Source organism: Narcine bancroftii, chromosome 3 (genome assembly GCF_036971445.1).
Source record: "Narcine bancroftii isolate sNarBan1 chromosome 3, sNarBan1.hap1, whole genome shotgun sequence".
In the NCBI taxonomy this organism is placed as follows: domain Eukaryota; kingdom Metazoa; phylum Chordata; class Chondrichthyes; order Torpediniformes; family Narcinidae; genus Narcine; species Narcine bancroftii.
In genome coordinates, this window is record NC_091471.1 from 203559917 (window position 1) to 203704095 (window position 144179).

The 144179-nt window shown below is 41.0% G+C and overlaps 2 protein-coding genes across 3 annotated transcripts; both read left to right on the forward strand.

The window, feature by feature from the left end:
- Positions 1–35751: 35751 nt before the first annotated feature.
- On the forward strand, positions 35752–46436 carry lsm6 (LSM6 homolog, U6 small nuclear RNA and mRNA degradation associated). Of its 2 annotated transcripts, none has more exons than XM_069926351.1 (4): positions 35752–35870; positions 42076–42192; positions 43653–43766; positions 46096–46436. In XM_069926351.1, the coding sequence occupies exons 2-4, from the start codon at positions 42099–42101 to the stop codon at positions 46128–46130; spliced, it is 243 nt and encodes an 80-aa protein (XP_069782452.1). In that variant the 5' UTR covers positions 35752–35870; positions 42076–42098; the 3' UTR covers positions 46131–46436. The 2 variants fall into 2 exon arrangements, with proteins under 2 accessions (XP_069782452.1, XP_069782453.1); XM_069926352.1 differs by lacking the exon at positions 35752–35870 and adding an exon at positions 35958–36046.
- Positions 46437–49648: 3212 nt separating this feature from the next.
- LOC138756744 (reelin domain-containing protein 1-like) lies at positions 49649–109080 on the forward strand. The gene is made up of 8 exons (XM_069923129.1): positions 49649–49789; positions 87041–87263; positions 96936–97158; positions 98043–98215; positions 102721–103003; positions 104241–104316; positions 106511–106555; positions 108410–109080. The coding sequence occupies exons 1-8, from the start codon at positions 49649–49651 to the stop codon at positions 109022–109024; spliced, it is 1779 nt and encodes a 592-aa protein (XP_069779230.1). The 3' UTR covers positions 109025–109080.
- Positions 109081–144179: the final 35099 nt, after the last annotated feature.

Below are 144179 nucleotides of genomic sequence, written 5' to 3' on the forward strand. Positions count from 1 at the left end.
TCCTGATTTCCTTAAGTATTTTCATACATTTTCTATATTCATCAAGTACCTCATTAGCTCCTTGCTGCCTAATACCTGCTATACACCTCTCTCTTCTTCTTAACCAGATCCGCAATATCCTTCTAAAACTAAGGTTCCCAATGCCTGAGGAACCTGCAAATTCTGTGCTCTCAAAATTTCACCTTTGAAAGCTTTCCATTTACTGAACACAACCTTGCCAGAAAACAACTTATTGAAATTCACGCTTTATAGATCTCTTCTCATTTCCTCAAAATTGACCTTTCGCCAATTTAGAATCTCAACCCAAGGACCAGACCTATCTTTATCCATAATTAACTTGAAATTAATGATATTATGATCCTTGGACCTAAAATGTTCCCCTACACATACTTCTGTCACCTGTCCTGTCTCATTCCCTAATAGGGGAACCAATATTGCACTCTATCTAGTTGGTATCTGTATATATATATTGATTTAGAAAACTATCCTGAACACATTTGATGAACAAGCCATCCGGCCCCTTTATTGTATGGGAGTCCCAGTCAATATTTGGAAAGTTAAAATCTCCAACTATCATAACTTTATGTTTCCTGCAGCTGTCTGCTGTCAGTGGATGAACCCTCTGGTCTGTCCAGTCGGAGCACAGCTGTGCTGGGGCAACATGGTTGACCTAGCGGTTAGCAAAACACCTTGACAGAGCCAGCAATTGGGACCAGTGTCTGAATCCCACAGTCTCTGTAAGGAGTTTGTACATTCTACCCATGCCTGCATGGGTTTTCTCTGGGGGCTCCAGTTTCCTCCCACCATTCAAAACCTACCAGGGGTGTATGTTAATTGGTGTAAATTGGGCAGCACAGAGATGTGGGCTGAATGGCCTATTACCATGCTGTCTGTGTAATGCGCGTCGAAAGAACCAAAGACTTGTTGATCCAAACCAAGGCTTTTATTAGCTAAAAGTCTGGAGCATATCACAAGTAGGTCGACCAGTCCAGAATGACCTGGTCTGGCTAGGAGCAACCCTTTTAGACCTGCCAGTAGGTGTGGCTACACTCTCAGCCAATTACAGTCATCCTACACTACCATGTACATATGTATATATTGGTGATAGAATCTGTACTATCACAGTTTGCTTACATTTTATGTGTGTGTATACATATATATATATATATATAGTGTGTGTGCGCGCGTGTGTGTGTGTGTGTGTGTGTGAGTATGTGTGTGTATGTGTGAGTGTGTGTGTGTGTGATTGTGTGTGAGTGTGTGTGATTGTGTAATTGTGTGTGTCTGTGTGTGAGTGTGTCTGCGTGTGTGTGTGTGATGAGCAAAGCCACTGCTTCCCTTTCATCCCTTTTGCTTTACTATATCTGAACAGTGCAAGTTTCACTAATGGACACAAAGTCATAATTCCACATGCCAATCATGCTCTCAAATTATCTGCCTTTCCTACAATATTCCTTGCATTGAAGTACCTGATAACATTTCCACCACCTGCAACCCTTTGATCTCTGACTTCCTTTGGAAGAGAACTCAGTGATCCTGAAACCTGAAGCCCTCCCTTCTGCACCATGTCTTTAATCACATATTAAGCTTCATTATCCTCCTTTTTCTAACCTCACTAGCATGTGATATGGGTAGCAATCCTGAGATCACAACCTTGGAGGTCCTGACCTTCAACCTCATGCCTAACTCCCTAAACACTCTTTGCAGGACCTCCTCACCTTCCTGCCCATGTCATTGATCCCTACATGGACCACGTCATCTGGCTGCTCACCCTCCATCCTGAGAATGGCGTAAACTCAAGTCTGAGATATCTCGGACCCTGGCACCATCGAGGCAACATACCATCTGGGATTCTCGATCTCTTCCACTAAATCTCTTATCTGTTCTCCTAACTGTTCTCCTACAATTCACCTCTTTTCCTCCCTTCCTTTCTTAGCCACAAGACCAGAACCCTGCCAGAGACCTGACCATTGTGGCTTGTCCCTGGTCCAACAGGTGTTCTGCAATAGGATGTCAGACTCCAGCCACTCAAGCTTAGACTGCTGCCTTGAGATTTAAAATATGTGTTCAAAAGTTGTTTTTTTTTGTGAATGTTTTGAGACATTCCAGAAAGCTGCCTTCCATCTGATGGGTAGAATTTCTGATAGACTGACCCCAGTAAATGATATGGGACTTGTGGAGGAAAACTCTAAACTTCTTTCTTAGGATGACAGCGTTTGTGTTAATCCCAATCATTCTAACAGTCAACATGAGAGTAATGAGATTATTGTCGAGAACATTGTAGAATGTGGATATTCACCTAGATTCTTGCTTCAGCTGGAAAAAGCTACAAAATCAACTACAATAGTTGGGAAGTGCCATCAAAAGACTATTTAGAGAAACCAATAGGCTTTTATTCACGAAAATTTAGCATATCTCTACTGTTCGGCTGTCCTGCACCGAGTAACTGGGGCTGTGGAACAGTCACCTTTATACAGGGGCTGTGGGGAGGGGCCACAGGTACAACCAGCCAATAGGTGTGCCTGACCAGATAATTATACGTCACAGTATGCTTAATTGAATTACAAAGACAATAAAAACCAAAAATTAGACATAGATATTCCTAGTGCAATAAAAAGTGACTTAGCGAAAGTGCAGACAATCCTTTTGCAGTGTTGGAGCAGTTCTTGACTGGTGTAAGAAGGGGAAGTTCAAGAGTCAAAGGGAAATGGCGAGCTGGTGGTGATCAGTCAGATCCAGATCAACGAAAAAGACTGATATATGTGGCCAAAGGAATGTACCATCCCATTCACCTGTGGAAGCATCTGCAGTTCCCACATTAGTCTAACTTAGAACACATAAATCCGGAGTGGGAAGCACAAAGATTGCAGCTGGTGCAGACCAGGGGGAGCAGAAAGCGGAGACACAGTGCTGCTCCGTAGGTTTAAACCATCCAGGCCCAGTGCTGGCTGCTCTGTACAGGGTTTAAATGGCCTGTTAAAGGAGTCAATGATGTTTGTAAGTCAAATCTTGCAACTACGAGGTCTGTGCCCAAGATGGCGAAGCCTCTACGTGGCAGCAGCCATCAGGGATTGGAGACTCTGGGGGAGCACCAGACCAGTGCAGAGCACCAAAAATGGCGTGAACCACCCCCTCCCCTCCACATTAAGAAGGAGAAGCAGAGGAAATATCTCAACAAGACAGTGACCATGGGTAGCGTTACAGTGAGAAGCTCTACACAGTTGAAGGACCCAAGAGGAAAGGTGAGCACAGCAGCAGACTGGCGAGGGGTTTAGCAGCTGGGGCTACAGGTGACTCACAGTCGGGGGATCCACACAGGCTGCTCGTGGAACCAGGTATCAGAGCCAGGATTCAAGAGGGACTTGAGAGCAAGAAGGGCACTCAAAGAGCCTTAGGTGCTGAAGGCTTCCTGATTGTTTTGGAAGTTTGGATCTGGAGCTCAGGTTGTTGATGAATGGAATAAGAGCCTGTGAAGTGGCAGAGGCTGCGGGAGCGCTTAAAGAAAATCCATGGACACTCAGTGACTCTGAGGGGACTCTCTTTTGCTTCTCCTTTTCCTATTGCTAGGGGCATCAAGTAATGCTCATGGAGACTCTTTGTTTGCCTTACGGCAGACAGAAGTTGAAATATATCATGTTTGTAACACTTTAAATGTCTTATTATGTGACAATAAAAGGAATCTTGAACCTTGAACAAGAAGTTCTGTGTGCCACTTTTGCCAAATTGGCACCTCATTTCTAGGTAGGCCTGCCTTGGCTCCCAAAGTGTCCTTCCGTGCTCTTCGGTAAATCATGGACTATTCCTTGGCTTTTCTGTCATTGTGGAGTGAGGGATATGCTGAGTCACGAGGGTACAGATCTTCGTCGTATACATTTCTCCATCTGCTGGTGATTCACAGCCCAGTTTTCAGCTGCCAGATTAGTGGTACAATGGAAGTGTCTTTGAAGTGATGACTGGACCGTCTCCTCCACTGTGGAGTGATCACTCCTGTTAACACTGTCATGGATGGATGCATCCTCAAAAGTTGCATTGGTGAGATTAAGTCCAAGTACACATCCTCCAGTTTGTTTCTTTAACTCAGTGATTCATCTCTTAAAACTTAAATAGTAATTTCGACTTCTATCTAACTTTCAGTTCTTTGGAAGTTTTAAATAAGATGCACAAACCTCCTCTCTGTACCGGACAAAGTTTAAACGCTTCCTACCTGGAACCAACACAAATGACCACAGCTACTGAAGGTGCAGTCCTGCATCTCTTCCCCCCTCCCCACCCCACCCCCCTTCAGTTCCCTGCTCAACAAATTCATACCTCTGAAATCTGACTTTTGTAATCTGTAGAAAAAAAAAGATGCATGTCTGACCATTGGGGGATTATTCCTGCTGGTAGCTGGCATTTTATTTGTGAATTGGTTTTATTGAATTGTTAAGTTCTGATTTGAAAGTGCTTGGTATCAAACCAGTGCTGGATATTGCAATCTGCCTATTCGGCAGATCGTTCTGCCATGAGCATCATTATTTGTTACAACTTTTACAATTTAGATGGGCAGCAAGCAATATGTTGCAAAGGCCTGCATGCACAATATGCAAAGATATTACAACAAATTGGCACTTAAAGTACCTAACTTTTCCAGTCTGCATGCTTAATGCTGAAATGGAGGAATAACTCAGGGTTATGTATTGATTGCATATATTTAAGTCTCAATACAGAGAATAATTAGTAGATGACCAAGATGGTACTTGTTATTAGTAGCAGCATTAAGAAATGTCTATTTTTCACAATTCTGTGTATTATGATCAGAGATAACACAAAAATCTCTAGAAAAAAACCAGAATCCACACTGTTTGCCGTTATGCCTCATTTGTTCTGACTCGATTGGCCGTCCAATATGAAGTAGCTTGAGCAATGAGACATCATTGCTCATATTTCCCAGTGTGGATATTTATCAATGACTGATGCTCTTTGACCAATATTGATTCACTATTGCTATTTCAGATCAACAGACTTTAAGGTATTTTATCAGATTCAGCAAATAATATTAGGTGTATTGCATTATGTACTACTCAAAGGGCCAATAATTTGTTTAATTAAACTGCCTCACTTCATCATAAGATGTCAGCTCATAGCCACATTAATAGGGTTCAGAGAGTTGGGTTGAAAAGTACTACATAGGAAAATCGGTGTGGCATTTGGTGGAACACATAAGCACAACGGAACTGAGTGACGATGTCAACACATGGGCAGGGAGATTGCTCCAGATTTTTGTTTTCTTTCGTAGCACCAATGTACAAAATAGCATTATTTGTTGAAGCTGCATCGAAAGTGAAATCTTAACCATCACCTGCAGATAACAGTGTAGACTGAGTTTCCCGATGTAATATTGCATTACAGTACATCAATGTCAGTGCAATTTTCCCCACGCACGTGTCGCAAGTTCTTCCAGTCTCAGCATGCAGGCAGCTTGAAAAGAGACATGTTACAAAGTCCCATGATGCTTTTGATCACTGAGGAGTGATGCTACTGAATAGAAATGATACTTTAATGATGGTAGGTGAAGAGGGGGAGAAGGCATCAGTGACAAAGTAACCTGATGATGCCTTTTGTATCTGGGGAACACATAGATCCTCTAGGTTTACAACCAGGTGCCACTAGATGGGGGTTTTGATAAGGATATGAGTACAGACTCTGAAATACCTGGTCTTTGACTCTGTTGACTTTGTTTCCTCCAATGGCTGAAAGAAAAGTGGATGAAAGTTTTTCTTCTTGAGTGGTAGCTGTTAATGCAGCAGGAAACAGCATGATGTCTGATGTGGCAGAGGTGAGCAGCAGAAAGCAGCCTGGAATGATCCAGAATTTTGGAAGCTGATAGCTACTATGACCTTGACCTCCACGACAACGGGCTGAATTTGGGATTGCAAGAAACAGATCTGGTAAAACCCAGTTGTTTTGTGAATAAATAAGAACTGATGTTTTTCAGATTGAGGTTGACAATATCATGGAAGGGAATGTTGGTATTATTACAATTGACGTAATCCGTAAGAATTTTACATCAGAAGAAAATGCCAGGGAGAGAGTACTGAAAAATAAGATGAGTTTCATCCTGGTCACCATTAGACACTCAGAACCAAGAGCAATACTGTTCCACTCTGGATTAACTCAATTTATATTTTTTATTTTTAGTTTTTGCTTCTAATTTATTGGACTTGAGTGTTGAAGCTCTGCCATGCTTTTTTTTTATTGTAACAGGCTCTGTCTGTGTCTAAACTTGATACAAGGACAAATGATTATTTGAGCAATTAATCCTCAAGATGTGGACCAGCTCTCAATCCAGGGGTTGTGGGAGTGGGAATGAAAATGCTGATTAATATATTTTGGCTTAGGGAGGCGATGACTATGTTCTTATTCTTTTTATAATTAAAGGTTACTCTCAGTCCACTGTAGCATATTAGCCATAAACCTGTAGCTTCCATAGATAAAAGCAGGGATGGACATCTGGATAATGATTATTCCTCAAGCTACTGTGCTCTTTCTTGTGCCCATTGAAGTCAAGAAAGGATCTTCTTTCTATTCACTTGTGACTTGAAGCCACTTGCACTTAGGGATGGGCAGGATTCTGTCGATTCCTGTCCAGGGATAATGTTTAAAATATGTTGCCCCTCAAAATCCTAACAAACCAATGAAGTTAAAATTGAAAAATAAATATTATCAATCAGAAATAATGCGGTCTTCTTTCAATGTCTATCTAGTTTGTCTATCTTATAGACCAGCAGCCTCATTCCTGACTTCTAATGTTGTCCATGTAGAGTTTGCATTTCTCCCTTTGATGATGTGGTTTCCACTGCATTCTCTGGTTTCCTTTCACATCCTAAAGATAAATAGGTTAGCAGGATAATTGACCACTGAAAATCATAGTTAAAGAGAAGAAAAAGTAATTTAAAATAATGGAATGAATGCAGATGGGTGTTTGAGGGCTAACATGATCTCAGTGCACATCAGTATAGTTATATGGCTGCTGGGAGTATATTCCACCTCCATAACTTCATATCCATTTTTGACAGAAAAATAATGTTGCTACATGCCCGAAGCAAGATACATTTTCTTAGCTGGCAAAATTCCTTGCCAGAGTTGAAAAATAACCTTGCCCAGAGATCAAAATGCTGGTCAATAATTAAAATTCCCTGAATTCGCAAGTTGGCAGTCTTTTGGAAAATCTGAGGAAATAGTTGGAATAAGATGAGTTCAAATCACAGCAAGAGAATGCAAATTGCTGCTGGTTGAAAACCTGCAAAATGACAGTAGTTCAGGAGCTCCCACAAAAGCTCAGACTTTACTTTTTGTTGGGGATAGTACAGGATGTCCAACTTGGGGCTTGGGAAATTTTAACCGGTTGCTAAATTCAATTTGTTTTCTTCTGTAATCCTTAAACAAAGTACGGTTTAGAATGTTTGAGTTTTTAAACTTTGCAGCTGTTCTGCCAACAAGTGTTGCTGAGAACAGCTCAGCCACAGAAAATCTGTCACCAATCAGCATGTTTTTTTCGTTTCTGTCAGCTGACAAAACAAATGGGTTGTAGATTCCAGAGAATCTGTTTGCAAAGTTAGCCATTCTGATTTGGAAGAGCTCACATTCAGCTGATGGAACAAAGGGTAGAGGTCAAAATGTTGGCAGAGAATTGACTGACTGCACCATCTGCGTTAAGTCAAGAAGAAAAAAAACTTTGTAGTTTGAAAGAAGCATCCTGTTCCACCTTCCCAGAGTTCCTAAAATCTGCTAATTAAAATATTACTCTTAACATCTAACAGAAGCATCCTTTGTTTTGTTTTGTTGGTCTGAGAAATAGTTAAACTGAAAATGTGCAGTAAAGTTAAAGGAACATTGTTGTCTCTTCAGGGAGTTTTCAGGATAGCTCTGTTTCCTGGAACAGCCTGTTCTAATAGCTCAGCTGCAGAGCCTGCAGTTGGCAGAAATCAGAAGGCTGAACCTTAACTAACATTTTATTGGCTGCTGCTCAAACTTTTTCATCGAGTTATTTTTTAATCTTACTTTTATATCATCTATTCTTTTATTTCAAACTTTCCAAGATAATGCTACCAATTTTACCACAAATTCAATTGGCGAGACTTGATGCGTGCCAGGCTTTTCTGTCTCCTTGTCAGTTATGTCTCCTTGAATCCTGTACAATTTCATTCTGGCACTGCTACATACAGCACATTTTCATCTTAAATATAATTGCTCTCATACTGAAACAAAACAGAGAATATGTATCATTTAGCGTTTTGATTTCAAATGTTTTCATGAAAACGACATTTCTGTTAACCTAAGTAAGGATTCTGTGAGGTTCTTCAAATTTTAACAAGGCAATACTTCCAAATGAGGGATGATTATTCTCTTGACCACCTTTTAACTTAAATCATATGAATGTGAAAGGGAGTGAGAGGGAAGAAAGAGAAAACTTGTACAATATGTTAACAATGTGAATTACTTTGATTTGATTCATTGCAGATATCTCGGTAAAAAGCCTTGACTGGATCCTGAAAATTTCCATGCTCTAAAATTCAAATATTTAGCTTTCCATCATATTGGAAAGTATCTTATAGTTCAGAACCCTTGCCTGTAAGTGGACAATTAATAATATTAATAAACTCAATGTCAGCTAGGACTGACTGCATCTATATGCTACTGTAACTGTAGTAGTTCTTGGCATAACATGATTAAAAATAGCTATGCTAATACACACCTCTGGGAAATGATCTAAGGACTGGATAACTGACAGATAATGCACAAAGTGACGTGTTTAGAACAATGTGACATTATAGTAATGTAAAGTAGGTCCTGAGTTAATCATAAGCCCCTTCAAGCCATGTGGCCCCTATCATTCCAGATGTACTGTGCCATTCCAATGTAGATTCCATTAGCATGGTGATGCACTGACAGACATGATTCTAATGGGCAAATGATCTCAAAGTTTCTGTTAGCTAGGGGATTTGTTCTGTGGGAAGGCAGTGAGTACTGAAAGTGGTAGAACTATTACAAAATCATTCTGGTTAGGAAATACTTTAACAGCAAAGCACTGGAATTTGAATACAGTTGATCAATTCTTAAGTACTATGCAGTGTAATTTTCTTTACTTCATCCATGCAATAAAGGGAATGTTCTCATCAATAACCAACAATTGACAACAAAAATAAGACGTTGCTACTTTTGGAAATTGGGGTCAGATCTGAACATATATATCATTCTATTAATCTTGTTCCCTGACTAATATCTTCTTCCCTATAAAAGGACAAATTATTGATTTTTCTATTTATGTTATGCAAGGTGTAGAGTATTTAGTAATCCTGTTATTAAATGACAAAATGTTTCAAATCTTGTACATTGGATACAACATTCTAGAAATATAAAATGCATCTGTAAGGCGAGAAAGGTTAACTGGATGGCTTTAAATCCTGTGAGAAACCAAGGTGTTAGTCATTCATATGTAAAGTACCCAAGGTGAGGTTGGAGGTGTGAGTGGCAATAATGAATGAATGACAGCAGAGAATGAACAATTGGCTATTGTATGATAATATACCAATATTAGGTTAGACAGACACAAAAAAATGTAAGAGTAGAAGCTCAATATAAAGAATTGTTAAAATTACGTACTAATGGAAACCATACTGGAAAATTTGAATCATGCTTATTAGTAGCCAATGGCTTGGAAGGGAACTACCAGAGACCTTGTCCTAATTGATTAGCCTGTTTCTGACTCCTGTCCAAGAGTATTGAAAAGTGGAAATCAGGGATGAGCAGGAGGTCCCAATCTGCTGCTGGTCGTACCATCCTATCCAATGGCAGAGCACTTTGCCTACAGTCACTCTGTATCATACCAGCCATCCTCAGCACAAGTTGCATAACCACACCAAACAAAATAGCGAATGCAGATATTTATTTTCCTTGATCTTAATGTTTTGAATCAAATTCTTTTACTTTTAAGATCCTTTCATGAAAATAATTCTTCAAATATATTTTTTTAATTGTTTAAAACATTTGAAATGGTTTAAAATGTTTCAGATTTTGTGATTTAAATAGATCATAAGTAGGGAGCCATGATATCTTGAATGAGGTCCGGTCAGTATTTGTGGGCTTCTTAGATCCACAATATGACTTGACACGAGAGACAGCAGATGCTGAAATTTGAAGCCAAAAGGAAAACTACCGGAAGAACTGAAGAGTTCAGGCAGCATTGGTGGAAGGAAATAGACAGTCAATGTTTTGGGATGAGACCCTTCAGCTGGACTGAAAAGGTAGAGTGGAGATAGCTGGGAAAAAAGAGGTTGAGGGGGAGGGAGATGCTTCACGCATCTACCCATCTACCCATCCCCTTCATCTCTTTATAGTGGCTATCTTCCCTCTGCTCTTTAACCCAAAATGTTGACTGTCCATTTCCCTATGTGGGTGCTGGGTTCCTCCAGCAGTTTGCTTTTTATTTCCATCCAGTGGTATTGATCTTGGGGTATGAGTGGACAGCTCAGTTGGTCCTCCCTTGCCAGTCGACATCAGTGAGGGAGTGCAAGCAGGCAACATGGTAGGAAACAAGTTCAAGGAGCAGGCCCAATTCAGTCTTTCCTGCCCCTTGCTGATAGTTGTGTTCCGTTATGCAAAATAACATTCAGAAAAAAAAAATACTGCTACTTCTAAATGGATCGGAATGCAAACAAATTGCGCTGCTTAAGAGAAAGACTCAGTTCTGTTCAATATCAGGTGTACGTGAGAATTTATTTAAATATTTTGATCCTCTTCTGACTCTGGACGTTATTCCTTTTAAACAAGTTCACTGTACTTCAGATCCAAAATTGACTGATGAATAATAAAATACTTGCAAGTCACTAGTATATGTCACTACATTTTCTGATGAATGATAGAGGAAGTCTATTACCCAAGTTTATTGATACTTCGTTCGATCTAGAAATGTCTCCTGGAAGTACATGAAAGTAGAATTTACTATTGGTTCATCAAAGATCAAATAACGGTAAAGGTTCCATTCTTGTCACGTAACACTACCTTTAGAATGTAACATACATGAAATTCTTTAACTTTGTCTACCGTAAGGAAGACAGATGGTTGCCACACAGTGCCTCTCACAGAAATGAGGAACAAACTTGCAACCCCTGGTTTACAAGACCAGTTCTCTAACCTTTGAGCTATTGGAGCCCCCAGCTTACACTCACCCAACAAAAATGAAATATGTACCTAATGAAATTTCACAAAAATGTTTGCCTCCACTTTTAAGTGTAGGCAAATTGAGATGCCACTGTCAATGTAAAAACAAAGCACTAACTACATTGAGATCATTGTCAATTCATTTTTCCTGGTAGTGTTGATTGAGGAAATAATGTTAACCCAAATTCATTTGGTCCATCTCTAGCAACACTCTCCCTTTCCTTGATCTCTCTGACGCCATCTCAGGAGACAAACTCTCAACAGAAGCTTCTATCAACTCATCAAACCCCACAGCGACCTCAACTACATCTCTTACCACCCTGACACCTGTAAGGATTCCATTCCATTCTCTCAATTCCTCCATCTCTGTCGCATCTGCACCCAGGATGAGGACTTCCATGCCAGATTATCAGAGATATCCTCATTCTTCAAATAACATGGCTTTCCCTCCACTACCATCAACTCTGGACTCACCTGCATATCCTCCATTACCCGCACATCTGCCCAGGACCCCTCATTGCACAGGATTCCTTTTGGCCTCCACATCCAATACATCCTCATCTGCCATTTCCACCACCTACCACGTGATTCCATCACTAGACACATATTTCCCTGTCTTCCCCTCTCCACCTTCCACAGGGACCACTCCCTTTGTGACTCCCTTGTCCACTTCTCTCTTCCCACCTTGTGACCACAGGAGATGTTCCATTCGCACCCACACCTCTTCTCTCACCACCATTTGGAGCTCCAAACAGTTCTTCCTAGTGAGGCAACATTTCGCTTGTGTATCTGCAGGCGTCATCTACTGCGTTCAGTGCTCAAGTTGTGGTCTCAACTACATTGGAGAGAATGGTCTCAGACTGGGAGATCGCTTTGTTGAGTACCTTGGCTCCGTTGGATCTCCCAGTGGCCATCCATTTCAATTCTCCATCCCATTCCCTTGCCAACATGTTTGTCCATGGTCTGATGCACTGCCAGGCTGAGATCACCCATAAATTGGAGGAACAACACCTCAACTTCTGACTGGGCACCCTCCAACCAGATGGCATTAATATAGACTTCTCTGGCTTTCATTAAAGCACCACTCCCTTCTTTCCCTGTCAACTCTTCATTCCTTGTCTCCTTTTGCACAGACATGATAAAATCTTACTTTGTCCCTTATCATTGTTGGTCTGGATTCCTCCCCCATGGTTGAATTCTGAGTCTTCCTGCTTATTCCTTGAAGAAGGACTCAGGCCCAAAACATCTGCAAAATATCTTTGTCTCCTATTGACGCTGAAAAGACTGGCTGAGTTCCTCCAGCATTTTGGTGTGTTTTTACTACACATCCAGACTTTTGTGTTTCACTCAAACATACAGAAACTCACATCCATTCCAGCAAAAATCAAACCACTGGAGGAACTCAGTGGGTCATGCAACATCTGTAGAGGTAGAGGAAGGTTTGAAGTTTCTGGTCTCGAAATGTCAACCATCCCTCTGCTTCCGCAGATGCTGCTGACCCTCTGAGTTCTTCCAAGAGTTTATTGTTTTGCTCAGAGTTACAGAAAATTTGGTTTACTGTCATCTGGGGAAAAAAGGCACGATTTCTTCATTGTGATTCTGAGATACTTGCTTGGAATAAGTGTCATACTGGTGGAGAGCTGCTTGAACTTTCAACGTTCTCTCTCAAAGATGACAGTGCTATTCAAAAAACTTTTATTCAAAAGCACTATCTTCCTTCCTATAAATAAGGAGTGTTAACATACAGCCAGGCAAAGCAATCTGAATTCACCTTAACTACCAGAAAAAGTCAGAGATGAATGTTTCCGTGTCAGTCAGAAATATTTCTGGGCTTTTTTTGGCTCTTCCTTGAAATAACATATTGTATTTACAATGTGTTGGGTTGAAGCAATCAGAATGATTTAGTAGTCATGAATATGGATGTGGTTCACTGACATCATCTTGCCTGCCACTTTTATATATTTGACATTGGAGATGACTTAAAATCATCCCAAATAAGATAGTTACATCATATTTTCAGAGATTATTTGCTTTATTCCTTAACATCCAATGAGTAATTTCTCATTTTGGCATTAGCGATGGAGAAAAATGTTACCCATGAGAATGCACTGAAAACTCAGGGCCATATTGCGCTTCTAAAATAACCTTGCATAATATTCATGCGCCTTTGTGCATGGCCGTCTTCTGCTGCAAGGACCAGGAGGAGGTCATCTTCTTTCTCTAAATTATTCATCATTGCCATTATGCTGCTAAAAGGTTGTGTATGAATTGCCCAAATTTCTCAACTTCTGAAGGGTTGGGAGAAGGGGAGAAGAGAACTGTACAGAATTCCCAAAAGTAAATAGATAAAGAAATTGGTGAAAGAACTCAGCCGGTCAGGCAGCATCCATGGGTAGAAATGGTCAGTTAACATTTTGAGTCTAGACCTTTTATCAGTACTTGATAAAGGGTCCAGACCAGAAATGTTGATTAAGGATTTCTACCCATGGATTGGTGTCAGACCTGTTGAGTTCCCCCAGTAAATTCTTTGCCCATACAAGATTCCACCATCTGCAGCTTTTGTCCTTATCTAATTTCCGAAAGCGATGCTTTTGAACTTGGAAACTCCTTGGTGGGTCACACAATAAGCTGAATTTGGATTTTACAAGTCCCATTGCCCAGCACAATATTATTACATTCTGATTTGTTTCTGTCCTTCAGCAAGGGAAGATGATTAATAACTACATCCTGTTTTTGAGAACAATTTGTTTCACAGGTGAGAATGGGATGTCCTTGTTCCAGTCTTGCACAATGTTTGTGAAAGATTGTTGAATGTTTTCAAATGCTATTCAGGTGCTCAATCATAACAAATCCACCCAAGCACTTCCTGGGAAAGATTTTTATTTTACCTGGATCATATCTGCAGCTGAATCTCAGCATCATCATTCATCAGCTCTCATTAAAAAAAGAGAAATGTTTATGACAAGCAACATTGGCAGTGATTTAATTCATTATGAAACACCACAGAATGGCCAGAATGTTTTCTGATTTCTGGGTCAGATTATATTTTCCAAACTTTGTTGCTGTTCATTTTTCTTTAAGGTCTTTGCATTCTTTTTTTGTCATCTATTGTACAGATTCCATTTACTTTTTTTTTTGTTCATTTGTGCTCAGCTCAAATACATTTTGAGATGTATAAAATTGGCTAATATTTTTAATGACTCTGGAGCTATTCATAGTTTTCTTTTTGTTATAATGAATTCAAATTTTATTTTTTGTATTTTATGGAACTTTCTTCTGACTTAATTGTTAAAATTGAAATCACAATGTTCACTTATTAAAGCTCCAAATCTTTCTTTTTATCCTCATAACTATGAGCTGTAGGGACCTTTGACAACCAGAAAAATAAAAATAAAATATTCACAGTGAAAAGCATTGAAACGTGTGATGATAAATTTAAATTTAGTCAAAGCACGCTAACAGGTCCTTTCGATCCACAAGCTTGTGCCACCCAATTGGCTTACCCCAGTACAATTTGAACAGTGGGAGGAAACCGGAGAACACAGAGGAAACCCACGCAGACACAGGAGAATGCACAAATGCCTTACATACAGCGTCGGATTTGAGCCCGGTCGCTGGCGCTATAATAGCGCAGTGCTAAATACTACACTAACAGTGGTACCCTGGATGTGGAAATGGATACATTTCCTGCCTTGCTGAATATTCTGTTACATTTTCATTTATTAATTGTGAAACAGATAAACAGTTGGATACAACGATAAATAAATAGGTCTTCAAGGTTCAAGCAATAACAGAATGCATTCATAGTTTTTGGGTGGTGCATGCTACTTGATTGAAATAATAATAATAATACATGAAAATCTGTATGAAATAAATGCTGAAGAGATACTTTGCAATCCACCTTTGCAAGGTCACTTTTGCAGCACAAATACAGAATTAATATATAGGAACGGGAATTAGAAATAGGGCATATGACCCCTTGTTTTTACTTTGTGGTTTGTTATCTTAGAAGATTCTTTAATATGATTAGCTACTCAGTTAGCCCAATGACATCAGTGTTGTAAGACATCAGATAGCCTCTAAAATTTATACAGTACCTATAAAAAACTGTAAGAAAAGGGGAAAGTTGAAGGACAGATATGATTAGATATTTCCAGACAGATTTTTTTTCGAGGTGAGCAGCAAGAACCAGAGCCAGCTCCAGGCAAATATGACAGATTAAGTGACTGAGCTAACCTCAGATCATGAACATCTATAATTATCCTCAGCATCCATGGGCTTGGAAGGATAAAACCAATTGAGTTTAATTTCATAGAATACTAGTGTTATAGAACAAGGAAACCATCTTTTTGGACCAACTCATCCATTCAGACCAGGTGGCTATCTAAAATAAGACCATTAATCTGTCTAAAATAATCCCAGGGCAGCACGATTTGCGTAGTGGGTAGCGCAAAGTTGATACAGCATCAACGATCAAGGTTTGAATCTGATGCTGTCTGTAAGTAGTTTTTACATTCTCCCTGTGTATGTGTGGGCTTCCTCCATGTGCTCCAGTTTCCTCCCACTGCTCAAAATGTACCGTGGGTTATAGGTCAATTGGGTGTAATTGGGTGACATGGGCTCATGGGCTCATGTGCTGTATGTCTAAATTTAAAAAAATTAAAAATGTGACTGATTTGCCCCACACCCCTCTAAATCTTTCCTATCATGCGCCTGTCTCTGGTATTGATGCTATTCAGTTAGTCTTGTTGAAACACACTTACATGGTCTTCTGGTGGGCTTCCATCAGACTTGGCCATGAAATTTACCAAGACCTGAGCATCAACATTCATTCTTTGGACTCACATTGAAATGTGGGCACCTAGGGACACCACATACTGACCATGGTGATGTACATTATTCACAAATATGGGAAAAGTATGTTTGAAGAAAGAGAATTAGTTTTCAAACCTGTTCCTTCCTGTGTTACCTGAGAATTCGGTGATGAATGCTATTTTAGTAATATATCTACTGCTGCATTTACTGGGACATGTGCCATAAAACAATATTGTTTTCGGGTTCCTTCATGGCTTGCTGTTACATTTAAAAGATTTAAGGTGATCAGAAAGGTGATCTGAGGACCATGTTGGCTTGGATAATCCATGTTGTAAACTGATTTATCCAAACTCTGTACAATTATTGACCTTTTCTTTTCTAGTTAATATATTTTTATTGATTTGGAAGAGAGAAATATTACATGTTACATATTGACAACACATAAACCACACAACTTTACACAATACAATGCAGAATATGAATCATGAGTAGTTTATACATTGTCTTATATTCAATGCTCAGATACAATGGAAAGTCCCTTAAGAAAATTTCACCTCACATTCTAATATTACGATGTATTCATGGTAAATTATCTAATTAGAGTGATCTCTTCTAGTTATAAAGAGAAAAAGAAGAAAAAGAAAGAGGGAAAGATTCCCCCCTCCCCCAATACTAATCCTATCCCTCCCACTAAACATGGTCTCCAGCAAATAATATGTAAAAAATCAAGTTTTGGCTTCCGGTCAATAGTCAGGAAATCCCCAGAGCAACCTATGAACCTATGCATTCAAGTTTTGATAATAGTCCATAAATGGGCCTCATATGTTTTCAAATTCAATCATGATCTCTTTAGCACTATATCTAATTTTCTCCAAGCTTGAGCAAGACATAATACCTTGTATCTATTGCATATAAGTTGGTGGTGAACTATCTTTCCACTTCATCAAAATTGCTCGTCTTGTTATCAATGAAGTAAAGACTACAATTCTTTTTTGAATTAAGTTCAAGGAAAAAGTTCCCTGTTGAGAATAACAAAACAAAGCAATAAAAGGGCAAGATTCCACTTTAATCCTAAGAATCTCTGATGAAGTTTGGAAAAATTGTTCCCAAAAATCTTGACATTATCAAATGGGAAAATAGATTCTTGTCACTTCTCATCCACTGACCCTTCAATCAAAGTGTATTGGATAACTTCAGGATTGCATATTCATGTGCATTTATTATGAATCTCTGCCTTCCAAAACTAAGATGAGGTCCTGAAATAAGTTGTAGAGAAACAAAAAACTTCAGATGCTAGAACAATGAGAAGTTGGAGGGACTCAGCAGGTCAAGCAATATCCATGGACCGAAATGGTCAATTAATGTTTTGGGTTGGGACCACTGTTCCCTCTAAGCCAGTGGTTCTCAAACTTTTTCTTCCCACCCACATACCACTTTAATTATTCCCTATGCTATAGATGCTCTGCGATTAGTAAGGGATTGCTTAAGGTGGTATGTGGGTGGAAAGAAAAAGTTTGAAAACCACTGTTTTAATCATACCTAATTGACTTGTTATGTGCATGGTTTCGTAACTTCAAAGGAAATGGGCCAATGACAATTTTTCTCAAGCAAAATATTTCAGTAACAATAGGGTCTAGAGGAGTGATTCTCAGCCTTCCCTTCCCACTCACATACCACCTTAAGCAGTCCTTAACTAATCATAGAGCACCGATAGCATAGGGATTACTTAAAGTGGTATGTGAATGGAAAGAAAAAAAGGTTGAGAACCACTGCAGGCTGTGAGCATGTATATGCATATACATGTTTTGCAACCAGTTCACAAAGGAAATTAATGTGCACACAAAAGGTTAGTTACCTCAAATAATGTAGTTATATATAATACTGTTATACGTTACTTTGTTGAATGCAATCATCCTTGTATTATATTAAAACATGCTACTACAGTTTTATGAGAGGTGGGCTCTGCCAAAATGATCTTGAAACAATTTCAAGTTTACATTTGCACAAGTATTCAGTGCGCACATACTTTTGACACAGGAAAACAATTTGAACAACATAAGATTTTTGCGCACACTGACTACTAAAAATTAGAGGAACATTGGTCATGTCACTTTTTTGAAACTCACAGAGTCCTCCAGCTGGTTTTCTGAAACAAGTCATCACCAGTCCAAAGAATCTGTCTCAGAAAAGAAAAAACAATGCTGGTAATAAATAGACACTCTTTTGTAGTGAACCAGCCCCGCTTGTACCGCCGCGCTGGCGGAGCAGCTGCAAGAAGATGGCGCCGTCGGGGCTTGCTGATTATCTCATGGCTTAGGCAACACCTCGTTGCTCAGGGAACATGATGATGTCACCGCTGTGCGGGGCGGAACTGCTGTTGGCCTTAAAGGGGCACGGGCGAAATTCAAATAAACAGTTCAACTGAAACCTCCACTGTCCTGTGGTGTGTTTCTGTGTGTAGCAGCCCCTACATTGGTGACCCCATATCCCATATAGCCCAGACATTATTTGGCCTCCAGCTATGGATTCGATGGCGATCAGCACTGTCTCCATGAAACTCCCCCCCCCCCCCCCCCCCACTTTTGGACCCATCGACCTCGCACGTGGTTTGGGCAGGCAGAGGTGCAGTTTCATCTCAGACAGATCACCTCTGACTCCACTATGTTTTACCATGTGGTAAGCGCCCTCAACGAAGTAACGGCGGCCAGAGTGGATGACCTGATCCATGACCCACCAAAGGAGGGCAAGTATGTCGCCATCAAAGCCCTTCACCTCAGCACCTTCGGTCTCTCCCGTTGGCAATGCACAGCCATGCTGATGCACCTCGATGTCCTGAGGGACAGAGCCTCATCCGCTCTAATGGATGAGATGCTTGCACTGGCAGAAGGCCACAAACCCTGCCTGATGTTTGAGCAAGCCTTCCTGGAACAAATGCCAGAAGACATCCACCTCCTACTGGTGGACGAGGATTTCTCGGACCCCTGGAAAGTCGCAGCCCGTGCCGATGTGCTTTGGAGAACCAAACAGGAGAATGAGGCCACCATGAATCAGGTCACCCGCCCTGGACCCAGCTCACCACAGATCACCCCCAAGCAGAAGCTTGAGGAGCACCAAACCACCTGGTGTTTCTACCACCAACACTAGGGAGCCCAAGCCCACAAGTGCCAACAGCCCTGCTCATACCAAGGAATCAACCCCGCTGATGGCTGCGACAGCTGGCCACATGAAAGCCTCCTGCACCTGGTCAACAAGACCAGTGGACAACGTTTCCTGGTGGACACCAGAGTAGAGTTGAGTGTGCTTCCCTCGAATCCCACATGAGAAAATGAGGCCGGACCCTGTGGGCAGCGAACAGCACTGACATAAACACTTTCGGCACACGAAGCATCCAGGTATACCTCGGGCCAGACAAGTACCAGTGGAAGTTCCTGCTGGCTACTGTGGGCACTGCACTGCTGGGAGCTGACTTCCTTCTGGCGCACAGCCTGATAGTAGACCTTAAGGGCAAGAGACTCGTACATGCCCACATCTTTCAGACCCTCCAACTCGAGTCTTCCAGCATGCACGACCCAGGGATAGCCGCCATCTGTATGCCCAAAAATGAATACTCCCGCATCCTGGACGAGTTCCCCACCATCTTACAGCAACAATTCACCGCCACTGTGCCTCAGCATGGCGTCCCCCACCACATCACCACACAGATCCTCCCACTCCACGCCAAGGCCAGATGACTGCCGCCAGAGAAGCTGCAGCTTGCTAAAGAGGAGTTCTCTCGCCTCCAAGAACTCGGCATAGTCCGCAGGTCGGTCAGCCCCTGGGCCTCTCCCCTGCATATGGCCCCAAAGGCCTCTTGGGGTTGCACCCTTGTGGGACTACTGCCAGTTCAATGATGCAGCCACGCCTGACCGATACCCCATACCCCATATACAAGACTTCACGGCCAACTTGCATGGCGCTAAGGTTTTTCAAAGGTCGACTTGGTGAGGGGGCTACCACCAAATCCCCGTCCACCCAGATGATATTGGCAAAACTGCCATAATCACCCCGTTTGGCCTCTTCGAATTCCTGCAGATGCCTTTTGATCTGAAGAACATGGCCCAAATGTTCCAGCGGCTCATGAATGCAGTGGGTAGAGACCTGGATTTCGTGCTAATTTATCTCGATGATATTCTCATCACCAGTCAAGATCACAATGAACACAAAACCCATCTCCACACACTGTTCACCCGCCTGGCAGAATTTGGCCTCACCGTCAATGTAGCCAAATGCCAGTTCGGAAGGAATCGTTACAGATTCTGGGCCATTCCACCACTCCGGATGGGGCACCACCATCACCGGACAAGGTCAAGGCTATACAGCAGTTCCCCAAGCCGGACACTCTCAAGGGCCTGGAGAAGTTCATGGGGATGGTTAATTTCTACCATCGTTTCATCTTGGGGGCCGCCTGCATAATGTGCTCACTGTTCACCCTAATCTCAGTGAAAAAGACTCTTGAGTGGATGAAGGAGGCCGAAACAGCTTTTGCCCACACCAAAGACGCCTTCACTAGTGCCACCCTATTGGCCTACCCTCGGCCTGACACCCACACAGCAATCTCAGCAGACACGTCCGCCACAGCCCTCTGGGGAGTCCTTGAGCAATCGGTCAACAGACAGTGGCACCCGCTAGTGTTTTTCAGCCACCACCTCTGACCTTCCAAACTGAAATACAGTGCCTTTGACAGGGAGCTCCTGGCCTTGTACCTCTCCATCAGGCACTTCCGCCACTTTTTGGAGGGCAGGCCCTTCATGGCTTTCACAGACCATAAGCCACTCACACAGGCCCTCACCATGGCAAAGGACCCTTGGTCGGCGCGCCAGCAGCGGTACCTTTCCTACACCACCATCCACAATTTATCTCCTGGCCTGAACTACACCCAATTAGCCTGGCCCAGAGAGGGGATGAGGAGATGCAGCCCTTCCGAACCGCCATCACCGGTTTGTGCTTCGAGGACCTGAAGCTACTGGGCAGCCACGACACGCTACTGTGTTACATCTCAACCGGTTCACCATGCCCGGTAGTCCCCTGCAATGGAGGCAAGAGGCATTCCGGATGGTCCACGACCTGGCCCACCCCTCCATCAAGGCATCAGTGTGTATGGTAGCAGAAGTTTCGTCTGGCACAGCTTAAAGAAACAAGTGGCCCAGATGGCAAGGAATTGTACGCACTGCCAAGCCTCTAAAGTCCAGCACCATGTCAGATCCCCCGTACAACATTTTGACCCGCCAGCCAGAAGGTTCGATCATATCCATATTGACATAGTGGGCCCCCTACCGGTGTCCAGGGACGCCCGCTACCTCCTGACTGTGGTCAACCGGATGACGAGGTGGCTGGAAGCCATCCCCATGAAAGACAGTTCTGCCAAGTCCTGTGCCAGAGCCCTGCTCACTTACTGGGTTGCCCGGTTCGGTGTCCCGGCTCATATGACCAGCGACAGGGGTACTCAGTTCACCACCACCCTCTGGACACAACTGGCAAACTCCCTGGGAATCAAGCTCCACCACACCACAGCTTATCACCCCCAGGCCAATGGACTCATGGAGCATTTCCATCGGCATCTCAAGGTGGTTCTCATGGCGTGGCTCAAAGGACCCAATTGGATAGATGAAATGCTGTGGGTTCTGCTTGGCATTTGAACGGCCCTGAAGGAGGATCTCCAGGTTTCATCTGCAGAACTCGTCTATGGTTCACTGTTGTCGCTGCCGGGAGCCCAACCCTCCTCGCAGATCTCCACAACATGCTCGCCTCACTGGCATTCCCACCGCCAATCCACCACGGCAAACACTCGGCGAACGTCCCTAAGGTGCTGGCCTCATTGGATTTCATTTTCGTCCGGCATGGCCTGCACACTACTCCCTTCCAGCGCCCATATGAGGGCCCGTACAAGATCCTACACCATTCGGGAAAGACTTTTACCCTGGACATTGGGGGCAGGGAGGAGTTATTTACCGTTGACAGACTGAAACCGGCGCATTTGGACTCGGACCGACCCGTAAGGACGGCCCAACCTAACCGAAGGGGTCAGCCGCCCAAGCGGCGAGATGCATAAGCCAGTTTCGGGGGAGGGGGGGTTGTGTGGCGGCGCTCATCTCTTGTAACGAATCGGCCCGGCTTGTATCACCATACTGCACCCCCCCCCCCCCCACACTTGAAACACTACCATGGTGAAGTAGCGCCATCAGGAGGCAAGGTTTATATTTTATAAATACACAAAATGTTTTGAACACAAAACTTTAACTTTGCAAAGAATATATTGCTGAATTATTTTCAGAAATTATTCATTGGGTCAAGAGGAAATTCTATGATCATTATTTTACCTGGACACTATGCTTATTGTTCAATTAATCTACACCTCATATATTATTTAATAGTACATATCCAAATCCAAACCAGCAAACTAACTATCACTGTTTTGTAATTGAATCCTCAGGAAGGATAGTTTGTCAGGTGTAGTATCCTGTGTCTCTCCAGACATATGATGACAGGCTTTTTAGCACCCCTGATATCCCCATTAGGTTCTCAAGCAGTGAGCTTAACCATGCCAGAGATTGAACTGAGCACCCCTGTCACTGGTCATATAAGCAGCATTTTCTGACTTGTGCATTCAAAATCAAAAGGTCAAGATGCAGCACTAATGTAAGATTTATTATGACGTGTATAATTTCAATTTATGGGCCCCAATCATCTTTCCTCTATTAAATCTGTGATATTCTGGTGATGTTATTTTGTAATAATATTTTTCAGGGGGAAACAACTTTTAATGCTTCCTTTATACTCTGGGTTGATACAGGGAAGATATCAAAAGTGAGAGGTGACGCCTATCAGGAAAAAAAACAGCGTCTCCAAAAAAAAAAGAAAATCAAGAGATAACTTGAAAGGTTTCTTGAAGGTATTTGGTACAGCAAACACAAAGAAGAGATCCCAATTTGGATAAACCAAAATTGGAGACAGGAGAGAGAGAGAGGGGGAGGGGGTGGGGGAGTAGCATTACTGGTCAGGGATAGTATTATGGATAAAGGAAAGGAGAATGCTGATAAGGAAATGTCTACTGAGTCGGTGTGGCCGGAAGCCAGAAATAGGAAGGGAGCAATCCCTGTCCCAGGAGTAGTTTATAGACCCCCAAATAGCCCTCAAAAAACCGAGGAGCAGATAAGCGGGCAGATATTGCAGGAAATATAGGGTTGTTGTTATGGGAGACTTCAACTTCCCTAATATTGACTAACACCTCCTAACTGCATGAGGGATGGATGGGGCAAGAGCTCCAGTGGCGCAATCAGTTAGCGCGCGGTACTTATACAGGGATGGATGGGGCTGAATTTGTCAGGTGTATCCAAGAAGGATTCCTGGCACTGTAAGTGGACCAGCTGATGAGAGGAGAGACATGAACCTGGTCACTGAAGTCAGGAACTCTCAGTGGGTGAGCACAACTCCCTAAGCTTTAGCATAGATATGGATAAGGATAAAAGCAGACATAATGGGAAAGTGTTTAATTGGGGAAGGTATAATTACATTGGTATGAGGCAGAAACTAATGAGAATAAATTGGAACAGATGAGGAGGAGGTTTAGGGACCACTTGTGCTGGGTTCAGGATAGGTTTGTCCCACTGGGACAAGGAAACGATAGTAGGAAAAGGGAACTGTGGTGAATGAAACAGGTGAAGCAGCTAGTCAAGAGGAAGAAGGAAGCATCTATTAAATATAGGAAGCAGGAAACAGGGAGTGTCACATTTGTGGCCCGAAATGTGAAGTTAATAAAACATTAAACACAAGTTTATCAGGTAAACTTCTCCGTTGTCTTTATTTTCCAGTTTCCCTTTGTTCTCTTGCTTGTGCTCTTATCTCTCTCATACCACGTGACTTCTGGTACATCTCATACATATTCATTCTCATGACACCCCTCCTTTAATCAGAAATAAACTTTACCTTCAATTACCAATATCCCTCGGAAACATACAAACATCGTAACTAATGGTAATACTATAACTCAACTACATAAAATGTTGAGGAACTTTGGGGGACATCCGATGCGCTCTAGTATTTGCCAAAGCCCTTTCCTGCTCACGGTGTCGAAGGCTTTGGTGAGGTCAACAAAGGTGATGTAGAGTCCTTTGTTTTGTTCTCTGCACTTTTCTTGGAGCTGTCTGAGGGCAAAGACCATGTCAGTAGTTCCTCTGTTTGCGCGAAAGCCGCACTGTGATTCTGGGAGAATATTCTCGGCGACACTAGGTATTATTCTATTTAGTAGAATCCTAGCGAAGATTTTGCCTGCAATGGAGAGCAACGTGATTCCCCTGTAGTTTGAGCAGTCTGATTTCTCGCCTTTGTTTTTGTACAGGGTGATGATGGTGGCATCACGAAGATCCTGAGGCAGTTTACCTTGGTCCCAACAAAGCTTGAAAAACTCATGCAGTTTGGCATGCAGAGTTTTGCCGCCAGCCTTCCAGACTTCTGGGGGGATTCCATCCATACCTGCTGCTTTGCCACTTTTCAGTTGTTCGATTGCCTTATATGTCTCATCCAGGGTGGGAACCTCATCCAGCTCTAGCCTTAGGGGCTGTTGAGGGAGCTGGAGCAGGGCGGAATCTTGGACTGAGCGGTTGGCACTGAAAAGAGATTGGAAGTGTTCTGACCATCGGTTGAGGATGGAGATCTTGTCGCTGAGGAGGACTTTGCCGTCTGAGCTGCGCAGCGGGCTTTGGACTTGGGGTGAGGGGCCGTACGCAGCCTTTAGAGCCTCGTAGAAACCCCTGAAGTCGCCAATGTCCGCGCTGAGCTGGGTTCGTTTGGCGAGGCTAGTCCACCACTCATTTTGGATCTCCCGGAGTTTGCGCTGAAGATGTTCCTCAACATGATTATCCAACTGCACGAAAACCAACAAGGTCGGGTCAGATACAGCAATGAGGTCTCTGAACCCTTCTCCATTAACAATGGCGTGAAGCAAGGCTGTGTTCTCGCACCAACCCTCTTTTCAATCTTCTTCAGCATGATGCTGAACCAAGCCATGAAAGACCTCAACAATGAAGACGCTGTTTACATCCGGTACCGCACGGATGGCAGTCTCTTCAATCTGAGGCGCCTGCAAGCTCACACCAAGAAACAAGAGAAACTTGTCCGTGAACTACTCTTTGCAGACGATGCCGCTTTAGTTGCCCATTCAGAGCCAGCTCTTCAGCGCTTGACGTCCTGCTTTGCGGAAACTGCCAAAATGTTTGGCCTGGAAGTCAGCCTGAAGAAAACTGAGGTCCTCCATCAGCCAGCTCCCCACCATGACTACCAGCCCCCCCACATCTCCATCGGGCACACAAAACTCAAAACGGTCAACCAGTTTACCTATCTCGGCTGCACCATTTCATCAGATGCAAGGATCAACAATGAGATAGACAACAGACTCGCCAAGGCAAATAGCGCCTTTGGAAGACTACACAAAAGAGTCTGGAAAAACAACCAACTGAAAAACCTCACAAAGATAAGCGTATACAGAGCCGTTGTCATACCCACACTCCTGTTCGGCTCCGAATCATGGGTCACACTCCTGTTCGGCTCCGAATCATGGGTCCTCTACCGGCACCACCTACGGCTCCTAGAACGCTTCCACCAGCGTTGTCTCCGCTCCATCCTCAACATCCATTGGAGCGCTTACATCCCTAACGTCGAAGTACTTGAGATGGCAGAGGTCGACAGCATCGAGTCCACGCTGCTGAAGATCCAGCTGCGCTGGATGGGTCACGTCTCCAGAATGGAGGACCATCGCCTTCCCAAGATCGTGTTATATGCCGAGCTCTCCACTGGCCACCGTGACAGAGGTGCACCAAAGAAAAGGTACAAGGACTGCCTAAAGAAATCTCTTGGTGCCTGCCACATTGACCACCGCCAGTGGGCTGATAACGCCTCAAACCGTGCATCTTGGCGCCTCACAGTTTGGCGGGCAGCAACCTCCTTTGAAGAAGACCGCAGAGCCCACCTCACTGACAAAAGGCAAAGGAGGAAAAACCCAACACCCAACTCCAACCAACCAATTTTCCCCTGCAACCGCTGCAATCGTGTCTGCCTGTCCCGCATCGGACTTGTCAGCCACAAACGAGCCTGCAGCTGACGTGGACTTTTTACCCCCTCCATAAATCTTCGTCCGCGAAGCCAAGCCAAAGAAAGAAAGAACTACATAAAATTTACTTCCTACAGCATTCATACATGCACTTTATGATATAAGATTAAAATACTGTCCCAAAGTTCTTATTAAAATTATGGCACAAAGTCTTCGTATCGTTTGGGCTGTTTCCGGTTTCGTTTCGGCCTGCCTGCGATATTGTCGTCGCTTCTCGGTTATTCACTCTCCGCGTCGGAAATACTGCTCACCACGGCTTCTGGTGTTTCTGGCGCTCTAGTCACTTCATCAGGAGTGCTGGTAACTGCCTCTGGAACATCATCAGGTCTCTCAGTTTCAGCATCTCGTACTGGCCTTTCAACCTCTTCGCTCAATGTATCTCTGGACTGGTACCTTTTTACACCTGAGATATTTCTCTTATACAGGACTCCAGTCGGAGACTTGACTGTCACCATACTGCCACTTCTGGATACAACAGTATAGGGTCGATGGTAATAAGGTGTGTCTAGCTTACCACCAGTTTCATGCCTCACTAGAACATTATCTCCTGGCATGATGTCTGAGTACTTGGCTCCACGTTTCGAATCTGTGTACAGCTTTGCTGCACCTTTCTTTTCAGCATCGTGGTCCCTCATCTCCTGGTCGTCTCGGATTTCCTTTATTTCTGGCATTTTTATACGGATTTTTCTCCCAAAAAATGCTTCTGCAGGACTTTTTCCAGTGGTTGCATGAGGCGTTGCTCGATAGACAGCCACATAAGATAGCAATGCTTCTCGCCAATTTTGTCCTTCTGCGTGTGCAATCCTCAATCGTTTTTCAATGGACTGATTTTGTCTCTCTACTTCTCCGTTGGCTTGCGGCCATTTCGGAGTTACTTTATGATGGTGGATACCTGTGGTCCTCATGTATTCCACAAATGTCCCTGAAATGAATTGTGGACCATTGTCAGAGTATAATGTAACAGGTAATCCATATCTTGCGAATATCTCTGCTAATGCTTGTATTGTTTTTTCAGTGGTTGTGGACTTCAACACCACGTACTCATAGTATCTGCTGTAGTAATCTATCACTACTATAATTGATTCACCCGTCGGTAAAGGTCCAAGAAAATCAACAGCTACGTCGATCCATGGTCCTGTCGGAAGTTGCGTACTCCGGATCGGTTCTGGCGGATTACTCCTACTTGTGATTTGACATCCGTGACAAGTTTTAACAAATTTCTCTGTGTCTTTATCACAACCTGGCCACCATACCTTGGTCCTGAGGTTTTGCTTGGTACCAACAATACCTAGGTGTCCTTCATGCGCTAAGGATACGATCTTCGGTCTCAATCTTTGCGGTATCACCAATCTGCAACCTCTTAATACACACTGTCCGATGCAACAAAGTTCGTCTCTAATGGGAATGTAAGCCTTGTGAGTACACTTGTCCCATTGTCCACTCTGTGTGCATTCTCTTACTTCCATGAGTTCTGGATCATGTTCGGATTCTCTCTCGACTTCCTTCGTAGTCACAGCTTTCGGTGTCGCCTGAATAGCTACAAAGCGTACAAAGCTCTCTGTTTCTGTTCCCAATTCTGACTTGGATTGTGGACATCCATCCTTCACCAATCTGGACAGCGGATCAGCAATGTTTGCTTTCCTTGCAATGTGGATTACTTTATATTTGTAGGGTTGTAGTCTGAGTACCCATCTCTCTATTCTGGCACATAGTTTGGATCTAGGTGCATAGATCACCTCTAATGGCTTATGATCTGTGATGAGTTCAAATTTAATGCCGTATAAATATGCATGGAACCTCTCACAGGCCCATACAAGTCCGAGTGCTTCTTTCTCTGTCTGAGAGTATCTTCTTTCCACATCTGATAACGATCTGCTGGCATAGGCAATGATTCTTGGTCCTCCATCATGCATCTGGACCAACACGGCTCCTAAACCAACTGGGCTGGCATCCGCTATGACTTTGGTTGATGCCGCCGGATCGTAATATCCAAGAGTTTTTGCATCTGTCAGGCTTTGCTTCAGCGCTGTGAACGCTTTCTTCTGCTCAGATCCAAAATGAAATGGTACACCTTTACTGGTTAGTTTCCTTAGTGGTTCTGCCACTGTAGCGAAATTAGGAATGAACTTTGCACAAAAATTGACCAATCCCAGGAAACTCCTCACCTCTGTTGCGTTCTGAGGTGCACGTGCCTCTGCAATAGCTTTCACCTTGGCCTCTGCAGGGTTTAGTCCTTTCCGTGTAAGTCTGTGTCCCATGAAGTCCATTTCTGACACACCGAACTGGCACTTGTTTCCATTCACGGTAAGGCCTGCCTCCTGTAGTCTAGATAGTATACGTCTCAACTGTTTGTCATGCTCTTCCTTCGTTGGTGCATGGACTATGATGTCGTCAGAAATGTTGGCAACTCCAGGAATGCCTTGAATCACTCGATGGATTTCATACTGGTAGATCTCCGAAGCTGCATTAATTCCAAATTATAGTCTCTTGTAACGATACAATCCACAGTGAGTCACAAATGTAGTTACATCTCGGGAACCTGGATCCAGCTCTAATTGATGATAGCCCCATTTCAGATCAATTTTTGAGAATACCTTGCTGGTAGTTAGTTCTTGAAGTATTTCCTCCACTGTTGGTATAGGGTGTCATTCTCTAATTATAGCTTCATTGGCCATTCTCATTTCAACACATAGTCTTATGTCACCCTTTGGCTTGGGCACAATCACTACGGGACTGACCCATTGTGTCGAATGTTCCACCAGTTCAATAATGTCTTGTTCGATCAATTCTTTAATTTTGGCTTCGACTTTCCCACGAAGTTCAAACGGAGTTCGGCGCATTGGTTGTGCCTTGGGTTTGACCGTTTCATCTACCGCTAGCTTCAATTGTCGACCTTTCAGCTTTCCTACTCCTTGGAAGACTGCGGGGAATTCTTGCTTCATATCCTCGTATGACTGAATTGAATTGACACAAGCTCCAATATGAAGTATTGCCAGGTCTTGCGCTGTGCTTCTGCTCAGCAATGGTTCTCCCCTCTCTTCTATGACCATAAACTCTGCTTCGGTGTACTTATCTCCAGCTTCAACAGTTGCAGTAAAACATCCAATGGTCTGCAATGGCTTTGTTGCTGTGTATGGATACAGTTTCTTGGAACACTTCTTTGAGGTACAGATGATCTTTTTTCTTTTCAACTTCTCCCATAAATGTCGATCAATCACATTACTGTCACTGCCTGAGTCTACAATGACCTGCACTGTCACTCCACCAATGATCACTGGGACCTTCTCATGATGCACTTCATTCAACATAAATTGGTAACAACTCTGTTCCTCCTGGGTATCATCATCGTCACCGTCTATCTGGCGAATGGTATCTTTCTTTCCAGGATACTTTCCTTTCCCCCAGGATTTGCCTTTGGAAGTTGTACTCTTCCTCTTCTGGTCTGCATTGGACTTGCTTTTGCACTTCTTTGCAAAATGGTCCTTATCTCCACACTTTCTGCAAACTTTGCCTTTGGCCGGGCAATATGGGTCTTTTCCAAAGTGACCTCGGTTTCCACATCGATAACACTCCACGTCCTGTGTCAACATATATCTTGGCTGATTATGGCGATGTGAGAGCCTCTTAATTTGCTGGCTTTAGTTGTCTTTCAGGGTCATGGTATGAAATTGCCCTTCAACAGCCTCTAATGCAGCAGCAATGGCTAAAGCATTGGTGAGTTCCAACTCACTCCCTCGTTCCAGTAGACGTCTTCTGAGTTTATCTGATCTGCAGTGCTGTACGACTTGATTCAATAATTGGTTGTCCAAATCAGCTGGCATGTAATTGCATCCAACAGCTAGCTGGCGTAGTCTCGTCACGTACTGAGCAATTGTCTGGCCATCTTCTTGTCTCGTTCTCCGAAACAAATGGGGTTGAAATGTAGCATTCGGTGTCACTACATAGTGTGCATTTAATGCATCTACCGCTTTCCGGTACTCATCCTTTCTTCCAGTATTCAAAAGTGTCTTAAATGTTTCCCGAACTGAGGGTCCAGCAGTGAAAAGAAGTAACGCCCTCCTCTGCGCTTTTTGTTCAACTGTACCGGTATCTAGAAATAGGCCACGACTGTCGGCGTAGGATTCAAATTCTTCCAGCCATGCCTTCCACTTCACACTTACAGTGCTTGCATCACCCGTTGGGTCAAAATGAGCAATTCCACTATGTGTTAGAAAGTCACCGTCTGCCCCAGCCATGAGGAAATATTCCAGCCCCAAAAGTACTGAGACACAGAGAAAATTCTTATCACCTTGAAGTTGTCTGTAATCCTCTGTAATCTTGTTTAGTCTTTAATTTTCTTCAAGCTTCTTTCATCCTCGTCGCCAATGTCACATTTGTGGCCCGAAATGTGAAGTTAATAAAACATTAAACACAAGTTTATCAGGTAAACTTCTCCGTTGTCTTTATTTTCCAGTTTCCCTTTGTTCTCTTGCTTGTGCTCTTATCTCTCTCATACCACGTGACTTCCGGTACATCTCGTACATATTCATTCTCATGACAGGGAGGGCTCATGAAAAGTATATGTTAGGCAGGAAGGATCTTAAGAAAGGACTTAGGAGAGATCATTGGGAGCATGAGAAGGCATGTAGGATTAAAGAGAACCCCAAGGCGCTCTATGCGTATGTGAACAACGGAAGGATGACAAGAATGAACGTGGGGCCACTAAAGGATAAAGAAGGCAACATGTGCCTGGAGGCAGAGGAGGTTGGGGAGGTCCTAAATTAATACTTTGCTTCAGTATTCACAAGGATCTGGATCAGGGTGAGGTCAGAATAGAACAGGCTTGTGTGCTGGACAATGTTAAGGTTAGGAAGAGGAAGTGTTGGATTTTCTTAAAAACATTAAGATTGATAAATCCCCAGGGATGGACCAAGTTACTGTTGGAAGTAAGGGAAGAGATAGCTGGAGCAGTGGCTATGTTCTTTGAGTCCTCTTTGGCCACAGGGAAGGTGTTGCAGGATTGGAGAATGGCAAATGTGGTCACCTTGTTTAAAAAGGTAATAGGGAGAATCCTGGGAATTATAGACCGGTGAGTTTTACATCAGAGGTGTGCAAACTAATGGAGAGGATTCTTAAGGATAGGATCTATGAGCATTTGGAGAAGAACAATCCACTCAAGGATAGTCAGTGTGACTTTGTGAAGGGAAGGTCTTGCCTCACAAGCCTAAATGAGTTTTTTGAGGAGTTAACAAAGGAAATTGATGAGGGTGGGATGGTAGATGTGATCAATATGGGTTTTAGTAAGGCATTTGACAAAGTCCTCCATAAGAAACTTATTCAAAGAGTCATGAGGCATGGGATCCATGGAATCTTAGCTGTATGGATAAAATATCAGCTTGCATGTAGAAAGCAGAGAGCAGTAGTGGAAGGGAAGTATTCTGCCTGGAGGTTGGGGACTAGTGGAGCTCTGCAAGGATCTGTTCTGGGACCCCTGCTCTTTGTGATCTTTATAAATTAGAAAAGATGGAAGGATGGGTCAGTAAGTTTGTGGATGATACAAAGGTTGGAGGAATTTTGGAAGGTGCTGAAGGTTGTCGTAGGTTACAAAAGGATATAGACAGGATGCAGAGTTGAGTGGAAAAGTGGCAGATGGATTTCAATCCACTTAAGTTTGAGGTGATGCATTTTGGAAGGACAAACCAGAAGGCTGAGTACAGGATTAATGGTCGGTTACTTAAGAATGTGGATGAACAGAGGGACCTTGGGGTCCAAATCCATACATCCCTCAAGGTTGCTGCACAGGTTGATAGGCTATGGAATGCAGGGATTCATTAATAGGGGAATTGAGTTCAAGGGCTGAGAGATCATGTTGCAAATCTACAAATCTCTGGTGAAACTACGCTTGGAGTATTGTGTTCAGTTCTGGCCACCTCATTACAGGAAGGATGTGGAAGCTATGGAGAGGGTGCAGAGGGGATTTACCAGGATGTTGCCTGGATTGGAAAACAGGTCTTATGAGGCAAGGTTAGCAGAGCTGGGACTTTTCTCTTTTGAGCGTAGAAGGATGAGAGGACACTTAATCTTATAGATTATGAGAGACATAGATAGGATGGACAGCCGACATATTTTTCCCAGGACAGAAATAGCAAACATCAGAGGGCATATGTACAAAGTTAAGGGAGAAGAGTTTCTTACACAGAAAATTATGGGTATCTGGAATGCCTTGCCAGCGAAGGCTGAAACATTAGGGGCATTTTAGGCCCTTTTACACTGCCTTCGAAAGACAGTAATTAACTGTCTTTTAACCACTTCACTTCATGTGTGAACGTGATGAGACTAGGATGGGGAGGGGTCATTTTTATCCTGGTATTTACCTCCAAGGCAGGTAGTATCAGAGCTGATGCATTTCACATTGGCTCTTGTGTAAAAAGCTTACCCGCCTTCCTGGAATGCCAACACTGTTATGCTGCAGATCCCACCTACTTTTGCCCCTGGATGCCGGATCCCTATGTATTTCTTATCAATGTCTTTAATCTTCTCAACCAATAGATGAATCTTGTTTTTGATACATTTCTTCAAAGCTACTGAGTAAGAAATAATTTGACCACGAATATAAGCCTTGAATGTATCCCACAATATTCCATAAGAAATTTCTGTAGTGTAATTTGTTGAAAAGAAAAAGTTAATTTGTTCTTTCATAAATTTAACAAAGTCTAAATCTTGCAATAATGTAACATCAAAACGCCAGTGCTTAATAGTAGAAACAGAGTCTTTGAATTTAAGAGAGAGTTGTAATGGAGAGTGATCCGAAATGGCTATAATGTCATACTTACAAGCAGTTACAAGTGGAATAAAACGTGAATCAATAAAAAAGTGATCAATTCTCGAGTATGAATGGTATACATGAGAAAAAAAGGAAAACTCTTTATCTGTCGGGTGAAGAAATCTCCAAATATCAACAGCTCCAGAGTTAGTAAGGAAAGAGTAAATATATGTAGCCGATTTATTCGGTAGGAGCTGTGAAGGTTTCGACCTATCTAGCAGGGGATTCAGACAACAGTTAGAATCCCCACCCATTATTAAATGATATTCATTTAGATTGGGTAAAATAGTAAACAAAGATCTAAAAAACTCAGGGTGATCTACATTCGGGGCATAAACATTAACCATAACAACCTTAATATTGAATAATAACCCAGTAACCAATAAGAATCTGCCGTTAGGGTCTACAGTGATGTCATGTTGAACAAATGTAATAGAGGGATCAATAAAAATAGATACACCTCGAGTCTTAGAGCATGAGTTGGCATGAAATTGTGGGCCTTTCCAAGATTTAAAAAAACGCAGATTATCCTCCTTCCTCACATGAGTCTCCTGTAAAAAAATAATCTGTGCTTTCAGTCTCTGGAATGATCCCTATGTAAAAGGTCACTTTGAACCAGCTGTTCTTGATACAGTGTGAACACTCTGATCCAATCCGACCTGGCTTTAAACATGGGTCATTGGCACATCAATTTAGTGGGGTCTCTGTGTAAAAGGGGTTTTAGGCACATAGATAGAAGAAAAATGGAGGATTACGGGGTAGGGAGTGTTTAGAATTTTTATCAGGAATTTATGGGTCAGCACGACATTGGGGGCCATAGGGCCTAAACTGTGCTGTAGTGTACTATGTTCGAAGTAATATAGACAAGCCACTAAAAAAATCTAATAAAGAATTCAGAAAATTCTGCTTCAATTTCGTGGTTACTCTGTTGAGTCACTGAGACACACACCCTCCAACACACTCACCAAGACCTCTGAACCCCAATCTCCAATTTCTCCACCCTCTCATCCATCAAGTCCCCAATCTCACCTCCTTCTTCCATTATTCCCAGCCATCCCTGACTTCCCCAGATTAACCATGTCACCCCACATGGTGACTCCCCATCCCCTTTCATCACTTCTTCCACACTTCACAAATGATTGCAGAATCTCAGGATTCAAAATTTAGATTTTTGCGTGCAAAGTCTGCTAAAAATTCAAAAATAACCACCTGAGAGTTACTTTCAGCAAGATGTCCAGAAAGCTTATATTTCCAAGTTTCCCAAACCAAAATCTTGACACAATAAATCTTGAGACTTTTTTTTAATGATTCTCTGACAGTATAACTTGGAAAGGATGTGTATGACCTCTCATAAAATTTAAAAACAATATTTAATTCATTTTCTAATATCCTCGATGTTCCACATCTTGCTTCACTAACTATAGCAATCTGATTTTTTTTCTTTGTCTTCTAGATCCATGTTGAGAACACCTGCAACATTAGTGGGGTCAGCATGTAGTTTACCTTACTGTTTCACAGCTCCAGTGACCTGTTTTTTTTTATTCTAACCTTGGATGCTGCCTATGTGGTGTTTGCACATTCTCCTTGCAATCATCTGGATTTCCCCTGGCTGCTCAAGTTTCCTCCCATATCCCAAAAATATGCTAGTTGATAGATCAATTTGACTACAGGAAATGTTGATGGATGGCAGAGGCAGTGGAGCTGATGAGGATACAAGAAGTCAAGGATAAAATTGAATTAGTGCCACTGTTGGCTTGTTTCCATGCTTTATCATCTCATGACCATGAGAGACATCAATGGAAATCCTGAATAATGTTTGCAAACAATGAAATTCCACTGGTTTTCAGGCACCAGTCTTTGATGGAAGGTCTACCATCCACTGCAGGAAATGAGAAGAGATTCTGGCTTCTGCCAATCAAGATCATACTTCTCCCATAATGTCTCAAACACATACATCAAAAAATAATAGAAAACAAATATTACAAATAAATTATTATTTCAACAAGCACAGTACCCGGACTGACCAGGATGTGGCCCTGATTCCCGTATGTTAACATGCTGCTTGCCGACTGCAGTACAACCACACCATTTGTGGACACCTGCCTTAGATGTTCTGGCAACCCCTCAAGGTTGAACGTTGAGTGGGTGGGAGTGAAGGAGGGAGGGAAGGGAGGGGGAAAAGGGGAGAAAATGACACTGTGTATATTCAAGAGGGAAATGTTTGTGTGTATTTTGGTCAGAATGGTTCATAGTGTGAAAATTTAAAACAAAACAGCAGAGGGGTGAGTATGGACGAGATGGCACAGATGCGCGCTAGAATCCAATGTAACAAGGCAGTGACGAGAAATTGTGGAGATGAATGTAAGGGTGGGCACAGACTTTGATCGGGGTTCCTTTTGTAAATAATTTATTGTGAATAAAGTCAATTTTTGGTTAAACAATTATATTGCGTTAAGAAGTTTTACAGTAAACAGGCAGTTAAAAAAAACCCAGCAACTTTTCCAAAGTTCTGTCTGTTTACAAGATGCACCTGATCAAGAGAAACAAGTGAAACGGAGTGAAATACAAAGTCTGCAGACTTGTCGTAAAAACACACCGAAATGCTGGAGGAACTCAGGCGGACGTTTCAGCGTCTATATAGGAGATCTTTGCCGCCTATAGAGGCCGAAAAGCCCGGCTGAGTCCCTCCGGCATTTGGGTGTGTTTCGGATACCTTGATGAGGCAACGAGTCGCACTTGGACCGACTTCCCCTTCCCTCTGTCCCAGCGAGGCTTCTGTAGCAGTGACACGTGGGTGAGGAGGCACGCGATTGGAGGATTGGGTTCGGAACGGCCCGGGCCACGTTCGAATCGCTTGGTGGATCCGAGGTTTGGAGCTGTCCGGGCCGCGTTCCATTTGGGTCTCTCGTGCTCGTAAGTGAACGTGAAAGGGGCACGGGGCCGTGGAGTTGGCGCGGCGGCGGGCCCGGCCACCAGCTCCCGATGCGTGTGTTAACGGCGTCTGCAGGTGGGACCCGACCTCGGACTGCGGCCTTCAGGAGCTCCATCCTTCCCGCTTTTGCTAATCTTGCAGGCGATTTGTAATGATGGTAAAAAAAATTACGTTGGTATCGAGCTTGCAGCAACTTTGAATATTTACTGTCCTCCCATCTCCCACGTTTAGCTCATCTCCTTATTATTAAAACTGTGAGGGCTGCGCACCTTTTGGAAACGAACTGAACGGCATTTAAGTAGAAGAATCTCTTCTCATTTCCTGCAGTGACCTTCCATCAAAGACTGGTGCCTGAAAACCAGTGGAATTTAATTTGTTTGCAAACATTATTCAGGATTTCCATTGATGTCTCTCATGGTCATGAGATGATAAAGCATGGAAACAAGCCAACAGTGGCACTAATTCAATTTTATCCTTGACTTCTTGTATCCTCATCAGCTCCACTGCCTCTGCCATCCATCAACATTTCCTGTAGTCAAATTGATCTATCAACCTGCATATTTTTGGGATATGGGAGGAAACTTGAGCAGCCTGGGGAAATCCAGATGATCGCAAAGCGAATGTGCAAACACCACATAGGCAGCATCCAAGATTAGAATAAAATGAGTGATTGTTTTGTGTTTGCACCCGCTTCCCCCGCGCCGTTTGATTTTCTTAAACATTGGAAACAACTTCTTAACGTGGCATGAGGCTGTTGTCTCCCAGGTAGCCGTTCACCTCAGTTGCTTTTTGGAGACCTTACCTCTTGTTTGCTGTCTATATCAATGACCTGGATGATAAAGTGGAAAATTGGATCAGCAAGTTTGCTGATGACGCTCAGATTGGAGGCGTGGTGGACGACGAGGAAGGCTTTCAAAGCTTGCAGAGGGATCTGGACCAGCTGGAAAAATGGGGCAGGAAATGGCAGGTGGAATTTAATATAGGCAAGTGTGAGGTGTTGCATTTTGGAAGGACGAACCAGGGTCAATGGAGTGTCGAATAAAGGGATCTGGGAGTACAGATACATAATTCCCTGAAAGTGGTATCACAGGTAGACAGGGAAGCTTTTGGCATCTTGGCCTTCATAAATTAAAGAATTGACTGCAAGAGTTGGGATGTTATAGTGAGGTTGTATAAGACATTGGTGAGGCCAAATTTGGAGTATTGTGTGCAGTTCTGGTTGGCAAACTACGAGAAAGATATCATTAAGATTGAAAGAGAGCAGAGAAGATTTACTAGGATGTTGCCGGGCCTTCAGGAGTTGAGTTACAGGGAAAGATTAAACAGGTTAGGAATTTATTCCTTGGAGCATAGATGAGGGGAGATTTGATTGAGGTTTACAAAATTATGAGGGTATAGACAGAGTAAATGCGAGTTGGCTCCACTTGGATTAGGAAAGATAAATACGAGAGAACATGGCTTTAGAGTGAAAAGGGAAAGGTTTAGGAGAAACATTAGGGTGAATTTCACTCAGAGTGGTAGAAATGTGGAATGAGTTGCCATCTGATGTGATTCAATCTTATGTTTTAAGAATAAAATGGATAGATACATGGATGGGAGAGGTCTGGAAAGGTCAGTGGGACTAGTGGAATTATATTTCAGTTCTAACTAGAAGGGCCAAATGGCCTTTCTATACTGAAATGTTCTATGGTTCTCCCCCTCCGCTGCATTGCCTCAACATTTTCAGATATAAGATACCCATTTCTTTCATGCTGTTCTTGTCCGACTGAATTTCTTCCATCTTTCTTTGCCTTTGGTCTCTGTGTGATACCTGTGATAACATCCTATGGCGCTTTATTATTTCCTAGTTTCCAATCGCTACACTCACAATGGATGTCTAGTCGCTTTGAACACCTTTGAACAGAGCTAATCTGTCTTCCTCACTACACTTCTACCTGGTTGAACTTCTCACACTGAGCACATTCCCTTCAATTTACTTTCTCTACACAAATGGTGTAACTATTGGAACTTGCATGGGTTCAACTCGTGTCTTTCTCTGTGAGATTTAAGAAATATTTATTGTTTCATTCTTATTTGAGGGGTTGAGTCTCGCTCAACTGTTTCTATTACATGTTCAAGTTTATTATCTTTTGACTGTACATATACAATCTGACGAAACAGTGTTTCTCCAGGCCACAGTGCACACACAAATAGAATACAAAGTACATAATAATCACATACATAACAATATTTAAAATAAATGTATGTAAATATTTTGGATTAATTTACTTGGTTAAGCATACAGTTCATCAGTCTCATAGCCGGTAGGAAAAAAATAGTTCCCAGCAAGGCAGTCCTGATTTTGAGGTTTCTGTACCACCTCCTTGATGGTAATGGTTCAGGTATGCTAGATGGAAAGGGACTTTGATTCCTGTTTAAGAAATGCTCCCAGTAAATAAAGGAAAGGGCGGCCCTAGTGATTTTCTCGGCCATTTTTATGATCCTCTGTATTGACTTCAGTTATGGGAACGTGGATGTGTGAGTCGTGTGATGTCAGATATACGGAATTATGATGTACGGGGGGGGGGGGCGTTGCAGTTTGGCATCATCTTTGAATGATCAAAGACATGCTTACCTCTCCTCCTGAGTGATGTTATTTCCAAAGGGAAAATACACGACAGTGGTGACGAGGATTTTTAAAAAAAATCACACTCTGGGTCTACAGGATTTCAGGAAAAGGACATTGGAGGCGATAATTTGGTGAAAAAAGAACAACAAGAGGAATGATGTCAGGAAAGCATGTGCTTGGCAGCAGGAAAAGAAAACAAATGAATAAGTGAAAGTGAGACTCCAAACTCGAGCCGTGAGTGAGAGGCCGAAAGAGCCAGGACCGGAACAACCAGGGAAACCGGGGCCGTGACAGCCGGGGACCAAACTCGAGCTGGGTCTGGAACAGTTGAGGGGGCCAGATGCCGAGTGAGAGGCCGAGAAAGCCAAGGCAAGATGCCCACAAAGGGGCCAGGACTGCGACAGCTGGGGCTGGACGCTGCCAGTCTGGAGGATGGTGCGGAAAAAGTGATGCACTCGCCGGTGAGTCAGTCACTTGTTTCAGTGCAGTACTTTTCCATCTTTGGAATATCTGGGAAGAGATTAGAATTCCAGAGGATCAACGATTGCAAAAAAGAACATTGTTAAAAGGCATATTAAGGGCATTTTGGATCTGATAATTGCAGAGGAAGAAAATTTAAGGAAGCAGCTGAAAAGAGCATTGTGTGTCAGAAAGAGCTCCATGCAGTGGGTCAAAAACTGGGTTGGATACATGTCTTCTAGAAGAAGATTGGGCACAAATGATGAAAGAGCTGAGAAAACAAAAAGAAGCAGCATGTTTTAAAGCCAGGCCCAATTCTGTTGTATATCATGGGCCATTTCAACCAAAGAAAGCAGATCCATCATTTCCTTCTATGGCTCAAGGGATGTTTGAATTAGCAACAGAAACACATGCAAAAGAGCGGAAGGATTTTGAGAAGCGCAAAGCAGAAAAAGAAGCCATGTGTGAAAAACTTGAGCAGGGGAAGAAGCTGAAGATCATGAGAGAGATGAAACTGTGAGACTTTGGCAGGAACGAGTAAACAAAGCAAATCCTGTTCAACATGACAAAAAAAGTGGACATCAAAACCATTGTTGAACAGCTAGATGCATTTAGTCAGCACATTGCTTCACGTCATGAAGAAAAGGAATGCAGAAGGGCTGAGTATGTAGAAACTCAAAGAATTTCATGACTTCAGGGCACTTAAGGCAGATGAGATGAACTTTAAAACCTTCAAGGAAATGAGCAAAAAATGGGAAAATATGTGAGAAGGAAAGAAAAAGAGAGGGAACATGAGCAAAGGAAACAGCAGCGAGAAGAACAAGATAAGGCACGTAGAGAACGGGAAAGGAAGATACTGTGAGTACAGGAGAAACTACAGAAAGTGATATCTCAGCGTAACAGGCGCACTGAGACTGAAGAGCTGAAAACTATGCTTTCAAAAAATGAATTAAGAGCTGCTTACCTCTCCTCCTGAATGATGTTATTTCCAAAGGAAAAATATTTTCCAGTCCAATGTTTTGCAGCCACCACACAATGATGCAGGCTTGTGTTCCTGTAAAAGGTTGTCAAGATGGTGGCTAGTAGCCTTGCTCTCCTCGACCTTTGGAAATGTAGATGCTGTTGCATCTTCCTGACTAATGAGGAGGTGTTGTGGGTCCAGGATGACAGCTTTTCTTCCTTCTCTCTTACGTAACTTAAATTTGTTCACCTTGGCGAGTAATTGCCACCCTGCTCTCTTATGGTCCATCTCCAATTCTTCCCTACTGTCTCAGCCTTTATTTCCATTTCAGTGGAAAGCCTGTTTAACTTGCTCCTTTACCTCCATCCTTTCCTACAAATATCTTGTGATTTGTGAAATCAATGACCAGGTGATCTATTTTGGGATGAATGTGAATGAATAAAGAGAATATAAAAGTCTTCATTGCTTCATCTTCCCACAGTTTAAACAACAGTTTAAGAACAATTAACACACAACATGCTACAAAGATTAAAAAAAATGATAAATATTCTTAATTATCTGGTATTCCCAAAAAAATACTGTGTGTGTAGTGAAGACAGATCTCTGGTGGATTTGTTGTAGTGCTCTGACTTGGATTGTACAGGAAGGTCCAAGAGCAAGATAGCTGTTGGGGATATAAAAACAGTTCTTGAACCCAGAGGTGTGCACTTCGGGCTTCAGTGCCTTCTGCTGGAAGGAAGCAGTGAAAAGAGTATGTGGCCACGTTTATGGTGTTGGCTGCTTTCTTTAAGCAGGGCCTCATTTGGATATTTTCAGTGGATGGGAAGTCAGTGCCCGTGATGCACTTGGCTGTGACTGCTGCATTCTTCAAGCTTCTGTGTTCCTGAGCATTTGATTTTCCAAACCGGGATGTGGTGCAACGATCGGGATACTTTCCACATTAATATTCCTTGTCATTGCTGAGTTTGAATCCTGAAGCATCTCACCTAACAGCAAACACTTCAAAACCTGAAGGTGTTTGCAGTTACCTGGATTGTTTGGGATGGATGCAAAGTGCTGTTCTAGTGTAAGAATAAACAAAATAAATCTGTCTTGATGAAGGGTTCTGACCTGAAACGTTGATCCCTCTTTCTCTCCCATTGATGCCGCTCAACCTTCTGAGATCTTCCAACAGATTATTTGTTACTCGTGATTCCAGCATCTGCAGTCTTTTGTATGTCTCCTGTAAAGTATGGCAGCCTTGCTCTTCAGGAAGTGGTTTGGGCAGATGGTTTAGACCCTTGACATAAAATGGTAGAGCATTTTCTCAAGTTTAGGCTGTGAGATAGGATGTGCACCTTTGTGATAGAGTTGTGAGTTCTGCCATTGAGCCCATTGTTGGTGATTAAAAATGCACTAAAATGGTCGCTCCTCTCTCTCCTAAAGCGACATGTTTTCACATAATTTTTCCTGTGTGCTCCCTTCCCCAATACCCTACTCCCACAGATATCTGCAGCCTAGTACAGGCCCTTTGGTCCATAGTGTGGTGTTGACATAACCCACTCTAAAAAAAATTCTTTTGAACCTACCTCCAACACTCTTGCTGGCAGCCTAGTCCATGCACCCACCACTCACTGTGTGAAGAACTAACCTCTTGTATCCCCCCTCTACTTACTCCCAAGCACCTTTTAAACTATGCTCCTTGGTTGTTAGCCATTTAAGCTCTGTGAAAAAGCATCTGGCCATCCACATGATCAATGCCTCTCATCATCTTCTACCCCTCTAACAGGTCAACCCCCATCCTCTGTCACTCCAAAGGAGAAAAGATCAAGTTCACTCAAAGTATCCTCATAAGGCATGTGGTCCAATTCAAGCAACATCTTTGTAAATCTCCTCTGTACTTTTTCTATAGCATTTACTTCTTTCTTGTAATGAGGTGACTGGAACTGAACACTGTATTCCAAATGGGTTCTAAGGTAATGTATAGCTGTATCATTACCCTATGGCTCTTGAACTCCATCCCATGGTTAATAAAGGCAATGCCCCATACGCCTTCTTAACAGTCAGAACATTTGGAAAGATTTGTAATTCCATAAACCTATGTTACTTTGGTTGAATCTTCTCTTAAAATCATTTATGTTGATGATATTATTGGGCATGTTTTTTTTTTCCCTTGCAGGTGCATAGGCTGAGGGTCACAAAATGAGTCTGCGAAAGCAAACACCCAGTGACTTTCTAAAACAGATCATAGGGAGACCAGTGGTGGTCAAACTGAACTCGGGTGTGGATTATCGAGGTACATAACAAACAAGTCTTGCATGTCTATTGCACCTGTCACATCCTGAGATATCCCAAAGTACTTTATAGAGAATTTTTAAAAAAAAGCTTTAGACATGCAGCACGGTAACAAGTCATTTCAGCCCATCAGTCCATGCCACTCAATTATTCTTAATTGAGTGGCATGGACCCACTCAGGCTGATACCTGGAATGGCAGGAATGACTTATGAGGAAAGATTGCGCAAATTGGGATTGTACTCGCTGGAGTTTAGAAGATTGAGAGGGGATCTCATAGAGACATATAAAATTCTGGCAGGACTGGACAGAATGGATGCAGATGGGATGTTTCCAATGATGGGAAAATCCAGAACCCGGGGCCATGGTTTGAGGATAATAGGCAAACCATTTAGGACCGAGATGAGGAGGAATTTCTATACCCAGAGGGTGGTGAATCTGTGGAATTCATTGCTACAGAGGGGAGTGGAGGCAGGTTCATTAAATATATTTAAGAGGGAATTAGATATATTTCTTCAATATAAGGGTATTAAAGGTTACGGAGAGAAGGCGGGGACGGGGTACTGAACTTTAAGATCAGCCATGATCTCGTTGAATGGCAGAGCAGGCTCGAAGGGTCGAATGACCTACTCCTGCTCCTATCTTCTATGTTTCTATGTTTAACACCTCATCATTAGTCAGGAAGATGCATCAGCATCTACATTTCCAGTACGTTTCAAACGGTGGGAGGAAACCAGAGCCCCCTGGGAAAACTCACTCTGATATGGAGTGAACATACCAACTCCTTACAGACAGCACAGGATTTGTACCCTGGTCCCGATCTCTGGCGCTGTAAAGGTGTTGTACTAACCACTTCGCCAACTCTGCCTCCCCAAGTATTTATGGCAGGTAGTCAGATTTGTAAGATGGGAAGTGCAACAGGATGATGTTTACATCAAGCACAAGTTTATAATGATCTACATTCAGCACATTTGTATATAATTTTTGTAGATTGTGTGTAAGGAAAGTGAAATTTGATTTCCATATTATGAATTTTAAGTTTAATCCTCAATATTTAAATTTTAGATTCTGCTGCCAATTAGTAGTTTCCTGTCCTACAGTTCTAAAGGCTCTCCCCAAATGTATTGTTGTATCATTATCTTTAATGGGATATATAGCATCAGTTTTTAATTATCTCTCCCAATAAAGATTAGGCATAATATTTGGGTAAGATCTTCTGAATAATGAAACAATAATAATGAATAATAATCAGGACAAGCATCGAGTGAAATTATTAACTTCTATTTGAAATTGCTAAGTTCAGTTTTAGAAAATGACTTTTATTGTGTGTTTTATGATGTTGCCGTCCACCCTAGAATATGCAAATTTATCAAAGTGTACAATACAGATTGTAACCATTTTGTATTGAGCATTTCAGCACTGATTTGGAGTATATTTTTATTGCAACTGTCTAATATTTCCAGGTGTTTTAGCTTGTTTGGATGGATACATGAACATAGCATTGGAACAGACAGAAGAATATGTAAATGGCCAACTTAAGAACAAATATGGAGATGCATTCATTCGCGGCAATAACGGTAAATTGATTTTTCATTCATAGTAAGATCTGAAAATGATGTCTTCACTATTGTGGAAAATAAATTGACTATGGTAATTTCTTAACAAGATCTTCAAAAAGAAAATCTCTTCCTGTAACTTCATTCTGCCCAATCCCTCACTTTCTTGTGCGGTGCATGTCTTTTACCATGTTAGTATTTTTCTCTTACTACCTGTTTGTTCTTATTCTGTTTCATTGTTCTGAAAGAAAAGTAAGATTGCTTTTAAAAATGACATTGCTTCGGGAATAGTTGTAACCTTTGTTATGCAAAGGTTACAACTATTAGGGGTGGAATGGTTGGCATTGTGCAGCATTATTACAGCACCAGTGATTGGGACCAGGGTTTGAATCCCGTGCTGTCTGTAAGGAATTTGTAGGTTCTCCCCGTGTCTGCGTGGGGTTGTCCCCAAAGCTCCAGCTTCCTCCCACGGTTCAAAAATGTAGGTTAATTGGGTGGCACAGATTATAGGCCAAAATGGCGTGTTGCCATGCTGTATATCTACATTTAAAATAACTACGTATGCACACAATTGAAAGCCTTGAGTTTACCTGAACTCAATTGTGAATGCTTTCCTTTTCTGCACAACGCAGTTTGTTATTGGCCGATCATTTGGGGATCTTGTTTGCTGTTTTTTGGAGATGTGACTTAACATCTCTGTGGCATCACTGACCAAAGTAGATAGACGTTGAGGGAGTAGGACAGACGGTCAGTTATTTTAATACACAAAAGTGCTGGAGAAACTCAGCAGATCATGCAGTGTCCATAGAAAGTAAAGATATTTAACCAACATTTCAGGTCTTTGTCAAGATATGAGCAAGAAGCAGGCAGATGCCTGAATAAAAAGGTGGGGGAATGAAGGAAGAAGGGACAAGGAGAGGGACATAAACCCAGGCAATAGGTTACCTGTGGATATGGATGGGAGGGCAGTAGATAAAAAACTGAGGTGATGGAGAGAGGGGATAGTTCTCTGAAAGGAGAGAGAGAAGGGTGAGGGGAGCGAGAAGAAAGATACATGATAGAGGAATTAGGGGATATGGGGAGAAGGCAGGTAGGTGGAGTTAGGCCATAAATTAGATCAGCCATGATCGTATTGCAAGGCGGAGCAGGCTCAATGGGCCATTTTTGGCCTACTCCTGTTCCTACTTCCCATGTTCCTATGTAAAGGTGGCAGATGTATAGGGAAAGAGAGAGAGTGAAATAGGGAAACTGGAGAAGTTGATGTTAATGCCATTTGGTTGGAGAGTGCCCAGACAGAATAATTAGGTGTTGTTCCTCCACTTTGCAGGTGGTTTCGGTCTGGCAGTGCACAAGACCACGGTCAGACATCGATGTGCAGATTGGGTGCAGACATAAGATGGTTGGCCACTGGGAGGTCCCTGCTATTGCAGTGGACGGAGTGAGGGTACACATTGAAACCATCTCTGTCTGCGTCCAGTTTTTCCAATTTAGAGGAGACCTCCACATCCAACATATTATCCTCTGCATTTTCTGCCACCTACAACGTGATTGCACCACCAGTCACATCTTCTCTTCTCCTCTCCGCCTTCTGCAGAGGCTGCCCCCTTCATGATTCCCTCGTCCTTTCATCCCTTCCCACCAATCGCCCCCTTAGAACCAACCCCTATGGCCAAAGGAAATACTGCACCTGCGGCTAAACCTCCTTCCTCAACCACCTTTCGGTGTCCCAAACAGTCCTTCCAAGTGTAGCAACACTTAGTGAATCTCCAGGGTCATCTGTGGCGTCTAAATACATTAATTAACCTACAAACCCCTTACATTTTTTGGAAGGCAAGAGGAAACTCAAGGGGAGATGGGACAGACAGCACCGGGTTTGCACCCAGGTTCCTGTTTCTGTAATAATAATGTTGCACTAACTGCTACACTAACTATGTACCCTCTTTTAATGTAAATGTATTCTGGCTGATTAACTTGTCCTTGCTTTAAGAATATAATTATTATATAAAAACCCCCTCAGAAAAAAATTTGAATGAAATTAAACATAACTTTTTATTCATTTTTGGATAAACTAGCTGGATGTGCCAATTAACCTGTACAGCAACAACAGGATGGCATATTATATCCAATAAACATGCTGAGATATTTCCTTTATGCTGGGAAGCTACCATTAACTATTTTGAAGTCTCCCTACATAGGACAAAGTGGACCCATGTGCATTGCACTGATTTGAAGTGTTAATGTATCTTCTATGGCCCTTGTTATTTTTTTATATATTCACAGTAATTAATATTCTAGTGATTATCATCTTAATTTTAAATTAAAAGTTTTATTTTTACTTTTTTTCTTTCAGTGTTGTACATAAGCACACAGAAGAGAAGACTTTAGATGATGTCATGCACTGAAGTTTGATTTGGATTTGAAAGAGTTTTTTTATGGCAGCAAAGACGTTTTCTTTAGCTTTTTTCGTAATTTTGTTTTCTACAGTGCATTTCTGATAGTTTCATAAAATTGAATAATTTAAATATTGTTTGGTTTACCAGATAATGCTGTGATGTGTGCATCAAAGATGATGTCATATTCAGGCTAACACAAGCCTGTTTTGGAAGTATTGTGTATAATTAAGCGAATGATATGTTTGGAAAAAAGCTAATATGCAGCTAAACATATTGTGAATAAAGGACTTGATGTAGATGTCTTTGTTAAAGTTCAATAGCTTATACTAAAAAAATCATTACAATTTTTCTCCCACATGGTGGGAGTTGAATGTGTGGCAATGAAGCAGAATTAAACCATACAGCAGAAACGATAATACAGTAAAATCCTTGGTATCTGGCACCAATGGGGATTTTTAGATGCGGATAAGTGTATTTTCCAGTTGCTTGATACTTTTTGCAAATCCTAACTAATACACCTGAATTAAGGAAAATCAGTTTAAAAGACAAATTTTACTTTATTTTCAGTCACATTCTTGTTAACATTGCTGCATCTGCAGGCTCCTCTCTTTCCATGGATCTGCCGAAAGACAAATGATAACATTATTGATAATTAACTCTCCTCACCAGTTTACAGATAAAGCCTTTGACTAGGGTAAGTCTGACTAAGCAGGAAAAGGAGACAAGATCACATGATGTAGCAACAGAACTAGGCCAATTGAGTCTGCTCCACCATTCTAATCATGAACTGATCCATCCACCCACTTGGCCTCACCCCCAGCTTTCTCCTCCTAACCCTTGATGCCCTGACTAATCAAATACTTGTCAATCTCTGCCTTAAATACACCCAATGACATAACTTCCACAGCCACCTGTCGCAACAAGTTCCACAGACACAACTCTGACTAAAGAAATTTTTCCTCATCTCTTGTTTTAAATTGACGCCTTCTATCCTGCAGTTATGCCCTCTTGTCCTAGAAAGAAATTTTTCCTCATTTCATGTTTTAAATTGACATCTTCTATCCTGCAGTTATGCCCTCTTGTCCTAGAATCCTCTACCATGGGAAACATTCTTGCCACATCTAATCTCTCCAGGCCTTTCAGCATAAGAAATGCCTCTATGAGGTCCCCCCTCATCCTTCTATATTTCCAACAAGTACAGTCCAAGAAACGACAGTCATTCCTCATATACGAACCCTTTCATTCCTGGTATCCTAGTAAATCTTCTCTGAACCCTCTCCAATGCCAGCATGCCTTTTCTCAAATACAGTGCCAAAAACTACACAGTACTCCAAGTGAGGTCTCATCAGTGCTTTATAGAATCTCAATATTACATCCCTGCTCTTGTATGCTATTCCTTTAGAAATGTATGCCAACATTTTTCACCATCGACTCAACCTGGAGGTTAACCTTTAAGGTATCCTGCACGAGGACTCTCAAATCCCTTTGCCTCTCTTAAGTAATAGTCTGCCCATCTATTTCTTTTTCCAAAGTGCATAACTGTACACTTTCCAACATTGTATTTTGTCTGCCACCTCTGCCCATTCTCCTAATCTATCTCAAGTTTCTCTGCAGCCTTTTGGTATCCTCAACACCCCCTTGCCTACCACCTATTTTGGTAACATCCTGTAAATTTAGACACAAAGCCATTGATTCCATTATTGAAATCATTTGTATACAATGTAAAAACAAGCAGCCCCAACACCGACCCCTGTGGAACATCAGTGGTTATCGGTAGCCAACCAGAATAGAATCCCTTTATTCCTCCTTTGTTTCTTGCCAAATAGCCAATGCTCTATCCATGTTAGTATCCTTAATGTAACTCCATGGGCTCTCATTTTGATCAGCAGCCTTGAGTGTGGCACCTTTTTGAAGGCCTTTTGAAAGTCCAAATACAACATCTATTGCATCTCCCCTTTTTATCCTATTTGTGATCTCTCCAAAAAATTGCAATAGGTTTGTCAGGCATGATTTTCCTTTAAGGAAGCCACGCTGACTTGGGCTCATCTTTTCATGCACCTCCAGGTATTCCGTAATCTCATCCTTGGCAATCGACTCCTGCAGCTTCCCAACCTCTGATATCAGGTGATGATGTTTTGCCCCTTTCTCAAACAGCGGAGTGACATTCGCGATCCTCCAGTCCACCAGAACCATGTCAGACTCTTGATTCTTGGAAAATCATTACCAATTCCTCCAAAATCTACAGCTGCCTCCTTCAGAACCCAAGGGTACATTCCATCTGGCCTGGGAGACTTATCTACCCTCCCAAGCACCTCTCTCATGATCTTGACCGCACGCAGTTCTCTTCCAAGAGTCCATTATGCTACTAATGTCTTCCACAGCAAAGACTAATCCAAAATATTCAGTTCCTCTGCCATCTCTTTGTATCCCATTACAATTTCTCCAGTGACATTTTCTGTTGATTCTGTTTCTACTTTGTTCACTCTTTTACCCTTTATATATTTAAAAAAGATTTTATAGTAGTATCCTCTTTGATTTTTTTTAATCTAATTTTAATTTTAAATTTTTTTTTGATCTTTAAAAAATGTTAATTCTTTAAAAAAAATTTGGACATACAGCTCGGTAACAAGCCCATGCTGCCCGATTACACCCAATTGACCTGCAATCCCTGGTACATTTTGAAAGGTGGGAGGAAACCGGAGCCTCTGGGGAAAACCCATGCAGGCACAGGGAGAAAGTACAAGCTCCTTACAGAGATTCGAAACCTGGTCCCAATCTCTGGTGCTTTAACAGTGTTGCGCTAACCACTATACTAACCTTTCATAATTCATCTTTACCTTCCTAATCACCTTAGTTGTCTTCTGCAAGTTTTTAAGTTTTCCAGTCCTCGATTATCCCACTAACTTTTACTTCCTTGTATGCCTTCCCTTTGTGTTTACTTTGGCTTTAATTTTCCTCGTCAGTCACAATTGTCTCTCCATTCACAATTTTCTTTCTGGTCTGTGCCTGTCCTGCACTTTCCTCGTTTCGCGTATAAACTCCACACATTGCTGATCTGCTGTCTTCCCCATGAGTCTGTTTTTCCAATTGACTTTGGCCAGTTCCTCTCATGCCACTGTAATTTCCTTTTCTCCACAGATATACCAACACATCGGACTAGCCCCTCATTTTCAATTCCAAAGTGAACTCAAATCATATTCTGATCACTGCCTCCTAAGGGTTCCGTTACCTTAAGCTCTCTAATCCCCTCTGGTTCCTTACACAGCACCCAATCCAGAACAGCAGATCCCCTGGTGGGCTCATCAACAAGCTGCTCCAAAAATCCATCCCGTAGACATTCCATAAACTCTCTCTCCTGATATCCCGTACCAACCTGACTTTCCCAATCTACTTTCATGTTAAAATTCCCTATAATTATAACGTCCTTCTGACGTGCCTTATCTATTTCCAGTTGTAATTTGTAATTCACATCCTGGCTGCTGTTTGGAGGCTTTTAAGAGAGTCACCCCAATGGTGAGCGGAATCACCCAGCTCTTCATCCTGGGCAACGCCTTAGATATTTCACCCAAATCTATTCAAACAGCTGCGAATGAGCAAAGCATGACCAAGGCTCCCCGCTGGCTGTACATTTGCTTCCATCTTCACCAATGGGTTAGGGCTAGGGTTAGCACTTCATTAGAATGGAAATGCTTTAATATTTTACATCAAAAATTAAATGTGTGGCATGCATCAAGGTTCGAGCTCGGAAATAAGACACACAACAAGGAGTGCAGCTGACGCTGATTTTAATGAATTGGTTGCTCTCTTATATGGTTAGACAGACCCTGCCTGCCATGTGACCAACAGGCATAACCTGCGTCCCTTCAGGCTCTGATTGATGTCCTTATGACCTGCCACTGGCGATTGGCTGGACCGGCCCGTTTTACTGCAGCGTCGCCGATGGGTGTGGTTTGTGCCACCCTGGGTGCTGATGACCCTTTTGTGTCCGTTGCTGGCAATTGACTGGCAGACCCTGTTTTACAGTGGTCTATGGGAACAGGCCACTGATGCCTCATGCAGCCCACTTGATTGCCGTGTTCGCACGGTGTCCTGTGCTGTCCTGCAGTGACTGCCGCGGGCTGCTACAAATTACAATTTTATAGCTATTTCAATTTAATTTATTATAAATGTCCCTGACAACAATGAAATTTAATGTTTAAGAGCTTTTTACAGCTAGCGAACTTTACATCCAGAGATATGCCTGCACAGAAGGCAGAGTGGTGGTCAGCCTCTTCAGCTTTTGCATCTGTGGCTCGAGGTAGGCTGGGATCTTAGGCAATGATCCCTGTCCTGCACTGACCTGCTCAGTGTTGCAGTGACTGGACATTACTGAATGAGCCAGCACATGAGGAGGAAGTCAGCCTGCGTCCATGTGCCAGCTCTCCAAGAGAGCAAAGGTAAACCACTTCTATGATCTCTTCCAAAAGACCAATACGTTGTTTCTCTGGATATGCATCCAACTGTCCTGTAAAGATATGATTTTATTCTGTATTGAATGATAATGTTTTGAAAACAAAAATTATTTTCTCCATTAAATTGATGTACTGTCCTTTTGCTCCCAGGCTCACTAGCACGGTTTATTTTTTCAGCATCTGTCCCAGTGAGTCCTCAGTGGGTTAATTAGTAACATGCCAATAGAATCAGAAGAGTAATCAATTATAGAGGGGTCTGGTGAGACTTCAAGTGGAATATTGTGTGGAGGCCTAGAATATCAGATTGATTCCAAGAATGGCAGGTTTATGTTATGAGGAGAAATTAAACAGACTGGTCTTGTATTCTTTAGAGCAGTGGTTCTCAACCTTTTTCTTTCCACTCACATACCACTTCAAGTATTCCCTATGCCATAAAATGCTCTGTGATTAGTAAGCGATTGCTTAAGGTTGTATGTGAGTGGAAAGAAAAAGGTTGAAAACCACTGTTTCAATTGTACCTAATTGACTCGTTATGTGCACGGTTTCATGACTCCAAAGGAAATGGGCCAATGACAATTTTTCTCTAGCAAAATATTTCAGTGACAATTGGGTCTAGAGCAATGGTTCTCAACCTTCCCTTCGCAGTTACATACCACCTTAAGCAATCCCTTATTAATCACAGAGCACTGATGGCATAGGGATTACTTAAAGTGGTATGTGAGTGGGAAGAAAAAGGTTGAGAACCACTGCTTTAGAATATAGAACTGAACAAACTCAGCTTTATCATAAAATACATATCATCAATACAGCACAGTACGGACCCTTCAGCCCATGATGTTACATTGATCTATAAACCTCTTCCGCCATCAAGCTAACCCCCACTGGGGGATATCAAGTGATGCTACAAGAAGCATCACACAACCTATCAACTCCCACAGGATTAATTTAAAAAAAATCATATTAAGAAAAGTTAACTTAATAAATACTACTTTAAAGTTAATTTAAAGTGATTAACAGAAGAAAAAGAAATGTTGCCAAATAAAATGACTGTAAAATCAACACCTACAATAAAACCAGAAGAAGAGAGAGATCGGGCCTATCTTGTCGATGAAGCAGGCCATTCAAGACTTCTCCGGATCCGCTGGCGAAGACCCTGGTGAGGGACCTTCCTCCAGAGCCCCTCTTTGAGGTGCCCCATAAAAATGGTTCTGGAGGAAAAGTTAAAACCTTACTGCGCATGCACGCTTCAGAAGGAAAAAATTTGGAAAAAACACTTGAGTCTCTTAAAGGGGCAGTCCAGCCTTTTGGCTTCTGAGCAAGAAGGTGACACTTCTCCAGTGGAGGAGGCTTCAGAAGAGTATGACAGTGAAGAAGAAATGTCAAGTTCAGAAGAGGAATGATGTAGAGGCAAGAAAAATAATTTTAAGAAAGAAAAGAGTAAAATTGAAACTAAAATAGATGGACTTTCTGAAGCTTTGCAGAATAATTTTAAACTGCTAACTGCAGAACTGAAAAAAGTTAAAACAGATTTGACAAAGGTGATAAATAATGTTTCACAGAGAGTTGATAAATTGAAAAGTAAAATCCAAGATGTTCACGAAGAAGTACAACGCATTGAAGAGGTCTAATGCGAATGAAGATTCAACGACCAGTTTGATTTCTATGAATAAAAAACTGTTGGAAAAAGTTGATATCCTGGAAAATTATAGTAGAAGAAATAATGTTAAAATTGTTGGAATGTCTGAAGGCAAAGAAGGATAAGATGTGATTCGTTCTTTTCAAGAATGGATACCGAAGATACTTGGAGAATAACATTTTGAGGATAAGATTTTAATTGAGAGAGCTCATCGAGGTTTGAGACTAAAACTGGGACTAACCCAGAGACCCTAATCTATCCTGGTTAGATTTTTGAACTACCAGGATAGAGAGAGGCTTCTTGATTTAGCAATGAGAAGAGCTAGAGAACATGGACCTTTAAGTTACGAAGGGGATAAGATTTTTTAAATCCAGATTTGAGTCAAAATCTATTGAAGAGAGGGAAAGAATTTAATCCAGTTAAGAAAGTTTTATATAATAAAGGTTATAGATTTGTTTTGCGTTATCCAGCTGCTTTGAAAATATTTCTACCAGATCAACAGAATGTGTTTTTACAAATTATTTATAAGCTGAAGTGTATGCTGAGAATCTGCCTAAAATTCAACAGAGGGCACTGATTTGTTGCAATGAATTTGATGTATAAAGAGAGGGGGTGTTATTCCCCCTTTGCTTTTTTCTTCTTTTTGATGAAGAATCCTTATATTGGATGGAATTGTTGGTTAGTTAAAAAGTTATTTTTCCCGCAGGGGTTAGGAGATGTTTTTGTTTGATTTGTGACGGCAACATGAGTTTTCGTGGTTTGTCCATGATTCCTAAAATGGAGGGTGGTACTGCTAGATTTTCTAGCACTTGGGGAGGGATTTTTGTTTTACTTTCCTTTTTATTCTTATTTTTAGTAATTAATTATGATGTACTTATTCTGAATAATGTTGATGTTTTTGGATTGCAGACGATGACATTCAGGACCAAATGAATTTGTAGGAATTCTTCCTGAAGTAACTTTGTAAAATTTATAAATAAGAAACATGAATAAAGCAGTTAAGATTATGAGTTTTAATATTAATAGGATTTATGGGACAATATATTAAGAAACTGGGAGTAGATAACGCTTTTTTACAAGAGACTCATTTAACTGAAAAAAAAAGAACATTTAAAATTAAAAAGAGACTGGGTAGACCAGGTTGGGTTTTTTTCTTTTTTAAAATTTTTTATTTTTCACACTATAAACCACATTGATCAAGATACATACATTTTTCTTTTCAAATATATAGTGTCGTTTTCTCCCCCTCCTCCCTCTTCCCATCCCACCCTCCCTACCTCCCTTCCCATTCATTTAAAGTACAGAATCTAAGATACATTAAACCCGTCAAACAATGTTGTCACTCAATAAAAATAAACAAGAAATTCCACTGAGTCAATTCTTTTCATTTCCTTCTCCTTCTGTCATTTAAGGTGGTAGATGTCCTCGGTAGGTTTTCTCTATTGTGTTTCATGTATGGCTCCCATATTTGTTCAAATATTGTAATATTATTTCTTAAATTATATGTTATTTTTTCTAATGGAATACATTTATTCATTTCTATATACCATTGTTGTATTCTCAAATTATCTTCTAATTTACAGGCTGACATAATACATTTTTTTGCTACAGCTAGGGCTATCCTAACAAATCTTTTTTGTGCACCATCCAAATCAAGTCCAAATTCTTTGTTTTTTATGTTACTTAGGAGGAAGATCTCTGGGTTTTTGGTATATTGCTTTCTGTGATTTTATTTAATATCTGGTTTAGATCTTCCCAAAATTTTTTCACTTTCTCACATGTCCAGATTGCATGAATTGTTGTTCCCATTTCCTTTTTACAGCGAAAACATCTGTCAGATACTGTTGGGTCCCATTTATTTAACTTTTGAGGTGTAATGTATAGCCTGTGTATCCAGTTATATTGTATCATACGTAACCTCATGTTTATTGTATTTTTCATAGTTCCAGAGCATAACTTCTCCCGTGTTTCCTTCTTTATCTTTATATTTAAATCTTGTTCCCATTTTTGTTTAGTTTTACCATTTGTTTCCTCATTCTCCTTTTCTTGCAGTTTAATATACATATTTCTTATAAATTTTTTGATTATCATTGTGTCTGTAATCACATATTCAAAACTACTTCCCTCTGGTAACCTCAGACTGCTTCCCAATTTGTCCTTCAAGTAGGATTTCAGTGGATAGACAACAGACTCGCCAAGGCAAATAGCGCCTTTGGAAGACTACACAAAAGAGTCTGGAAAAACAACCAACTGAAAAACCTCACAAAGATAAGCGTATACAGAGCCGTTGTCATACCCACACTCCTGTTCGGCTCCGAATCATGGGTCCTCTACCGGCACCACCTACGGCTCCTAGAACGCTTCCACCAGCGTTGTCTCCGCTCCATCCTCAACATCCATTGGAGCGCTTTCATCCCTAACGTCGAAGTACTCGAGATGGCAAAGGTCGACAGCATCGAGTCCACGCTGCTGAAGATCCAGCTGCGCTGGATGGGTCACGTCTCCAGAATGGAGGACCATCGCCTTCCCAAGATCATGTTATATGGCAAGCTCTCCACTGGCCACCGTGACAGAGGTGCACCAAAGAAAAGGTACAAGGACTGCCTAAAGAAATCTCTTGGTGCCTGCCACATTGACCACCACCAGTGGGCTGATAACGCCTCAAACCGTGCATCTTGGCGCCTCACAGTTTGGCGGGCAGCAACCTCCTTTGAAGAAGACCGCAGAGCCCACCTCACTGACAAAAGGCAAAGGAGGAAAAACCCAACACCCAAACCCAACCAACCAATTTTCCCCTGCAACCGCTGCAACCGTGTCTGCCTGTCCCGCATCGGACTTGTCAGCCACAAACGAGCCTGCAGCTGACGTGGACTTTTACCCCCTCCATAAATCTTCGTCCGCGAAGCCAAGCCAAAGAAGATCCTTCATTTGTTCAAAGGATAATAATTTATTTCCTGAAAAGCAATTTTCTATTCTTTTGATCCTTTTTTCTCCCATTCTCTAAAGGAAAGGTTATCTACTGTAAAAAGGATTAGCTGATTTTGCGTCAGTATTAGTTTTGGTAATTGGTAATTTGTTTTATTCCTTTCTACATGAATCTTCTTCCAGATATTGAGCAGATGATGCAATACTGGAGAATTCCTACGTTGTACCAATTTTTCATCCCATTTATATAATATATGTTCGGGTATCTTCTCCCCTATTTTATCTAGTTCTAATCTAGTCCAATCTGGCTTTTCCCTTGTTTGATAAAAATCTGATAGGTTTCTTAATTGTGCGGCTCTATAATAATTTTTAAAATTTGGCAGTTATAAGCCTCCTTGTTTATACCATTCTGTTAATTTATCTAGTGCTATCCTCGGTTTCCCCCCTTTCCATAAAAATTTCCTTATTATTTTCTTTAACTCCTTGAAGAATTTCTCCGTCAAGTGTATTGGCAATGCCTGAAATAGGTATTGTATCCTTGGGAAAATGTTCATTTTAATGCAGTTTATCCTTCCTATTAGTGTTAGTGGTAAGTCTTTCCAATGCTCTAAGTCATCCTGTAATTTTTTCATTAGTGGATAATAATTGAGTTTATATAGATGGCCGAGGTTTTTATTTATTTGTATACCTAGATATCGTATTGCTTGCATTTGCCTTCTGAATGGTGATTCTTTCTTAAATTTTGAGAAATCCGCATTATTCATTGGCATTGCTTCACTTTTATTTACATTAATCTTGTATCCCGACACTTCTCCATATTCCTTCAATTTCTTATCTAATTCTTTTATTGATATTTCTGGTTCTGTAATAAACTGTAATAATCTGCAAATAAACTGATTTTATATTCCTTGACTTTTATTTTTATCCTTTTTATTTTATTTTCTGTTCTTATCAATTTTGCTAGTGGTTCTATAGCTAACGCGAACAATAAGGGCGATAGTGGGCATCCCTGCCTTGTTGATCTGCTTAAGTTAAATTGCTTTGATATATATCCATTTACTGTCACTTTCGCCAATGGCCCCTTATATAATGATTTAATCCAATTAATATATTTCTCTGGTAAACTGAATTTTTGTAGCACTTTGAATAAATAATTCCATTCTACTCTGTCAAAGGTCATCTCTGTGTCTAAAGCAACCGCTACTGTTGGAACTTTATTTCCTTCTACTGCATGAATTAAGTTAATAAATTTACAAATATTGTCTGTTGTTCGTCTTTTTTTAATAAATCCAGTTTGGTCTAGATCAGGGGTGTCAAACTCAAATTCACGGAGGGCCAAAATTAAAAACTTGAACTAAGTCGAGGGCCGAACTAAATATTTATTGAAAATTTTCAACAACATCTGCATGTTTTCTCTTCTTTCAACATATGTAATGTTAAACTTTGGGATATAACTTTAGGAGGATAATGTTACAGGTCAGGAGTAGGTAGCTCAAGTTCACCCTTTGCTTGACCTGAGGGAAACATATTTGGTCCCTATGGAGATGTAGTCAGCATTCACAGGCTGTGTCCATTTTGGCCTGCATCAGGACTCAGCATTTCCTGCTCACTCCTCAGGCTCTAGGCCTCTATTCACCTTCGACCCACCATCTCTCTACCTGACCAGTCCTTTACCCAACCTCTACTCACCCCTCACTCCACTCGCTCTGCCTCTACCCACCCCATCCTATACACGCCCCTCTACTGCCTCTCCCCTCAACCTGTTCCTCCCTCTACCCATCTCTCACCCTCTAATCACCCCTTCCCTATTCGCCCTGCCCCTCCCCTTTTACCTCTTCCCTATCCACCCCTCCTTCTACTCATCCCTCCCTCTAACTGCCCCTTGCACCACCATTACTTCCCCTTCCCATTACTCCTCACCTACACCCTCTGCCCACCCCTGCGTACCCACCCACTCAGGCCCAGCGCGCTGCCGATCAGCCTTTGCGGACAGCCACCATCTCTCTCTTCACGTGCAGGGCCGAACCAGCCGTCCCTGGGGTCCGCGCGGGTGCAAGGACTGAAGGCCGTGGCGACCGGGAGAAGTGCGCTCGCGCTGTGGAAGGGCCGTCCGGTGCCAGTCGCGCGGGGCTCGTGCAGCCCGGGGGCCGTGCGCAGCCTGTCATGCCCGTTGCGCCGACAGGAAATCACAGGCGCTCGCCAATCCGCCGCACCGCTCGACAGGTGGGAGAAGTGACTGGTTGTGCGGGGAGCCTTCCAACCGGCTTGCCGGCTGATGACATCGACAGACTTCTCGTGTTACAATTTCTCGTGTTACAATGGGGAAGGATGTGCAATGAAGGGGGAGGATGGTGGGGGTGACATTACCAAAAAACAGCATCGGCTCTCACTGCAGGGCGGGCCACCTCTAATACATTTTTGAAATGATCTTGCGGGCCAAATATAATTATATCGCGGGCCAGAGTTTGACATGTGTGGTCTATTTTACTATTTTTGGTACATAGTCGGCTAATCTGTTTGCTAATAGTTTAGCTATTATCTTATAATCTGTGTTAAGTAGAGATATTGGTCTATATGATGCTGGTGCGAGTGGATCTTTCCCTGTCTTTGGTATTACTGTAATTATTGCTGTTTTGCATGAATCTGGTAAGCTTTGTTTTATCAATCTGGTTGATTACTTCCAGGAGGGGAGGAATTAATAAATCTTTAAATGTTTTATAGAATTCTATTGGGAATCCATCCTCTCCTGGTGTTTTATTATTCGGTAGTTTTTTTATTGTATCTTGTATTTCTACTATTTCAAATGGTTCTGTTAATTTATTTTGTTCCTCTATTTGTAATTTTGGTAGTTCAATTTTAGTTAAAAATTCATCTATTTTGTCTTCTTTCCCTTCGTTTTCAGTTTGGTATAATTGTTCGTAGAATTCTCTGAAGTTTTCATGAATCTCCGTTGGATTATATGTGATTTGTTTGTCTTTTTTCCTTGATGCCAATACCATTCTCTTAGTTTGTTCTGTCTTAAGCTGCCATGCTATAATTTTGTGCGTTTTTTCTCCTAGTTTACAATATTTCTGTTTTGTCTTCATTATGTTCTTCTCCACCTTATATGTTTGTAATGTTTCATATTTTATTTTTTTATCTGCCAATTCTCTTATTTTAGTTGTGTCTTCCTTCATTGCTAATTCTTTTTCTATATTTACTATTTCCCTTTCCAACTGCTCTGTTTCCTGATTGTAGTCCTTCATCTTGGTTACATAACTTATTATTTGCCCTCTGATGAACGCTTTCATTGCGTCCCATAGTATAAACTTATCTTTCACTGATTCCATATTTATTTCAAAGTACATTTTAATTTGTCTTTCAATTAATTCTCTAAAATCCTGCCTTTTAAGTAGCATGGAGTTTAATCTCCATCTATACATTCTTGGAGGGATGTCCTCTAACTCTATTGTCAATATCAGGGGTGAATGGTCCGATAATATTCTAGCTTTATATTCTGTTTTTCTTACTCTGTCTTGCATACAAGCTGATAACAGGAATAGGTCTATTCTTGAGTATGTTTTATGTCTACCCGAATAATATGAATATTCCTTTTCCTTTGGGTGTTGTTTCCTATAAATATCCAAAAGTTGCATTTCTTGCATCGATTTAATTATAAATTTGGTTACTTTGTTCTTTCTGTTAATTTTTTTCCCAGTTTTATCCATGTTTGAATCCAAATTAAGGTTGAAATCCCCTCCTATTAGTATGTTCCCTTGCGTGTCTGCTATCTTCAAAAAAAATCTTGCATAAATTTTTGATCTTCTTCATTAGGTGAATATACATTGAGTAAATTCCAAAACTCTGAATATATCTGACATTTTATCATTACATATCTCCCTGCTGGATCTATTATTTCCTCTTCTATTTTAATTGGTACATTTTTACTGATTAATATAGCTACTCCTCTAGCTTTTGAATTATATGACGCTGCTGTTACATGTCCTACCCAATCTCTCTTTAATTTCTTGTGCTCCATTTCAGTTAAATGTGTTTCTTGCACGAATGCTATATCAATTTTTTCTTTTTTCAGTAAATTTAGCAGTTTCTTCCTTTTGATTTGGTTATGTATTCCGTTAATATTTAAAGTCATATAGTTCAACGTAGCCATTTCATACTTTGTTTATCTTTCCTTTCCGTTTCCTCATCATCACCTTTCCTTCTTATCCATTTCTGCTTTCTTGTTTTGAACACTTTATAAGACAACATTTCTAAAACATCAAACATTTCCCTTATTCTCCTATCTAAAATTTCTTTAACCCCACTATCCCCTCCCCTTCCTGAGTTGCCCTTTATCCCTTGTCGGGCAACCACATCTCCCCTCTCCATTTGGATTTGCGAATTCACTCGCAAGCATCAACAGATTTCGCAGTGACCGTAACTCCTCCCCACCCAGCCCCCCCCAGAAAAGATTTTAATTTTCATATATAACAAAGGTCACTCTCTTAATTCCCTCCTTACTTCCTTGCTTCCCTTTCTTTCCCTTATTAATTCTTATCTATACTCTATATATTTTCCTTTAAAAACGGATACACTCATGTACACACATATATACATACATACACACACACACACACACACATATATATATATATATATATATATATACCCATATACACACATACATATAGTTCGTGGTTATTTTTACTCTCGTTACATGTCTTCATCTCTCTGCCTGTTTTGTAGTTGTTCTGCAAATTTTCGTGCTTCCTCCGGATCCGAGAATAGTCTGTTTTGCTGCCCTGGAATAACTATTTTAAGTACCACTGGGTACTTTAGCATAAATTTATATCCTTTTTTCCATAGGATCGCTTTTTCTGTATTAAACTCCTTTCTCTTCTTCAGGAGTTCAAAACTTATGTCTGGATAGAAAAAAAATTTTTGACCTTTGTATTCCAGTGGCTTTTTGTCTTCTCTTATTTTCTTCATTGCTTTCTCCAATATATTTTTTCTTGTTGTACATCTTAGGAATTTTACTAAAATGGATCTTGGTTTTTGTTGTGGCTGTGGTTTCGGGGCTAATGTTCTATGTGCCCTTTCTATTTCCATTTCTTCCTGTAATTCTGGTCTTCCTAGGACCCTGGGGATCCAATCTTTTATAAATTCTCTCATATTCTTGCCTTCTTCATCTTCCTTAAGGCCCACTATCTTTATATTATTTCTTCTATTATAATTTTCCATTATATCTATCTTCTGAGCTAACAGCTCTTGTGTCTCTTTAACTTTTTTATTAGATTCTTCTAATTTCCTTTTTAAGTCCTCTACTTCCATTTCTATGGCTGTTTCTCGTTCTTCCACCTTGTCCACTCTTTTTCCTATATCTGACATGACCATCTCTATTCATTTTTTCTTCTGTACTTTTAATTCTTCTTTTTATTTCACTAAATTCTTGTGATTGCCATTCTTTTACTGATTCCATATATTCTTTAAAAAAAAATATATCCATTGTCTTGCCTTTCCCTTCTTCTTCCATTTCTCTATGTTCTTCTTCTTCTTCTTCTTCCTCTGGGTTGGTCATCTGTTGTTTCCTTGTTTTCTTTTTACTCTCTTCTTTCTTGTTCTCGTTGTTTTCTATGTTCTCTTCCTGTTGTTGTGTTGTAGCTGTCTTTCTCAGCTGTGGAGATCGACTCCTCAGCTGATCCCCCCTCCCGTCAGTGTTTATTTTGTCATGTGCATCGTGCATGCGCGACTCCTCGCGCATGCGCGGTTGCGCACTTTTGCTTGGCTCCGCGAGCCATTTTTGTAGTCCTGAGCTCAGGACTTCAACTGACCTTAGGGAGCGGGCTTCTCTCTCCGCGGCGGGCCTCCTCGGACAGGTAAGGCCTTCACTTTCTTCTTCCGACGTTCTTTCTTCTTCTCTTCTTCCCGTTGCTTTTGACTTTTCTTTCTTCGCTGCCATTTTCTTCCCACCTTTACTTTCACTTTGTTTTAATTTTTATGTTTGTGCCTTTGTGTTTTGAGTGTTTTTTTTAAACTTTTCCGGAGAGGGCTGGAGTTCCCCGACCGGCCACTACTCCATCACGTGACTCCTCCGGTTGGGTTTTTTTTTCTTTATTCAATTCTAAAGCTAGAGGAGTGGTAATTTTATTTAAGAAAAATCTGCCAATTAAAATTCAAAATGTGATCCGGGGGTGGTAGATATATGATGGTAAATTGTCAAATATTCTCAGACGGATGGACTCTGTTAAATATATATGCACCAAATATAGAGGATGAGAAATTTATACAAGATACTTTTTGGAATTTAGTAGATGTTCACAGAAATATTTTACTAGGAGGAGATTTTAATTTCTGTTTAGATCCTTTATTGGATAAATCATCAAGAACAACTGTTAAATCTAAAGCTAACCCCAACCTCCCAACCCTTAACCCTCTATTTTCTTACATCTTCACTTCTATCTAAGAGTCTTTTAAATATATCTATTGTACCAGTCTCCACCACCATCCCCCACAATATATTCCAGGCACCCACCACGCTGTGTATATAATAAAAATTATCATCTTACTCTGATGTATCCCTTAAACTTTTCTCCTCGCACCTTAAACAGATGACCCATTCTATAGTCAATAGGAATTAGTGGAGCAAATTGGCAGACAGCGCACAGTTTCAAGAAAAAAGGTTGATACAGCAAGTGATTTTAATTTTCCACATATTGACCATAAGACTATCAGATACAGAACAGAAGTAGGCCACTTGATCCATTGAGCCTGCTCCATCATTCCACCATGAGCTGATCCATTCTCCCATTCAGCCATACTCCCCTGCTTTTCCCCATAAATCTTTCATACCATGAATATTCAGATATTGACTAAAACATCCATTCTGTAAAAGGGCTGGATGGGTTAGAATTTGTCATATGTGTTCAGGAAAGTTTCCTTAATACACAGAGGTCCCAACCAGAGAGTGCAAAAGAGGATCTCCTATTGGGAACAAGGCAGGGCAGGTGAGGGAAGTGTGTGTAAGGAAACACTGGCTCTAGAGATCATATGCCATTGGTTTCAAGAGAATTATGGAAAAGGATAGGTCTGGTTCTCGGGTTGAGATTCTAAATTGGAGAATGGCCAATTTTGATGGTATCTGAAGGGACCTGGCAAGTGTGGATTGGGATAGGTGTTTTCTGGCAAAGACGGAGGCTTTCAAAAGTGTCATTTTGAGAGTACAGAGTTTGATTTTTCCTATTGGAATTAAAGGCAAGACTAACAGTTTAAGGAATCTTGGTTTCTGAGATGTTGAGGCCTGGTTAAGAAGAAAAAGTAGGTGCACACCAGATATAGACAGCAAGGAACAAATGGAGTACTGGAGGAGTATAAGAAATACATGACAACACAAGTAGGAAGTCAGGAAGGCAAAAAGAAGGCATGAGGATACTCTGGCAGACAAAGTGAAGGAAAATCCCAAAGGCATCTACAGTTATTAATATATATTTGCTCAGGAGATGGACACATTGTTGATTTTCAACTTATTAAAAAAATTTAGACATACAGCAAAGTAACAGGTCATTTCGGCTCAAGTCTGTGACACCCAATTTACACCCAATTAACCTACACCCTCCGGTACATTTTGAATGGTGAGAGTAAACCAGAACTCCGGGGAAAACCCATGCATACATGGGGAGAACGTACAAACTCCTTACTGACAGTGTGGGATTTGAATCCTGGTCTCAATTGCTGACACGGTAAAGACTTTGCACTAATCGCTACGCCAAACCTGCCACCCTAATCAAGAATCTAGATGTAAAAGAAATAAATTGGATCAGCAATTTTGCTGATGACACTAAGATTGGGGTGTAGTGGACAGCATGGTATGAGGGGAGATTTGATAGGGTGATATAAAATTTTGAAGTGTATGGATAGAGTAAATGCAAACAGGCTTTAACCACTGAGATTGGGTGAGACAAGAACTCGGGTACATGGATTTAGGATGAAAGGTAAAATATTTAAAAGGAACATGAGGGGAGGGGAAATGTCTTCACTCAGAGGGTAGTGAGAGTGATGGATTGGGGTTTGATTTCAACATTAACAGAAATTTGGATAGGCATGTGGATGTGATGGGGATGGAGGCCTATGGTCTGGATGCAGGTTGATGGGACAGGGTGGAATAATAATTTGGCTCAGCCTAGATGGGCCAAAGGACCTATTTCTGGGCTGCATGTTCTATGGTTGTTTATCTCAAGAGAGCTGGAATACAACTGTGGAAGTTACTGATTGACTGAATTTTGGCCAGACATTAATGCTTCAGTCTGGGTGCTGTTCCTCAAGAAGGATATCCTAGCCTGGGAGGGCCTGCAGCAAGCAATTAGCTGCTAAAATGTTAAACAAAGATCATAAGTTTAACAGGATACAGAGGAACGAGTGGATATCTTTTTGCAGTTTATGAATTAATTTAAGGGTTTGATAGGATCAATGGAGAGAAGCTATTTTATCTTAAGGGGGAATTCAGACTAAGAGTCCATGACCTTAAAAGATGCGCTGGACCATCTTTTGATGGTGGTCCTATGCACAAAGAATGGTGGAAATCTGGAACTCTTCTCCCTAAACAAATTGAAAATGTCAGAACAGTGTGATGATATGCTGCGGTACATCACTTGGCCAACAGGTGGCCTAGAGATACGGCACCCGGCCTAATGACATCTGACCATCAGGTGGGTCCAGAGGGCCCTTGGTATAAAGCCGAGGTCCTGACCATGTGCTCTCTCTCTCTCTCTCTCTCTCTCTCTCTCTCTCTCTCTCTCTCTCTCTCTTCCCCCCCCCCCCCACCCCGGGATCACTGTGAGCATAGCTAGCAGCCAACTTGATCTTTATGTGAATGGAATAAAGCTGTGTTGCCTCAAACAGTATTGTGCCTGTGTTTTCCTTTGGTGCAGCCTGCCACAAACAGATCGGTTGATTTGTAGTTAGTAAGGCTCATTAGGCTTGTGGAAAGGTTGTTCTGATGGCATCGAGGATCTGATTGAATGACAACTCATTAACCTAAATGAGGAAAAACTGTAAAATGGATTGTGAGCTTTCGAAAGCTGGGTTATTTTATGATGCTGAACTCTGTTGTGTTTTTCACAAGAACACTTTAGCTGCCATTCAAAGAAGCTTGCCTGACCATCAGTTGTAGATGGAGTGAATTTAATTAATTTTTGGCAGAATAGCAAAGGAAATGCATTAGTCTAGTTATTGGATTAGAAAAAGGACATTGCACTTATTTGATGCATAATTTTCACTTAAAAGATCCCATGTTAGAACTTAAATGATTGTGACCATTTCCAAATGGAATTCCATGCCCCCTGCACTGCCAATTGGGAACCTGGACAGGACACATCCTGTTGCAGTTTACCTTAATTTAGCTATCATTTCTGCATTTTATTTCTCATCGTCAACCTTTGTCACATGCAGTTCTGACACAGAGGGAAATTGATCTGAAAATGAACGACCTTCCACGTTTGTGGCACATCTCACAATAATACAAAGAGTGCATGATGAGGATAAAGTCAAGAACCATGTGTGATTTTCTGGTAAAAGGGACCTCCTGTGACATTTTTTAATACCCACACAGACTCTTATTCTGGTTTAAATGTGCCTCCTGTTAGAGTGCACTGTAATATATGCTCCTGGCCTTTGGCAAAATCGAGCCAACAGTTTGTACACAAAAGCATCATGCTGAGATTTGTTTTCTTTTTTTAAATATTTTCATTGATGTTACACAAATAAACATACATGTACAAAACTTTTATGGAATGCACAATAATAACGATAAATTACATAATGCACATATCGCACATCCATAATACAAATGTATATCTAAAAGAAAATTTTATCATGGAAAAACATGCCTCTAACCCCATCTCCAAACCAACGTTGTATGACTAAAGAAAAAATGTACTTCGTTTCTAAAATAAAATAGCAAAGTACTGAAATTAAGGATTAATATTATGCCTGAAGGTATGGAAATAATTCAGGAATAGTCCCCACAGCATGTGAAACCTTTTATTTGAGTTATTAATTGCGTAATGAATCTTTTCTAAATTTAAGTAGGACATAATGTCCCTCAGCCACTGATCATGGGTGGGCAGAGCAGCATCCTTCCATCTAATCAGTATCATACGCCTAGCCAAGAGAGAAGCAAAAGACCGAGTACAACATTTGAGTGGAGTTAAAAGAACATCATCCTCTCCATTTGTACCAAAACGAGTGACCAAACGATTAGGCTCTAGACCAGTGATTCTCAACTTTTTTTCTTTCCACTCACATACCCTTTAAGTAATCCCTATGCCATCGGTGCTCTATGATTAGTAAGGGATTGCTTAAGGTGGTATGTGACTGGGAAGGGAAGGTTGAGAATCACTGCTCTAGACCCAATTGTTACTGAAATATTTTGCTTGAGAAAAATTGTCATTGGCCCATTTCCTTTTGAGTTATGAAACTGTGCGCGTAATGAGTCAATTAGGAACGATTAAATCAGTGGTTTTCAAACTTTTTCTTCCCACTCACATACCACCTAATCAATCCCTTACTAATCACAGAGCACCTATGGCATAGGGAATACTTAAAGTGGAATGTGAGTGAAAAGAAAAAGGATTAAAGATAAAAGTTTGAAACTTGTTGGTTTTCGTGCAGTTGGATAACCATGTTGAGGAACTTGGGGGGGCATCCGAGGTGCTCTAGTATTTGCCAAAGCCCTTTCCTGCTCACGGTGTCGAAGGCTTTGGTGAGGTCAATAAAGATGATGTAGAGTCCTTTGTTTTGTTCTCTGCACTTTTCTTGGAGCTGTCTGAGGGCAAAGACCATGTCAGTAGTTCCTCTGTTTGCGCGAAAGCCGCACTGTGATTCTGGGAGAACATTCTCGGCGACACTAGGTATTATTCTATTTAGGAGAATCCTAGCGAAGATTTTGCCTGCAATGGAGAGCAGTGTGATTCCCCTTTAGTTTGAGCAGTCTGATTTCTCGCCTTTGTTTTTGTACAGGTTGATGATGATGGCATCATGAAGGTCCTGAGGCAGCTTTCCTTGGTCCCAGCAGAGCTTGAAAAACTCATGCAGTTTGGCATGCAGAGTTTTTCCGCCAACTTTCCAGACCTCTGGGGGGATTCCATCCATACCTGCTGCTTTGCCACTTTTCAGTTGTTCAATTGCCTTATATGTCTCTTCCCGGGTGAGGACCTCATCCAGCTCTAGCCTTAGGGGCTGTTGAGAGAGCTGGAGCAGGGCGGATTCTTGGACTGAGCGGTTGGCACTGAAAAGAGATTGGAAGTGTTCTGACCATCGGTTGGATAAGTGTATAAGGTTACGTATATTGACCGCCGAATAATAAAATCTGAAATTAGGTAGCACTACACCTCTGTTACTTTTAGATTTTAAATGATAGCATTTACCCTTTCACAAATGAGACGATATAACCAAATCAAGTGAATCAAAAAACGATTTGGGAATTAAAATTGGTATAGACAGAAAAAGATATTAAAATTTAGGTAAAATATTCATTTTGATAGAATTAACACGACCGACCAGAGATATAAACAGGGGCAACCAATGTGTTAAAGACTGTTTCACATGATTTAATAATATAAGAACATTTTCCTCAAAAAGATACTTATGATTCTTTGTAACTGTAATACCAAGATATTTAAATTGATTTTCCACAATCTTAAAGGGAGACTAGTGTATACTGATGCAGGTGCATTCAAAGGGAAAAGTTCACTTTTATGCAGATTTAATCTACCCTGAAAACTGACTAAATTGAGAAAATATTGATAGCATAGAAGGTAAGGAAGTGCCAAGCTTCATAAGAAAATTAGAAAATTATCTACATAAAGGGAAACTTTAGATTCAATTCACTTCATACAAATCCCTGAAATATCCTTGTACTCTCAAAGGGCAATCACTAATGGCTCTATGGCCAAATCAAAAAGTAATGGACTCAGAGGACACCCTTAACAGGTTCTATGATGGAGATTGAAAGGTTGTGACTGTTGAAAATTAGTGAGAATTGGAACCATAGGGCATGAATAGAATAATCCATGTAATAAAACTTGGTCCAAATTGATCTTTTCTACGATCGTAAATAAATACATCCATTCAACTCTGTCAAACACTTTTTCTGCATCAAGGGAAAGAACACATTCAGGAGCTGCACTAGAAGGTAAGTACAAAATATCCAATAAGTGACATATATTAAAATAAGTGTAACGGTTTTTAATAAAACCAGTCTGATCTTCAGAAATGATAGATGGTAAAATATTCTCCAATCTACAGGCCAAAACTTTAGCCAATAATTACATCAACATTTAATAAAGAAATTGGCCTGCAGGAGGAACACTCAGTTGGATCTTTACCTTTCTTTACTATAAGAGATATACATGCTTCGTTAAATGTTGCCAGGGGATTACCTGAATGAATGAATGAATCAGATAACATAAAATTTAATTAAGGTGAAAGTAATTGAGAAAATAATTTTAAAAACTCCACAGGAAGCCCATCAGGTCCTGGAGCTCTTCTAGAATGCAATATCGGCTCCTCCAGTCTTGTTTTGTCATCCAAAGAAAGCGTGGGAGTATTTGTAAAATCTATAACATTTGTACAGGATGAGGTTAATTAGATGCAGAGAGGATGTTCCCGTTGGCTATGAGTCCACAACTAGGAGACACAGCCTCAGGATATGTAATGTGCCACTTAGAACTGAGATCAGGAGATATTTCTTCACAGAGTGGGTCAAAACTGACGAAGTGCCAGCATTAGAATACAGATTTCATGAAGGTCACAACAAATGAGTCTGGTGATGGGAATACCTTTAAAAATGCTCTCTTACCCATTCATGTCACATTCAATCTCTTATGAAAAGAGGGCCACCTAGAGAAGGTCTACCTATACAGACTAGCGGTTTCCTCAGAACATCCAATCTCCCTCAGATTTGTCGGTCTGTCATGTGGTAGACATATTAGCATTCGATAGAGCAGAAGATAATGCATTATGTGGCTCAAGCTCTGCTATGGGAATGTAGTCACCTCGAGTCCACACAGTGGATTGCTTAAGCAATAAGGGATTGCTTAAGGTGGTATGTGGTGGAAAGAAAAAGTTTGAAAACCACTGTTTTAATTGTACCTAATTGACTCGTTATGTGCACAGTTTCATAACTCCAAAGGAAATGGGCTGATGACAATTTTTCTCAAGCAAAATATTTCAGTAATAATTGGGTCTAGAGCAGCGATTCTCAACCTTCCCTTCCCACTCACACACCACCTTAAGCAATCCATTACTAATCACAGAACACTTATGGCATAGGGAATACTTAAAGTGGCATGTGAGTGAAAAGTAAAAGGTTGGGAACCACTGTTGTAAAACATTTTAATTTTAAAAATTAAAATAAAGATTTAGACAAACAGGGTAACAAGCCATTTCAGTACACGAGCCAGTGCCGCCCAATTACACCCAATTGACCAACATCCTGGTACGTTTTTGAATGGTGGGAGGAAACCTGAACACCTGAGGAAAACCCACACAGATATGGGGAGAATGTATAAACTCCTTACAAACAGCACAGGGTTCTAATTCCAGTCCTGATCGCTGGGGCAGCAACGGCATTGTGCTAACTGCTATGCCAATCTTTCAGCAAGAAGCTCTATCCTTAAATGGGTTGCCTTCAAACTGCTACACAACTTGGATGTGTGATTGTGCTGTCTGAGGGAACATGGTAGGAGGTGAATTGGTACACTTATGAGGGGGGGATTAATGTCCTCAACCTGTGCATCGGATGGTGCTGTTGAAGGCCTGGTAGAGGGCAACAATCTGCTGGTACTCAGACTGTACTCAGACTGCTGTTACAAGCCCAAAGGACCCCAAAACCCCAATAGACATTCATCAACAAGTAATTACTTAAACAAAAGTTGTTTTTAATTATATTTAAACATGAAAACAGAATCAAACTAACTTATCTCACCGAAATTAACCCCCTTCTAATTCTAAGTGCACGTGTATGATGCGTGTGTTAATTTAAGTAAAGTTATTTAGTTCACAGTTCAATCTCACTTCTCATTCTTCCAAGTTCACTGGTTGCAGGCAATTCTTATACCGTGCACAGAATTTAACAGGTATAAAGTTCACCAGGCTTTGGTGCTTGAAAGGTAAATGTTTACTGCTCATGAAGGTTCTTGTAGGGTTTGCAGAGAGAGATTTGTTGTTGCAGGATTTCCACAACTGAGGTACCACCATTAGTTACCTCAATGTCTCGCTGATGAAACTTGCCCCATCAGGGTTCTCCAGATGATAACCTCTTTCTTTCAGGTTACCACAGAGTTCCTTTCTGTTCCACTTATTCCAAGAGAAACATCAGACAGATAGCACTTCCAACCATCCACCACTCTGGAGCTTCTGTTTCCAACAAGCTTCTCCTGGCTTGCACTGTTCAGCTGCTTTCAGTGTCACACACACTGGCTAAGAGAGCTTATTTCATCTCTCTCTCTCTCTCTCTCTCTCTCTCTCTCTCTCTCTCTATCTCTCTCTCTCTCTCCAACCGAGACTCCTAGAAAGCCCATGTGATTCTCTCACTTGCAAAAACCCCCTCCTTCAGCAAACAACAGAAGTTATCCTTCTTGGTCAAGCTGTTGTCTTAGGTAAACAAAACCCAGGAGTGACCTTTTTGTGAGCTCTAAAGATACTTGCAAACTGCCAGAGTGTCTCCATTCCAAATGAGTGGAAGATTTGGGTAATTGTGGACAGTGTCGAAGGTAATTAAATAATAAAACTGGATAAGATAAGGTCAGAGAAATGGAATTAATATGTGAGGAGTTATGCTTTGGGAGGTCAACGATAAGAGGAAAAAGTAAACAGTTAATGGCATTAATGCACAGAGGGATCTGAAAGTTCAGAGCCATGACTCATTGAAAGTGGCCTAGTAAGAGGGAAGGATGGTAAAGAAAGCAAGAAATGTGCTTGAATCATTGCATCATTACTAAGTATAAAAGTAAGGAAGTCATGTTGCAGCTAATGTAAAACTTCAGTTAGGCCCACATTTGAATTATTGTGTGCAATTCTGGTCAACCCATGACAGGATGGATGTGGAAGCTTTGGAAAAAATACTGAAGAGATTTCCCAGGCTGCTATGGTTCCTTGAGGTGGCACTTCACTGTGCAGCAGCTTTGAGTATCCCATAGACATGGTCCACAAGACCTCAGTTTGTCCAGTCCTCCCATTAACATTGTATTCTGCCTTCAAATTTGACCAACCAAAATGAACCACTCCACACTTTTCAAGGGTTAAATCCATCTGCCACTTCTCAGCCCAGCTCTGTATCCTATCAATGTCCCTTTGTAATCTCTGGCAAGCCTCCAGACTATCCACACTACCTACTTTTGTGTCATCTACAAACTTAATAACATATCATTCATCCAAATCATCTATAAAAATCACAAAGAGGAGGAGTCCTGGAACAGATCCCTGTAGAACCCCACTGGTAACTGATCTTGCAGCGTAGGAACCATCTAAAACCACCCTCTGCTTTCTGTGGGCAAGGCAATTCTGTACCTGCAAAGCAAGGTCTTCTTGGATTTCTCTGGAGAATTGGAGGCTGAGGGAAGAACTGATGGAAGTTTATAACATTTTGAGAAGTATTGGTAGGGTGCACAATCAGAAACCCTCCAAGGGTAAAAAATATCAAATGCTGGAGGGATGGGGAAGGGGTTATGTTTACAAGAGATGTGTGGAGCAACATTTTTGTATAGAGAGTGGTAGGTTTCAGAAACAGGCTGCCAGAAGGAGCTGTGGAGGAAGATACAATAGTGGTGTTTAAGAGGCTTCCAGACAGACACATAAAAATGCATGGAGTGGTGGGCTATGAATCATGTTTTACTTTAATTTGGGCACTGTCTTCCGGAGAGATATTGTGTGTCTGTTCCTGTGCTGTACTATTCTAGGACAGTTCCTTTACGCTTTCATGCTTTGCTCTTGCCATCACTCTGATACAGGTTAATCTTGAGGTCCTTTCATGACAGGCCTCCACCTGGAGGCTGGTTATAAGCACAGAGGGAAAACATAAAACGTACCTTTCATAGAGCAGCCCTAAAAGGCTGCTCCTGCGCCGCATTCATGCCGAGTGGTACTTTGTAGAGTCCTCTGGAGCCGATGGAGACGGAGCGACTGGTGCCGAAGTGCCACCCATCATATATATGTGACAGAGGAATGGCTGTCTTCCCTACCCATAATTCCCCATGCAACTGGGACCGCTCTGTATTTCCCAAAATGGTTCCAGCTGTGTGGGGGATTATGGGTAGGGAAGACGGCCATTGCTCTGCCGCATTTTGAGCTACTGATGAGCAGCTCCAAAGGGTGAAGTGGCCCAGTGACATGGCAGAGTGGCCAACGGGGTGTCACAACCTGCACCAGCCGCCCCTTGCCCCGATGGCTCTCACCGACTACCCCTGCCCTGACTGCTCCTGCTGACTGTCCCTACCTTGAGGGGGTCACGGACAGACGGTGGTGAATGGAGAGATGGGCCATGGGCTGACAGTGTCATCAGCTGGTTCCTAACCAGCCACTTGGAGCGGCTGTACATTCATGTGAGGCTTCACTCCACTGATTATCCTTCCCCGAGAGGGATTGCAGTCAGCACATTGGAGTATTTATGAAGGTAAGTCTCCCAACATAAGGGCGGAGAACCTCTGCCTTTGCAGTCAAGCTTTATCTTTGCATGAAAGGGCTTTTGTTCTCATCTGTCCACAAGACCTTTTTCCAGAGTTCTGCTGGCTCTTTTAAATACTTGTAGGCAAACTGTAATCTGGTCGTCCAGTTTTTGCGGCTACTCATGGTTTGTGTCCTGCAGTGTAGTCTCCATATTTCAGTTCATGAAGTCTTCTGTGGACAGTAGTCATTGGCACATCCACTCCTGCCTCCTGAAGAGTGTCTCTGACCTGTCAGACAGATGTTTTCTTCATTATGATGAGAATTTTTCTGTCGTCAGCAGTGGAGGTCTTCCTTGGCCTACCAGTCCTTTTCTGATTACTGAGCTCACCAGTACGCTCTTTCTTCTTAATGATGTTCTAAACTGTTTATTTTGGTAATCCTAAGGTTTGTGCAATATCTCTGAATGTTTTATTGTTGTTTTTCAGCCTCATAATGGCTTCTTTGCCTTTCATTGGCACAACTCTGGTCCTCATGTTGAAAAATGGCAACTACAGACTCCAAAAATGATCATAAGCTTAGAAGCAAGCCTAGATCTCTTATACCTGTACCAATGAAGCAATTAAACATACCCGAGCACTGACAAACACCTGTGAAGCCAAATATCCCAAACATTATGGTGTCTTGAAATGAGGGGACGATGCTGTGATTTCTACATGTCGAATCAAAATGTATACAAATAAACTTGAATAAAATATGCACTTTAATGATATGCGAATTGTTGGATTACAAATTAAAACTGTGGAGCACAGGGGGACACTGTGTGTGTGTGTGTGATCACACTCTGACAGCTGTCTCCAGATCTGTTGTTCCCCTCAGGTCATCCATGATCTTATATGTAATTAACTTGCTGTAAAATACTTCATCTTGTCCCCTTACAAATCATGTCTTAGAAGAAAATAAATCTTCCCTTTGTCACTTGCAGGATTTTTTCAAAGAAAATTAGTTAAGCATGGATAAAATGTAATTGTTGGAACCAAATCCTTAGCTAAGAAGGGATGCTAATCTGAAGACCTGCTGCAAGACAGGATGGTTTGTGACCATCCTGAACAACTCATAGATTTCCACCAGGATATGTCAATTTCTGTAATGAACTGTGGATGGTAATAGATAACATCTGTCTCTGTTGATGTGGGATTTGAAACATGAAGGATGCTGTGTGTGTGCTGTGCTGCCAGTGGACTATAGATGGAGTCATTGCTGTCACTGCAATGGATCCAGGTGTCAATCCAGCTCATGATATTATCTTGGACCATGGGCCATTGTTTCCAATGCATTGAAATGAAACATTAACAATATGTTTAGATATGTTAAAATGGGAAAGGGAAAGCAAAAAGGAAACAAATGGAGGGATGACAACAAAATAAAGAGAAGATATTGAATCAGTTCAACTATTGATCACTTTTTTTCAGAGTGCATCTAGTTTTAAACTCAAAATCGCATACATGGTTTCCTAGTAAAAGCAAATTAAGTGATTATTTTAATTTTTAAAAATGCAGTTTCTGAAGAATTAACACCATGTTTGAAAAATCCTACCTCGAACCAAGTTACAGAATATTGCCAGAATGAATAATAAACATAGATAATTCCAAGGCAAAATAAATAAATTGATAAGTATAAGGGCAATTTCTCTTTCAAGAGCATTAACAATAGAAGTATGTGGTATTTAAAGAACTACATTAAACTGTTGGAGAAATAATTATGTTGGGCATACATTAATTATGATAACATCTATAAGAATGATAATAACTTGAACTAGATAGACTGATTTAATTGGAAGGCAATGAAGAATTCCAACCATTTAATAAGAGATCAAACAACTATGGCCCATGGGAAGGGGACAAGGCGATCAGAAATTTAACCAAATCCCTTTTCTTTGCCCAACACAGATAAGACGGAAAAAAAAAGAACAAAAAATGTTTGCTCTTAATAGGATTAAAGAGAAAAAGGGACCAGCCAACACAAAACATTTCACTGTTATTAAAGCAACAGCTGCTGTGCTTGCCATTAGAGGGAATAGTTCAGACACTTCAGAGATGTGCTTTCATGATCAGAAAGTCCTAATATATTATATGTGGCTTATACACCGCTTGTCTCAGAACAAAATGCCCTCAAAGGTCAGTCTATTTAATGATCACACTTTACATTTCATAAGTATTAATGATAATTGATTAGTAGTTCCATGGATTGTGTGGGTACAGCAATCTAGCTTGTTTAAATGGATTAACTACACATCCGTCTGTAGGCGGATCTTTTTTTTCTTGAATCAGACAATATGTGGGCTGTTAGTGGGGGTAGGGAGACTCAGGTATAATCAATAATGTTGGCATAATACATAAAGATTTCATACTGTAATTTGGCCGTTTGTATAAAACATGGAGTGCAAAACGCGTGAACAGAGGTAAACAAGATACACAGCAACATATTTACCACCGAGATTAGATCCCGAATGGTTTTCATCTCGATTGAAGTCAGTGTAGAAGAAATTCAGGTCGAAGTGATATTGTAGCATGCTTGAACTTTAAATGTACTGAACTATTCCAGGATTGAGCATTGGGATTTGTTGCAATTTTCTTTTATCTTTCAATATTTAGTTAAAACTCTTTTGGAGCTCTGACTTGTGCAAAGTCTTGCAAAAATCTTTTGTTTTGAGCACAGTACTGTGCAGCAAAGAGATCACTGCTGTTACCATGTCTTTGTTTCACTCTTTGATTCTGCTGCTTTCAACTGTAATCATGTAAATGAAAGATAGGGTGAAAGCTTCAGTTTCGACTGAGTCCTGCTAAAGCAGGATCTAGCTCAATTATGGAACATGTGAATGCTTGATGGAATTTTCGGGATATCTTCTGATGAGTAATGTGTTTTTAATTTTAACCACAGAAATGGATGTGGTTGAAATACTGGTCACATGTAGTTTTAAATGCAAATAAATTAAAGAACAGTTAAATTCTGAGAATTCCAGATGTGATTATTTAGAAAATGTGATGGTTTGATATTTGACTTACCAGGTAATATTTCTTGTTCTCCATTCAAAAACTCCAGAGCGCCGCTCCCTTTATTCATTGGGAATAAAAAGAACTTTTAAACTAACTAGGCACTGATTCTCAAGCTACCTTTAAACTTAAAGGGTGAAGTTTCTTCTGTTCCCTTGAAACTCACTGGGGTTTATTTTCACCAATCCCTTCAACAGCTGGAGCCTTGTTTCTGGTGCTCCATTTAAAGTCACTGTTTCCAGTGCTCCCTTTAGATTTCAGATTTCAGATGTCAGAGTACATGCATGACATCACCTACAACCCTGAGATCCTTTTCCTGCAGGTGCGGCAGAATTACTACTAATTGCTAGTGCAAAAAAAACTGTACACTGTGTAAACATGTAAACAAATAAATAACTATAAACAGATAACAAATTGACTGTGCAATACAGAGAGAATAAAAAATGAAAATCAATAAAATGCACAAGTAAGAGTCCTTAAATCAGTGGTTCTCAACCTTTTTCTTTCCACTCACATACCACTTTAAGTATTCCCTATGCCATAGGCGCTCTGTGATTAGTAAGGGTTTGCTTAAGGTGGTGTGTGGGTGGAAAGAAAAAGATTGAAAACCACTATTTTAATCGTTCCTAATTGACTCGTTATGTGCTCTATTTCATAACTCCAAAGGAAATGGGCCATTGACAATTTTTCTCAAACAAAATATTTCAGTAAAAATTGGGTCTAGAGCAGTGATTCTCAACCTTCCCTTCCCACATAAATACCACCTTAAGCAATCCCTTACTAATCACAGAGCACCTATGGCATAGGGAATACTTGAAGTGGTGTGTGAGTGGAAAGAAAAAGATTGAGACCCACTGCCTTAAATGAATCCCTGATTGAATTTGTTGTTGAGGAGTCTGATGGTGAAGGGATAGCAGCTGTTCCTGAACATGGTGGTGCGAGTCTTGTGGCACCTACCTCTTTCCTGATGGCAGCACAAGAACAGAGTGTGTGCTGGGTGGTGTGGGTCTTTGCTACATTTATCAAACTTAAAAATTTAACTAACTTATCTGCTGCTCTTCTATTTTTAATAAAACTAGTTTGATCCATATTTATTAATTTTGGTTAAAATTTAGCTAACTGATTAGCTAATAATTTTGATAATATATTATAATCTGTATTCAGTAATGATATAGGTCTATATGAAGAAGGTTATAGACAATCTCCTTTTGTTTGGAATTACCATTATTAACAGTGTTTTGAACAATTCTGGAGGTCATGCACCTCTTTATTTGGTCTAATACCCCCATTAATACAGATACTAATAATTCCTTAAATTCTTCATAAAATTCTGGTGGGAAACTATTTTCACTTGATGCTTTATTATTCTGTAGTGACATTAAGGTCTCATAAATTTCTATTTCAGAAAAAGTATTCGATAATTCTAAATTTTCATCTACGTCTAACATAGGCAATTTAACTTGTTGCAAATATTCTTCTATTTTATTATCATCTTTCAAAGATTCTGATTGATAAAGTTTGGCATAAAATCCCTTAAAATTATTATTTATTTCCTGTGTTTTATAAGTAACTTGATCAGTTTTTTTCTTAGAGGCAATTATGGTTCTAGAAACTTGCTCTGTTTTCAATTGCCATGCTAGTACTTTATGAGCTCTTTCATCCAGTTCATAATATTTTTGTTGTGACCTCATTATATCTCTCTCCATTTTGTAAGTTTGTATTGTATTAAATCTTAATTTTATTTATTCTAACAATATTCTTTTCTCCTCATTTTTTTTCACTTGTAGTTCCTTCCTAATTTCATTATTTATTTTTTCAACTGATCCACCTCTTTCATATATTCCTTTACTTTTGAAGTATAACTTATTATTTGATCTCTTAGATGTGCCTTCATAGAATCCTATATTATAAACTTGTTACTGAATCATTGTTAGTTTCAAGAAAAAAATGTATGTTGTCTCAAAAAGTCGCAAAATCCTTTTTTCTTCAGCAATGTTGTATTTAATCTCCACCTATAACCTATCTTTTGTTTTTCCTCTTATAAAATTGACAAAATTAAAGGTGGATTAATGGATAGAGTTCGTGCTTGATATTCAACCTTTTGCACTCTAGATTGAAATAGTGCAGAAATTAAAAACATGTTTTATGCCGAAAAGAATAATCTCTTTCACTTAGCTGAATTCTTCTCCATATATCCACTAACCCCATATCTTTCATTAAATCTATTGCTATTTTAGCCACTTTATTTTTTTATCATTTTATCACCTGACCTATCCAGTTTAGGGTACAAAGTAAAATTAAAATCTCCTCCTAATAAAATTTTTCCCTTAACATTTAATAATTGCATAAAAATATCTTGTACAAATTTACCATCATCCATGTTAGATGCATATACCATCATTAAAGTTCACTGTTCCAAATAAATCTGACTATTTACCATCCTGCTGTATCTACAATTGTGTCCAGTATTTTCACTGGTAAATTTTTATTTATCAATATTGCTGTACTTCTAGCTTTTGAATTAAATGAAAATGCCAATAGAGTTCCTACCCAATCTCTTTTTAATGTTCATGTTCTTTTTCTATTAAATGTGTTTCTTGTAAAAAAGCAATGTCTATTTTTGCTTTTTTTCATAGACACTAATAATTTTTTCCACTTTATTTGATTCTGTCTCCCATTAATATTAATACTAATAAAATTCTGTTTTCCAGCCATCAGATCTCTTTACTAAATCTACTATCCATCCATCTCTACTCCCATCCCTCTCATTTTTATCAATAATAATATATTTCTTAATGTTTTTGATATATTTAGGTATATTGAGAAAAAGAAAAGAAAGGAAACCAGAAAAATATAGAATCCCCCCCTCTCCAAAGTCGTACATTATTAAAATGATCTCTTTAAAACCCTGATCTATCCGAGTTGCGGTCGAAACCACAGCAGGACTCATGATCCCTGGAAGTTAGTCCTTCACTTCCAACTAACTCTCCTAAATTACTGTTACTGTCTTTTGTTGCATTATATCTAAATAATCTTAACCATTTATGAATGTTTACTTATTTATAGATCCCTCAGGTTAAAATTTTCCTCCCCAATAATCTGTCTCAAAAAAAAAATTCCTTTTTCCCTCTCTGTATTATCAGCTATAATCATTCAGTTTATCTCTCATTCCAAGCGTCACCCACTGCTTGTCTCTCTTTCTCAGCCAATGAGTCTGGAAGAAAAATGTTCAATACTGCTGGATACCTTAAGACAAAGGTTTCTTCCACAATACATTTTTAACAGCATTGAACTCTTCTCTGTTTTTAAACAAATCAAAACTTGTATCAGGGTAAAAGAAGATCTTATTTCCATTTTAAATTAATGGTAATTTTCTTTCTTTTGCTTGTTTCGCCACAAGTTCCAAGATCTTTCCTTTCACTTCACAATAAAACAATTTGACCAGCATCGGACGTGGACTTTGATCTGGTTGTGGTTTCGGTCGAAATGCTCTATGAGGCTCTTTCAATCTCAATATCTCTTTGAAATTCAATTACCTCCAAAGATTGCAGAATCCAACGCTGAAAAAATGTCTTCATTTCCTGACCTTCATCGCTTTCTTTAAGTCGAACAATTTTTATATTATTTCTTCCACTAAAATTTTCTAAAATGAAATTTTTTTTTTAAGTTAGTTGATCTTTTGTTGCAGCCACTTCAGCTTGAATGTTTTTCATCTGTTCTTTAACATTTTAAAATTTGAATTCCTTTCCTTTACTTTTCTCTTCCACAACTTCAAATTTTTTACCCACTTGCAGCATTATTCTTTCCACCTTCTTTGTAAAGTTTTTATTTTAAACCATACTCTCACTGTACTTTTTAACTTCTGCTGTTAATTGGACCAAAGATTGTTGGAAGTTTTCCAAATAGTTCTTCATTTCAGCTGTAAATATATGTCTCTCTCATTTTCAAGGTCGGCCTCACTTTCTTATCTGCCTTTTTTTCTTGTTCAGTTTCTTGTACAGTTACAGCTGTTTTTTTCTTTCTTTGGTGACATCTTGTGTTATTTATTTGATCTTCCAACAACTTTTCCTTTTTTTTGGCTTCTTCAACCTTTATTAAGCCTTTTTAAAAACTTTTTCGGAGAGAGAAGAGATGCACAGTCCAACCCCACGTCATCATATGACATGCACCCCCCCTGAGCCTATTCCTATCCATATATATGTCTTCAGAAGGATATGGACGAAATGCAGGCAAATGGGATTAGCCCAGAATGCCAGCTTGGTCAGCATGGATGAGTTGGGTTGAATCTCACATCCTGCCCCTGAGTTCTACAATGTTTCTTGAGATTAGCGAGAGTATGACATTAGCTATTGCCAAGGAGGGAATAGTAGAGTGGTTCTCATTCCTATTCTGGCTGCTGGAAAGTCTAAAGTCAGTCCCTAATGGTGTACATGTCAGGGTACTGAAAAGCTGCATCAACTAACTAGCCAGAGTGTTCATGGACATTTTGAACCTCTCATTGCTGCAGTCAGACATTTCCACCAGCTTCAAAAGGACATCAATCATCCCGGTGCCCAAGAAGAGTAGTGTGAGCTGCCTCAATGACTATCGACCAGTAGCACTAACTTCTACTGTGATGAAATGCTTTGAGAGGCTGCTCATGGCCAGAATGAACATATACCTAAGTAAAGATCTGGACCCCCTGCAATTCACCTTTCATCACAATCGCTCCACAGCAGATGCAGTATCGCTGCCTCACCCCTCAGCTCTGGACCACCTCGAAAACAGCAATTCATACATATGGCTACTCTTCATTGATGACAGGTCGGCCTTCAATACCATTATTCCCTCAGTGCTGGTCAAGAAGCTACAAACTCTGGCGTCTGTACCCCCCTCTGCAATTGGACCCTTGACTTTCTCATCGGAAGACCACAGTCATTACAAATTGGAAACAATGTCTCCTCCTCACTGATTATCTTCACAAGTCCACTCCAAGGATGCCTGCTTAGCCCCTTGCTCTACTCATTATACACCCATGACTGTGTGGCCAGGCACAATCCAAGGCTATCTACAAGTTTGCTGATGACACCACAGTTGTCGGCAGAATCACAAACACCAATGAGAAAGCGTACAGGAGGGAGATAGATCCATTTGTTGAATGGTGCAACAACAACCTTGTGCTCAACATCAGCAATATAAAGATGATTGTGGACTTCAGAAGGAAGTCAAGGGAACAAAATCCAGTCCACATTGAGGGCTCAGTGGTGGAGAGGGTCAAGAATTTCAAATTTCTGGGTGTCAACATCTCCGAGGATCTGTCCTGTCCTGAAGCCTCCATGTTGATACAATCATGAAGAAAGCTCCCCAGCCGCTATATTTTGTGAAGTGTTTCAGGATATTTGATTTGTCATCGAAGACTCTCGTAAAAGGAGTGCCATGGAGAGCATTCTGACTGGTTGCATCATTATCTGGTATGGAGGTGCCAACTCTCAGGACAAGAATAAACTCCAGAGGGTTGTTAACTCAGTCTGCAACATCGCAGGCACCAGTCTTCACTCCATCGAGGACATCTACATGAAGAGGTGTCTTAAAAAAGCGGCCTCTATCCTCAAAGACCCCCACCAGCCAGGCTACACCCTCTTCATTCTGCTACCATTGGGAAAAAGGTACAGGAGCCTAAAGATGAACACTCAGCAACACAAGGACAGCTTCTTCCCCGCTGCCATCAGATTCCCAAATGATCAATGAACCAAAGACACTGCCTTACTTTTTGTGCTCTATTATTGTTTTTTTAATATTTATTGTTGTAAGCAGTTTATACTATGAGTGTTTGCACTATGATGCTGGTTTAAACTCTGAATTTCGTGATAAATTCTGATTCTGATTCTGAGAATGAGGATTATGTTGGACCTGGCTTTAATGGCACATTCAGTTCAATAGTGTACTGTTCCTTGCTGGCTGTGTAAAATGGAGAGACAGTCGATTTATGTGAGGTTTGGGGGCCAACAGTTCACAGCACACTCAATGTTTGGCATTGCAGTTAGCACAACTTTACAGTGCCAGTGATAGGGACTGAGGTTCGAATCCCGCGCTGTCTGTTAGGAGTTTGTACGTTCTCCCTGTGTCTGTGTGGGTTTTCACCGGGGGCTCTGGTTTCCTCCCACTATTCGAAATGTACCGGGGGTGTAGATTTATTGGATGTCAATTGGGCAGCACGGACTCGTGGGCTAAAATGGCCTATTACCATGCTGTATGTCTAAATTTAAAATTTAAAAAATTGGGACTTGAGGATCTGCCATTTTATGATTTGTGATTTTTTAAAATATAAACAATTGAAAGAAAGGGTATAACAAAGGAAAGTATATGATTTTTGAGACGATGGTGGTGGTCTGAACCTGGGGGGGTGGAAGATGTCTTGTTCTAAATGAATATATTGGGTCCATCTTCACAGAAGGAGGGATAATACAGACACAGATGTTGAGGAAGGAGAATGAATGTTACACTGATCAACATTCAAGTATCTATTTCCAGTCTACTCAGTGAATGGATCCAATTGTGCTTCTCAGTTCATTCTATATGGCTTCTCCTTTGTCATCTCCTAAAATATCATCTATCTGAATAGCTGTAGTTGTTCCTTTAACCAGTACCCATATTTCTCTCTTTTCATTCCCACTCCCACCGCTCAGGCAATTTTGTCTGAACAGCAAACGATAGGTCCTGCCCATCTTTGACATGATGTTTCAGTCTTACTTCTATGCCTAGAGAACACAAGAAACTGCAGATGCTGGAACCCCAAGCAAACAAAGAGGCTGGAAGGACTCAGCAGGTCAGATAGAAATGGACAGTCAATGCCTCATGTTAGGTTCCTTTCTTGAGACTAAGGAGGGAAGGGGAGAGGTGAGCAAAGATAGGGAAGGGCTGGGGTGAAGCAAGGAGGTAGTAGGATACTAAACAAATGAAGGTGGAAGAGGTGGAGCAGGGAGACAAGTAGGGGAGGAGACCAGCTGGGGAAGGGCAGAGTTGTGATCAAGTAAACAACAGGTGGAAACTGTAGAACCAGATTTGGATGGGGGTTACTGACAATTAGAAAATTCAGTGTTCATGTCATTGGATTGTAGCCACCCAGGTGCAATATAATTGCTCTTCAAGTTTGTATTTGGCCTCATCCTGGTTGTGGATGAGAAACAGGTCTGTGATGGGAATGGGGAGAGAAATTAAAATTGCTGACCTAGAGTGAAGGTGTTCAGCAAAGCAGTCACCCAATTGCATTAGATCTAACCAATCTAACTGCAAGCACTGAATGCAGAAGTAGATGTCGTTGGAGGAGGTGTGTGTGAAACTGAGTCACCAGGGATAGATGAGGGGTGAGATGTAGGGACAAATCTTACACCCACTATGGTGATTGAATAAAGTGTTTAAGGGTGTAGAAGAACAGGTGGGGAGGGAGGATTGAACCAATGGGTCACGGACAGAGTAAACTCTGTGAAAAGCAGAAAGGGGTGGGGAGAGGATGATGAGTCTTGTGGTGGGATCACATTGTAGTTGGCGGACTTGTTGGAGAATGATGTACTGGATGCTGTGACTGGTGGGGTGAAAAGTGAGGAGCAAGGGAACTCTATCCTCATCTTGCATGGGGGAGGAGGGTTGAGAGCTGAAGTGTATGAAATGGTAGTGTTGTAGCTAAGGGCTTTATCAATGTCAGTGAGAGGGAAGCCATGTTTCTTAAAGAGGACATTTTAGATGTCCTGGAGGGGAAGGCCTCATTCTGGGGACAGATGTGACGGAGATGGAGAAACTGAGAGAAAGGGATATGATCCTTACATGAAACAGGATGGGAAGAGTTGTCGTCCATGTAGCTGTGGGAGTCATTGGGTTTGTAAAAATTGTTGATGGATAGTATACCTCCTGGGATGGAGAATGTGAGGTCCAGAAAAGGGAGTGAGGTGTTGGAAATAATGAATTAAAATGTGGGATAAAAGTTGGTGAAGTTGTTGAGTTCTGCATGGGTACAAGAGCTAGCATCAATGGAGTTAACAGAAGCCAGGCAGGAGAAAATAGAAGGGATCGAAAGCATTTTCAAAGGGAGAACATGTGTTTGTAGTGTGTTTGAAGTGAGGAACTGATCAGGTCTGTGTTCAAGAAAGAAATGGAAGGACTTGGGAGAATCTTGATAAGGAATAGATGTGGATAGGGATTGTACATTCATAATGAAGATGAGGCGATGGTAGATAAGTGGGAAGGGGAAACAAGACAGAGTCCAATTATGAGAAGATAGGATTATTCGGTGTGGTGCGCTGTCAGTCAGAAGCAAACACAGAAACCAAAAGACTGTACAACAGGCTTTATTCAACATAAACGTCCACAGAGCCAGCTGTGAGGAGAGCTGCTGTTAACTCTGAGAGTGTCTTTGAAGGGCCAGGTCAGGTTTATATACCGGAGGGTAATTGATACTCGATTGGGTGGGGCTTGGTCTATTCAGGTCGACTGATTGACACCCGGCCAGGTGTTGTCCCCATGCTCTTCTGCGGGTACAGTGGTTGCCCCCTACAGTAGGCCAGTGGTGTACCACCGCTGTTGGGCAGGTGCCGGCAGAAACAGTAGGCCTGCCAGGGCAGCCCTGCTTGTGAATCTTGTGTAAGAGATTAAGCAAACAATACAGGATTAGAGACCTGGCAGGTTAGAAGTGGTGACAGGGACATAACTGGAAGCAGAGATTGTGATGATATGGGAGATAATATCCTGATGACCGTTTATGGAGTCCTGGTCTAGGGGATAGATATGAGGAGGTGTTTGAGTTTAAATTTTAAATTTATTTTTTTAAATTAATTTTTAAAATTTAGACATAATTACAGGCCATTTCGGCCCACGGGCCTGTGCTGCCCCAATTACACCCATTTAACCTGCAATGTCCAGAACGTTTTGAACGGAGGGAAGAAACCTGAGCCCCTGGAAGAAACCCACACAGACACAGGGAGAAGATACAAACTCCTTATAGTCAGCATGGGATTTGAACCCTGACCGCGATCGCTGGTGCTGTAATGGTGGTGCACTAACTGATATGCCAACCATGTCGTCCTGCTGATTTCTGTAAGGTGGAGGTCAGTTCACCAGGCCCACAATCATGCTTCTGATGTCTGCAGGTTTAATGGTAAACTTGGGGTTGAAGTGGAATGAGTGGAGAGCTGTATCTTCAGGGTGAACTGAGGTTAGTGTGGGTAAGGGGGTTGAAGAAGTCCCATTGACAATTAGAAGTGAATAGGTCAAAAGCAGGAAACTTGGCTAGAGAAGGGTTTCCAAGAGGAGGTGGGGCTTTGGAGTCGGGGAAAAGGGTCATTACGGAGGGTGAAGGTTGGGAATATCTTGTCAGAGAAAGGCCTGCAGAAGCAGAGGTGGCAGGAAAAGAGCTCGGTATCATTGCAGGTAGAGAAATCAGTGTCGGTGCAGAGCTACAAGGGGGAGACTGTGCTGAGGGCAGATCGTTCGGCATTGGAAAGGGGGGAGTCAGAAGGAATAGTGAAGACATGGCAGCGGTTTGAGCTCGGGACAGAAGAAGCTCGGGGAAAGGAGGGATCATCGGGGGCTAAAGTGGGAATTGAGGAAGCAAGGAAGGTGTACGAGCAGGGTTGGGAGAGGTGTTGAGTTGACGGTGGGATATGTCAACTAAGTGGTTGGTTTTGGAAGGTGAAACAGGAGAGTGAAAGCAGGAGTGCAGTGAACCACTGCAGAACAAGGTTTATCTGTGTTCTCAATTCATCAACTTTATTTCCAAGATGTACATTTTCACTGCTTTCCAGTGCCACTTGCAAACCCCACCCCCATTCTGCATGAACTTTTGCATCTTGTACTTCTGAAATTATAATTCACTCTCTGGCAGGTTAATTAAAACTTTCCAAATGGCACCAGTAAACGTCCCCAGAAGGACATACAATTCCACAATGTATATATGCATTGAAATTGGTACCTGCCACTGCTGAAAAAGAACTTTGTTAAAAAAACTGCAAAACTCTATATACAACTACTTTCTTGAATTAAAATATAAGTACACAAAAATAGATGAAAAACTTGCTGTTATCTTACTGCAGAAAAAGACATACAGTTCTACTGTCGTGCCAAAGCAGTCCCTGATTAGTATAACAAAAGGAGGTTCAAGAGCCTAATCGCAGTTGGAAAGAAACTGTTTCTGAGGATAGACCTGGTGGCCTTCAGGTGCCTGAAGGTCGCAGTGAGAAAAGGTTGTGACCAGGGTGAGAGGGATCCTTTATGATGTTGGCTGCCATTTTGAGACTGTGCTTCACATGATCAGAGCCTGTAATGGTCCTGGCTATAGGCCCTTTCAAGCAAGGAAAATGCCCGACTGTAAAGGCAGAGGTTCTCTTCCCTTGCGTCGAGAGACTTACCTTTCTGAATGTGCTGTGGCTAGCTCCAAGGCACCGAACGCAACCCTTCTCGGTGAAGGATAATTCGCGGTGCGCAGAGGTCCACCATCCCACATGAATATACAGCCGCTGCAAGCCCGTGACCCATTTCTCCTCTCACTCCTCTCCCTCCATGACCCCTTCAAAATAGGGACGGCAGGCAGGAGCCATCAGGGCAGCGGGGGCCGGTGGGAGCCATCAGGGCAGCGGGGGGGGTAATGAGAGCTGTCAGGGCAGGGACAGTCAGCGGGGGCCGTCAAAGGGAGGCCAGTGTGGGCTGTGATAGCCTCACTGGGCCACTTCGGCCTTCAGGGACCTCTCTTTAGCTCAAAACACAGCTGAGCAATGGTGGTCTTCTCTACTTATAATCCCCCACACAGATGGAACTGTTCTGGGAAAAACAGAGCACTTCCAGCTGTGTGGGGAATTATGGATAGGGAAGACAGGCATTGCTCTGCTGTGTATTTGACATGTGGCACTGTGGAACCAGTCGCCCCACCTCCATCGGATCTGGAGGGCACTACAAGGCACCACTCGATATGAATGCAGTGCAGGAGCAGCCTTTTAGGGCTGCTGTCTGAAAGGTAAGTTTTATGTTTTCCCTCCACGCTTGTAGCTGGCCTCCAGGAATAGGCCTGACATGAAATGGCCTTATGTTTGTTATCTTCTGGAGCCTTCTGTGTTTCTGGGCAGCCGAATTACCAAACCAATCTGAGATGTCACCAGTAAGTATACTTTCTACAGTACACCCGTGGAGGTTTGATAGAGTATTTGACATCATGCCAAATCTCCTCAGACTGTTTAGAAAGTAGAGGCGCTAGTGTGGCTTTTTCATGGTTGCTTCAATGTGCTGGCTCCAGGAGCGGTCTTCTGAAATGTGGACTCCCAGGAACCTTCTGTCTCCCTCAACCTCTTTCCATCAATCCAGACAGCCTCTCCATCCTAAAATCAACAATAATCTCTTTGAACTTGACGTGATTGATTGAGAACAAGGTTGTGATTCTGTCAACCAGATACTTGATCTCCACTTTGTATTCTGATTCATGATTTCCAGTAACTTGGCCAGCAATGGTGGTGTCATCAGTGAAGTGTGGATCAAGTCGGAGCCGATCATGGCTACGCAGTCATGGGTGTGGAGGGAACAGAGCAGGGGACTAAGCAGACATTCTAGGCATGCCTCTGCATCGACGGTCAGTGTGGAGAGATCAATGCTGGGACCTCAACAATTTACAGATTATATTAATGACATAGGTAAAGGCCCCTAGTGTATTGTAGTTAAACTTACTGATGATCCAAAAGTAGGTGAAAGGAAGCAAAATGATATACAAGGGAATGTAAATAATTACATGAGAATGTGCAAATCTGGGAGATGGAGTATCAAGAAGAAAGTAATACTAACCAAATTAAATTGATTCCATTACTACCTCAACATTGTTACTGATTCAGACATCAGATTTGCCCTGTTGAGATGCAGCCCCTCTGATTTACACAATTTCATGTTTGACAGAAGGCTCTCCCTTCTGCACCTTCACTTCAGCCACACTACCTTCTATTTCTGTAAACATTGGCACGTAGGACCAGCAGTAATCTTTGGATTGTTATCAATTTTCATCCATTATTAAGTAAAGTTGTGTAACAGAACACTCTTACATTGGAGGAGGAGGGAATCTGAGACCAGCTACTGACTGACTGCTTCCATAGAACGACATTAGTTAGAAGTTGTGCAATCCTGAGATGATTCTTAATTCAAGTTTCGGTTAGATGTTTCTATTTTATTCAGTTGATATTTCCGACCTATTTTGACACAGATTACAGTGAAATTGTTGAGAGGCCAGGAGGTTCTGCAGGCCTGGATGATAGGTTCTCTTTGCCTGATCCCCTTCACCTGCGGATTTTCGCATGGTGCAAGTCCTTCTGCTTGTGCGGATATGAAACCAAAACACATCAGTGCTCACTCCCAGGACCCACGCAGCAGCTTCATCACAGTGCACACCAATGGATCTACCTACCTCCCTGGGGACCAGGTACCAGGTAAGGACTTTTGATCATATGTGTCTGTTGCTCTTGGACACACATGTCTTACTGAGGCTTCCGGCCTTCTTTTGATGAGAAAGGGAAAGCTTTGTTAGTAATGGTAAAATAACTAGTATGATCTGTAAAGGTACCTGGGGATTTGAAACCAATAAATGTAATTACACCTCTACCTCCCCCCTCCCCTGTTCAAGAAAAGGGAGAGAGAGAAAACAGGAACCCCTTGTCCAGTTATCCTTTCATATAGCTTTGGCTTTGAAGGTGGTGCAGAGGAGGTTCACCAAGTTAATTCCAGAAGTAAAATGTAGAGATTGTGTAGCCTAGGACTATACTCATTGGAGTTTAGAAGGATGAGGGAGGAACTTATAGAAACATATAAAATTATGATTGGAATAGATAGAAGCAGGGAGGTTGTTTCTACTGGCGGGTGAAACTAGAATCAGAGAACACAGTCTCAAGCTTTAGAAGAGTGGACTTATAACAGAGATAAGGAGGAATAGTTCCTCCCAGACAGGAGCAAATCTGTGAAATTCTCTCCCAAGGAAGCAGTAAAGGTTGTCTAATTGAATGCATTTAAGACACAAGACACTGGTAGATACTGTAGATTTTTGAAGAATAGAGGAATTAAGAGTGACGAGAAAAAGATGGATATAAGGAGCTGAGTCCACAGTCAGATCAGCAATGATCTTGTTTTATGGCTGCGCAGACGCAATAGGTCAGATGGTCCTTCTCCTGCTCCTATTTCTTATGTTTTTATATTACCGTCTGTCATTGGGAAAGTGGTGAAATTCATCAGTAAGAATGCAATAGTCGGACAATCAGAAAATCATAACACAATTAAGCAAAGTCAATGTAAATTTTATGAGAAGGATATTGAGTTTGACAAATTTATTAGAGATGGGGTGGATAAAGAGGAAACAGAAAATGTACTGTATTTGCATTTCATAAACAAGAATGCACAAAGATTGACCAGCTAACGGGAAACAGTAAGTTGGGACAAATAGAAAATTTTAACGTTGACAAGAGAAAGGTGTTAGAGAGATCAATGCTGGGACCTCAACAATTTACAATTTATATTAATGACATAGGTAAAGGCCTCTAGTGTATTGTAGTTAAACTTACTGATGATCCAAAAGTAGGTGCAAAGGAAGCAAAATAATATACAAGGGAATGTAAATAATTACATGAGAATGTGCAAATCTGGGAGATGGAGTATCGAGAAGAAAGTAATACTAACCAAATTAAATTGATTCCATTACTACCTCAACTCTTACAATGCATCATTCTGCCTTTTCTGAACAAACCAAATATTTTATCTTAATTATCCTTCCTGCTGGATTATTCAATATATCTATCTAAAATCAATTGAATGACAACAAGCAAAGTGTTCCAGTCAATAGACTTTTTAGTGACTTGTAGAATGTACACAGTTGGGTTTCACAAGGAGTCTCTCACTTTTCATTATGTGTGAGAATATGTAAATTGGAAATATACTGTAGATCTATGATTTAGGCAAACAAAGGGAGCAAGATTAAAAGGTTAGCAGTTCATATAAAATTAGCCTTGAGGTTGATGGTTAGGAACTAACTTGCAGACAGGAATATATCAATGAGTTAGTAGAAGTGTGGCTGACATTTTGATAATATTTGCCCAGAAATGTAAGCCTTAGAATCCTTTAATCAATGGGAAACTGGCTGCACAAAGGCAGGCATCTTTGCTGTTAAATGAAATTAAACTTATAAAAACTTTAGGCACAGTAAACAAGAAAAAGTCTTTTTTGAAATTAAAAAATCCATAACATTAAAAAGCTTATCTTCCTTGACAGTTAGAGTTTCTGTGTCATTATTGACCAGCATGTCAAAAGTGACCTCCAAATGGCCTTGCATGACTGTCATGGTTCCAGTAGTTGTCCCAGCCAGAATGAGATACTCACCAGTGAGTGGAGGGAAATATCTGCCAATGCAGGAATCTGAGAGTGGAAATTTTGACATCTCCTCTGCTAATAGGACAAAATATTAAATTCGTCTTACACCCAGAACCGTGAACCATGGGGTTCCTCCCTCCCCCACCCCCCCCCATTTATATAACTAAACCAGATTCCAAACATGAACCAGAATCAAAAAAAGCACCTTTCATCTGCTCAGTCTCTCTGAGCTGCAGTTTCAGGTGCTTCCATTGTCACCTGGGGACCCTTTCTGACATGGCAGAGCATGGGATTTAATGACAGGAAGCCCGGGGCTGCAAATGGGGCTTTCAGTGAAATTATTTGGCTTCAATGCAATTGCATTTGATGGAATCTGTGAAGGGGAGTGTAGGTTCTAGCAGGTTGGGATGCTCGTTGAAGGGGATGGGAATTTTACATGATAGAGGAATTAGGGGATATGGGGAGAAGGCAGGTAGGTGGAGTTAGGTCATAAATTAGATCAGCCATGATCGAATTGAATGGTGGAGCAGGCTCGATGGGCCATTTTTGGCATACTCCTGTTCCTATGTTCCTAACCTCTTAGATTTTGACATTTTAGATCCTTCCCTTGAAGTGCCTTGACATCACTCCCTGGCTTCTTTGGAAGGACTCTTTTGTGCTCAGTTACAGGCATGGATCCCTTCCACTCACATTTGATTACCCTTTCCCTGGGATTTTGCAGCATCAAAGCAGCCAGGCAGCTGCTGCCTGTCGCATAGATGCCCAGCACATACGCTTCAGGGTTTGAGGGAAGCAGCAGTTTATTTATACATAGGTGGATTAAGAGCATCACATTCAATTAAATGACCACAATAGCCCATCAAGCATTAGACTGAAAAGGAAAAAAAAATGTTAGCTGCACCCTGAAATCTCCATCACAGTGAATTGAAAAGGTTTATTTCAGTTTTAACAGCAGGGAAGGCTAAAGTGTATTGTCACACATATCTTCAAAATACAGAACATTGATCTGCAGCAAATGGTACGATGAAGGTCTTCATTAAATTCCTTAATACATTCCTGAATCAGCTTCACCAACAATAAATCATTTGATAAATAATTAAGAAGTGTAAAGGTAATTAGCAGGTGAGATGTTAAGTATTTTAATTATGTATTTTGCTTTGAGGAAATCCTGTGCAATACTGATTTGATGCCACTAGGTGTAGATAGCTGACTTGGAAATATTGTAATCAATTTCAAATTTCAGACAGTATAGGTGAAGGACTCGACGTAATATCAGCGATTTCATGGCAAGTAAGCCAGCCCTTTGCCGAATGAATAGATTGGGAGCATATTGACTTTAAATGACACTGAAATTAAGTTATTGGCTTTTTGTGGAGATGGATTTGACAACAATCTAATCCTTTTCATTTACAGGCTGTCACTTAAAGATACCTGGAGTTAAACAGGTTTTATCTGTAACTGATTGGGTCCGGGATATGGCATAGGTAGAGACCAAGGAAACAGAACACCGCTGTCTTCTGTTTGCATGGTGTCCTCAATGTGGGCACTTTCCAGAAGTAACAATTCAAATGAAATATTCAGTGATGTGATAAAAATCTTTCTCAAATAAATCTAAATTAGAGGGGATTATAAAGGAAGAACCATTTTTAGAGAGGAACTTCCAAAGTGTGGGTTTTAGATGAAGGAAAAAAATAAAACATTTGAAGTCTGCCAAATTTTTATGCTCTTGGCTAGTACTTCTCAACTTGTGGTCCATAGGTTTGTTATAGGTGGTCTGTGGCAAGAAAAGGAAAAAGTTTTTTAAAATGGTTGAGAAGCAGTGCTCTTGCATTTGTCAATCAGGCAATTACAATTACAAGAACAAAAGTCATTTGGAAAGGAAAATCATATAACCATATAACAATTACCGCACGGAAACAGGCCAATTTGGCCCTTCTAGTCCACACTGATCCAAGTACCCTCCTCTAATCCCACTTACTAGCACTCTGCCCATATCCCTCCATCCCCCTCCCATCCATATACTTATCCAACTCTTTCTTAAATGACAAAATTGACCCTGCCTCCACCACCTTTCCTGCAAGCCCATTCCACACAGTAACCACTCTCTGAGTAAAGAAGTTCCCCCTCATGTTACTCCTAAACCTTTGCCCATCAACGCTCAACCATCTCTCCTACTCTCATTGGGAAAAGCCTTTCCACATAAACTCTATCTATCCCTCTCATTATCTTAAACACCTCTATCGAATCCCCTCTCAACCTTCTACGTTCCAAGGAATAAAGACCTAATTTGCTCAATCTCTCCTTGTATTCCAGATGCTGAAACCCAGGCAACATTTTTGTAAATCTTCTCTGCACTCTCTCTACCTTGTTAATATCCTTCCTATAAATTGGTGACCAGAGCTGCACACAGTACTCTAAATTTGGCCTCACCAATGCCTTGTACAGTTTCATCATTACTTCCCAACTCCTATATTCTATGCACTGATTTATATAGGCAAGCACACTAAAGGCCTTCTTCATCCTATCCACATGCGCTCCTACCTTCAGGGAACAATGCACTGTTATTCCTAGATCTTTCTGCTCCACTGCATTCTTCAATGCCCTCCCATTTACCACATATGTCTTGCTTTGATTATTTTTTCCAAAATGAAGCACCTCGCACTTATCTGCATTAAACTCCATCTGCCATCTTTCTGCCCACTCCTCTAAGCAGTTTAAATCCCTCTGCAATCTTTGAAAAACCTCATCATCCACAATTCCCTCTATTTTAGTATCATCTGCATATTTACTAATCCAATTTACTGCCCCATCCTCCAGATCATTAATATATATATGACAAACAGCAATGGTCCCAATACTGAACCCTGAGGTGCACCGCTTGTCACCGGCCTCCATCCTGACAAACAATTATCTACTACTACTCTCTGGCACCTTCAACAGTCACTGTTGAATCCATTTGACTATCTCCAAATTAATACCCAAGGACTTAGCCTTCCTAACTAACCTCCCATGCGGAACCTCATCAGAGGCCTTACTGAAGTCCATATAGACAACATCCACTGCTTTACCCTATCAACATTCCTAGTCACCGCTTCAAAAAATTCAACAAGATTGGTCAAACACAACCTTCCACGCACAAATCTGTGTTGAGTGTCCCTGATCAGACCCTGTCCCTCCATATACATATATATTATCTCTAAAAATGCTTTCCATCAATTTACCTACCACAGACGTCATGCACACACTGTTGGTGATATTTCATTCAAGATTTCCATGTATCTTTATATAAAGGCATTTTTCAAGAAATCAGACCTTTTCCACCTATTTCATAATCTATTTTACTCTATAATTCAATCAGATGTTTCAAAACAAGCATGTCTCTATTTCCTATTAACAATTTTAAATTCCATTTATCAAAATAGACTTCTTCCTTTTTCTATGGATTATCAAATTTTGAAGATTTGGAGCAGAATGGGGATTAAGAAAATCAAAGATTGTTTTGAAGATGGCAGATTTATTACCTTTGAACAAATGAATTAATTTAATATCCCAAATAATATTTTTTTCTGTTATAATCAGGTTAAAGCTTCCTTGGTTTACAAATTAGATCCTAGCTTGAAATTACCTGGACAGAATGAACTAACAATGATTGATTTGTAAGGGTGGTTTGAATGTCTTCTTTGGTGATGTACAAATTACTTCAAAAAGAACCCATAAGTTAGGAATTCATAAATTACAATTAACATGGGAGGTAGATTTAAATAGATGAAAGGAATGAAATGATTTAATGCAATAATGTAAAGAAAATATGGTGAAAATTATTAATGTTAGGTTTACATTGGTTTAATATAATTATACTTAACTCATCAAAAATGTTAAAAAATTGAATCCAGTATTATTAGATTTATGCTTTAGATATGATCAGGAAGTTGGTTCATTTTTGCTTTCTACTGTGAAGTGTCCTAGAGTAAACCTTTTTGGTTAAAGGTATGGAATTTTTTGGAAAAAGATATTAGGGGTTAAACTCCCACAGAATCTGATGTTTTTTTTTTAAGTAATATTAAAATGGTTAGACCTAAATTAAGATTAATTATGTATCAAATTGAATTTTTATGACTTGCTTTAGCTGTTTCTAGGAAGTGCATAGCCATTACTTGGAAATCAGATACAGATTTAGGGATGGAGAGATGGCATACTGAATTGCATAGTTGTATTTCATTTGAGAAAATAACATAATTTACATTATAAATATAATTTTTTTGAAAATATGGAGCCCATATGTTGGTTTGAAAATTTGAAGGACTCTCTGAAATCCCATCTTGTTGGTCATCCCCAGATCCATTATTGTTAATAGTGCGGGGTTTTTTTTACATTCTCCAAACTTTCTTCTTTTTTTCTTTTGGTATATTCTGAAGGGGAGGGTGGGTGGCTGGGTAGGTGGAGTAAAGAAGGGGAAGAGGGGATTTTATTTATACATGTATATATATATGTGTATATATACACCACATATATAATTTTTCTCTTGTAGCTTCATTGAATATGTATACATTGATGTGGTTTTAAAATTCTTAAATAAAATAAAATAGACTTCCATTTATCTGTATTTGTGTCATTTGCACAAAATTATTATTTCACAATGATGATGAGTTTTTGGTTTGCTGACTCTTGAATCTATCCCAGGGCACTGCAAGCCCACCTATGTTATATCTGCTTTAATAACTCACAGCTGCACTCCATCAGGTCCATAGAAACCTTTCTCTGCTCCTAACACTGATCACTGGCCTCCCATCCACATGACTAACTCTTCCACAAACTGCCAGCTCAACCTCACTCTAAACATCTAGTCCTGATATTTATCTTAACATTCTCCTGCAACTGACTATGATCTCTCCCCTCTCCCCAATGACCATGCTTGACCTTCTGTGACCTAATATGATCTGATTGATGCTCTTACAAGTGCAGCCCCCATCCTTCCTTACCCATAATGTGGACTGGATATAAATAAAACTTGATTTCCTTTTTGAGTTCCACAGTGATGAAATGGAGAATTGAAAGGACTTTCAGTGCTTAAGACCTGTTCTGGAGTGCACAATGCCTTAGGACTTATGAGGTACTGAAAATTGCAGTGCAATGTCCTTCATTGATATATTCACTGATTCCCCAATGCCACAGTTTAAAACACCTTTACCAGAGCTATTAACAATTCAGGTAAAGGATTTGAAGAGATTTAAAGGCCACAGGAGATCACAAAAGTAGGGACAGGCAAAATCATGGAGAGATTTATGCATGAAAGTAAGTATTTTAAATTTACCTAAGGGAGGTGAAGAAAGTGAAGGTCTGTGAGGATAGATATCATGGGATTTGATATTGAATTCGATGTGGGCAGCAGAATTTTAAATGAGCTAGACTTTATAGTGGTAGATGCAATTTAATAAATAATTGTGTGAGTAATGTAACCTAAGTGGATAAAAACCAATGGGAGATTTCACATAATGGAAAGATAATGCTTCTGATATATGATTTCTAAACATGTGAAGCAGAGATTTAAGCCTAAAATAGGAAATGTCATCTTTGGTTACACAAATCAGGGTAGAGCACAAGAGTAATAATACTGTATGTACAAGGGTATTCTGTGATGAAAAAATGATACAGATATTTTGTCTGATGAGGAGATTTGGATAAAAATTCTACATTAATTTCTAACACTATGGTTCCATCAGTTGATCTTGAGTGTATGGTACATTGCAAGGAGGAACTCAAGAAACTTAAAATACTTTCAAATCAGAATTGTTTAAGATTTATACATATCTGAGTTGTTCGAATAGATTGCCTAGAGAAACAATATTAAACTTCGAACTTCTGTGGATTGCCAGAACAGAGAAGTTTGTGCTGACTAACAACCTTCAGGACTCAAGCCAAGCAGTCTTATATTCTTGGCAAAGTCATTCTTAATGAGCAGGTGTAAGGTGGAATTCCATCCTAAATGAAGAGTAACTTCCAAAGTCCCATGTGGAAGTGAGTCAGAAATATATTTTTGGAAGGATCACGATGGTTGCTGCCAGAGCTGGCATTTAGAAATACAAAGGCTAAGTGCATGACTTCTGCACATGCACTGCAAAATGCAGAGGGAAAGGTAAGTTATTTTTAAATATCTATTTCACTTCAGTTTCACATATTTAACTTTTTATATATGTAGCTAACAAAATTTCCATTAAAAAACTGTATAATTTCAAAAATTTTAATTATTTATTTAAAATGTGATCATTTTAGATGTTTCTGAAAACTAGTAGATTTCTAAGTCTGAGTGTAAGCTGTAAGAGAATTTGAGAAAAGAAACAATGCAGTCAGAGTAAAAACACGATACTGGAGAAACTCAGCAGGTCATCCAGCATATTTTATACATAATCAACGCTTTGGACCTGAGCCCTTCCTCAAGATATGAGAAAAATGTAGCGAGTCACCTGAATGAAATAGTGGGGAGGAGGGGCAGGGAGAGGAGCCATTTGCAGTTGGAATCAAGTTGCATGGAACTACACTGGTAGAGGGAAAGTCCTTGAAAAAGGATAGATGTGAACTTTGAAGTACAGTTCTAGTTTCAATTTAATGGCCGGTTGCTGTGTAGGGTGGTTCAACTTTAATATTTTCATAGGACAATATTGGTATCACCATTAACAGTTGTTTTCTTTTTGTGGAGTCAGAAGTTGATGCTTTACCCTTCCTCATGTCCATTCAGAAGGATTGCAAGTCATCCTCAATTTTGATGTTGGAGAGGCATAGCAAATTGCAGGATTAAACTCTGAGATATAGGTAGAATTGCATGTTTTTGACAACTTTAGAGAAACTGACCACACTGAGAGGGGTAGGATGAGGAAAGCTCCTTCAGATGTTCAACGGCTGGCAAGTGAAGCCGTTGTCTTCATTCAGATTATTAGAAGCGGACATACACAGTTTAGGTTCAAGTTTATTATCATCTGATTATACAAGTACAACCCGAAGAAACATTGGGGAAATCCACTAAAGTAGATGAAGGGGGAGAGAGGATAAAGGTGTATTCAACCTCGTTAAACTTTTGAGGAGGGATTATATATCATTTACCATTTGAAAGAAAGGAATCCTTGGAATTCTTTATTTGATTGTGGCAGTTTGGGTATCTACGGGAGGTCGGATTCACACAGGAACATCAGGCAGGAAAAGATGGGCTTGGAGCTGGGAAGTTACAGCACAATCAAGAAACTTTGGGAAAACAGAAAGGTTAGCATTGTGACAGGAGCAGAAAAGGATGGTTGTATCAAAGATTATTTTGGCGAGGAGATAATGGAGGGCTTTTGGGGCAGTGAGGTTGTGGAAGGAGCCTGAATGGAATAAGGTAAAAGGGAGCAAGAATCTCAATTTTGGTCTGCAGGCAGGATGAAAAAAAGAATATCCATCTACTTATGAATGGACTTCAATTATTGCACTTGTTAAGCAAGGCAAACATAAATTGAAGCAGTATCCATATGAAGAACTGAGCATACATTTTTCTCTAACTCATCAAAAGCTCTCAGCACTTTGGCTCGATTGGGAATAGCATCTGAGCAGTTGACTCCCTCACTTCCTCATCTAGCTAGCTATGGATCTCCCAGGGAAATTCAGAGGAGGGAAGGAAATAAAACAAATTTGTGATGTGCCTGGAAAGATTTATAGCTCTGGGAAGAGCAGGAATTCTTCCCTAAAGTGCATTACTGCTGTTCGTCTCTCATGCTTCACAGTGACTGTAAGGAGTGCACGAGACTTCATGGGTTTCCTGATACAAGCTCGGCGCGTCACTGATGACCAAGTGGCTGGAACATTCATTCTCATTTCCTCTGGGTCAAAACTACTGAAGTGTTTCGAGGATGGCGATACCGTAACCCACTCGGACAAATCACTAAAGAGAAACCTCTCCTTCGTCTGGAAAGCACCAGACCAACTTACTGGAGACATCAAATTTTTGTAATTGTATTTTTAATCTAATGTATACAACATTCAAAACTACACAAGGGAATTTGCAAAAGTGGGGAAAGGGTGCATAGACAATCATGCTGGAGAAGTTCAGCAACCCTAAGAAGGAAAGGGTTAACTCACACTTCAGGTTGTTCATGCAAATTAAACAAAAATGCAAATTCATCTTCCATCTGTCACTATATTTTTTGGGAATAATCTAATGCAGGTGGAGAGACTGTACTGAAATTGTCCTGGAACAAACTTGCCCAGGGCAGTCCTTAACTTCAAGCCATTAATGGCAAATGTTGCCGCCAGGTTGATTGGAAGGGGATGAAAAAAAAGGGAAATGGAATAGTTGACATTGCTCTAAAAATCAGAAAATTTGGGAATTACCTAGCAGGGATTATGATCAATGCAGAGAGCTTTCCAATGTCCATGACATTCCAACACATGCTTGAAATATCATTCCATTCAGATTTCCCAGTTTGGTTGGTTTTCAAAGGACTTTGAAAGAAGGGGATGAAGTGATTAAGAGAGAATATGGGGATAAATTGAAATGTTGAAGAAAAATTCATAGTAGAAGCTACTAGTTTAAAATTTCAGGTAAGATCTGCTAGGCCTGATGTGTGTGTGGCCAATGCTTCATTGATATTACCTGAAAAATATCACATTATTTCCATCTCTTTTAGTCTTTCTTCTCTCTATTCTTTTTTCTCTGCCCTTTAAAACTTGTTTCAAGTTTTAATTCCTTTTCAATTCTGATGGAAGGCCATTAACTCTAGACCCCATTTCTCTCTGTATGGATATTGGCTGATCTGTTGTGCATTTCCAGCAATTTCTGTTTTTATTTCAGATTTCCATCTAATCACTGCCTTATTTTATCTAACCTACAGTGTTTCAGCTGTCCAGTCATACTTCATATACTGGAGTAGGATTGAGTCTGGTCTTATTTCTGATCAAACAAAAAATGATTCTATGTTGACAAAAAATGAGGAATTAATGGAAACACTCCAGGCATCAGTAAAAGATAATAATACAATGGCAAGAATGACTATATTTTCTGAAGGTATATAATGCATTTTACTCCTATCATTGTAATAATTATTGAGAATTGTATTGATATTGCTTTATTAAGCCAACAAATTCTGGGGCCTTTTAGCTAATAAAGTTAAAACATTTTGTCGCCAATTCTTCCATTAGTGACTGTAACCTGAGACTGAAATTCTATTAACAATAAGCAAACATTTCCTCTGGAAATAAGAAACAAATTGGGGTGGTTTTGAAACATAGAATTCTGCAATGTACCTTTCTTGGCAGGATATTCGTTACTGAGAGTAAAGAGTTAGACCTTTCCCTATTTATTTTTGGCAGAGATATTCCTCTTCCTTTTAGTAAAAACACAAAAATGCCAGAGGAATCCAGCAGGTTTTGCAGCATCCATAGGACATAAAGATATATAACCAAGATTTCAGGGTTATCTTGAAGGGCTCAGGTCTGAAACATCGGTTCTCTATCTTTACCTCCTATGGACGTTACGAGACCCATTGAGTTCGTCCAGCATTTCTATATTTTTACTACAATCACAGCTTCATTTCCTCTTCCTTTTGCTCCGTTTAAATAAACTCCTGTCAACATGCTGAGGAAAAACATTATGGATGAATGATAAGCCTTTAACCAAAACTCATCTGTGGGATATGTCTGGCATGATGCATAATGGAGGCTCCCTCCTTAGATTCTTAGCAACACTGGCACTTGTTTGGAAGAGGATGCAAGAGAAACACAATGAAAAGCTGAAAAGCTGTGAGGAAATTAAGATCTTGTCATTCTAATTTGACTGGTTGAATGTGATGTTTTTCTCAACCACAATTCCATTCTGACTGTCTTTATGATCTGTCAGTTTTGTAATATGCACAGACATGAATGATAGACCCTCAAAGTACACAGCAGTACATCACTGCAAAACACTTTAATTCCTATCATAATTCCATACTTCGCTATGATGTATTTGCCAATGTCACAGTTGTGTAACATTCATTTATCAAAGGTTTCTGTTTGAGGAACTTCACAACTTATCAATAAAGATTCCCCAGAAATTGAACTGCAAAAATGCTGTCTTTTTCAACATTATGCAACCCAAATTCAATATTTTCCATTCTTCTTCCATATAGCTTGAGCAAAATTTACAAAGTGAGCTCATATCCCACTGTATAGCTTTGTTACTGAAGATGTTCATCTCAAAGATACCTTTACTTGTGTTAGGGCAGGATATGACAATATAATCTATTGCTTGAGTTAGGTTATCCCATGATTTACAAGCAAAGGAACGTTTGATTTGTCACATGTGTTAAGAACTATATTGCACATGTTCCAATCGTATTTTGTTTAGAACTCTCTGTCTGAGATGGGTCTTGAAAGTATTTCTTGTTTTGACTTGTCTTTTCAGTCCAAAATTTATTCATTGTGCCCATTGAAATTCTTTTTTTTTTCTTTGGCTTGGCTTCGCGGACGAAGATTTATGGAAGGGGTAAATGTCCACGTCAGCTGCAGGCTCGTTTGTGGCTGACAAGTCCGATGCGGGACAGGCAGACACGGTTGCAGCGGTTGCAGGGGAAAATTGGTTGGTTGGGGTTGGGTGTTGGGTTTTTCCTCCTTTGCCTTTTGTCAGTGAGGTGGGCTCTGCGGTCTTCTTCAAAGGAGATTGCTGCCCGCCAAACTGTGAGGCGCCAAGATGCACGGTTTGAGGCGATATCAGCCCACTGGCGGTGGTCAATGTGGCAGGCACCAAGAGATTTCTTTAGGCAGTCCTTGTACCTTTTCTTTGGTGCACCTCTGTCACGGTGGCCAGTGGAGAGCTCGCCATATAACACGATCTTGGGAAGGCGATGGTCCTCCATTCTGGAGACGTGACCCACCCAGCGCAGCTGGATCTTCAGCAGCGTGGACTCGATGCCCTTGACGTCCTGTTTTGCGGAAACTGCCAAAATATTTGGCGTGGAAGTCAGCCTGAAGAAAACTGAGGTCCTCCATCAGCCAGCTCCCCACCATGACTACCAGCCCCCCCACATCTCCATCGGGCACACAAAACTCAAAACAGTCAACCAGTTTACCTATCTCGGCTGCACCATTTCATCAGATGCAAGGATCGACAACGAGATAGACAACAGACTCGCCAAGGCAAATAGCGCCTTTGGAAGACTACACAAAAGAGTCTGGAAAAACAACCAACTGAATAACCTCACAAAGATAAGCGTATACAGAGCCGTTGTCATACCCACACTCCTGTTCGGCTCCGAATCATGGGTCCTCTACCGGCATCACCTACGGCTCCTAGAACGCTTCCACCAGCGTTGTCTCCGCTCCATCCTCAACATTCATTGGAGCGCTTTCATCCCTAACGTCGAAGTACTCGAGATGGCAGAGGTCGACAGCATTGAGTCCACGCTGCTGAAGATCCAGCTGCGCTGGGTGAGTCACGTCTCCAGAATGGAGGACCATCGCCTTCCCAAGATCGTGTTATATGGCGAGCTCTCCACTGGCCACCGTGACAGAGGTGCACCAAAGAAAAGGTACAAGGACTGCCTAAAGAAATCTCTTGGTGCCTGCCACATTGACCACCGCCAGTGGGCTGATATCGCCTCAAACCGTGCATCTTGGCGCCTCACAGTTTGGCGGGCAGCAACCTCCTTTGAAGAAGACCGCAGAGCCCACCTCACTGACAAAAGGCAAAGGAGGAAAAACCCAACACCCAACCCCAACCAACCAATTTTCCCCTGCAACCGCTGCAACCGTGTCTGCCTGTCCCGCATCGGACTTGTCAGCCACAAACGAGCCTGCAGCTGACGTGGACATTTACCCCCTCCATAAATCTTCGTCCGCGACCCATTGAAATTAATGAAGTTATAAAGCAGGAACCAAAAATGTTTTTTTATATCATCCCCATGACAATTTTTCTTCACTGATCGAGATCTTTTCACAACCTTTAATTTGTTATCAGCAGTTTTCCTTCATTAGACATTTGTGCATCTCTTTATTTGAATGTGAGCCAAAGCTAATAGGCATTAATTAAAAAATGATCAGCATCAGAATTTATTGTCATGAACAAGTCATGAAATTTGATGTTTTTGCGGCAGCGTCATAGAGCAAACATTCACATTATAGCCATCTTACAACAATACCATAAATTAAAAAAAATTAAAATAATAGTGCACGAGAAGTTCATTGATTATTCAGGAACCTGATGGCAGCGGGGAAGAAACTGTTCTTACATTGCTGAGTACTCGTCTTTAGGCTCCTGTACCTTTTTCTCCATGGTAGCAGAATGAAGAGGGCATGGCCTGGGTGGTGGGGGTCTTTGAGGATAGAGGCTGCCTTTTTAAGACACCGCCTCATGTAGGTGCCTCAGTGGAGTGAAGTCTGGTGCCTGTGGTGTCGCAGGCTGAGTTAACAACTCTCTGGAGTTTATTTTTGTCCTGAGAGATGACACTTCCATATCAGGTAGTGATGCAACCAGCCAGAATGCTCTCCACGGTACACCTGTAGAAGTTTTTGAGAGTTTTTGGTTACATACCAAATCCCTTCAAGTACCTCACAAAGTATAGCTGCTGACGAGCTGGGAGCATAAGGCTCCAGAACAGAACCTTGGAGATGTTGACACCCAGGAATTTGAAGTTCTTGACTCTCTCCACTACTGAACCCTCAATGAGGACTGGGTTGTGTTCCCCTGACTTCCTTGGTTTTGTTAATGATGAGTGCAAGGTTGTTGTTACACCATTCAACAAACTGATCTATCTCCCTCCTGTTTGCTTCCTTATTGCCATTTGTGATTCTGATGACAACTGTGGTGTCATCGGCAAACTTGTAGATAGCATTGGAATTGTTCCTGGCCACACAGTCACGAGTGTATAACGAGTAAAGTAGTGGGCTAAGTAGGCATCCTTGGGGTGCGCATATGTTACAAATCAGTGAGGAGGAGACGTTGTTTCCAAATCGTACTAAGGTTGACTCTTCTAAAAGAGATCAGTAGAACAAGTCCCTCTTGTTTTGCCCTTTTTTTCTCTCTATCCCCTTTATCTGGCTGATTACAAATTAAAGGTTGGAAAAAAAAAGTCAGGGATAGTAAAGTTCAGATCTGAATAGTATAATTTCCATCTTAAATCAGACATATTATGTAAAGTTTCCTGTTTTGTACAGAACACACTATGGGAAGAACATGTGTACAGTGATCTATCCCATCCTTTTCCAAAATCCCATGCCAGGGATTTATTAGACATAAATTAACACAATACTTTCCTGAAGTGTGAAAAAAATGAACCTGTCATGAAAAGGTGGGAAGAACATATATTTAAGTACCAATATTTAACTCTTCATCTGGGGAACATAATTACATAATAAGTAATTAAAGATTTGATCTTGTTGGGAGCATGATGCTTCCACCAAGGTCAGTTCAAATAACACACGTTTGTTTCTTTCTGCTCTTTTGGAGGTTTGAGACACTGACTATCAATTATTAATAAAATGTGTATTTCTATCTGGTAAATGCAGTGTCCATTTTACCATATCTGAAATTTGCAGACTTCATCAGTCCTCAATCAATTACACAGATGAGGCAGGAATTTTCACAGACACTACAAACCACCAAGGAACAGTCCTTCAGATCACAGGCTACATATGTGGACAACAATTTGCCCAAAGTAGATCACAGCCTTGCAAGTGAACAGTCCACCTTGGTTCTGGGTGAAAATGATAGCCTTCTGCAACCATCCATGAATTCCATAGACAGAAGGAAAATGACTGCACTCTTGTCAACTGCTAACAGCTTTCTACTGAAAACCTTGGAGCTCACGGCTACGGAAAGGTAAATCCAGTCCTGTTTTAGCATTTCCCTTCAAATGCAGATAAATATTTACATAAATTACATTATGGGGTACCTCTCATGCATAAAATGTATGCTGCATTGATCCATAAGCAGACTTTGTGCCATCATGGACTTCATCTTTGCCTCTAGAATATCCAATGGTCTCCAAATCCTTGTTTTAAAATACAACATTATTATGCTATTTCCGTTTCTATATTGGAATCTATCATTACGAGAAGTTAAAAGCTACTTTTGATTTTTGGAATAAAGGCTTCTGAGTGATGCTGACGGCTCTCCAATTTGAGGAGTACATAAGAGCTGAAATCTAAGCTGCCGATTGATGTTTGATTTGTTCATCAGCATTGTGGAAGGAAATAATGGAATAAATCTTGGAAATCATTCAGCAGATGACTCAGAGCACGGTATTACAAGGAGTTTCATTTACAATGGACATTTTTGGGACGCTTCCATCAGCACTGCCTCCGCTCCATCCTCAACATTCATTGGAATGACTTCATCACCAACATCGAAGTACTCGAGCTGGCAGAGTCCCCAAGCATCGAATCCACGCTGCTAAAGACCCAACTGCGTTGGGTGGGTCACGTCTCCAGAATGGAGGACCATTGCCTTCCCAAGATCGTGTTCTATGGCGAGATCTCCACTGGCCACCGAGGCAGAGGTGCACCAAAGAAGAGGTACAAGGACTGCTTAAAGAAATCTCTTGGTGCCTGCCACATTGACCACCGCCAGTGGGCTGATATCGCCTCCAACCATGCATCTTGATGCCTCACAGTTCGGCGGGCAGCAACCTCCTTTGAAGAAGACCGCAGAGCCCACCTCACTGACAAAAGACAAAGGAGGAAAAACCCAACACCCAACCCCAACCAACCAATTTTCCCTTGCAACTGCTGCAACCATGCCTGCCTGTCCCGCATCGGACTTGTCAGTCACCAACGAGCCTGCAGCAGACGTGGACATACCCCTCCATAAATCTTCGTCCGCGAAGCCAAGCCAAAGAAAAGAAAGAAGAAAGAAAGAAATCAGGGAGGAAGCAAACTGCACTGAGAGGAGAAAAAAAGAACTGAGATCTGTGTTGTGATTTTGCTCTGTGTAACTTAAAAGGTGGGAATGGACTTCTAAAGAGAGAATAAGGGATTTGGGGACATTCTATGCAACTGAAGATATTTTTTGAATAACACTTCAAAATTCATTCATTTCTCACAATTTTACATTATAGCAATAATATTCTGAATACGGAGAATGAATTCAATCTGCTTTCTCTATCCAGTCTCAATTGCAGTAACATTGAACAAGTAAGTTTATATTTAATTTTCACATTGGTTGTTGTAACAACATTATATTTTATAGATTATACATTTATTGATCTAATGTGCTAAACTCTGCAGTGCTGGATTGTTGAATTCCAAACTTGGTATGAGAAAGGACACCTCGTGGATCAACGTAAACCTGCGTTAACTAACAAATATATAAGTATGGAGAATAAGGGTTCAAATGATTTTTTTTGGCTGGAGTTGGGCTGTGAGGAAGGAAAAAAATCTTATGCAATAATCTTGATATAGCAATAATCAAAACATGCAAAGCTTGAGCAAATTTAGCTTCCATTTGAGCTCTAAAGTTTTCTAAGGATACCTAACCAGCTAAATGACTGTTTATACTGGCCTTCAACTTGATGGATCAGTGAACTCTGTGAACCTTTGATCATAATAATTTAAATCATATGATCATTTGTTCTGCAAGCTGCGGAATAATGGGACCAATGGTTGAGCTCACAGACCAAAAAATATAAGCATCAAATGCTGCTGCAAAGAATCAGCATCAATTGGTGTTAGTGTTAACGTGCCACTGAAGAGGCATTGAAGGGTAAGTGGCCAGTGACCTCCAAGATGATGTTAAATCAAGCTTCTAATATTATTCAATTTTTCAGAAATGGGTGGATTAATTATGTTTTTCGCAAATCCACGGAAAACCATTTTTTGAAGCTTCATATGTTAAGAAAATTTTCCTTAATCTGTGCACAATGATAATTGATAACTCTCAGCTAAAATGGCTGCTGGCTGAATGAAAGGTCAAGAACTCCCCACAAAGCAGGCATGGTGGGACGGGACTGCTGGATGGAACAGACTATACTCACAACAGCATCTGCTACCCTACGGCTAGTAGAACAGAAACACATTGAATGATATGATGAGAACAGAGAAGGGAACATTCATTGTCAAAAATTAGTTTAAAATTGTAGTCCATTTGATGCTTCTTCTAGACAAATTGGCTTTTGTTTTAAAACTTGTTTAAGGAAGAATGAATCCAAGGTTAAGAGAACAGTTAAAAGAAGCACTAGCCATGGCAGAGAATTGACTCAACATCTTGGTGTCAAGGCTTTTTTCTAAATAAAAAGTCTTTGCACTAGTTACTAGCCTTTGTATAACTCTCTTTTATACCTATTTTTGTGCCTGTGGAGGGTAAGGTAACAATGATACTTGGAAGTGGGCCACAACATGTAGAGTGCTCACTTCCTGTCAAAACTTGCCTTTCAGCACAGTGTCTTGGCTCAACCTTGGCTACTTCAGCAATGACTTCCCTTCCATTACATGATCAGGTGTGGATACTCATTATGATTGCACAGTGTTCAATTCCAATCACAAACCTTCAGCCAATGAAACAGCTAATGCTTGCATAGAGCAAGGTATAGACAAGGTATTGGACATAGTGACAGAAAACGCTTGTGCCACACAAATGACAGACAAGGCATACTTTGGCATTCTACGGCAATTACCTTTGCCACGTTCTCCTTCACCAACACCATAGAAGCACCATTGATCTGGACGTTATATCTTGGCTGCATGAGTAAGTTAGAGGCTCAGTATCCTGCAAGAAATGACTGACATCTTGATTCTCCAAAGCCTTTCTACCATCTAAAAGAAAGAAATGTTGAGAATAAAATATTATTTCCATTTTCCTGGATTATATAAATTGCAAAAACCATTGAATAGTCCAGGGAAAGAGAGCTTACTTGACTGACACTCTTCGACTGTCCTCCACTACTGGAGCATTTCCTAAACTTCCTTACTTGCCAAGGACATTCTATCAGCACCTTAAAGACCCATGACGTCTGCTGCCTGGAATGACAAGGGCAACAAGCAAATGGGAATACCATCTCCTGCAAAATCCCCTCGGTCACACATCATGCTTGAAAAATGTTAAGTTCGTTCATCAATGTTGGGCTCAAGTCATGGAAGCACCTTCATCACATCAGCATAAAATCCAACTGTGTCGCAATGCTATCTTCTCCAAAAAATTATCCTCAAAGGTTTCTGATCTAGGGCTGCAATCAGAGCAATCTGCCAAACTCACAGACATTGGACCAGACACATGAAGTGTCACTTTCTCCTGCTTCCTTCCTGACTCGGACAATAAGGAGGAGCAACTAAGCTTTATAAATTCTTTGGGTTGTATAGTTAAAGTCTTTTTCATGGTTTCATGGTTTTCCAGATCAATGGTGCTTCTATGGTGTTGGTGAAGGAAAACTTGGCAAAGGTAATTGCCGTAGAATGCCAAAGTATGTCTTGTCTGTCATTTGTGTGGCACAAGCGTTTTCTGTCACTATGTCCAAAAAAATAGTGGAGGCATGTTTGTGTACATGAGCACTGATTGGGGTGAATTACCTGTCTGCATGTTGTGTTTTGTGCATAAAGATAAACTGTGATGTGGCCAAATGAGCCAGGCTTACCAGTTGTCTGACAAGCTGGAAAATGCAGAAAGCAACTAGGATTGGTCTACAGTGGGATATGAGGGGATATTTTGGAGGGTGGTCAAGAGGGAGTAGAGGGATCTTTGAATGGGATACAAGAGTTTGTAAGGTACTTACAGTGGGTGATGGGAGGGAGTGCAGAGAACAGTGAAGATATCTTCAATTAAAGCAAGAAGGTAAGGGGCAGTGGTAAGCAGCAGATTGAAGAGGAGGTTGCCAGCTCCAGCAGTTTCAGGTGGGTATTGTGGGGAAAGTAGACAATATATAAAAGTGGAGAAACAAAGGAGGCTGATAGACACATATCAGCAACGTCTTGAGATCAGATGATATTCCTTACCTGGAACACAGGACACCCTATACAAGCTGTGTATACAGGAAGTTTGCACATCTGTTGTGCACCAATCTATTTCTATAGTGCAACCTTTAGTGTCATCCAAATGGGGAGTGTATTGCACTGGGCACATTGGTCTTGAGGCCTGTCCTCCAGAACTATGGCCAGCAGCTCTCTCTACATTGGACGTAGCTGCCTCAATGCCCTAGCAGTCTGCCCACAATCCCCCTCAGAGATATGGTTGAATATGGGCATCAAGCCTTGCTTTAAAAGTCTGTGCCTCACTGGTGGCACTAAAACTCACAATGCTGAAATATTTGTTCAATAACATGACCTTTATGCTTCAGGAACTTCATCCCCATCTTCCTGAATACAAGTGACAGGTCAGACACACAGGCTGTGTCCCAGAAAGTGCTAGGAAGGAAAATATTTCCTCTCTTGCACTGAATCTACATTGATTCATCTTGCTCAGTCTTACTGACAGAAACACTTGTGGGAGTTCATGATTGGTAAAATGTTAAATTTATAGCTGCTTGTTCTATATTCTCCAGCGCTTTATTTGTTCTTATTTCTATTACTCAATTATTGATGTTGCTTTTGTTCTTGCTGTTAAATAATTCTGTGAAGTAATTTTCATCAATTTGAAACTTTAAAAAATAATTTAACAAACGTATTTCTAATTATTGTCCTTTGAAGTGACCCATTTTGAACTGTCACACCAAATAAATATTCTGTGGTTTTAACTTTTAATCATGTCTACCCTTCCTTTTATAAGCTGTGGTAGTTTCGGGGAGGAAAGAATGATAGATGTTTGCCTTTGACAGATTGTAGAGACATGAATCACCAATGGAAGAACATCTAGAAATAAATCCAGTATTAATTAGCACACTGGGAAAGTGCTGTGAGCAATATTCCAAGGTTTTCTGTATTGTTGAGGCTAATGTCAAATTGGAACAAGAGCCATATCTCTATTTCACCACAAGGTGTTACATTTGGGAGGAATTAGTAATCACAGTTGCTCTGAGCACACCCTAGTCTGACCATCACTGTAAACTGCATTGTAAAATGTAGAATATAGAGTGGGCTTTGTTCTCTCTCACCCGTAAATTTTAGAACTAATTTCACGGTAGGTATCGAGATTGGATTCAACATCATATGGTTATATTTGTATTTCAATTGTGATTAAGTTATTACAAGTTCATCTATTAATAATTATAAATTATTAATAATTTAATAAATGATATTTAATTGGCAGCCAATTGCATTGCCTGCTAAGATGTTTAACTGCTTTTATTATTTTTCTTTAAAGATCAAGGCACAAGGCACTTCTAAAGGTGTTGATTCAATGTCTGCCCAAGATGATTCCACCTTCTGGTTTGCCAGCTTCACTACAGGGGAGGAAAAGGATTACAAAAATTATGCAGGGAAAACAACACTTCTGGGCACAGGACCATTCCCAACCATAGAGGATATAAATCCAACAGGCACCATCAAGCCAGTGATGGCACACCGTGCATCAGCTAATTTTCTGCAGTCTTCAAAAAAATCAGGTTTCAAAGTCAATTCAGGTAAAATTGTTAGGAACACCTCAGTCAGGGTGACACAGCCCGTTCAGAAAGAAAATGGCCCAGGTGGTGGAGGAGATGGTCCTGCTCAAGGTGCAGAACTAGCCATTCCTCAACTTGGAATCCTTCTTGGTTGCTCCGCTGCTCTTGGCATGGCGCTGGCAGTGGGGATGCGCCATTTCTTCTCCCAACACTGTCGTAAACACACAGAAGTGTCTTTCCGAGATCCTGACACCAGCATCATGGGTGTGGGAGACAGTGGTGAGCTGGTTCACGTCAGAAAGATACGAGAAAATAGCTTTGTGCTTGTTCAGGCTGAATACAATGTGATCAATCCCCCAATCACTGTTGGAAAATAATTGCCATTTGAGATGCATAAGGCATATTTTCATTGATTATATAACACACCCTCATTAAAATGCACTCTATTATACCATTGAACTTCATTACTTTTTGCATGAATGAAGGTATTTGCAAGCTGTGTGTGTTCTGGTCAGCAATGATTCTTTTTGCACGTGCAGGTTTTGAATATGCTCTGCTTGCTGCTTAGAAACCTATGAAGCAATACCACGATACATGAATCACAACAGTGGAACATGGCACCAATTTAACACTTGAGGATCTTCAGGTTGGTAATACCCAAGTCTTGGACTACTCAGGAGAGTGGCATTAGATAACAGGAGTGTTATTTTTCAGTACAGGCAATTTTATACATATTGTTTATGTGCAAAATTTCAGATCATCTCATGTCACCAAACCATTCCTGCTCATGCACTATGTGAGCTAAATGTAAGCTGCATTCACAAAACCTCAAGGTGACAAAATCTCAGCAGTTTGTTTTCTTCAACATGCAAAATATTTGCCTCCAGAGACTGCATTCTAGTGAGGGTAGAGCTAGAATAATGAGCACATTGAGCATCCTTGTTTGTAATTAAAAGTGCTTAAATTAGATAACTTCTTTCTGTAATTAGTTTATTAATATTCTCGTAAATGAACAGTCTTTTGTAAACAATTCCCACGAGGAAGCTTTGTAATCTTTTGGAACAGATTAATAATATGCGTTGCACTTCTATCCAATATTTGCTGCATATTTGTTATTACATCGTATTATTCTGTTTAAATAACATTTTTATTAATTCTGCACCTTACCAAGAAGCAATAGCTGATCCTGTTTAATAAAAAAGCCTACTTGCAGTGAAATATATTTTGTAGTGATTACTTCTACCCCAAGAAAATTGAACTTCTGCAAGCATACAAAGCATTCTATGCTTCAACTAGAAAGTATATTCTAGATATCAACATGGACACCCAGATACAAAATAGCAATTGGTTCTTTCATAACAAAAGGAAACACTGGTGAAGCTAATCATCCTGTTTTTACAGGAATATTTCAAAATAGTGCTCAACCTTTCCACGTTTCATCGTAAACTAGTCAGTCAAAGTTTACGATGAAATAATGCAAGAATTTTTGGAAAGTCATGCCACAGATTATGGAAAGTAGATGTTCTTACTTTTATGTGACTTACCACTTATTTCATCTGAAATCTGAAACATTTCTCGGGATCAGTGCAGTGGGTAATTTGATAAAATGCTATTATTTTACAACAGTGGGTATAAAATATGACGTGAGCTTGCAACACAATCCTGTTAATATAGAAGTTGCTTATGTGCTTTTCTCAACAGATTTTTATTCCCACAGATAAAGATTTAAATCAATGTGATTTAAATCAATGTGATGAAGATTTAAAATGAACATGTACCGTATATTTTCTCCATAGTCTTCAAGAACCCCTTACAGATTTTGAATCATTTCCTATTTATAATTCCTTTTATTCACATTTGAGTTTCATTTTCCTTTACTTTCTGCCAGCTTTCCACTTTGCTCCAGGCTTTAGTTCCATCCCTCTCCCGAACCTGGTGTTATTTGGAAGAAGTCTTGTTTCACAAATGTTACCACTTGTCTTCCATTCTCTTGTCAAACTGGCTATTCCTTACATTGAAATCTAACATATGGAAACTGTTTGACTGAAAAAGATATTAAAATTGAGTTCAACCCCATTTTTGAATTATGCTCTCAGACACTTCCTGACTGAAATTGTTGCCTCAACATATCCATAAGACTGAATGTTGATTTCCCTTGATTGTATGCTTTAGTAAATAGTTTGGCCAAGTATATTGTATATACAATATTGTATATACAATAATTGTATATACAATAATTTTGTAAAGTTTACAAAAAACTTAGGTCTTGTCAAAATATAAAAAGGCTTGCCTTAAAACACTGCTTCACAGACATGTTTAAAACCCACTATTTTCACACAACTTCCACATCAAATATTTAACTGCAAAACAGTGGAATAGATTAATGGAACAGTGGAATTGAAATATGATCTTTTACTACCGTTAAAATCATGAAACACAAATAGTAAAAAAAAGTTAGATGCTGTGGATCTCACCAATCACCAGTCAAGGAACCTAGTTCTGTTAGTTTATCGTGATAAATACAAAATACAATCAGATACCATTCTCACAGTGGATTGCAAACTTGATATTTTGCCCATTTTTATGTTTGCTATATTCAATCATTACAGATTTATGCTAAAAAATAAACAGAAACATAAATTGTGAGACTGATTGACAGTGGCCAAATGTAAAGCAATACACAATTTATTGGGACTAATGAACACATGAATTTTATTCACTATAATTGCCCCTTTCTAATAATATGAAGTAAATGTGTAGTAAAATTTTATATACATCAATTTTAAAAATACTGATTTTTGAAGCATTAATGTATTATGTATTTTCAATAATTTGATATGATAATTGACATGTTCTTGAGAAAGAATCCCCAAAATTTAGGTTTTAGGGTAAATAACTAATGTTTTGTTAAATTAGTTACAATTATGAATTTCACACTGTTTGATTTACACTTCATAGAATGTTCCTATTGAATTGCATTGAATATACATTATAATTAAACCTTACTAATCCTTTAGCTCCATCAGCTTCCATTACTGTTAAAAAAAAAATCTAGTTCAGTTGATATACAAGACCCTCCATAATGTTTGGGACAAAGACACCTTTTTTCTTCCTTTATTTGCCCTGATGCTCCACTTTTAAATTTGTAATCAAACAAATCACATGTAATTAAAATGCACATTCATGACTATACTCAAGGTTATTTGTATACATTTTGGTTTGTCCATATAGAAATTACAGCTCTTTTTTATACATTGTCCCCTCACTTCAGGGCACCATAATTTTTGGGGCACTTGGCTTCACAGGTGTTTGTCAGTGCTCGGGTATGTTTAATTGCTTCATTGGTGCAGGTATCAGAGAACTAGGCTTTCCTCTAAGCTTATGATCATCTTTGGAGTCTAGTTGTCATTTTTCGACATGAGGACCAGAGTGTGGTGATAGAACCACTACTACCAGCCAACTGCATGAGGAAACCACTGTACCTGCAGGTAGGCAACCCAGGAGGCTGGCTCCACAGTCGGGCACATGAATCCAGGAAGGTACAGAGACCTGGTGTGCACAAGCTTAAATTGAATAAAGCCTGTTGTACAGGCTGTGTCTGAATTCTTTGCACAGCAGTGCTCACATAGAGTTACATAGGAACATAGGAAGTAGGAACAGGAGTAGGCCAAAAATGGCCCATCGAGCCTGCTCCGCCATTCAATACAATCACGGCTGATCTAATTTATGACCTAACTCCACCTACCTGCCTTCTCCCCATATCCCCTAATTCCTCTATCATGTAAAAATTTATCTAACCGAATTTTAAATATGTTTAATGAGGCAGCCTCAACCACTTCCCTGGTTAGAGAATTCCAAACATTCACTACTCTCTGGGAAAAACTATTTTTTCTCATCTCTGACCTAAATCTACTCCTCCGAATCTTGAGACTGTGTCCTCTCGTTTTAGTTTCCCTGGCCAGCTCAAAAAACCTTCCTACATCTATCCTATCCATACCCTTCATAATCCTATATGTTTCTATAAGATCTCCTCTCATTCTTCTGAACTCAAGCGAATACAATCCTAGATAATTTAATCTTTCATCATGTCAACCCCTTCATCCCAGGAATCAACCTAGTAAACCTCCTCTGGACCGTCTCCAAAGCCAGTATATCCTTCCTCAAATATGGAGACCAGAACTGGACACAGTACTCCAGGTGTGGTCTCACCAATACCTTATACAGTTGCAACATTACCTCCCTACTCCTGAATTCAATTCCTCTAGCGATGAAGGCCAACATTCCATTTGCCTTCTTAATAACCTGCTGCACCTGCAACCTAACTTTTTGCGATTCATGCACAAGCACTCCCAAGTCCCTCTGCACAATAGCATGCTGTAGTTTTTCACCCTTTAAATAATATTAAGCTCTTTTATTTTTCTTGCCAAAGTGGATAACCTCACACTTACTAACATTGTACTCCATCTGCCAGACCTTTGCCCACTCATCCAGCTTAACTATATCCCTCTGCAGACTCTCCACATCCTCATTACAATTTGTTCTTCCACTCAATTTGGTGTTATCTGCAAATTTGGCTACACCACATTTTGTCCCCTCCTCCAAGTCATCAATGTAAATGATGAACAGTTGTGGGCCTAACACTGACCCCTGCGGCACCCCACTTACCACTTTCTATCAACCTGAAAAACTCCCATTTATCCCAACTCTCTGCCTCCTGTCAGACAACCAATTTTCAATCCAGGCCAATATACTTCCCCGGACTCCACTTTTCTGTAACTTACTGAGAAGTCTCTTGTGCGGCACCTTATCAAACGCTTTCTGGAAATCCAAATATACAACATCAACCTGTTCCCTTCTATCCACCTCACCCATTATATCCTCAAAGAATCCTAACAAGTTTGTCAAACAAGATCTTCCCTTTCTAAAACCATGCTGCGTCTGCCTGATTGAACCCTTACGTTCCAAAAGTTTCACTATTTCATCTTTAATGACGGCTTCAAGCATTTTTCCAACTACAGACGTCAAGCTAATTGGCCGATAATTTCCAGTCTTCTGCCTACATCCCTTCTTAAAAAGTAGCGTGACATTTGCTGTCTTCCAGTCTGCCGGGACCTGCCCAGAATCCAAGGAATTTTGGTATATGACCACCAATGCATCAACTATAACTTCTGCCATTTCCTTCAGAACCCTTGGATGCATATCATCAGGACCAGGTGATTTGTCTGGCTTTAGTCCCAGTAGTTTCTCCATCACTACTTCCTTTGTAACAACTATTTTATCAAAGCCCTCCCCAACACTCGCATCCTTAACTCCGCACTTGGGCATGCTGGACGTGTCTTCCACCGTGAAGACTGACACAAAATATTTGTTTAATGCCTCGGCCATTTCCTCATTTTTTGCTATCAGTTTTCCTTTCTCATCCACCAAGGGTCCTATGTTAACTCTGGCCACCTTATGCCAATGAAAGTCAAAGAAATCATTATGAGACTGAAAAACAAGAATAAAATGGTAACACATTGCTCAAACCTTAGGATTACTAAAATCAACAGTATGGAGCATCATTAAGAAGAAAGAGAATACTGGTGAACTCAGTAATCGCAAAGAGACTGGTATTCCAAGGAAGATCTCCACTGCTGAAGACAGAAGAATTCTCATCATAATAAAGAAAAATCTGCAACCATATGTCTGACAGGTCAGAGACACTCTTTAGGATGCAGGTGTGGATATATCAATGACTATTGTCTGCAGAAGACTTCATGAACAGAAATGCAGAGGCTGCACTGCAAGATGCAAACCACTAGTTAGCTACAGAAAGAATGGCTAGATTACAGTTTGCCAAGAAATGTTTAAAAGAGCCTGCAGAATTCTGGAAATAGATCTTGTGGAACATATGGGACCATTTCCTGTATCAGAGTGACAGCAAGAGCAAGAGCAAAGGAAGCCTAAAGGAACTGCCCAACATCCAAACCATTCCATCTTTGCCATGGTTTGTACCTTGCAGCACAGCCTCTGTATTTCTGTTCATTAAATCTTCTGCAGACAGTAGTTATTGACACATCCACCCCTGCTTCCTGAAGAGTGTTTCTGATCTGTTGGACATATGTTTGGGGATTTTTCTTCATTATGATGAGAATTCTTCTGTCTTCACCAGTGGTGGTCTTCCTTTGAATACCAGTCCCTTTGGGATAACTGAGCTCACAAGCACAATTTCTTCTTTAGGATGATTTAAAGTGTTGATTTAGGTAATCCGAAGGTTTGGGTGATATCTCTTACTGTTTTATTCTTGTTTTTCAGCCTCATAATGGCTTCTTTGACTTTCATTGGCACAACTCTGGCCCTCATGTTGAAAAATAGCAACTACCGACTCCAAAGGTGATCAAAAGCTTAGAAGTCAAGCCTAGCTCTCTTATACCTGCACCAATGAAGCAATTAAACATGCCCGAGTACTCACAAATACCTGGGAAATCAAATGTCCCAAACATTATGGTGCCCTGAAATGGGGGGGATGATGTATTAAAGGTGCTTTGTCAAACCAAAATAACCTTCAATAAAGTCTGGAATCTGCACTTTAATTACATGTGAATTGTTTGATTACAAATTTAAAACCAATAAAGGAAAAAAAGTGTCTTTGTCCCAAACATTATGGAAGGCACTGTATTTGTTTTTAAATAATGTATAAAAGAATGAAAATCTAATACACTGAACAGTGAAAAGGCAGTTGATGTTGTGAAGAGAAATAAAAAGTTAATGGGGCGTCCCACTTCTATCTGGTCAGAAATTGCCTCTGAATTCTGCATTTGTGAATAAGACATGGAAGTCAGGGACTAGCATGTTGAGCACTGTCATGTTGAGCATTGAGCACAGTGCTCTGCCTACTTCTGTTTACACTGCACGATCCAGCTCCATCAGTGTCATCAAGCTTGCAGATGACACAACAGTAGTCGGCCTCATCAGCAACAAGGATGAGTCGCACTACAGAGAAGAGGTGGAAAATCTCTTGGTATGGTGCAAGTGTAACAACACGAGTCTCAACGTGGACTAGATGAAGGAGCTAATCGTGGAATTCAGGAGGTCCAGGAATGACCACCCTCCACTAGACATCAACAAATCTGTAGTGGAGAGAGTGGAGAGCACCAAGTTCCTTTTTTCTTTGGCTTGGCTTCGCGGATGAAGATTTATGGAGGGGTATGTCCACGTCTGCTGTAGGCTCGTTGGTGACTGACAAGTCCGACGTGGGACAGGCAGGCACGGTTGCAGCGGTTGCAAGGGAAAATTGGTTGGTTGGGGTTGGGTGTTGGGTTTTTCCTCCTTTGTCTTTTGTCAGTGAGGTGGGCTCTGCGGTCTTCTTCAAAGGAGGTTGCTGCCCGCCGAACTGTGAGGCACCAAGATGAACGGTTGGAGGTGATAACAGCCCACTGGCAGTGGTCAATGTGGCAGGCACCAAGAGATTTCTTTAAGCAGTCCTTGTACCTCTTCTTTGGTACACCTCTGTCTCGGTGGCCAGTGGAGAGCTCGCCATAGAACATGATCTTGGGAAGGCGATGCTCCTCCATTCTGGAGACGTGACCCACCCAGCGCAGTTGGGTCTTCAGCAGCATGGATTCGATGCTTGCAGACTCTGCCAGCTTGAGTACTTCAATGTTGGTGATGAAGTCATTCCAATGAAACATTCATTGGAATGACCATGTTCCTTAGAGTTCACTTAACTGGTGACCTAACATGGACACACATCTCCTCACTTGTCAGGAAGGTATAACTGCGACTCCATTTCCTGTGAACACTGAAGCAGGCAAGTTATTGCCCACCATTATGTCAACCTTCTACTGGAGCTCTATCGAGAGCATCCTGGCCAGCTGCATCACAGTGTAGTATGGTTGCTGCAGAGAAATGATCGAAGATCAATCAACGAGACTATAAGAGTGGCAGAGAGGATCACTAGAGTCTCCCTCCCACCCCCCATCGACGTGATCTATTGCGATCATTGTCCAAAGAGGGCACGCAAAATCGAGGACCTGCACACAGCATCTTTCAGCTGCTCCCTTTGGGAAAACACATGAATATCAGAGCCAGCACCACCAGGCTGAAGAACAGCCTCTTCCCATGGGCAGTGAGAAGGCTGAACGACCAAAGGAACTGCTCACACTAACCATTCAAGACTCTCATATTCATGAAACATCATCTACTTATTTATTTATTTGTATATGTGAATACTTATCCTGCATACGTATCGTCTGTCTGTGTGTGTGTTACGTCTTCTTGTGTGTTCTGCTCCGAGGACCGGAGAACACTGTTTTGTCGGGTTGCACTTGTACAATCAGATGACAATAAACTTGACTTGATGGAGGTTAGTTGCTGGTTTGTGTGGTGCAGTGCTCCACTGTTGGGGTGACTACATAAACATGCATACAGTTATGTATCAAAGCTGGTACTGGTATACATTGAATAGTTTACTCATTTTGTTTTTTCACATAATTATTGATATCTCTTTTGGATATAAGGATGGTATAAACGGATAAAGATCGGTGAAGTGAAGAGGAAAAATCTCACAAACGTAATATAATGTAAGACAATGGATTTGTTCATTCTGGCAGGAAAGTCAAAAAGGAAGCATATTATATATCATGGTGAGTGCAGAGACCACTGGATATGCAGTGCACGATTCACACAAGGCGAGCTTGGAAGTAATTAGAAATGCCTTTCTAGCTTTGTGCCACTGCTGTAACAGTGAACCTGGGAGGAACAGGGCCATGGCTTTCAGTGTTTCTCCACAGGGTCCTACTACCCACCTGTCCTGCCTGATGTTCCCCATGTACATTTATTACCTTTAGAATGGGATTGATGGATGTTGTTTCCATCCAAGATCTTCAGAGATCTGTATCCAAGATGGCAGTGCACATATTCAGCAGCTGAACATTGAGGGTTGTGGGCACCGAAGAAGCGCCAGATCGATGCTGGGCACCAGAACAGGACAATACCCAACCCATGCCTTGGAAGAGAAGCCCTGATGAGAACATGACAGAAATGGAAAACAACAGCAGGTCAGCCAGAGCTAAGCCAATGGGAATGCATCCAGTGAGACTGCTGTCAGTCTCGCCATATACAGTTAACAGGGTTACGATGGAAGGCTCCAACCCGTGACTCACACCAGGCTGCTGGTGACTGAGTTCTGGGAACCAGAAATTAGGTCCAGCATTCGTGAGAGTGTGATGGCAAGTGGCTTTATGCACCAATAGCATCTAATGTTTCAGAGATTCAGAACCAATGGCTAAGGAGGTGTGATTCAGATACCTTGAATTCAGGTTCACCACTGAACAATAGGCTGTGCAGCAGAGATTGTAGGAGTTCTGGAAGCAGTAAGAATGTGCTAAATAAAGGGTTAATGCATTGGGTAAGGCTTTCAGTTACTGCAAACGTGAGAATATAATTGCTTTTTAACATCTGTGGCAAAGTGAGATAGTATTATCCACAAGAATGTCAACATTCCTCAGGATAAGGAACACTAATTTTCCCAGACAATTCTAGGTATTACAAGGTAATATGTAATGGTAAACACAAAATGCAGCTTGTGTGAAACTTGCGATGTCCTCATACAGACCCCAGCCCAACTTTGGTATAAATGTATGGCAAACTTTGAGTGTTGGGCTGAGAGTAGAGCCACTGAACTCTTTCTTGAATCCACCTCACTCCCGCTAGTGTAACAAAGGGTTAATAAAGAAGATGTTGCATGTTTACATGGTTCTGTGGTGTCTTTTGCTGTCTGTTTTTTGTGCAGCGTTATCTCTGAGGGGTTTGTCTTTTCTTCTCTTTATCATTTTAATAATGGAGCTGGATTAGTTGGCAACTCTGCCTTTGCTAGTCAATCAAAGGTAAAGTTTTTATTTTGTTAAAGGGTATGTTAGAATGGTTATGGATAAATATGTCTTTAAAAGAGATAGATTGTGGGGGGGTCTAGTGTAGGTTACCCTTCACAAATAGAATAACACTTCACAAAAGACATCTCATTTAAAGAGCAAGAGCTTTGCTGAAGTTAGACGTTGAGGCTCAGGTTGACTTTGCAGAAGATTGGGTTTGGAGCCCTGTAAGAAGTCATGTGGTTTTTACAAGCTGAGAGAGGAAAAAAAACAAACAGGTGATTTCTCTTTTGGGGGAGGGAGGGAGAGAGAGAAAAGTCAGTTCAACAGTAGCAGTTGAGGCTTGCTGAAAACCCCATTTTGAAGACAGGTTGTGAGTTCTGAGTTCAGCATGTTCAAAATCCTTGTAGTCCTTACAAGAGGATATGGCTGGCTAGAGTGTTTCTCCTGAAATAAGGAAAACAAGAGGAACTCTGTGGTGACCTGGAAGAAGAGGTTATCATTTGGAAAACCCATGATGTGGCACGTTTCTTCAGCAAGACACTGAAACATAGAAACATAGAAGATAGGAGCAGGAGTAGGTCATTCGGCCCTTCGAGCCTGCTCCGCCATTCAATGAGATCATGGCTGATCTTAAAGTTCAGTACCCCATCGCTGAAGTGACTGATCAGAGGAAATCTGTTTATGTGTGTCCAATGAGCAACAAATTTCTCTCTGAAACAACAAGAACCTTCTTGAGAGGTAACCATTTGACTTTAAGCACCAGAGCCTGGTGAAAATTCATAAATATTTAATTGCCTGATACCGGTGAACTTGGAGAAGTGAGAAGTGAATGACTGGACAGTGAAATAGAGAACTTTCCTGAACATATACACATTACATACATTAGAAGGGGGTTAAGTTAATAGCATTAAGTTTAAGACTGATCTTGTTATTATGTTTAAAGAAAATTAAAAGCAACTTTTGTTTAAGTAACCATTGTCTTGGTGAATTTCTATTGGTGCTGGGTTTTAGAGTCCTCTGGGTTCATAACAATGTATTTTGGGTAAATCTGCAATACGTGAAATCTTTTATCTTGAAGGAATGCTGAAAGAATGTTATTGATTGTTGAAAAAAAATTGAAATCCAAAAGGAGGAAATTATACTTTAGATATTTGCGTCATTGTCAAGATCACATCTGGAATACACACCTGGAGCCTCATTCAAGCAAGGATATTAGTGTATTAGAAACAGTTAAGAGGAAAACAAAGTAATACCAGTAATACCTGGATTAGGTGAGTTGTGAGTAAAGGTAGGACACATGAGGTTTGTATCTGCTGGGGTTTAAAAGAGAAGGGTCTTGACTAAAAGATGCAAGATCCTGAAGAGTCATGACAAGATAGATATGGAGAGGATTTCCTCTTACAAAAGAATCTAAAACCAAGAGCTATAGTTAAAAATAAGCAGTTGTTCATTTAAGACCCAGATGAGGTGATGTTTTTCTCACAATGAAGTCTTTGGAACTCTCCTCCTCAAAGGGGGATGAGTTATTGAATATTTTTTCAAGCAGGAGATATTCTTGATAAGCAGTGAGTTGAAAGGTCACTGTCTCGCGTGCCTGGTCTCTCCGGCTTGGCTGGCAAATATGAGCACCCTTACAATCAACGTCTGCAAGCAGGCACTGCAAGGTTATCCATCAGGTGCTGGACACCTCTCTTGGCTTGTGCATCCTGCACCTTGGCCTCACGTTTGGGCTCTCCTTAAGCACAGAGCCCAGATGCCCGTTGCCATGCTATCCCGTGGTGAGGCAGAGGTGTACATCCAGGGTGTACCCAGAGCGCCCCATTTTTCTCGAGTGTCATTTGACACCAGGATGCTGTTCCTTTTTGCATTCTCTTTAAATAGGTGCCACAAGTGCCTGAGTTGGATCCTTGTAGGCCAGGAGGAGTCGGGACTGAAAGTTATTTGTGATTTTAAATAGAAGTTCCTGAAGCCCCCACCCCATGAGGTATTAGTTTCTGTTAATGGAAGGACTGGGGTGACGCTGTCATTGTCAAATGAAACAAAATATATACAGTTTATTACTATTGTTTGATCAATGACATTCTACTGATAAACTGTAACTCTGAACCTGTGACAATCTACCTATAATTTTAACTTAAATTCCCTGAGTGCACTTAAAGGCATCATTACTACAGCTCAGGGTGATTAAAAAGGAGAAAAAAAATAAAAGGTCCATTACAAAGTCTATGCCTGGAATGCACATAACAAAAGTTGCCCAACGCTGATGTTTGGGTTTCTATGGCAACAGCTTTTGCCCATCTTGCTGAGAGTTTTTTCCATAATAAGTGTCATGAACTGTTTCTTGCTGGTTGCTGTAACGATGCTGGCTGAAATGAGTGATGGGATCGCAGCAGTCTGTGTTGATGAGCATTTCGTAGACCCTCACATCAAGAAAAGGAATAACTTGAAGGGTCATCTCCTGTGGGTGGATGGGTGGGGGGGGGGAGAAGGTTGGTGGAACTCAAGAAATAGATTAGTCAGGGGCCACCTCCGGTGAGGGAGCACCAGAGGGGAGGCTGGACCAGGACGGAGTGGGCAGTGCATGGGAAGCTCCACCCCCCACAGGGCTTCTCCCTGCAATGCTCTCTCAAGAGAGCACACATATCTCTGTGAGACATCAGTCGGGTGATGTCGCTAAACTTCTCCTCAGCTCTGAAACTCGAGCGGGAGCTCTCTGTGAACTCCAATCCCTCCAGGAGGGTAATGGCTTCCCGGACAGCCATCAAGTTGGGGAAAGACCACCTCTCTAAGATCAGGGTGTGCAGTGGTGACTAAATAGCCCACCAAGCCATCACTCACCTTTGTGCTCACTCGGAAATGGTGCTTGTGGGTGCCTCCATGGATACCCACAATCATTGCCCACTCGCAACAAACCCACCCACCTCCCAATGCCTGCAGTATGCCACTGTGGCCAGCTGTGTCAGCCCTATTCTAGGAGGGCGGGAAACCTAGCCTGGACCGCAGTCACCACCCATTCCCACAAGGTGGTGTCATAATTGACACCTTCTGGCAGCACCCACAAGCATTGCCAGTCATCCATTGGTGAGACAAACCACCCAGGGTGCTTGCTTCCTGATGAGAGAGAAGGGAATTGGGGGCCTCTTCATCTCCCAACTGAAGCAGCGGCATGACTAGGTGTGCACCTGGTCATTGGTGGTATCGGTCTTCTTGCCCAGTTAGCTCTTTATTAGAGTAGTCCAGGGACTCCATTATCTCACCATGACCACATACATGCCCACCTGAGAAAACAAGGCACGGCCTGAGAAAACAAGTTGCCCAACTGGCTCGCAATTGCACCCAGTGTCAGACCTCCAAGGTCCACCGACATGTCAAGACATGTGCTTCGAGCATATACACGTCAACATTGTGGGCCCACTACCTGTCTCTTGGGACACTCGGTACTTGCTAATGGTGGTAGATCGCACCACAAGATGGCCAGAAGCCATCCTGTTAAAAGACACTTCAACTGATTCCTGCTCCAGGGCACTGCTCACGCATTGGATTGCGAAGTTTGGGATACCAGCTTGTATTACCACTGACAGAGGGACACAGTTTACATTGGCACTGTGACACAGCTAGCAACTCTCCTGGGCATTAAGCTGCACCACACCGCCGCCTATCACCCGCAATCCAACGGCCTCGTCAAACGCTTCCACCGCCACCTGAAGTCAGCTCTCATGGCCTGTTTAACTGGCCCCAGCTGGGTGGACGAGCTCCCCTAGGTCCTACTGGACATCCAAACTACACCCAAAGTGGACCTGCTGGCCTCCTCCGCGGAATTGGTGTACGGCGCCACATTACTCCTGCCAGGTGAATTCTTCCCAATGACCCATGACCCAGGTACCGAGGGGAGAGAAGCGTTGCAGAAACTATGGGACAAGTTAGCCTCCTTTGCACCCCCCCAACCCTCACACCACGGGCACTGGCCCACATCCATTCCTCAGCACTTATTAACTGCAGACTTTGTTTTTATCCACTGCAGACCACATTCCGCCCCCCTCCAATGACCCTATGAGTGCCAGTACAATGTCCTACGCAGCACAGGCAAAATCTTCATGCTGGACATTGGGAGTAGAGAGGAACTATTCACAGCCGGCCGGCTGAAGCCCGCACATCTCGACCTCAGCCAGCCGGTTGTGCCAGCGAACCCAAAGGTCCAGCCCACTCCACTCAGGGGTAACAGAATGCTAGAGCCGGTTCTGGGGACGGGGGTTGTGTGGCAGCGCACATTGAGATGCAGGCGAACTGGCTCCGCACCGTTACAGCCGTGGCAGCAGAGCAGCCACGCCAAGATGGCGCCGCCGAGTGCATCTTCTCCAGTGTTGAAACGGGCCGCACACGCGCACTCGGCGGCGTCACGATATCGCTGCCCATGCATGGGCGGGACTTATGGGCTGCCTTATAAGGCGCAGCGTGGGCTTTTTAAAAATAAATAATTGGAAGAGCAAGCGACTCACATTGTGTAGTCTTTATTTCACTTCCTTCAGTAGCTGCCGCGACACACTATTATTAACTTGCAAATTGAGAATTATGATTGTGAATTGAAAATTTGTTCATTTAAGTCGCTCATCATTTGCTTCACAAAACTTCATCTCACCCTTGCGTTTGCTGTTCCTCATGATTACTCTGAATAATTTGCTAAATTTGCACATAAATTGCTCATTAAAATCATAGGATGTAGTTTAATGTCATAATTATAAGCTTAAGTACTCCTTTCACTACATAATAATTCTTTAAACAATGTCAATAAACTGTTGGTCAGTCAGTGTTCAATTTCACTCACACAGTCATCTGCTTCGAGATAATAATAAATACAACACAAACTTTTTCTTTTTTATCTTAAATCAAATTAGTTTTTTCCAAGTGCATTACTTTTCTGTCTCTCACTGCACTCTAATTCTGTGCCTGCCCATTCATAAATATCATTGGTTAAAGGGAAACAGTTATTTTTTTGCCAACTTCACAAATGTTTCATTAACTTCATATTGATCCGCTATTTCAATAAAATATAGCAAAATTGTAGGTACTGAAAATAAACAGAGGGAATTCTATTTAATAATTTTAATTGATCAAACAAGATCCAGGCCAGCATTACTGATTCAATACTCATTTCCTTGGGAGATTTGACAAAATATATTTTACAACTGTGAATGACATAATTTCTTAACATCACCATTTTCTTATTTTCTTTTACGGTATTTTATCTGCTTTCAAAGAATGTGTGTTGCCTCTTTCCCTGATAGAAACTTTTAGTGGATCGTTTTCCCTTTCATCTTTCGTTACATGTTCTTTTTAATCCCCCTTACTAACTGCTTTGCCACCTTTTATCGATTGCCGCTGACCTTCAGTTCGACCAAGAACCTGAAATGCTATAAATAGTTCAATGCTGCACTGGGTGTGTCCTGCTTTTTCAAGAATGGCAACTCCTCATAAATGTTTCACTTTGTTGCCAGAGATGAGAGTTTTGTTGAGATGCACTGAAGCAGTTCAGCTAATCTGATGTAGCTACACCTGCAGCAAGTCTGTAATTGTTGGGGCATAATCTATGCCATATCCCATATCTACTTTTTTTGACAACTAGTATGAATCAAAGTAATTGAATATTTAAATGTTCAGGAATCTGTCAAAATACATAATTTCTAACGGAAGGTGGTTGCCAATATTGTAGATTTATCTTGTGCATTCATTAGTTGAGTACTAGTATCACTGAGGACGAACAATCTTTTCCAACAATCATTTCTCGTGACTTAATTTTCTATCATCATTCACAAGCAGTAAAGCATGAATTTAAGAAATTTGATCTGATTTCATGGATGTTTAGCAAGGGTAAGTTGAGTGCACATACTGATAGTTCTGTTTCCACCTCCAGACAGTTAACTCCCCATTCTAAAATTGCCATAATGTGACTTTACATTCATTGTTTACATTCCTAGATGAAGCAGGGCTAGTTTTCCTGCTGAACGGACAACACTAAGGAGCAGGATTGAGGCATTTGGCGGTGCCAAGGTTATATCTTATGGTAGAAGGCAGTTCTTCTGCTGTCAATGGCCAGGTGATCTCATGTATGCTCACTTCTGAGTCACATAATCTGCTCCTTTTAGTAAGATCATAGTGTTACAAGCCCAAGGGACCCCAAAACCCAGCAGCAATAGACACTCATCACGACAAATGGTTACTTAAACAAAAATTGCTTTTAATTATCTTTAAACATGAAAACAGAATCTTAACTCAATTTTAAACTTCACCTAACTTAACCCCCTTCTAATTCTAAGCGCACGTGCATGTAATGTGTGTGTAAATTTAGAAAAGTTCTTTGGTTCACAGTCCAATCTCACTTCTCATTCCTCCAAGTTCACTGGTTGCAGGCAACTCTTATACTGTGCACAGAATTCAACATGTATAAAGTTCACCAGATTTTGGTGCTCGAAAGGTAAATGTTTACCGTTCAGGAAGGTTCTTGTAGGTTTGCAGAGAGAAATTTGTTGTTCCAGGATTTCCATAACTGAGGTACCACCATGAGTCACCTCAATGTCTTTCTGATAGTTTACCCCATCACGGTTCTCCAAATGATAACCTTTTTCTTCAGGTTACCACAGAGTTCCTTTCTGTTTCTTTTATACCAAGTGAAACATTCTAGACAGCCAGCTGTGCAGCCATCTTCCACTCTGAAGATTCTGTTTCAGTTCCAACAAGCTTGCTGCTTGGTACATCTTCTCCTGCTTGTTACAGCTTTCTGTGTCACACACTCACTGAGAGAACTTGCTTGACTCCTCTCTCTCTCTCCTACTCTGAGACTGAGACAGCACATGACTCTCTTACAGCAGCAAGCCTTTTGTAGACAATAGGGCACTTGCCTGCTCGTTGCTTTTGGGTAAACAAGAATCCTTCAGTGATCTCTCTGAGCACTCTTCATAGCTCCTACAAAAAGGTGTGAAAAGCTACTATGTCTCCCGTATTTCAAATAAGATCTAATTTAAAGTGTTTGTATGTAACTTTTCCCAATTTATCTCCCAAAAATATTTCTATATATTGTCACATCTTCCCCCTTTAAAGGAATTTTAACTCTTGAGTTAAAGTTCAGTTATAACTAAACTGTCTTTAAAATGACTAAAGAGATAACAATTTGCAATATAATAAAATGTTATAATAAAGTAAAAATGTTGAGAGCATTTTTTATACATGATCAATTGTAACATCTTGACAAACAATCTGCCATAATATTATTTGAACCCCTGATATGAATAATCTGCAAATTATATTCTTGCAATATTAAACTCCAGTTTAACAATCTTCTGTTCTTGTTCTTCATTTTATTCAAAAACACCGGAGGATTGTGGTCAGTAAATATCACAATTGATTCCTGAGAGGTACTGAGACATACACCAAAATTCTGCAGAGCAAATATGATAGACAACAGTTCCTTTTCAATAGTGGAATAATTCCTTTGATGAACATTGAATTATTTTTTGAAAAGTAGACAACTGGATGGTCAATCTCATTATGTTTTTGCAATAAAACTACACCTGCTGATCCCTCACTAGCATCCACTGCTAACTAAAAAGGTTTATCAAAATCAGGAGATTTTAACACAGGATAATAGTACAGCATATCCTTTAAATTTTCTAAAGCTGTCTGACAAACTTTAGTCCACACAAATTTCTCCTCTTTCTTCAAAAGGTTGAGCAACCTCAACAAAATTTCTGTAAAACTTCCTAAAATATCTTGCCATTCCTAAAAACCTTCTCCCTGCTTTCTTGCCATTGGGAATAGGAAACTCAGAAATTTCATTCACCTTATCTTGAATAGGTGCAACTTTGCCATGACCAACAACATGACCCAATACTGTGAGGATGCTCAGTTTGAAGACAGCATTCCATCTCCATGTTGGCGGTCTCTCTTATCACAAATAGAGCATGACATAGTTGATGAGTGGAGTAGTTCAATTCATTGTTTCAATTCTCTCTGGTTCTTTCTCCAGAGAAGTGGTGGTACAATCTAACTACATTTTGTAATGGATATTGAAGCACCCAAATGTAATGGTGTCTTCCAAGATATATTCCCCCTGGAATGGAGGGAAAATGAACAAGGAAAATACAACTTGACATTTTTGTTTGTTTTATTATGATGATGTGGCAGAACAGGTTGTGAACGTGATTAAACAGAATGATCCCAGTAAGGAAATTACATTACTGTGGAAAGGAAAATAAAGAAATGGTGGACAGGTTAAATCATGATTTTATCAATGTATATAGCAGGGAGACTGATAGTGTAGCAGATTTCAACAGGGATTTTATCTGAAGGCTGCACCTGGCAATTGGAGTCAGGTGACTCAGGCAGTTGGATTTGAAAAGCTCAGATCAGCAGAAAGCTGATGGGGGAATAGAGATCAAGTGATCCAGGGAACTTGTGACACAGGGTGGTATTAATTCACTTCAACTCTGCAGTCTAGGGAGTTGGTACTTTTTGACTGGAGTTCCAGCAGTAAGTCAGAAATTTATAATCAACTAGTTTGTTTTTCTAAAGTGTAGGGGATACGAAGTGAGTGTTTCTCACAAAACTTCCAATTTACCCTTTTGTGAGTCAGCTAAATTGCAGTATTTCTCACCACAGTGGTCACGGAGAGGTGTACTCATTCCCTTCTAATATGAAGAAATCAGACCAATCAGTCCATCACATGCAACGAGGAGGTGCTTTCAGCCTATGAGCGACTTGGCGACTCTAGTTTATCCTTGTCACAATGTTCCACTATGTCTCAATGTCAATGCATCAGATGTCGGAGTAGGTGGAGCCATTCAACAGATCATACATAGTACCTGGCAACTCCCTGCCCTTTTTATCCAAGTGAATCCAACCTGCTGAGAGCAAGGATAGCATATTTGGTTGCAAACTGCTGGCTGTTTACCTTCCCATCAAACATTTTCACCATATACTCAAGAGCTGCACAGTCACCATCTACACTGATCACAAGCCTCTGACGTACACTCTTTGTTCCAAGCTGGAATGGTACTCCCCATGTGAAGTCCATCACTTGAACTACATATCACAATTCATTTCCAATATTCAACATGTCAAAGGGAAGGAAAAGACAGTAGCAGATGCACTGTCATGCCTGCATGTAGATGCATTGCATTCCTCCTCTATCGAGTTTCAGCAACTCGCCTGTTACCAGGAGGACGACGATGACTGGGTTGTAGTTCAATGATCAACCTTGCTCTCATTCAAGCGTGTACCCTTGCCAGCATATCTGGTGTGATGTATTTTTACAGATTTATGTTGACCTTTACTTTAATGTTAAACTTTATTTATTTTATAAAAATTCTTAAAGTAAATTAGAGTTAAAATATTGTATCTGCCTTCTTAGTAAGAAGGGTCACAGCACTTTTATAGAGAACCATTATTTTCTGAGAAGTGTTCATTCTCAGACTTGTCTTGTCAGACAGAGCTAATGGATTTCAAGTGGGTCTTAATTATTCAAGAACTGCTGAGGAAGCCATCTGCTTTTAATCAAAGCCACTTCAGCCTCTTGAACAGAAATGAAGACAGAGGTTGTTATGGATAGGGAATGATTTTGAGAAAGGAACAGAATTTTGGTAGAAATAAAACTGATGGTCATGTGGTTTCCAAGAATTGGGACTCACCTCAGTGATGATCTGATGGTCACATGACTTGGAGAAATATATTACCAAATTCAGACATTCTGAGTTCAGTTTTGAAACAGTTCAGCTGGGAATACACATAAGTCAAAACCCTGTGACATATGGAGGTTGAAAGACAGGGCTGAGTTAAAATAACCAGAATTGGTGCTGTTTGTTGTGTGTTACTCCTGGAAGAAGGGGTTCACAGAATCAGTGGTTGTTGAATTAATGAAGACCACTTTGCTCTCTCTTGAGAAAAGAGGACAGAATTCTCCTGGGACCATTTTTGTGATTGGCCACCTTGTTTAACCTTTGTCTGGATTTGTGAATTCATTATAGAAGAAAATAGTCACATTCACTGCCTTTGAGAAGAGAGCAGATTCTTTGTGTGGAAAACATAATTGTGAGTAAAAGAGGCTTGAATTTACAATGATTTCTGAACTGAGAATTTAAGACCTTCAAGCAAGATTAAAATGATGCTAAACTTTTAAAAATTGACTTTTCAGAGTCAATTTTACATTTTTACATTTGCGTATAGTGGGTTTAAGTAAGAAATGTTGTTATTAATAGTTTAATAAAAACTATTATTTTGAATTTGTCTTTGTGGTTTCTGTGTTAGTACTAACAAAACCCCTTTAGTCCCAAACATAATTAAAAGGGTTGTTAGTATGTAACATAATTGGGGGTTGTCCTTGCGATTTAAATATTTGGAGTTTGGGAACTAAAACATTTGGAATTTTGGGATATTAAACCTTTGGAGTTTTTGTGATGTATTAGTAAATTGTTTTTCCAAGCTATTTTAAAAGGCTTATTGTGTGTGTGGAAAAACACTAGCAACACCAGGGTTTTGATAAATGTTTAGCAAAGCCAATTTGTGTAGATATGAAAGTGCAAACTTGGTCAGATTCTGCAGAATTTGCAGATGAGAATGCATTAGGGCCCAAAACTAAATATGGACCAAGTGAAATTTGCTAAACTTGGTCAGGTTCTGTAAAAAATAGATGAGTATGTTTTGAAATCAAAACTTCAGTGCTGGCCAAGTGAAATTGTCCAAATGGGTATTAAAAAGTTTTTGGAATCACCAAACTTTTCAGATATGGAATAGATGAAAAGGGATGAATTGTTGCTTATTGCTAAAGAGTTGAAACTTACGGAGGTAAAATTGTGATTCAGAAAGTTATAGCAGACAACTATGTAAAAGAGTGTATTTTTGAAGAGAGAGTTAAAACATTTTTTGAGTAGTGTTACAGAGTTCTGTGTTGTGTATTGGCCTATGTGTTGTGTGGTTTTGTGTTGGAAAGTGACAGTTTGCCTTGGAGAACCAAGGTGAAGGTGGAATGCTGGAGAGAGTGGGAGACGGACTGGGCATGTGCAGAAAATTATCTAGAAATTTCTGGACTTGGAAGACAAACCACCACTAGGTGTGGCTGTGAAGTGTAAGGAGGCCCAAGCAGAGTCATTGTCTGGGAGGCAGTTTAGAATGTTGGGCATTTTAAAAGGGATGAACATTCTGAAGGCAGCCAGAAGGATCTGGACCAAGCCATTGTTCCTCTCTCTGCAAGCAACATAAGAAGACAACTTTGAATTTTGTGCTCTCTCTCTCAAAGATCTTTTGGCTTCAGTTTACCAAACAAACTGAATTTTGTTTATGATCTTTGCTTCGGTTGAGATCGAAGTTTTGTGATTCTTGTATGTTTTGTGTTTGTTTTGCGTCTAAGTTTTTCTGTGGGCTGGTTTGAAATATAACTTAGACTTTAATAACATATGTTATATTTAGGTTGGGGAATTTATTAGTTTTACACTGTTATAGAAATTTGCATAGTAACCAGTGGGCATTGTTATAGGGGGGGGGGGGGGGTAATTTTGAATTAAAGTTTGAAGGTGAATTTTTGTAAATAAAGTAATTGTTCATCTTTACCCCTGTGTGATATGCCTTCTTTGTGGTTTGATCTTGTAACAGTTGATCTCTTGATGCAGTTACAGCTGACAAGGATGGAGTTAGAAAAACTTAGATTGGAAAGGGAGAAATGGGGGTTTGATGAAGAAAGAGAAAAAATAGATTAGAGGAAGCTGAAAGGCAGTTTGAGGTGGAGTTAGAAAAATTTAAAGGAGGAAGTCAGGAAACAAAGGAAATTTGAGGTGGAGGAAGCCAGAAAACAGAAAGGATTTGAGAGAGAAATTAAGATTTTGAATAATTCAGTTAAAGATACAGCTGGTTATGATGTGTGAAATGCAGAGTTTAAATTAAAGCCAAGTGAAATTTTTCAAAAGGAACAAAATTCCACTACATTTGCAGACAATTATCACAATGTGAAATTTGTGCCCAAAATACCTTTTTGAAAGGATAAGATAAGGTACCAGAATAAGGTAGGAAATAGATGGGCTAAACCTTTTGGATCATTTTGTAATTTTGTAAGAGAGTTGGACATGTGGTAGCTAATTGTTTTTTTCTTGGAAGAGAAAGGGAGAACAGGAAATAGTGCCAGATGCTGGTATTAAAAGAGGTGGGATACAGAGAAGTGGAAAAGGAATTGCTGATAAAGTTAAGAAGGAATTTGAATCTTTTATATCAGGAGATAAAGCTGTCTCTGCAATAAAGTATCCAATTAAGGTTGAAGCTGAAAGGGATACTGTTGCCAGCAAGATTGTTGAACAAACTGATTTAAAGTTTAAAAATCTTGCCAGTGAAGAAAATACTCAACAAAGTGATTTAAAAGTTTGTGAGATGCACCAGTAGAGACAGAAAGAAACAGGCTGTGAGATAAAACAAGAAATAAGTTGTCAGGTGCAGAAGTAAACTGATTGTGAGATCAAAGAGATAAACTGTGAATCAACTGTCACTTTAAATATTTCTTTGTTATGCCAGAATTCTGATTTTAAACTTAGTAGTGACAGTGCACAGCAGTTGAAAAAGGATTTTTCAGAATCTAGATTAAAATTAATAAAAAAAACAAAGTGAAAATACTGAACTTGCTGAAATTAGAGAGAAGGCATTCATTGGCGAAGTCAAGAAAGTGTCAGTTGGATATTATTTCAAAGGAGGTTTATTAATGAGAAAATATAGGTTACGTGAGATTATTGCTAATGAGGGATGAGCAGTGATTTGCCAGGTTGTAGTTCCTAAAGTCTTTAGAGATGAAACTTTGAACATGGCTCATAAAACACTTTCAGGTGGGCACTTTTGGGTAAAGGAAACTACCTAAAAAAATAATGAATCAATTTTACTGGCCTAATTTTAGAAAAGACGGTAAGAGATTTTGCAAGACTTGCCATGCCTGTCGAGTTGCAAGGAAACCTAATGAAGGTCAAACAGTGGTACCTTTAAAATCTGGTTTTTTTAAGAGAACTTTTTTTCTAATCAAGTAATTGTGGACTGAGTTGGTCCAATGGCCAAAACAAAAGCTGGAAATAAGTATTTGTTGCCCATTGTGTACCATTCCCAAGTTTACAGAAGCCATACCACTCAGGAACATTAAAGCAAAAACTATGTGTGGGGCTCCAGGAAAAGTTTTCAGTTTGTTTGGTCTGCCGAAGGAAATCAAATTGGATCAAGGAAAGAATTGTATGGAGTTCAACAGTTAGTTTATAAATTGGAAGCTAAACAAAGTGCATTTTCTGCTTTATCACCCTGAATCTCATGGAGATTTGGAGAGGTTCCATTCAACTTTATAAACTATGATGAGGATTTATTGTCAAGAAAATGAAAAGAATTGGGATGAAAGTGCTCATTTACTTTTGTTTGAAGTAGGGAATTGTTACTTGAAGATGAGGTTTAGGAAACCTTTAAGTGGTTAAAAGAACAATGGGTTAATGAGGACGTGCAGTTGAATTTGTTGGATTATGTTTCAAAATTTAAAGATCGCTGGGAAAAAAATTTGTAAGGTAGCTGAAGAGAATATAAAGGTGGCTAAAAACAAAATAGAAGCCTGGAATGATAGGAAAGCAAGTCAATAGTTTTGAACCAGGAGATGAAGTGTTCTCAACAATGTTTAGTCATCTTAGAGTAAGATTTTCTGAGCACAATGAAAAAACCTCTAAGGTAAATAAATTTAAAACTCTTGAGAGAAGATGTGACAACAAATAAGATTCTTGTAAGAGTCATTTTAAAGAAAAGCTGGTAGATTTTTGAAGGCCAATTTTAACTTGGAGTGAACTCAAGTGAGTTATCTTGGTTACCTTGTTGGCCAAGGAAAATTGGAGCATGTTCAGATTAAAATTCAGATGTTTTCTGAATTTTCTATGCTCATGGTTATTGGGAGATTTTTGGAGGTTATGGAAAATTCTGTAAAAAAAAACTTTGTTGACCTTACTCTTCACTTGACTTAGGAAGAGTGAGAAGTTTATTTGGACAGCCATGTGTAAGAAAGCATTTGACAAAATGAAAGATATGTTACGTTATAAACCGGTGCTTACAATGCAGCCGGTGGTGTATTATTTAAAAAAAAATGACTGTGAAGGTGTTGAAAATCCAGTGCTTGTATATCTAAGAAACTTTTGTGTAGCAAGAGATATGAAATTCAGTAAACACTCAAAAGAATTAATTCTGCTATTGGAAAAAAATATTCTTATATTAGCTTTGCACCATTTTGAAGTATGTTTACACTGCTATGACTGCTATTTATACTGACCATAATTTTTGAGTAAGATTAAAAATAAGTGTTAGAAATAGATGTACCTTTAAAGAAATTGCTCGAGACAAATATTGAGAACAAAGAACATTTATTACAGCAATGCAAAGTTGGGTGCTTCCCCTTACCCTGGGAATACACACATACACTGGGGCTCACCCAACTTTTATACAGTTTATCTCAGTATAGGAATAACCCCCCCTTACATTCTTCTGCCTCCTGCTGGAGAGGTTTGGCATTAGGCAATCCTGCCTACGTGCTGTTTCTGTGCACTTGGTGGACCAGGGGGTATCCTGTCGGCGTCCCTTCATGTTATTGTCCTTATTCACACCTTCCTGATTCTCAGAGCTACAGTCTCTTGATATGCAGAGTTCGCTAATCCTGTCCAGGGTTAACTAATTTAATATGTATAACTTTGTAAATCTATGTAAGGTTAACTAATTAGATATGTAGAACTTGGTACTTCTGTCTAGGGCTAGGAGACCCTTATCTCATCCAGACTATCTCAACTTCCTACACTCTATTGTTCCTTACCGCTCCTTATCTTATTCATATGGTGGGCTCATTGATCTTGTCACAAAGACTAGAAGATTCTTATCTTAAATGTACTGACTCTGCTTTCCTGCATCCTAATCCCCAAGCTCATCCAGTTTGTACTGGTTACATTCATTTACTAATGTATGAATTTTAGTTTCCTTCATGTTCATAATTTTAGATCAGTTTTCTCATCTCTCACATAAGTATAGATAATTATTGAACTGGAATTTAATTTGGAAAGAATATGACTTGGGTATAAGACATTATAATGACATGAGACAGTGTCATTGTTGATTGCTTATTTTAGATATTGAATTTATGTTTCTGCCATATTTGTTTGTATTCTTGTTTAAGACTGTGAAATTTATTAAAAACAAATGGGAGATTGCAGTTTAAAATTTTCACCTTTTAGAAGTTCAAAATTTTCTTCGTGGGAAGGGGGTGTAATGGATTTATGTTAACCTTTGATATAATGTTAAACTATATTTCTTTTAAAAATGTCTTAATAAAGTTAATTTAATGCTAAACTATATTTTTTATAAAAATGTCTTAATAAAATAAATTAGAGTTAAAATGTTGTATCTCTATTCTTAGTAAGTTAGCTGTGGGTTGGTACAGGGTCACACACAGGTCATAGCACTTTTATAGAGAACCATTGTTTTCTGGGAAGAGTGTTCATTCTTGGAGACGACTTGACTTGTCTTGGACTTTCAGAGCTAATGGATTTCAAGTGGGTCTTAATTATTCAAGAAATGCTGAGGAAGCCATCTGCTTTAAATCAAAGCCACTTAAGCCTCTTGAACAGAGATGAGGTCAAGGGTTGTTATGGATATGGAATGGTTTTGAAAAAGGAACAGAATTTTGGTGGAAATTAAACTGATGGTCATGTGGTTTCCAAGAATTGGGACTCACCTCAGTGATGATGTAACCATCTCATGACTTGGAGAAATATATTACCAAATTCAGACATTTTGAGTTCAGTTTTGAAACAGTTCAGCTTGGAACGCTGTACAGGGGTTGAAACCTTGTGAAAGACAGGGCTGAGTTACAGAAACCAGAATTGGTGGTGATTGTTGTGTGTTACTCCTGGAATAAGGGGTTCACAGAATCAGTGGTTATTGAATTAATGAAGGCCACTTTGCTCTTTCTTGAGAAAAGAGGACAGAATTCTACTGGGTCTATCTTTGTGGTTGGCCACCTTGTTTAACCTTTCTCTAGATTTGTGAATTCATTGTGGAAGAAAATAGCCACATTCACTGCCTTTGAGAAGAGGGCAGATTCTTTGTCTGAAGGCTGCACCTGGCAATTGGAGTCAGGTGACTCAGACAGCGGGATTTGAAAAGCTCAGATCAGCAGGAAGCTGATTGGGTAATAGAGATCAATTGATCTTGTGACTCATAGTGTTATTAATTCACTTCATCTCAGCAGTCGAGAGAGATGGCACTTTTTTACTGACATGGAATTCCAGACCATATAACCACATAACCACTTACAGCACAGAACAGGCCAGTTCGGCCCTACTAGTCCATGCCGTAGCAAATCCCCACCCTCCTAGTCCCACTGACCAGCACCCGGTCCATACCCCTCTAGTCCCCTCCTATCCATGTAACGATCTAGTCTTTCCTTAAATGTAACCAATGATCCCGCCTCGACCACGTCTGCTGGAAGCTCATTCCACATCCCTACCACCCTCTGCGTAAAGAAATTTCCCCTCATGTTCCCCCTATAATTTTCCCCCTTCAATCTTAAACCATGTCCTCTAGTTTGAATCTCCCCCTTTCTTAATTGAAAAAGCCTATCCACATTTACTCTGTCTGTCCCTTTTAAAATCTTAAACACCTCTATCGTCCCCTCTCAATCTTCTACGCTCCAGAGAAAAAAGCCCCAGTCTGCACAACCTTTCCCTGTAACTCAGACCCTGAAATCCTGTCAACATTCTCGTGAACCTTCTCTGCACTCTCTCTATTTTGTTTATATCTTTCCTATAATTTGGTGACCAAAACTGTACACAGTATTCCAAATTTGGCCTCACCAATGCCTTCTACAATTTCATCATAACCTCCCTACTCTTGAATTCAATACTCCGATTTATGAAGGCCAACATTCCAAATGCCTTCTTCACCACACCATCCACCTGAGTATCAGCCTTGAGGGTACTATTTACCATCACTCCTAAATCCCTTTGTTGCTCTGCACTCCTCAATTGTCTACCATTCAATGTATATGACCTATTTAAATTTGCCTTTCCAAAATGTAGCACCTCACATTTATCTGTATTAAATTCCATCAGCCATTTCTCAGCCCACACCTCCAGCCTTCCTAAATCACCTTTTAATCTACGGTAATCTACCTCACTGTCCACAACACCACCAATCTTTGTGTCATCCGCAAACTTGCTTATCCAATTCTCTACCCCTACATCCAGATCGTTAATATATATAACAAATAATAGTGGACCCAGGACCGAACCCTGAGGAACTCCACTAGTCACCGGCCTCCAATTGGACAAACAATTTTCTACCACTACTCTCTGACACCTTCCATCCAACCACTGCTAAATCCATTTCACTACCTCCTTATTTATACCTAATGCCTCCACCTTTTTTCCTAACCTCCTGTGGGGAACTTTGTCAAAAGCCTTACTAAAGTCCAAATAGACAACATCCACAGCTTTCCCTTCATCAATCTTTTTTGTAACCCCCTCGAAGAACTCAATCAGGTTTGTCAAGCATGATCTACCCCTGACAAAACCATGCTGATTACTCCCTATCAATCCCTGTACCTCCAAAAATTTGTAAATAGCATCCCTCAGAACACTTTCCATCAACTTGCCCACCACAGACGTCAGACTTACAGGCCTATAATTCCCAGGTTTGCATTTGGACCCTTTCTTAAACATTTACAATTAACTATTTTTTTTCTACAACAGCATGCTGGATATTCCAAGGAATCCATTAAAGATTCAGCCATGTAGACCTATCAAAACAGAAAATAAACATCAAAAAATGTTATATTCCTTGGATGAGGTGATGTCCATCCTAGAAATTTTTAAGGAACAAGGTGAGAACATTTAAAAAGCCTGATCATAATTGTCATAAAATCAGTTTCAGGAATTATTTGGTCGGATTGGAAAACTTCTCTCATCACTTTAGTTTAAAAATAAAAAGAGTACTAGAATTGTCAGAGGCTCTGATAGCTCAGTGGTTAGTTAGAGCACTGGCCTTGTAAACTAGGGATGGCTAGTTCATTCCTTGCTGGGGCCTCATTTCTGTGACAAAGAGGCAATTCTTTTCCTTCCTTATGGTAGGCAAAGTTAAAGAATTTCATGTATGTTACATTCTAATGTAGTATTATGTGACAATAATGGAACCTTTAGCTTTATAGAGCAGTTGACTCAACATCCATTGTTGAGAACCTAATGGCAATTATGACCAAGGAAAGAGTAACAAATTATTTGAAATTTTTTAAGCTGCTCCAAGGTAGCCAGACTGTTAGGCCATGGCCTACTTATCTGATGGAGCTGTTTTTGAAGAGGGGACCAGCTATAGTGATTGTCTGTACTGAGAAGTTTAAGGCATTGGTTGATGCTGATCAGGAAAAAAAAGTTTCAATGAAGTTGAAGTTCATGTGCCAAAGAAGTCGTCTGTGTCCTGGCTCAAATGACCTCCGCCCTGTCGCACTCACGTCCATTATCATTAAGTGCTTCGAAAGGTTAATCAAGCTCCTACTGCCCCCTTCACTGGTCCCCATGCAGTTCGCATACAGATCCAACCACTCCATGAACTATGTCATTGCCACCACCCCCCCCCCCCCCCCCTCCATCTAGCCCTCACCCACCTGGAAAATAAAGAATCTAATGCTGTTTACTGACTTCAGTTCTACATTCAATATGATCATACCTCGCACCCCAATAAGGAAGTTGGGGCTAAACACCTCCCTCTGCAAATGGATTCTTGACTCCCTGACAGGAAGACCTCAAGCAGTCCAGATCGGAAACAGCACCTCCAAGACCATCTGTAGAGCTCGTCGAAAGAATCAAAGACTTACTTGTTGATCCAAACGAAGGCTTTTATTAGCAAAAGACAGGAGCTCTTCACAGGTGGCCGACCAGTCCGGAATGATCTGACCTGGCTAGGGACACAACCCTTTAAGGCCCAGACAGTAGGCGTGGCTAAGCTCTCAGCCAATCGCTGTAAGCACAGTCTAGATACTGTAACTATATACACTATATACATTGGTGATAGATTTGTACTATCACACCATCATACTGAGCACGGGGGCCCCCAGGGCTGTTCACTCTGCTGACCCACGACGGTGCAGCCAAACACAGCTCGAACCATATCATCAAGTTTGCTGATGTCTCGATAGTGGTGGGCCTTAGCAATAAGAATGAGGAAGCAGCAAACAGATGAAGTGCAGGCAACAACCTGTATCTGAATGTTTAAAAAAAACAAGAGATTGTTGTCGACTTCAGGAGGGCTCGAGGGGACCACGCTCCCCTGACCATTGACGGCTCAACCATTGAGGTCGTCAAGAGTATTAAGTTCCTCGGTGTGCACCTGGCAGACAACCTCATCAGCTCCATAGCCAAGAAATCCCAGCAGCTCCTCTACTTCCTGCAAAGGCTGAGGAAAATTCATCTCCCACTCTCCATCCTCACTACATTCTACAGAGGATGTATTGAGAGCATCCGATGTAATTGTATCATTGCCTGGTCTGGAGGCTGTACTGCCTTGAACTGCAAGACCCTGCAGAGGATAGTGTTTATTTGTTGTTCTTACCATAACCAATGCCGTGTAGAGTGAAAATGAGATAGTGTTTCTTCAGACCGTGGAGTTGGTTATTTATGTGGATACGGAAGGGAGTGGAAAAGACCATTGGAGAACCTCTTCCTAGCATGAAGGACATCTACAACACTTGATGCAGGTGGAAAGCAATAAACATTGTGAAAGACTCCACATATCCTGCAAGTAAACTGTTCTCCCTTCTGCCATCTGGCTCTTGCGTCCAGAGTGGGGAAACGGCCTTATACCAAGCTTGAAATGGTAGAAATTATTTGACATTGGTGAAAGTGCAGATTAGATTTAGATAGGAATAACTAATTAACAAAGAAAAAAATCAGAATTTAATTCCTTGGAATTTGTAAGATTATGGATTATTTGATTGACTTTTTCAATATATTAAGAATATTTGATGGAGTAAATACAGACTCTACTAATTGCGAGGTGAGGGGGAGGAGTGGCCTTGTCTAAAAGTTGGAGCCATGCCTTTTGGAAGTGGAGTTTGGAAAGGCCTCTACACCTCCAGACTGGGAGAAGCTTTTAGTTCCTTCCGGCAATGGGGGTCAATTGCTAATTTGAAATGAAAGGTAGGGTCAATTTTGTCAACAATATTCAGAGATACGAGGCATAGACAACAGGAAATTTATTAAAAGTGAGGTGTGCAGACTGCTGGATGAGGGCATCATCCAGCCCAGCGCAAGTCCCTGGAGGGCGCAGGTGGTAGTGGTGAAAAACGGGGAGAAGCTGAGGATGGTGGTTGACTACAGCCAAATGGTCAACTGCTTCACGCTCTGGACGCTTACCCTCTTCCACGAATCACGGATGTGGTGAATCAGATCGCCCAATAACGTGTGTTTTCCACCATCAACTTCCGATCAGCCTACCACCAGCTCCCGATCTGCCCGGAGGTGCGCCCTTTCACGGCCGTTGAAGCAAACAGCCATTTGTATCAATTTCTCAGGGTCCCCTTCAGTATCACAAATGGTGTTGCGGTCTTTCAGCAAGATATGGACTGGATAGTAGACCAAAACAGCCTAACAGCTACATTCCTGTATCTGGACAATGTCACCATCTGTGGCCACGACCCGCAAGACCACGACACCAACCTTGAGAAATTCTTCTAAATGGCAAAGCGGCTGAATCTGATCTACAATTTCGAGAAGTGTGTCTTCTGGACCACTCGCCTCGCAATTCTAGGTTGCATGGTGGAAAACAAGGTGGTAAAGCCAGACCCCAACTGCATGCGCCCTTTCATGGACCTTCCACCGTCCCAAACCCAGAAAGCACTCAAATGCTGCCTGGGTTTTTTTTCCTATTACATCCAATGGGTCCTACAGTACGCTGACAAGGCACGGCCACTAATTAAGTTCACCTCCTTTCCCTTGTCAGTTAAAGCCAGAGCGGCCTTCAACCACATCAAGTTGGACATAGCCGCGACCACTCTACACGCCGTTGATGAATCCATACGCTTCCAGGTGGAGAGTGACGTGTCTGACTTTGCACTGGCAGCCACCTTAAACCAAGCCGGTAGGGTTGTCGCCTTCTTTTCTAGGACCCTCCAAGGGCCAGAAAGCTGACACTCCTCTGTTGAGAAGGAAGCCCAGGCCATTGTAGAGGCCATATGTTGTTGGAGAGACTACCTCGCTGGCAGGCGCTTTACACTTCTGACCGACCAACGCGCGGTCTCATTTATGTTTAGCAGTAACCGAGGGGAAAGATCAAAAATGACAAGATTGCCAGGTGGAGAATCGAACTCTCTACTTTCAACTACGACATTCTGTACCAGCCTGGCAAACACAATGACCCGCCCGACGCCCTTTCCCGTGGGACATGCGCCAGTGTACAACTGGACAGTCTGCAGAGACTCCATGAGGAACTCTGTCACCCGGGGGACACCAGGTTCACCCACTTTGTAAAGGCTCGCAACCTGCCCTATATGGTTGAGGAGATCCATTCCATGACCTGAGCCTGCCCAGTATGCGCTGAGTACAAGCCCAACTACTTCTAGCCCAAGACCCACGTCATTAAAGCCACCCGGCCCTTCGAATGTCTCAGTGTGGACTTCAAGGGTCCCCTACCTTTGACAAATTGTAACACCTATATTCTCACTGTGATCGATGAGTACACCTGCTTCCCATTTACTCTCCCCTGCTCGGACATGACTGCCTCCTCAGTCATAAATGCACTGCACAGCATTTTTGCATTTTCGGGTACCCCAGTTACATCCATAGTGACCAGGGGTCCACGTTAATGTGTGCGGAGCTAAGGCAATACCTTCTGGAGCGCGGTATTGTTTCAAGCAGGACCTCTAGCTACAACCTGTTTGGTAACAGCCAGGTCGAATGGGAGAATGCCACCGTCTGGAAAGTGGTCACGCTTTACCTCCGGTCCAAAGGCCTCCCCACCACTTGTTGGCAGGACATCCTCCCAAATGCCCTACACTCTAACAGGTCCCTGTTAGGCACTGCCACCAACGCTACCCCGCACGAGCGTATGTTCTCCTTCCCATGGAAGTTAGAATCGGGAATGACCACACCGGCTGGGCTGACGGTCCTTGGACCTGTCCTGCTGAGATGTCATGTCTGCTGTTACATGTGACCTCGCACTATGCCGATATCGAATACCCGGATGGGTGGGAGGACATGGTCTCAGTAAGGAACCTGGCCCAAGTTGGGTCTAACATTGTCACGTTCCAAACCCAACCTCCATCCAATCCTCCCCTAGGTTACATGCTGGGACAACGGGACCAGCAGCACCTCGAGAATGACAATGGCAGCAGATCGGACCAGCCCACGATCAATGATGACTGTGGACTAGGCGAAACTGTGCCCATACCCAGGGACCCCAGTGATGATACACTGCCAGCTACCCCGATCCTGGTGCCACGGCAACCACGTTGGCCAATCAGGCCTCCCAACTGTTACAGCCCGTGAACACTGCATGCTATACCCCCCTTTTTTCTCTTTCTTTTCTTTTTTACTCACCCTAGGGTCAGTTCCTAAAGAATAATTCTTTCTTTGGCTTGGCTTCGCGGACGAAGATTTATGGAGTGGTAACGTCCACGTCAGCCGCAGGCTCGTTTGTGGCTGACAAGTCCGATGCGGGACAGGCACACACGGTTGCAGCGGTTGCAAGGGAAAATTGGTTGGTTGGGGTTGGGTGTTGGGTTTTCCTCCTTTGTCTTTTGTCAGTGAGGTGGGCTCAGCGGTCTTCTTCAAAGCAGGTTGTTGCCCGCCGAACTGTGAGGCGCCAAGATGTACGGTTTGAGGCGATATCAGCCCACTGGCGGTGGTCAATGTGGCAGGCACCAAGAGATTTCTTTAGGCAGTCCTTGTACCTCTTCTTTGGTGCACCTCTGTCACGGTGGCCAGTGGAGAGCTCGCCATATAACACGATCTTGGGAAACGATGGTCCTCCATTCTGGAGACGTGACCTACCCAGTGCAGTTGGATCTTCAGCAGCGTGGATTCGATGCTGTCGGCCTCTGCCATCTCGAATACTTCGATGTTAGGGATGAAGTCGCTCCAATGAATGTTGAGGATGGAGCGGAGATAACGCTGGTGGAAGCATTCTAGGAGCCGTAGGTGATGCCGGTAGAGGACCCATGATTCGGAGCCGAACAGGATCTTATTAATGGCTGCACCATTTCATCAGATGCAAGGATCGACAACGAGATAGACAACAGACTCGCCAAGGCAAATAGTGCCTTTGGAAGACTACACAAAAGAGTCTGGAAAAACAACCAACTGAAAAACCTCACAAAGATTAGCGTATACAGAGCCGTTGTCATACCCACACTCCTGTTCGGCTCCGAATCATGGGTCCTCTACCGGCGTCACCTACGGCTCCTAGAACGCTTCCACCAGCGTTGTCTCCGCTCCATCCTCAACATTCATTGGAGCGACTTCATCCCTAACATCGAAGTTCTCGAGATGGCAGAGGCCGACAGCATCAAATCCACACTGTTGAAGATCCAACTGCGCTGGGTAGGTCACGTCTCCAGAATGGAGGACCATTGCCTTCCTAAGATCGTGTTATATGGCGAGCTCTCCACTGGCCATCGTGTCAGAGGTGCACCAAAGAAGAGGTACAAGGACTGCCTAAAGAAATCTCTTGGTGCCTGCCACATTGACCACCGCCAGTGGGCTGATATTGCCTCAAACCGTGCATCTTGGCGCCTTACAGTTCGGCGGGCAGCAAGCTCCTTTGAAGAAGACCGCAGAGCCCACCTCACTGACAAAAGACAAAGGAGGAAAAACCCAACACCCAACCCCAACCAACAAATTTTCCCCTGCAACCGTGTTTGCCTGTCCCGCATCGGACTTGTGAGCCACAAACGAGCCTGCAGCTGACGTGGACATTTACCCCTCCATAAATCTTCGTCCACGAAGCCAAGCCAAAGAAGAAAAGACTTGATAAGATATAATTGGAATTGAAACAAATTTTTAAAAAATTACCTTTTTTTTCAATTGCTCTGCAATATCCCAAGAGAAACTATCTGGTGTACCACTGTTTTTGGGGCTTGTCTACTGATTTTATTGAAAGGGAAACAACTGCAAAGAACTAAAGCAAATATTAGAATCTTTAGATAATGAAAAAAAAAATAGCTTGAGTGAATCCATTTGAATGTTCTAGTTTTTCCCCATAATTTTAATATTTTAAAGAATTTGAATAGTTTTTGGGTTGAATGCCTGAAGAATCCACTTCTTGACAATTTTCACTTTCACCAATGTCAATTTTCACTGCTGGTGTGGTTTAGCTAAAAATAATCAAGTTTTTAGTTTTGTGGGTGAGGCCTGCTTGTACTATTTTTTCCCATTTATTATGAGATCCTGTGTCATTTAGTGTGAGCATCACTTTAAGGACTAGTACTGGCTGTAATTATTCACAGCTGTGGAGAGACTGGGAGGCAACATCTAGTGCAGTCTATATCCAAAGTTGATACTCTGGAGGAAGAGAAAGAACACTTGAACACAGGTGGTGAGAGAGCCATGCAAGTGGAACACTGAAGGAAACATTGAGGTGGAGTGACTCTATGTGAAATGGACAATTCGGCTGATCCTCCTTGTCAAGGGAATTACTGGACCACACCTTGATCAAAGGAAAGATCACTTTGACTGATCAGTATCTGGGTTGTGGAAGCATCATGGAAGTCAGACATTTTGTTTCTGCTCTGCAAGGAAAAGGGGATATTGAACCGTTTGTCCAAAAGGATATCTCTCAGCAAGAAACGATGAGGATTTGAGAGTTTTCAGCAGTCTCTCCCACTTTCTTCATGAGTACTTCTGGGCATCAGTTTAAGAGCTTGCATTTCGACACAGGATTTCCAAGACTGAACTTTCGAATGACTTTCCAGAAATGTGCTTAAGCTGTAATGGTTTGGGTATCACACCTAGGCACATGTATATTGGCACATCATTGGATTTGATTTAACTAATGTGTTATGGAATGAATAATTAAATTACTTTAAAAGAAAACAATAACTGTCTTGGTGAATTTTCATTGTTGCTGCTCTGTGATGTAACACTGTCTACTTCCATATGTGAGAAACAGAAGAACCTTCACAGATTTCGCTCGAGACAAAAATTGAGAACAAAGAACATTTATTGTACAACAGTGCAAAGTTGGGTGCTTCCCCTTACCCTGGGAATACACACACATACTGGGGCTCACCCAACTTTTATACAGTTCATTTCAGTGTAGAGGTACCCTCCCCCCCTTAACATTCTTCTGCCTCCTGGATTGGTTTGGCATTTGGTAATTCTGTCTGTCTGGGTCCCATCATGTCATTGTCCTTATTCACACATCTCAACCCCCAGGATTTACTAATTCTGCAGAACTTGCTAATTCTTTCTATCACTATAAGACCCTTATTCTATTATACTTGCGTAACCCTTCCTCACACTTTTATCGGAATTCATCCCTACGCAGCACTTACTTAACTTCCTTTAATCTAGTCTAGTATTCCTTTTTCATTCATACTAGCTTTACTTCCTATATTCTATTATCTCTCACACATATGTGAAAACTTTAGCTGGCAGAAAAAGGCACTTTTGTT

What these genes read in the sequence shown, in the direction of transcription:
- lsm6 (XM_069926351.1), top strand. Translation starts at nt 42,099, where the DNA reads ATGAGTCTGCGAAAGCAAACACCCAGTGACTTTCTAAAACAGATCATA. An exon ending in CTCGGGTGTGGATTATCGAG is followed by an intron (nt 42,193 to 43,652) that starts GTACATAACAAA and finishes TAATATTTCCAG; the next exon opens with GTGTTTTAGCTTGTTTGGAT. An exon ending in ATTCATTCGCGGCAATAACG is followed by an intron (nt 43,767 to 46,095) that starts GTAAATTGATTT and finishes TTTTTCTTTCAG; the next exon opens with TGTTGTACATAAGCACACAG.
- LOC138756744 (XM_069923129.1), top strand. Translation starts at nt 49,649, where the DNA reads ATGGTGAGCGGAATCACCCAGCTCTTCATCCTGGGCAACGCCTTAGAT. An exon ending in CCCTGGGGACCAGGTACCAG is followed by an intron (nt 87,264 to 96,935) that starts GTAAGGACTTTT and finishes CATGCTTCACAG; the next exon opens with TGACTGTAAGGAGTGCACGA. An exon ending in ACTGGAGACATCAAATTTTT is followed by an intron (nt 97,159 to 98,042) that starts GTAATTGTATTT and finishes TCTAACCTACAG; the next exon opens with TGTTTCAGCTGTCCAGTCAT.